The sequence below is a fragment of the Theropithecus gelada genome, chromosome 17 (assembly GCF_003255815.1).
Source record: "Theropithecus gelada isolate Dixy chromosome 17, Tgel_1.0, whole genome shotgun sequence".
Taxonomy (NCBI): Eukaryota; Metazoa; Chordata; class Mammalia; order Primates; family Cercopithecidae; genus Theropithecus; species Theropithecus gelada.
The window spans coordinates 73976181-74098076 of record NC_037685.1 but is presented as its reverse complement, the minus strand read 5'-3'; the positions used below and the strand labels follow the sequence as shown (position 1 = coordinate 74098076).

General features: G+C 39.9%; 1 protein-coding gene across 1 annotated transcript; it reads left to right on the top strand.

Annotated features, from left to right (window-relative positions):
- Positions 1-3759: 3759 nt before the first annotated feature.
- EPSTI1 (epithelial stromal interaction 1) lies at positions 3760-116127 on the top strand. Its single transcript, XM_025364294.1, has 13 exons — positions 3760-4360; positions 25485-25543; positions 26988-27071; positions 30324-30397; positions 31150-31233; positions 41412-41485; positions 75450-75543; positions 82574-82606; positions 84272-84355; positions 101513-101586; positions 106857-106956; positions 113725-114059; positions 114353-116127. The coding sequence occupies exons 1-12, from the start codon at positions 4173-4175 to the stop codon at positions 113731-113733; spliced, it is 957 nt and encodes a 318-aa protein (XP_025220079.1). The 5' UTR covers positions 3760-4172; the 3' UTR covers positions 113734-114059; positions 114353-116127.
- The last annotated feature ends 5769 nt before the right edge of the window (positions 116128-121896 follow it).

The following is a 121896-nucleotide window of genomic DNA, read 5'->3' as shown; positions in this document are numbered from 1 at the left end:
ATTTTACATTTTTCTTTACACAATTTTTTGAATCCTTTTTCTTTTCACTCAGTTCTCCTCTTCCCCAACAAAAATGTCTTTTGCTTGGATTAAACTCATTTACCGGCCGGGCGTGATGGCTCACGCCTGTGATCCTAACACTTTGGGAGGCCGAGGCGGGCGGATCACGAGCTCAGGAAATCGAGACCATCCTGGCTAACATGGTAAAACCCCATCTCTACTAAAAATACAAAAAAAATTAGCTGGGCGAGGTGGTGGGCGCCTGTCGTCGCAGCTACTTGGGAGGCTGAGGCAGGAGAATGGCGTGAACCCTGGAGGCGGAGCTTGCAGTGAGCTGAGATCGCACCACACTGCACTCCAGCCTGGGCAATAAAGTGAGACTCCCTCTCAAAAAAATCAAACAAACAAACAAATAAACTCATTTACCAAAGGAACGAATACATGATTATTCCCCAGAGGCAGTTTCATTTGAAAAGAAAAACTTCTTAATGAATCTCTAATTGGCCAAATCTCAGGTAATCTAACAATCCTAGATTTCAGGACTTTCTTATATCTCTTAAAACATATTCCTAGGTAATTGTCTAGTACGGGTGGTTTTTCAAATATTTAAAAGCCATTGAATTCTTGCTTCAAATAAAATTAGGCAGTAGCCGAGTGAGTAGAAGAGATAAAGGGCTAAAGTACTTGGCTAAATGGGGATGGGGGCCCAGGACCCTCCCCACTCACCTCTGCTTCTCTTCACCAGCCACGGCTGTGGAACAACTCCAGTAAGAGGCCAGCCCATATTTGCACCCAAATGCACACACCTATGGTGAAAGAATGGATGATACACAAGTAGAGAGCCCATTCTTGGGCGTCCAAAAGGAGCCTGTAGATGTCTGTTGCCATAATAAATCACATTCACATTTTTTAAAACACTTTGAGAATGCGGCAAAACAAGAAGTGAATGGAGTGAGAAATCTCAGGTTTAGAACTTTGGTGTGAGATGTGGTTATGTTCTGAAACAAATATGGTCAACTAAGTGTATTCTTGAGGCCAACATGCCTATTATTAGCTCCTTTTGGAGAATTGGTTTTCCCCCAATGTGGGTTTTCCCTTCCTCAAACTTTAAATTTCATCCAACTACCAAAATAATTTTCTCCTTTGAAACAAGAGTTCCAGGGGTATTTTCCTAGTAAAGTACAATGTGGAAGGCGGCCTCCAGAAAGACCATGCTGTTCCTCTTTTTGTTGATCTCTAGGTCTGCGTTTCTCACCCCGCAGGTACCTCATACCCAACAGCACCTAAACAGACTCTTAGAACTTCCCTCAGGCTGGGCGCAGTGGCTCATGCCTGTAATCCCAGCACTTTGGGGGGCCGAGGCGGGTGGATCACCTGAGGTCGGGAGTTCGAGACCAGCCTGACCAACATGGAGAAACCCCCGTCTCTACTAAAAATACAAAATTAGCTGGGCCTGGTGGCACATGTCTGTAATCCCAGCTACTAGGGAGGCTGAGGCAGGAGAATTGCTTGAACCTGGGAGGCGGAGGTTGTAGGTTCTCCTATCCAGTCACAAAGTTAAAAGTCACCATAAAGACAGCAACCATTACATTACTGGGGCTCTAAGTTAGGCATATCATGAAGATCAGGATTTTTCAATTTCAACAGTACTGACACTTGGGGCAGGATAACTCTTTGTCGCGTGGGCCTATTCTGTGCATTGTAGGATGTTTAGCAGCATCCCTGGCCTTGACACACTAGATGCTAGCAGCACCTACCCACTTTGAGGCTATACAATCAAAAATATCTCCAGGCATTGCCAGATGTCTGCTAGAGGAAAAATCAATTCCATTTGAGAACCACTGATGTGTATGATCTCTATTCCTCACAATACCCACATGGGGCAGAGGAGGAAACTGGACCTCTGAGGAATTAAGGGACTTGGCCTTGGTTGTGTGACCAGTATGTGGCAGAGCTGGTCTCAAAGTACTATAAAAGCCATCTCCCCTTCTCTCTGCTGCCTTCCAGTACCCAATTCTCTCTTTCTTCTAGTTTTTATCTATGCTAATCTCTCATGTGACGTGTCTTTCATGTTTTATTTATTTGTTTTGTAGAGATGAGGTCTTACCATGCTGCCCAGGTTGACCTTAAACTCCTGGCCTCAGGTGATCCTCCTGCCTCAGTCTCCAGACGTGCTGGGATTACAGGCATGAGCAACTGACCCTGGCCCATGTGAAATGTCTTAATTTTGCTCCCTGCTTTCTGGATTGCCTTAGCTCAGATCTGTATTTCTTACCTAGCCATAACTAGGTTCTGAATTTATCTTCCCAATTTCAGTCTCTTCATCTTTCAATCTCCGTTTCACATTGTTAGAGCTAACTTTGTGAAACAGATATTATTAGTGTAACTGCCTTATTGAAAAACTTTCTGTGCCTTCCACATTGCCTACAACAGTGGTTCCCAAAGGGTGATCCTGAGACTGGCATCATTGGTATTACCTGGCAATTTGTTAGAACTGCAAATCCTTGGGCCCCAGCCCAGACCTGAATCAGAAACTCTATTTCTTTCTTTTTTTTTTTTTTTTTTTGAGACAGAGTCTGTCTCTGTCACCCAGGTAGCGGCGGGGTTTCACCATGTTGGCCAGGCTGGTCTTCAACTCCTGACCTCAGGTGATCCTCCTGCCTTGGCCTCCAAAAGTACTGGAATTACAGGAGTGAGCCACTGCGCCTGGCCATAAATCTGTTTTAACACACCCTCCTCCAAGTGGTTCTGATGCTTACTGAAATTTGTGAAACTCTGGCCTACTCTACAAAACTCCAATGTCTTAGGATGGCATAGAAACCCTGACTGCCTTTCCTACCATGTTCCTTGTCATTATTTTCTCCTCTCCTATCCCACCCTTGCCCACCCTCCAATTTCATTCTTTCGTTAGCTATCAAACCTGCATTTGTCTGTTCTAAGCACCAATAATAAAAGCAAGACAGACCAGCTCCTAAGTGCCTTGCTGACCTAGGGCTGGGGTGCTCCAGCCACATGACAAGCCCTGGAATTAAGTACACACCATGTCATTTTAAGTGACAAGCCTCTGCCGTAGCATCTCCTTCTTCCTGGTGAGTTCCTATGTCTTTGGTGGCTCATTCTCAAATGTCCCTGTTCCTGAATTACTCAGAGGGCTAATCCCTAGTTTCCCTGTGCCTCCACAGCTGCCTGTCATTTCATTTATCCCAAAGTGGCATTCCCATTTGTTTACCTGTCTACTAGGATACTCCTAGAATGCAGGTAATGTGAGGGAGGAGCCTTCACTCATCTTTGTGTAGATGGCATTATGACCCTGGTGACCAACCCTGGCACACATCAGAACCATCTGGGAGCTTTTCAAAAATATGAATGCCAGAGCTCACCCCTGGACCTACAGAAACTGAGCCTTACAAATCCATATTTTAAAATGTCCCCACATCACCATTGCACACTGTCCTGCACAGAGCAGGTCTTTTTTTTTTTTTTTTTTTTTTTTTTTTAACAGTTCTCGAATGTCTAGTCAATTACTTAGCAAGGCTGCCTGGAGAATCACGTCTACCTTAGCTTACTTCTCCAGCTTTGTGGGGTTTGGCTTTCTTTTGATTTCAGTTTCCATTTCCTCTAACTTGAAAGTATGTGCCTTGGTAACAGCCACACCGCAGTCATTACTGATAAAAGACGACTTTTTTGTTGAGATGATTTTAGTTATTGACCTAATCTCTGGTATTTTAAGGTTAATATGTTTTTTACAGTCTCAAATATCCAGCGGTCCTCAAATTAGAGTTGCCTGTTAAACAGTTTCTCAAGTATCTTTCAGGATTGTAGTCACTTTGCGGGCTAATCGCTCACCAGGTGTCCGTGGCTGATCCCAGTTATTCTGATTAACCTCTAAGGTGATTGTGAGGCTTTAAACCCTCTCACCTGTAGCCGATCAAGCCAGCTCAAGTCAACATCCCGGGCTGTGAACCCGCGATAAGGTCGGAGGGGGCCTCAGTGGAGAATAGATGGGGAAGTTCTCTGGGGCGGGCGCAGTTTGCCGCTGATTCTGAGAAACCGAAACTCAGCTGTTAAAACCGCTGCCTCTGCACTTTGGAATCCCGTCCGGAGACTCGCTAAGCGTCCCAGCCGCATCCCTCCCGCAGCGACGGCGGCCCGGGACCCGCGGGCTGTGAACCATGTACACACGCAGCAGAGTGGTGAGCTCCGGGCTCGGCGCCTCCCCTGCCTCCCGCCCGACCCGGGACCCCCGGGGCCCTTACGGGCGGCACGGGGAGCTGGGCCCGCTGGAAGACCGGAGACAGGGTTTGGAGGCAGCCCCTGAGAGCCCTTCGCGGGAGAGCATCGTGCATGCGGGCCAGAGACAGTGAGTATTTTAACAACCTGGCTTCGGGGCGGGAGCCCGGGCCCCAAACATACAAGCACCTTGTTGGTCCTTGGAGTTTGAAGCCACAGGGGCCCAACAACAGGGATTTTGACTGAATGAAAGCTCATTTGCTTAAATGAAAGCATCCATGCCTTACCTTATAAATAGAGTTTGCTAGTTTGCAGTCCAAATAACCAGCCCGGTTCCTTCTAGGAACACTACTTTTCTGACTTTTGTGACTGGCTACAGGATTGAAAGATGTGGGTGCGTAGGAACTGCCTAGGCATCCAGTAAGATGTCATTTTCCAGGTATCTCCAGAGCTCATACTCCAACCAGTATGGAAATAACTTTTCCTTTACTGTTTTTTAAAAACTTGGTGCCCAGCCAGGCGCGTTGGCTCAAGCCTGTAATCCCAGCACTTTGCGGGGCCAAGGCAGGCAGATCACCTGAGGTCAGGAGTTCGAAACCAGCCTGGCCAACATGGTGAAACCCCGTCTTTACTAAAGATAAAATAATAAACTGGGTGTGATGGCACGCGCCTGTAGTCCCGGCTACTTGGGAGGCTGAGGTAGGAGAATCGCTTGAACCAGGGAGACGGAGGTTGCAGTGAGCCGAAATCTCACCGTTGCACTCCAGCCTGGGCAAGAGAACAAGACTCTGTCTCAACACAAAACAAAACAAAAAAACAAAACTTGGTGCCCTAAATGGAATTACTATATCAGACACTAACAGGTAAGGGTCAACAAGAAATGTGATATGGGGTAGAAGATTCAAATTCTGCCTCTAGGTAGGAGCAAGCCTGTGCCCCAGCAAGACTCCCGGATAAACTAGCCTCTTACAACCAGAGGAGTGGAGCTGAGTGAGTGAGGAGGTGAGTGACCGTAGTAACTCTTGTCCCTGATGTTGATATGTGCTCTGTGCAAGAACAGATAGGTAGCATTTATTCCTGGTCTTAGATTCAGGGACTGCAGTGAGTATCTGGGAAACATTTATTATGCAAGTGTCATAAGCCTCTCTTTCCAGCCAAAGGAATGAACTTCTTTAACTCAGCAGTATGGTTTATCACAACATCACTGCCTTTGAAGTGCTGCCTCTGTGAATTGGAACTGTCCAAATGGTTTTATTTTTAGTGTCTCCTTTTTCATCGACTTCTAGTCCTACGAAAGACAAACCCTGGTTGCTAAGAAACAGTATATAACCTTATGGCCGATAAACAGTAGATTTTCTTTCATCCCTTAGCTTTTGAAAGTACCAGGCCTTTAATATTATTCAGCTTAGGTTTACCCTTAGATGGGGTGGATAATCTGGAAATCAATTAGAGATTGTTGCATTTCTTTCCTCCTCAGAATAATTGGTGTCTTGCCACGATAGAAGCAGCCCATTACTTTCAAGTAACCTGCATATCTACAAGCTATAGTACTTAACAGTAACGAAGGTCATAGACATATGGTCTCATGTCCATGAATAGTTAATGATGAACATTATTTGCTTTACTTTTTTCTGTTAAAAAGCGTTTATTTAGATATAACCGTTTATTTTCAAGCTCATATCATCACATAAGTGTTAACTGTTGCATCTATTTTCTTATTTGGTTGTAATTACCCCAGAATCTTGCTAGACCAGACTGCTCAGAAACAGGCAGTTTTCGGATGGGTTATCCAGGCCTTAATACCCTGAAGACCTCATTGCACACTGTTTTGCAATTCCTAAAAAGATTTTCAAATAAACCATTAAAAAATACCAGGAAGTGTTTAGTTATCTCTCACTGAGTCTTCCTTCCCCCCCCCCCCCCCAACATAAACCAGTTGCAGTAAGTACAGAATTATATATTCCCTTTTAGGGGTTTGATGTCTGAGATCCTGTTGGGACAACTTTGAATTTTTGTTGCATCTCCATTAGTTACTTAGATTCACTTTCTCACTTGTTTCCTTTAATGGAGTTGGAAAACCAAGGAAAATAAATGGCACATATCTCAGTAGAATTAGCTGCCCACCCCCTGCCCCAAAATAAAGAAGTCTTTATTTATTTTGGGGATAAAAAATTAGAAACACTTTCTGATTTAAAAAAATAAAGAGGCTGGGCGTGGTGGCTCACACCTGTAATCCCAGCACTTTGGGGGCTGAGGCAGGCAGATCACGAGGTCAGGAGATCGAGACCATCCCGGCTAACACGTTGAAACCCCGTCTCTTCTAAAAATACAAAAAATTAGCCGGGTGTGGTGGTGGGCGCCTGTAGTCCCAGCTACTTGGGAGGCTGAGGCGGGAGAATGGCATGAACCCGGGAGGCGGAGCTTGCAGTGAGCCAAGATCGCGCCGCTGCACTCCAGCCTGGGCAACAGAGCGAGACTCTGTCTCAAAAACGAAACAAAACAAAAAAAAAGAGGATAGAGTTAAGTGCTTTAATAGTACAGCTTCATTTATCTACTCATAATGTGAATTTATATGGTAAAAGATTTGTCTTGTTTTGTGTGCATCCTTCCATTAATTTCCTCCTGCAGCCCCAGTGTGGGGATTAGGAATATGGGCTCTGATGCCGGGTAGACCTGGGTTCAGTTCTGATTATGCCATCACTTGCTCTTTGAACAAAATCCTTAGCTACTTTATGCCTCAGTTTCCTCATTACTTAATATGAGCCAATAACAACTTCATAGGGTTTTAATTTTTCCACATATATATGTGGAAAACATAACTTTATGCCTGTTAAAGTACTATGCTGTCACCCTTAAGTCGAGTGTTTGTGCCTTGTTAAAAACACACACAAAAAACACTGGTTTGGCCGGGTGCGGTGGCCCAAGCCTGTAATCCCAGCACTTTGGGAGGCCGAGACGGGCGGATCAGGAGGTCAGGAGATCAAGACCATCCTGGCTAACACGGTGAAACCCCGTCTCTACTAAAAAAAAATACAAAAAAAAAAACTAGCCGGCGTGGTGGCGGGCGCCTGTAGTCCCAGCTACTCGGAATGGCGTAAACCCAGGAGGCGGAGCTTGCAGTGAGCTGAGATCCTGTGGCTGCACTCCAGCCTGGGCGACAGAGCGAGACTCCGTCTCAAAACAAAACAAAACAAAACAAACAAACACTGGTTTAAAACACCTACTTGTGATCAGGTGCAGGGGTTTGTGCCTGTCACCTCAGCACTTTGGGAAGCCAATGTGGGAGGATTGCTTTAGTCCAGGAGTAACATAGGGAGGCCCTTGTCTCTCCACAAAAAAAAAAAAAAAAAAAAAAAAATAAATTTTTTTTGAGCACAGTGGCACATACCTGTGTCCCAGCTGCTCGAGAGGCTGAGGCAGGAGGATAGCTTGAGCTCAGGAGCTCCAAGACTACAGTGAGCTGTGATTGTACCACTGTACTCAAGCCTGGGCTGTTAACAGAGTGAGACCCTGTCTCAAATAAATAAATAAACCACCTACTTGCATAGAAACAAAGTATACTAGTAAAAATCTATGGCTATCAATATATTAAATGATTCTGAGTATCTCTGATAGACTCTCAGACAAGATTGAGTTCTTGATGAATTTGGATTTAAGTTATTACAAGTATTTACTAATTCATACTGGCTTTCCCAATTAGTTTTACGTGGTGATTTTTATCTTGTCCTTAAATAGCAAAGCTATCTACACAAATCAAGAGAGAAAAAAGCTTACACAAACTTCTAATCCAAAGTAAACCTTTATCCTTCCTTTTAATGTTCTGCTTGTTTGTAAATATTTTACATTATTTATATCACCTCTAGATAAATATAAGACAGAGACATGCATTTACCTAGTTTTTATCCAATTCTGGGAAATGGGGTCTTGCCTGTGCTAGTAATACAGGGTTGAGTTCACATTCTTGTACTTGTCTAACCATACCTGGTCCTTTAGCTTGATGCTGTTTGAAGAAAATAAAAAGATATTTTGAAAACAAACCTATAATATGGAATTTTATTTTACAGTTAACTTGAGCTGAATTTGTATGTAAATTATGTTAATCTTAACATTTTTGTGGCCTACTTCGTATTAGTATTATAGAGATTTCAACATGAGCAATGATAACTATAGAACTTATGCAGTGCCTAGTATGTAGGAGCACACTATGTATATGGACTCTCAATCCTCATAAGCAGCATGGAATGAGAGGACCTCTAGCTTAAAAGAACTAATTAAAAACTAGGAACAAATAACTATTCAACAAAAATAAGCCCTTATGAAGCTTACTGTCTAATTGATGGGACAGACATTTATTAAAATGTGAATAAATATGTATACTATAAAGCAGAGGCTTCCTGGGGCCACATTGGAAAATCGTCTCAGGCCCCACATAAAATACACCAACACTAATGGTAGCGGATGAGCTTTAAAAAAAATCGCAAAAAAAAAAACTCCATGTTTTAATAAAGTTTATGAATTTGTGTTGGGCCACATTCAAAGCAGTCCTGAGTCGCCTGGGCTTACATGCACCTTGTGGGCCCTGGGCTGGACAAGCTTGCCAGGAAAGCCAGGGTCTGAGCTGGTCTTGGGAGCAGGAAGATCTTTCCTCAGACGTGACGTTTGAGCTTTGGTCTACAGGATTGTTAGGAGTTGCGTGTTGTTTTTTTTTCCTGACACCAAATATGTCATTCTAACACCAACTAACTCTGACCCCAACTAGGTGTCCCACAGTTCAGTTCTAACACTAACTACTCAGAGTTAGTGTGGACCCCACAAATTAAGGGCTCCGTCCTGCAAAACTGCCCCCCACTTCAGACTTCAGACACTAGCTGCAAATGGAGTCTCCAGGCTACCTGTATGTCTCCCCACCAGACTACAAAGTTGGGGGTTCCCATGCATCTCCCCTTCCCCAGTTTTGATAATTCACTAGAGTGACTCACAAAACTCGCAGAAATTACTATATTTATGATTATAGGTTTATCATAAGGGATACAACTCAGTAAAGTGGAAGAGATGCGTAAGGCATCTCTTGGGGGATGAAGGGGTAGGTGGTGGGGTGTGAAGAGTTTCCATACTCTAGGTACGTTGATGTGCGCTCCAACCTGGAAGACCCCTAAACCTTATAGTTCAAGAACTGTTATTGAGGCTTTATTACCTAGGCATAATTGAATAAGTCCAGTGGCCATTGGTGATTAAATCTCCAGCCCCCTCCTCTCCCCAGAAATGGAGATGGGGCTGAAAGTTTTAACTCTCCAATCTCATAGTTGGTTTTTCTAGCTACTAGTCTTGGTTCTTAAGCTAGCTGTCAAGGGACCTCACCAACAGTCATTAGCATACAGTAGACACTTAGCACTCTGGGAATCCCAAGGGTTTTGGGAACTCTGTCCCAGGAACCAGGGACCATGACCAAATATTTATTTTGTATTATATCACAGGAGTTTAAGTGGCCTCTGAACAGCCAGAGAAACTTGTTGTTCAGATTGTCTTCAGAAGAACTTACAGTGGGGAGAATAGTCAGCTGACGGCCCCAGCTGCCACCCTTTTGGATCCATTACACCTTCCCTGTGAGTGCTGGCTTGTGCCCACCCGTCCCAGCCAATGACTGAGCATTCCAGGGTGCCAGTGCTGTTGCAGAACTGCTAGGCTTATATGCCGTCTGTGCAGCAACAGATCCCTATACTGACAATGGCACTTGCAGCAGAGGAAGAGTTTAATCATTGTGACGTTCTCAGTGAAGAAACAGGAAGAATTCTCAAGCCTCAAATTTGTTTCTTCCACGGGTACTGGACAAGGGTTTTTAAGGGGATTCATGGAGAGTGAGGGGCTAGAAGATCTGAGGTTGTCTGTTGGACAACTCAAAGCTGGGCTAGCCAGCAGCAACTGGCTACAAGGAAGTAGACCAAAGGGCAAGCTGGCTTAATGATTGCTGCTGCAAGCCCGGTTGCATTTTATTGTTTTATTTTTCTCTTGCTCAATTTTATACAATTTTCTTCGGATGGTTTTAGAGCTAGCCTATTCTTGGCCCATGTGGGACTCCTCTATTGGGCAACTTTTGCTGGAAGACTCCCCATATTCCTGTCCAAGATTTTCTCAGAACTGTATAACACTCTGAGGATCTTGCTACTCAATCCTTTTCCTTCCGTCCTTTCATAGAATGAAAGTTGTCAGACTCCAAATGAGGTCACTTGTGTCAAACATGTGGAGCTGGGGCCATGAAGGGAGGATTCTCACGCACATATGCCTGATAACAAGAACTCTCATAAAAGGCTCCGCAAAGACTACAACTTTGCACAAAAGCTACAACCTTAAAAAATACTTCTGCAAGGACATCTGCCTAGCAACTGTCTGTCCAACCTTGGATTGATTCTACACTTGTTGATTCTTGTAGCCAAGGATATTTGTCTCAAACAACTTATATCACCCTCCTCACTTTTCCTTTAAAAACCCTGGTCTTCCTTTGCCTTGCTGAACATACCCACTGTATTCCCATTGCAATGCTCAATCCAGAATAAATATAATTTTCTTTAGGAGAGCCTCTCTCGTTGTCTTTTATTTAGGTTTTGGCAATAGGAATCAGACCTGGTCTTGTTCTCAAGGCTTTCCTTGCCTACTCCTGCTCCCCCTTTCATTCTTCACAAGCATTCCCCCTTATCCATCTCTTGCATGTCTAACTCTGTCTTGGTGTCAGCTTCTGAAGGACTGAAACTAATACAGTCTCTAAAACACCCTACTGCAACCTCAACACTTAGACATCTTATTTATGTCTGTTGATGGCATTCTGTCTATGCAGATTGGGGAAACCCATTCTTTTTCTCATTTCCTAATTTAGGGCCCAGAAAACACATTTCCTAATTTCCTTGATCCAATCTCAATGCATCCCACCAGTTTGTTATGCTCGAGGGAAGGAAATAATCTTTGTAATCCTTCTCTTCATCCCCAAACTCTCAAGGGAGATAAAAGGAGAATCAATGATGGTTTGGTAAGAGCAGTTCATCATGGCCAGTCCTGATTTTTCTCTTTTCTCCTTAAAAAGCATTGTTAAATTTTGTAAAGTATTCTGTAATTATAACATGGGATACAAGGTGGGATATACAATAATAAAGTCACTAAGTTATAGTGTTAAATTTTTATAAATATCACTATTTAGTGTCTATTTTCTGAAATCCTGAAGTATGGTTTCTTATGTCTAAGACAGAACTTAAGTCATTTTGACTCACATTATTTGCATCTGAATAAGCCACATACAATATTCTGAAATTAAGTGCAAGTTTTTACAAACTTATTAGAGCATATTAGAACTGTTTTCACTATTGCTTCCTCACTGCAATGTCCATATTTTCAATTTCCTTCTCTATATGATTATGAGGAAATAAAATTCTGCTTATAGATGCTAAGTGGCCTGAATGCATCAGGCTAGTATTCTTCCCTGGAAATAGAGAATTGAATAATGCTGGAGTTCCTTTTAATGTTATGAAATAATAGTACACTGTACACTGGAAGAGAGTATCTGTGATTGATTGTAATGAGCAATCTTCTTGATGGCTCAATATAGATGGTTATTCATTAGGGGATTATTTAAGTCAATCTTTAGCATGCAGAAAGTTTATAAAGCAACAGATAGTATTTAACTCTTACTAATGACATGTCTCAATGAGCTGGGTAGATGTCTCAATGATTACCAGATACTAATACTAATACTATTTGACTTATTTTTGAAATGAGAAATGTAATGAAGCATTGGAATCCTGTTGTAGCATGAAGTAAATTAGTTATGACCTGGAATAATTAAACTGGGTACTCCTGAGAGACAAACCAAAATAACATTTAGTAGCTCGTGTGTTTTCAATGATTAACCATGTGCTAGACCTTGTGTTAAGTATGTCAGGTACATTACTGAATGGTTTCTTCATGATAAGCCATTTGCTACCTTAAAGATGAGGAAACTGAGTCTTGAAAATAAAATGATTTTCCAAGATCTCATGGCTTTTTGAGTGACAGAACCAGTATTCAAACCTACATCTATCTACCAAATTCTAGATCTTGAATATGATGTATAGAGGGAGGATAGATAGAAGGAGTGATAGTGCAGCTAGCTAAGGTCCTATCATCTTTTTTTTTTTTCCCCCTGAGATGGAGTCTTGCTCTGTCACCCAGGCTGGAGTACAATGGTGCGGTCTCAGCTCACTGAAAACTCTGCCTGCCGGATTCAGGTGATTCTCCTGCCTCAGCCTCCTAAGTAGCTGGGATTACAGGTGCCCACCACCGTGCCTGGTTAATTTTTGTATTTTTAGTAGAAACAGGGTTTCACCATGTAGGTCAGGCAGGTCTTGAACTGCTGACCTCGTGATCCACCTGCCTCGGCCTCCTAAAGTGCTGAGATTACAGGCATGAGCCACTGCGCCCAGCCCTGTCATTGTTTTATATTGACATTACAAAAAGAGAAGTTCTATAGGCTAAAGGGAGTGGAATATGGAAGCAGTAATGTGACATTTACAGTTGCAGAGAGGGGAAGATTTCTTTCCTTACCTATCCCTAGGTTCATGGCTGATATCCCTATAAAAAAAGATAGATTAACAAGAGAAAAGCATACCCATTCCTTTAACATAAGTTTTATAGGACATAGGAGCTTCCAAAAATGAAGATTCAAAGAACCAGGGAAAACGGTGTCTTTTTATGCTTAGGTTTGATGAAGAGTGGATAGTGTATAGAAGTATGATTGGTGAAAAAGGTGTATGGTCTAATGACATAAACTGGGGAAGCTTAGCAAGGCCTGTTTGTTCAAATTCTCTGTGTCTCTATGTCTTCATTCCTTTCCTATGGGTTTAGGGAGGAGGGAGGATCCCTCTGAAACGAGGATCTTATGGCCTACCTTAGAGGAAGGTCAGAGAAATTTTTTTTTTTTTTTTTTTTTTTTTGAGATGGAGTCTTGCTCATCGCCCAGGCTGGAGTGCAGTGGCGCGATCTCGGCTCACTGCAAGCTCCGCCTCCCGGGTTCCCGCCATTCTCCTGCCTCAGCCTCCCGAGTAGCTGGGACTACAGGCGCCCGCCACCATGCCCGGCTAGTTTTTTGTATTTTTAGTAGAGATGGGGTTTCACTGTGTTAGCCAGGATGGTCTGGATCTCCTGACCTCGTGATCCGCCCACCTCGGCCTCCCAAAGTGCTGGGATTACAGGCTTGAGCCACCGTGCCCGGCCGGTCAGAGAAATTTTGTATGGCTTGCTTCAGGGAGAAAGATGGGAGAAGGTCAGAGAGGACTTCCTGCTTTTGCTATTTTCTCAAATGCCAAGGTCCGTATTTTGGGATAACGTGTCGTGAACCCCACCATAGTTTTAAAATGATTTGAATAGAGAAGTAGTTTGCAGGAGAAAAGTTTCTCTGAGGATTCCCTTTGTTCTGCTGCTTTTCACAAATGACAGGTGAGCTTGGTAGCCTGGTGTCAGTGTTACTGGCAAGGGGTCCTGATCCGGACCCCAAGAGAAGGTTCTTGGAGGTCACACAAGAAAGAATTCAGGGCAAGTCTGTAGAGCAAAGTGAAAGCAAGTTTATTAAGAAAGTAAAGGAATAAAGAATGACTACTCCATAGGCAGAGCAGCCCCGAGGCCTGCTGGTTGCCCATTTTTATGGTTATTTCTTAATTTTATGCTAAACAAGGGGTGGGTTATTCATGCTTCCCCTCTTTAGACCATCTAGGGTAACTTCCTGATGTTGCCATGGCATTTGTAAACTGTCATGATGCTGGTGGGAGTGTAGCATTGAGGAAAACCAGAGGTCACTCTCGTTGCTGTCTTGGTTTTGGTGGGTTTTAGCTGGCTTTACTGAAACCTGTCTTATCAGCAAGGTCTTTATGACCTGTATCTTGTGCCAACCTCCTATCTCATCCTGTGACTTAGAATGCCTTAACTGTCTGGGAATGCAGTCCAGTAGGTTTTAGCCTTATTTTACCCAGCCCCTATTCAAGATGGAGTCTCTCTGGCTCAAACATCTCTGACATTAGAGCAGTTATCTCACTCTCACTGTGCAACCTCAACAACATAGTAACTTCCAGTGACTTTTTTTTCAGACTTCTGATCATAGCCTACAGTGAGCAATTCATTTGACATCATGACCTAGTACATGACTGAGTATATATTAGCGTATATATAACTAAAATTACACGAAACAATTCTCACCTTTATTATATGTGATGTCCTCTGACTGTTTCTATTCTTGTGCATTAAAAATAAATCCATTGAATTGATTTCATAACCCATTAGAGGGTTACCTCCTACAGTTTGAAAAACACAGTTCTATGCATGACAGAAGAGAGAGAGTGGATGAAAATAAAAAATAATTTTGGTTTGATTAGATCAAATTTACATTCCTGTTTGTGCAGGAGGGTAGAAATTATGGTCCTGTATAGAAGGAATTTCCAACTTTTCTGCACTGGATTCCATTCCTCAGTATGGTATGCATTTGTGGTCTGCCAAGGCTTGGGGAGCAATCATTTTTGTTCAAATACAATATCAAAAATGAATGGGAATTGCTCAAAAAGTCTTCGACAGCTGGAATGGTGAAACAATAAATCAACAGGATGATGAAAGCTTGAAAACACATAATACCTATAATAATCAGTAGAACCATAGCAGAAATGAGAAAAAAAGAAACTTAGTTCAATTACACAGTAAGGTTACTTACTTCAAAGTCAGTAGAGTGCTGTAAGGTTATTCATATTAAGGTTAATTGCGTCTATTCAGAATGTATTTGAATCTGAAACAAAAGCTTAAGAGGAAAGAAAATAATCAAAGGGAAATGACTGCATTTGAAGGGTCTATTCTATATCAGAGAATCGGCTGATGATGGCTCCTTTGTTCTGTAATGTTTGTAATTCCCTGGCCCCCACCCCCTGCAAATATGAAGACTTAAAAGGAAATCCGTTAAAGTCCTGTAGAAAAACTGAAGACATTTACCATCATTAAAACTCAAGGGCTAGTATTGCCCAGTGTTTGTTTTACTATGGTACTAGTGAGAGCAGAAACCCATGCTACCTAATCTTGTAAGAAAAGCTGAGCCCCTGCTTTAAGAAATTTTTTTTTCTTTTTGTGACTGGCTGGAATGATTTTATTTTATTATTATTATTATTATTATTATTATTATACTTTAAGTTCTAGGGTACATGTGCATAACATGCAGGTTTGTTACATATGTATACTTGTGCCATGTTGGTGTGCTGCACCCATCAACTCGTCAGCACCCATCAACTTGTCATTTACATCAGGTGTAACTCCCAATGCAACCTCTCCCCACCCCCCCAAGAAATTTTTATATTAAATATTTCTCTATTAAAAATCTTTGGAATATGTTTCTCTGATTATAAAAGTAAAGTCATATCTGCTTGTTATAAAAACTCAAGCATTTCAAAAATAATACAGAATGTGAAAGTCCCCTGCGATTCCGACCCTTAGAAATAAACTTTTCAAAGAGTTTAGTGTAAAGAAATCTCTAAAGTACAGGTTGCACTCTATGACTCTTTATTTCAAGTGGAAAACCTTAGGGCCATGATGCCTAATATGGTTTGGCTGTGTCCCCACCCAAATCTCACCTTGAATTGTAGCTCCCATAATCGCCATGTATCATGAGAGGGACCCGTGGGAGGTAATTGAATTATGGGGGATGTTTTTCCTGTGCTGTTCTCTTAAGTGAGTAAGATTCATGAGACCTGATGCTTTTATAAAGGGCAGTTCCTCTGCACGTGCTCTCTTGCCTGCCACCATGTAAGACCTGCCTTTGCTTCTCCTTTGCCTTCCACCATGATTGTGAGGCCTCCCCAGCCATGTGGAACTGTGAGTCCATTAAACCTCTTTTTCTTTATAAATCACCCAGTCTCAGGTATGTCTTTATTAGCAGCATGAGAATGGACTAATACAATGCCCTTTGATTTCTATTGCCAGTAGAAGGTGACAGATACTCTTTTTCTAATCTTTGTTTTAAACTGTGATTGCACTCCATCATATAGACAGATACTGTTTTTCACATTGGCTTATTATTTAGTTGCACAAGGAAACAACCTTTGTTCTCACAGTGGCATCTTGGATAACATGTCCTATCTAGTACTGTTTCTAAAAATGTGTAACCTAATCTAATCATGAGGAAATAATAATCTCCTTACATCCAAATTGTGAAGCATTCTATAAGAAAAGTTACCCGAACTCTTCAAATATGTCAGTCATGAAAGAAAGAAAGAAAGAAAAAAGTCAATGAAATTGTCTGATCTTATAGGAGTCTACAAACACATAGAGTCTACAAACACATGTCAAACAAAATGTGTAATGCATAACTGGATCTAGGGGAGGTAAAGGTAGGGAAGAATATTAAAATGGAAACAATTTGGAAATGTGAATATAGACTATTAGGCAATATAAATGTTAAATTTCTTGGGTGTGATAATGATATTATGTTTAAGTAGGAGACTGCTTTTGTTTTTAGGCGATACATGCTAAAATATTTAGGGATGATGTGTTATGACCCTGCAGCTTATTTTCATGTGATTAAAAGAGAAAAAGTAAATGTGGGAAAACATTTAACAATTGGTAAATATAAGTAAATAGTATATGGGTATTCATTTTAATAATATTTACTTGTTAGGCTTAAAATTTCTTAAGACATTGGGGGAAATATAATAATTTTAGGTGATATTCTAAAACTTATTGTGCCTCTTGTTATTTTTTTCCTTTTCTCTTTTGGAACCTGGAGAATGTAAAAGAGCTTTTCTTATGAAGCTGTGTGCTTAAAATTTGTGCCGTTTTCTGCAGGTACATTATTCTTTAATAAATAATTTAATGAAAAAAGCCTGGGCTCAGAATCATGCTACCATTTACAGGGGAAAAAATATGTACTAATTTTTAAGATGTATTATTTATAAATACTACTTTGTTTCATGCCGTGGTCCTTAGTATTCAAAGGAAAGAATCAGGAACCAGGATACAGTTGTTAAAAGGGAAGAGCCAGAAACAGGGATATAAAGAAAGAAACTTAATGATATATATTTATGAAAGAAGGTGCAGCAAAGGGAATCAGTCACAGCATGAGGAAAGGAGATGTCCTAGTGATTCAGGGCTAAGTTTTATTACATATAAAATAGATGTCATATATGTTATATATAGTTATTATAATTACATACAAAGCAATAGATGTCCCCTTAGGTATCTTAAGTAAGTACCTATGTCTTTGTTTATTTCTCTCCCATAAAATAAGTCTGAAGGTAGGTAGTCTAGGGCTGATCTAATACAAATAATGGGAAACTATAATAGAATATTTGTTATTTTCTGGCATTGTTCTAAGCACTGTGAAATGAAAAGAAACCTTGGGGTCCCCAAATCCCTAAGCTAAAGGGAAAAGTCAAGCTGGGAACTGCTCAGGGCAAACCTGCCTTGCATTCTATTCAGTCAGTCCTCTGCTCACTGAGATAAATGTGTATCTGATTGCCTCCTTTGGAGAGGCTAATCAGAAACTCAAAAGAATGCAACTGTTTGTCTCTTATCTGTTATGACCTGGAAGCCCCCTCCCTGCTATGAGTTGTCCCACGTTTGCTTCCAGTTGTCCTGCCTTTCTGGACCAAACCAATGTTCATCTACATATGTTCTTTGATGTTTCATGTCTTCCTAAAATGTCTAAAACCAAACTGACCACCTTGGGCACATGGCATCAGGACTTCCTGAAGCTGTGTCATGGGTGCGTCCTCAACCTTGGCAAAATAAACTTTCTTTTCTTTTTTTTTTTTTTTGAGATGGAGTCTTCTTGCTCTGTCGCCCAGGCTGGAGTGCAGTGGAGCGATCTCAGCTCACTTCAAGCTCCGCCTCCTGGGTTCACACCATTCTCCTGCCTCAGCCTCCTGAGTAGCTGGGACTACAGGCGCCTGTCACCACGCCCGGCTAATTTTTTTTTGTATTTTTAGTAGAGACGGGGTTTCACCGTGTTAGCCAGGATGGTCTCGATCTCCTGACCTCGTGATCCACCCGCCTTGGCCTCTCAAAGTGCTGGGATTACAGGCGTGAGCCACCGCACCCGAACTTTAAACTTTCTAAATTGACTGAGGCCTGCCTCAGATATTTGGGGTTCACAGCACTTTATATCCTAGGAAGTGGATAGGTATTACGATTTTACAGGTGAAAAAATAGAAAAACTAAATAATTTGCTCTAAGTTGTACAGATAGGAAATAACAGAATTAGGGTTTGAAGTTGAGCGGTACAGCAAGAGATTACCACTGATGTGGTGTTTTCGTGGTCACAGAGCCCCAGACTGCTTCTGTCTTTCTGTTCTGCCATTCCTGATCATGTCTTCCATATGCCGGTGCCTCATGGACTGCTTGAGCACCAGCCACCACTTCAGCCTTCCGGGAAGAAGGAAAGTAACAAAACAGCTTTTTCTATTGTCTATCACTATGTAAAGGAGCCTTTCTAGAAATCCCTCTCAATGGCTTCCACTTACATCTCAATTTCTCAAACTTCATCACATAATTATACCTAACTATACAGAAGGTTGGTGGCTGTAGTCTTTCAATTGGGCACATTGTCTGAATAATACAGAAGTGCTGTTAGTAAGGAGGAAGGGAGAGTGAATGTTGGGTAGGGCCTACAGCTCTTTTGGTTTAAGAATAAAGGGAGTCAAACATGAGAGTGGAAATTAATCATGTGATTATGTTGTCTCTGAGATGTTTGAAATGTAAATAGGATATCTTAGGAAGAAAAGTTTAAATGTAGCCCACATTCCTGTTTAGAGTATTGATTTCAGAGGACTGTTAGCGTTTTCTTCTGGATAATGTTCTGCTGAAAGGTTATGCTTTGTACATCCTGTAGGATTATTTGTAATAGTGAATAATTGAAACAGTTGCAATAGATGAAGTGGTTATGTGATGCACCAATGTCATGAAATACTATGTAGCCATTGAGCGTTAAGCATGTTACATATATAATCAAGTTAGGAAAACCACTTATAAATGAAAGCAGGGGGCCGGGCGCGGTGGCTCAAGCCTGTAATCCCAGCACTTTGGGAGGCCGAGACGGGCGGATCACAAGGTCAGGAGATCGAGACCATCCTGGCTAACATGGTGAAACCCCATCTCTACTAAAAATACAGAAAACTAGCCGGGCGAGGTGGCGGGCGCCTGTAGTCCCAGCTACTCGGGAGGCTGAGGCAGGAGAATGGCGTAAACCCGGGAGGCGGAGCTTGCAGTGAGCTGAGATCCGGCCACTGCACTCCAGCCTGGGCGACAGAGCGAGACTCTGTCTCAAAAAAAAAAAAATAAATAAATAAATAAATAAATGAAAGCAGGATGTACAACTGTACTTAAAATATGATTGCAACTGTGTAATTATATATATAGAACATAGATGAAAAGTAAATTCACCCAAATACAATTGTAATTGTGGTCTTTGAGAGGTGGGATTATGCGTGACTTTTTAATGTTTCTAAAATAGTTTTCTGAGTTTTCCTTTACAAGTGTGTTTCTTTCAAAATCAGAAAACATAGATTTCATTTCTAAATGTTCTATGCACAGATTTTGGAATATATCACTATGTCTTGCATTTGTGTTCTTTTTTCTTTAAGTTATAGATAACCTTGAGTAATGCTTGAGACATAGACATAATCTGTTCTATTAATAAAAATAATGGGAAGAGAAAATATATAGCACATTTCATAAGTGGTTTTTCTGCAAACATCAATTTCTTTATCATTAAGCCATTCTTAATAGGAATGTTAATATTAAATAATCTCTTGCTGGAAAAGAGAGTCCCCCTAGGGCCTCTTGTACTTTTATGTTTTGTTGGATGTGCCAAGGCCACTCTTTAACCTATTTCTTAGAGTTGTTTATTTAGCTGGGAACCTTGAGAGATGAGGTTTGTTCTCCCAGGATAAAGACCAGGCTCACTTACTATCTGCCGTAAAAATGGTGTATTCCCCAAGCATTTCCTCAGCTGCAATGCAAACACACCATGTGTGCAGCATCCATCCTGTTGCTCCCACCATAAGACTGGAGGCCAGAGAGAATAGATGTAAATAAACTGTTGCTCATGCTGCCTACTGTGCCATGAGTAATAAAGTCTTTGTCTCTGATCCAGGAATTTCATGTCTTCTGCCAGTGTCTGTGAAACAGTAACAGGCTAACTTAATAGCTTGTAAGTAGAATCCAATCAAATCCCAGACCTGACATCTCTGTTTTAAAAATATGAATTTCTTATAGTTATTTTTACTGAGGAAGTAGTTACAAGACATTTTGTAAGCGTACCTACCAATTGGTCTCCATCTCAATGATGGTCCCATCATTGGTTTTTGGCCTCTTAAAGATGGTGAGTCTCTGCAATATTGTACTTCTTATACACTCTTTATATTTTTAGTGTGACTCTTTCTTGCTAACTTTTTTGTGTGTGGCTTTTACTTATGGGTGTGTGTTTAAGTGAAGAAATACATCATCTCAGGTCCATTCTATATGGTTGCGCAGATTGGTGACTACACACACTTGCCTAGCTAAGGTGTGATTTGTGGCTGAGATACATACATGTGTCTTTACCTCCACCTGAAAGAAGCAGCACTCTTTTTCTAGTTTACATGAATTTACAATGTCTCACTAAGCCATGGGATCCTGGGTGTGTGTGCTTCTAATTTTCGTAAAGGCATCTTATAAACAAAGGCCCTGATGATTTTCTGCTTATTTATCTGTCTTTACCCACTGTGTGTCTATTCAGCCCTCTAACAGAAGCTATGAGTTGTATTGATGAAAGAACGAATCAATTACACATTAGCTTCTTGGGTGTGCATAGAGTGTCTTAGCCTCTGTAGTTTCTGAGGCCAAAGACAATTCATAAACGTTTTCACACTGGAGATGTGGAACACTTGATCAGGGATGCTATGATATAGGATTAGGGGTCAAGGGCAATTCGCTCAGCCTGGTCTTATCATCTTCTATTTTTCTTGGGAATTTGGTCTATGTATGAAAAAACTTTTGGAAACCTAAATGCCTCAAAAGTTTTGACTCAGTGTTGACTGAAAACAGTAAGTTTCAGATTCCTACATTGAAGGTCATGTAACAAAAACCAATATGGAATGTCTTATCTAGAAAGGTAAGTATCCAAATGCCTTTGATTATCCCCAAGTCTTTTTTTTTTTTTTTTCAATTTATGTATACCCAAGGATAGGATTTTCTTGAACTATGAAAACTTCAAACCAACTTTTTGTAGGACTGTAGACTTTACATGTCTACTATTCTGCTTGAAATTATGTTTTTCACTTAATTTTCTCTTTCTGAACTTTTGCTCTTAACTGCATTTCTTTTTCAGTCAAACTAGTGTTGTTCCTAATTAGAAATTTAAATTACATCTGGTGCAGTTTGTATACACCAGGGGATATAGTTATGTAATACTTTTAGCCAGCCAAGATATTTTTGATAACTTCAACATAACATTTTTTTCAGAGTACTTGTTGATAAAAGGTTATAAAAATTGTGCAAGAATGTACGCACAAGATGCAGTTGTGTAACTCGAGAGACCTCACAAGGAAAACATTGCTTTTCTTTTTCTTTCTTTTTTTTTTTTGAGACACAGTTTTGCTGTTATAGGCCAGGCTGGAGTGCAGTGGCACGATCTCAGCTCACTGCAACCTCTGCCCCCTGGGTTCAAACGATTCTCCTACCTCAGCCTCCCCAGTAGCTGGGATTACAGGAGTGCACCTTCACGCCCGGCAAATTTTTATATTTTTAGTAGAGATGGGATTTTACCGTGTTGGTCAGGCTGGTCTTGAACTCCTGACCTCAAGTGATCCACCCTTCTCAGCCTCCCAAAGTACTGAGATTACAGACATGAGCCACTGCACTTGGCCAAACATTTCTTGAATATCTTTTTATTTTATGTTACTTGTGGTGCAGAAAAACGTTTTATCTCGTCTGTTCTTTCATATATTCTCTCTTAGTATATCTCATGGATGTGCGCTGTTGGAAAGTGAAAACAATCTTACAAATTGAGATATTTCATTAAATTTCAATGAGGTAATTAAGAAGACTCATTTTCAAATATATACATTTATTTCAGTGGCTTGAATGTTGCTTAATCAGGAAATGACGAGAATACGAAATGTTGATTGTTGGACTTGTCTAGATCAGCAGCTTCGAGAGTCAGGCTGTTGAAAGAGATAGCACATAGGTTAAAACAGCAAAGGCTTTTGCTGTGGGTAGAAACTAATTGGCTGAAAACATTAATAAATGATACTTGCTATTCATGTCAAGAGAAAGCTAAGAAAGAAGGGATGAATATGTGTATCTACGAAGGCATTACACTGTGACACATGATATTAAAAAATAAAAAGCATATCCTTTGACTTAAGCTCTTCTTCCTATGTTAAGAACTAGAAATAGAAGCTAAGTTCCTACCATTTACTTGGCAATGCTTTCTTGGGACTATTATAACATGTTTTAGATTTGGCATTTTCAGTCAATAAAATATTGTTAAGATGGTTGCCGAGGAATTCACATAAAATGTACGTAAAATGTTTATTACTGGGACCACTGCCTGGGTTTATGCCAAAATGCTTTCAGTAAAAACCCTCTAAATTCAGAGCTAATTCTTTCCCTTTATTTTACGTTTCTCTATTAGGTACCTGTAGGCTACACACATTGGCCGTAGATTGACTGAAGTCCTATTCCTAAGACAGAAGATTCTAGTATGATGTCAGTTAAAAACTTAACCAGATTAGATACTGTAGACTACAATCTTTTACAAACAGATTGATTTTTCTTTCCAAACCTTTTGCAAAATTTCTGTAAGAGAGACTCATGGACTTGGAAAATTCTCTGTGAAGCTGCTTTTGGCAAAGTCCTGGCAAAGAAACACTTTTGCTGTTTCAGATCCTATTCTTTGAGCCTCAACTTGCTATTCTTATTTCGTGCTATTCGGTTTTTTACTCCTCTGAGGTCTCTATGAATCTCCACTGTTTTGGATCTCTGAGTACTTACATCATCCCACTTTAAGACTTGTTTGGATATTCTTTTTTAATTTATTTTTATTTCTTTTTTTTGTTTTTTTCCCCATCCAGAACTCATGTTGAGTGGTTGGATATTCTCTTGGGGTGCTTTGGTGTTTTCTTGACTTGTTCCTAACGTAAGTTCTGTTAAAGTGATTAGTATCCCTGTTTTGGAATCTCCCCTCATTCTCTACAAGCCCCTAATATAATAAATCCATAATAAGTGTTCAGTTAAGTAGGTTGCATGGTTTGGACGTCTATCAAGGGGCTAAAGTTAAAGGATGGTCATATTTTGTGCTTTGCACATTGAATTGAAAAGTTAGCTGCAGACAGATAACTAAGTCAAAAGTCCTAGATTGGAGTCTCATCACTGTTGCTCAGTTGACCTGGTGATCTTTGGTCTGAGATTCACCTCTGTCTTTACCAGTGATTTATGAATCCCTAAGTTTTCTTTTATCCCAAGTGTTCTAAGATAGCTTGATTGCTCTATAGTAGTGGTTTTCCAAGTGTGGTACCTAGATCAAGAACAGCATCATCTTGGAACTCATTAAAAATGTAAGTTATTGGACCCTATCACAGAGCTACTGAATTAGAAACTCTCAAGCTCGCAGACAAGCCCTTCTGGTAATTATGATGCACGATAAAGGCTGAGAACTACTGATCTGGAGTATAGTCAAATCTGTGGTATAGAGAAAAGCTCTATACCACAATGTTAGCAGACACTGAAGATTGTGTAGCAATTTCATGACGGGCATTTACATCTAGTATCTCATGTTTCAGCTTTCAGTCTCTGTAGAATGGCTCACCACTGCACCATATTCAAGTTTCCAGGGACTACCCACAGGATTGCAGCTTCCAAGCTCCTATAAAGTACTGGCAATTCAGGAGTGAAAAATGTTTCTTAGGGTGTACAAAGAATATGCAATGGACAAGGGATTAATTTCCAGTGGCAGCCTCCTAATTTTGTATTCATAACGTTGTATGCATGCTAGGCTACACATGCAACGTCTGCTGATATACATTAGGTAATTGGGCATCCAGCAGCCCCATTTGCATGCAAAGGCTGTTGCACACCTCACATTTGCAAGTCTAAAATTAAAGCCCAGTTTGAAGCTGGCTGAAGGCTAGCTGCTAGAAAAATAATGAGATAAGGAAGGAAATGGCTTCTGTTGATCAGTGCTTTTGGCCTCTACCGTTCAATCTTTGCTAATTTGCCCTTTGAAATGGTATATTCAGGTAGAAGAGAGAGACTTCCAAGAGTATCTGGGTGGATTTTTTTTTCCCCTTCTTAAATCCTACAGTTATAAGCTGGTTGTGTTTATCCACAGCATTTCTCTTAAAACTGTACCTACACGTATGCTGCAGTCTGTTACTGTGCTATATTTTTGCTTAACGGAGTGTTCATGCTCTTGTGGGATCACATGTATCATCTCAAAAAAGAGCCACCCCAACACAGACTCACAGGCTAGGTCTGTAGCATCATTTTATTTTAATTCAGCCCACATTTATCAAGCAGCCAGTGTCTTTGTGCCAGACACTGTGCCAGGGGCTTGGAATACATATCAATCAAGCACATTCTCTGCCCTCAAAAGCGCACAATATTTTAACAGCTTCCTAGTGTCATGGAGTTGAATATTTTTGCTTAAAAAGTCTTCCCTGATCCCCCTGTTTGAAATGACTCTTTGCTTCTCCGAGCCCCTGATTATGCTCAACCTGTGTCCCTAGAAGAAGAAACCCAGAGGACATAGTCCTAGAAAAGTCAAAGCCTAAAAGCCAGTTAGCTACTCAGGTCATCAAGAGGAGGTGGCTGCATTGCAAATGGCCTCTACGCTCAGTCTGTGGGAACAAAAAAGGTACCAATGTTTCCTGTACCTCGGTGTGGTCACACGGAAGAGAATGCCAATCTAAAGCAATCTTAAAGGAATTTACTCACAAGCACCACCTAGAGGAATGGTGGAGCCCTACAAGGACAGTATACCAACTAGTCACTTGCCACTCTTCATCGAATTTTTTATATTTCCTTATTTGGTCATGTCCTTTGTTTTACTTTGACATCAAGATTGTGAGGTCCCAGAGAACAGACCAGGGACTTAAGAAGATTATCTTTCATGGTGCCTATTTGATGGTAATGATCATAAATACAGTATAATGGAAGGAAAAATATCTGGTGGTTTATATGCATTGGTAGTTTCTCATGGTAATAAGCATTTTTTTTTCTCTTCCTTTTAGCACAAGTGCATATACCTTGATAGCACCAAATGTAAACCGGAGAAATCAGATACAAAGAAGTACGTATAGCCATTCATTTAACATTCAGAATGCTTCTCTCTTTTTACAATTGGTTTATTTTGGTGTGAAGTATTTTTATTTTCTGATTTATATAGACTCACCAAATCTCATAAAGTTTTTTTTTTTTTAAAAAAACATCAGCAGTTTTGATTATACCTTTAAAAATATTCTATTAACACTTCTAAGTTTGTTTCTCTACATTAGTAACAGAACTCATGACACGATGGTAGATTCTGGATTTCTACTGGCTTGAACAACTTTACACTTATTGCCAATAAACCTCCTTGAGGGCAGGGACCACATCTTACTCGTTTTTGTACTCTCTGTACTTAATGTGTGCATAACATGTTTAATTGATGTACGGTAAATATAAATGCTGCCATTTAAAGTTATAGCATTATGCTTTAGAGGTGGAAGAGAACTAAAGTTCATTTAGTTCACAAAGAAATAGTAGGCTGTTCAAGTCCAGCTGTGGGGCTATGCTGAAATTCGATGGTCTCCTTTATTAGATAATCGGTACGAAATTTAACTTCATGACTAATGATGGACAGAAAGGCACAAAAGGGAAAAAGCGCTCTAAAGAGTCCCCACCAGACATGTAGTCCCGGGTGGGACAGTGGGTCAGTGCAGAATATGACAATCACAGCCATGCAGGGACTACGGGAACTGCCAGCCGATCTGGTATTTTACAAGCTTTTGATTTAAATACTTAACAGGAGCTTAAGTCTCAATGTGGTCTGGATTCTGAAATGTTTCAGAATTTGTTTTTGTAGTAATGGACATTTGAAACAGGTCTCAGAGGAGGTAAGGGAAGGCGCTGGAGTGACAACTAGTTTCTCTCTGGCGCCCCCTGCTGTCGTGCACAGTGAACATTTAGGAAATGAGCACAGCTCCCCCGGAAGCCGACTCTGCATGGCGGTCGGGAGTGCCCAAGAAACCAGAGCCAGGGTCCCCACCCGTGGCACCGAGCCCTCGCTCCCTAGAGTTGCAGTAAGCTTGGGGAGCATTGAACATAAAGCGAGTATGGGCATCAGAATTCTCTGGGGATATGTTTACCTGTGTGTGGAAAGTTCTTATTGACATGAAAATATTCTAGTTTTGCACACATTATCTATAGGAAACTTTAAAAATTAACTTGATACAGAGTTTTAAAAATGCCAGAATGGTAGGAAAAGCTATACTTCCTTGTTTTAGTAGGAGCCCAGGTGGTTTTTCAAATTTGAACCCTCTGTGCTGATTCTTGGTGAGAAGTCCCACAGGGCCGGGCCCAGGGTGACACATAGGGGTCAGGGCTGAATATTGTGCTTCTAACGTGGAAGTCTTGTTCACTCATGCTCATATGTAGTTAACTGCCTTCTAATAGTTGTTTCTTATGCTTCGAAGGGACTGGTTTTCTTTTAGAAGTCTAGTAACTGACCATTTGATATTTCTCACCTGGCTTAGTTGCGGAACAGGAGCTGGCCAACCTGGAGAAGTGGAAGGAGCAGAACAGAGCTAAACCAGTTCACCTGGTGCCCAGGCGGCTAGGTAAGCAAGCACAGCCACTGCCTGAATGCGGGAGGGCGGGGCCCCCTATGGATCCTGTTAGCAGCTTGCATATGTCTGTCTGTGAATGTCCATTGTAGTTTGTTTGGTCATTGTGCTGCTTGGGTGGAATGCGTTTAATGTGTGTGTGTGTGTATATACATTTTTTTTTCCTGATTTTCTGCAAGTAGCAAACCTGTAATGCCAGAGTTCTATGGGAACACAGTGATGGCTTAATTGCCAAATAATTTAGAGCCTCTTAGATGATTGACTCTGAAGAAAGCTTACCTGGGGCGCTGCATATGCCCTGTCATAGCACTAGTCAGGATGGGAGTAAATGCTAGGACGAGCATATTAATCATGGTAGTTAAATGTTAATCTGAAGAAAAGGAGTGGAGAGTCAGTTCCAAGAGGAAGATGAGAGTGAGCTAGAAACCCGGTGGTGGGTAGAAGAGAAACATCACCTGTGTTTTTATTCTACAGATAGAGACCTCTGGGCCTCTGGAGCAGGTGCTGCCAGTGTGATGAATTGTCTGGGCCGCCTTTGCTGGTGTTTGAATCATTCAGAGGGGATGCCACCTAATGGGAATCATTCACATCTTTTCTTTGCTTTTTCTCTTCTAGCAGCAGCTGAAAATTTAAAGGGTTGGACACACAGTGTCCACAGATTTAGTTAATACAAGCAAGTCTTGTGTCACCGGCCACTTTCTGTTGCAACAGTTTTAGAGCAGTTCCCTCACCCCCCCCCCCCCCCCCACCCCGCCAAGAACATGAGAACATAGGTAAAAATCTAATTTGGAAATTATTTAATGAGAGGAAGTAATAGTAATATTATCATCATCCCACTGTATTTCATGAAAAGGGCTAATCTCAAGTGCCTCCTTTGTGCATATGAGCCAGACTCGAAGGATACAATCAGAAAACAGCTTTAATATCTCCTAACTTGGCCCCTGAGATTGGCTGTGTGAGACCAGTCTTTCCCAGGCTTTTTGGATGCTGTAAGAAATTAAAGCTTTTTGGTCTTTCTCAAACAATAGAGTGACCTAGCTAATTCTAGGCCTAAAACAGTCTCATTTCAGTAATTAATGTTCAGTCTTAGGTACTGATCAAAATTCTGTTACTAATGGAGATGAGAGCTGCTGCCCTGCTCTAACCCAGGCCTGTTTCAGGTAGGAATCTAGCAAGTGGAACAGGGTGTGGCTGGACTTTTGTCTATTCACTGCTCTGTTCCCAGATTCTGACCTTTCTAGGGTTGAAGCGGGAAGTGGAGATAAGAGAGGTCGGGGTTCGTAGTGCAGTGATCCTGGTTTCTTTGAGCCTAGGTTTGCGCTGACTGCTCATTCTCCTTCCTGGGATTCTTCGAGTTTTTCAGCATCCTTCACTCTCTGCCACCCATCTCCCACGTGGATTTCCCTGATATGATTTCCTTTCCTGTCAGCAGGGCTTGGCCTCACTGTTGGCTCTTGGTAGACTCCTTTTAGGGTTCCATTGTTCTTGACATGGCCCTCATAGGCAAGTCCCTTTAGATGGCTTTATGTTGGCATTCTCTTTCATGAGAATAATATTAAAAGTACAGGGAATACTTGTGCATTCTTTCTTTTCATAAACTGTGAATACGGGCCATTTATAATGTAGCTACCTCTTGAGGACTCATCTCAGTGGCCAACTGACAACAGCCTTATACCTTTAGGCTCTAACTGTTCTAGGCATGAATCCACTAGGACCCTCAGACTCTTAAAAATGCAGGTTGAGGTCTCCAGCTGATTTTCATTAAACCTCTCCTGCTCATCTGATGTGAAGATTTCTCCTTCCTCAAAACACAGAAGAGAGGCAGAATGACATCTTTCCTCAGATTTCTGCCTCCCTTTGGCCTGACCAACCTCTTTTATAGGGTGAAGTTAGTTAAGGTTCCCCAAGGTAGGTTTCAGTTATCTCCTTGCAGATCCTGCTTTGAGGGGCCATTACCTCACTTTGGAATTTGAAGTGCTTGGCATCTGTTGTCTTGAAGTCTTAGCAGAAAATGAGCAGGATTCTCATTTTGACTTCCTGTTATATGCATTATCTAGGGATAATCAGGTATGTGTGTGTGTGAGGGGCTTGGGGGTAGAGAAGAAAATTCTAGAATGTATTAAACTTTGAGATGAGTTTTGAACAAAACTTGTAAATGCTTAAACATCTGACTTCCTCCATTTCTTCGAATTTTCAACTCCTCCTCTACTCTGCCCCTTACAATATTGGAATGGTTGCAGGAGATACTAAAAGTTGTTGTAACATTAGAGAAAAGCGTCAGCATTCCTCACTGTCTTGAAAGAAACATCCCCCATTCCCCACAATAGCAGTCAAAAGGCCAACACCAAACAGGCCTATCTTTTGGATCTCAGAAGAAAAGTCCCTATGGTATCTTTCTCAGTTCAATTATAAGATCTATAGTGAACACAAATTGTTTTAATGCATCTTCTGTGAGAGTGAATCTTTCAGAGAGCTGACACTTTTAGTGACCAAAGCACCAGAGAATTATTTCAAAGGAATCTTTATAATACGCACACCGAGCTTGCATAAACAGTGAGGATTCCCTAAACAGCAATTCTTAGATGATTGTCAAGCTGCCTCAAATTCTTTTAGGTTTAAGAGAGAGCAAGTAAATCATCTCACATCCACATTTTTATTTTGACTATATAAGGAAAGAACAATAAATAGTATGGATCAGTTACTAACTGGAATATTCCCATTGTATTTTTAGAAACTGGGTTATAAAGACTACATACTTGTCTAGTGGCAAGACCTCTGAGAGCTTCCTGAGCCTTGCTGCTTGAACATAAAGCAATAGAGTTAGAAGAAGAAAAGCAATAGAAGCACCTTTGATCACCGTCTTTACTAGGTTCAGGCATAGTCATATTCAAGCAGGAAGAAAATTCTACAATTTCCAAGACAGGCATTATTTCTTCTATTTAGCACAGACCTTTAGGTATGGTTTCAATCCAAGTGAAAACTTTAATACCTACATGATTGGAAAACCTTGGTAAAGTGCTCTTTTGTTTTAAAAATATGGCCTTCTGTTTCTATCCAGCTCTCTCTTCTAGGTGATTCTTCTTCTTTAAGGTCTTATTAGGAAAACTGGTTATGTTCTTATTTCCAAGAGCATGAGAATGTTAAGGAAACTCATGTTGCAGATTTATTATGTATTAATTAGTCCTCCATGGCTGACATTTCAGCTTAATATTTATGTTTCACCTTTGTGGATTTTTTTTTCCTAAGGTGGAAGCCAGTCAGAAACTGAAGTCAGACAGAAGCAACAACTCCAGCTGATGCAATCTAAATACCAGCAAAAGGTCAGAATTCATCTCTTTTAGTTTAATTTTGGTAAGGAATATGAGTACCAGCTCTTTCAAGTAACCGTGAAATAACACAGTAACTTTACCAAAAGCATAAAACCTTCCAACCAACTGCAAACAGCAGCTTTCAAAATCAAAGTTATCACAAAGTGAGAAGTGAAGCGATGGATACCTTCAATTCTTACCCAAGCCCTTTATCACTCAGTAAGACCCTCTATTAAGGGAATTATTTTTCTCATTTAAGTTAACTGTGTTTAACTATAGTTTAAAGTCTACTATGTTTGGAATGTTTTGGTTCTAAGAATGTGGATTTGTTTACTGAATGCCAGTCATGGAAGTAGTACAAAAAAGATTTAAGATTCCCAGCGATTTTTACAATGAACACTGACTTTTGTAATCAGGAAAAATTATTTTCCCTTTTCCCTCCCCAACACACACACACACACACACACACACACACACACACACACAGAGAGAGAGAGAGAGAGAGAGAGACAGAGGTAGATAAAGACAGAGACATTGAAAAAGAGACAGACCAAGGAAGAAACACAAAGACAGAAATTTCACAGGCAGAAGATGTAGCCCGGCCATTCTCTGTGATCTAAGTAGCTTGAAGTAACAACCTATAATCATGGTGAGGTATAGCACAAACAATACTGTAATTTGCCTTTCATCATAATTTTGTGTTCCAGGGTTCAGACTGAAAAATGGTAACTGTTTTCGTTCTCTGTAATTTCAATACAATTTAGCTAAAAAGAGAAGAATCTGTAAGAATCAAGAAGGAAGCTGAAGAAGCTGAACTCCAAAAAATGAAGGCAATTCAGAGAGAGAAGGTGAGGAGGAGGAGGATTAGTTCACATTTGCTGATCAACAATTATAGTTTCATTGTAGAAGATTTTTATTACAGGGACTTAAAAAATTTACTCATCTTTTTCTCTCTCTCTGTTTCTATTCCCCACCCTTCTTTTCCTCATCCAATTTTTTTCCTTCCATTTTATCCTTCAAAGGAAGATTCATGCTTAGGTCTTGTGATTTTAGAGGAGGTATTCCCTTTATGGAGCATAGTCTGTATTTCAGGTAGAACAAAGACAGTCATTAAGTCATCACCAGGAATGGGGTGAAGAGGCTTGCAGACCCTTAATAATTATTGCATTACAACCTCTTGTCCTAAAGGTCATTTATTAGTTGTCAGGTAATACCCATAACTGGCTGGCATGTGGGTCATTTACAGCTAATTTCTTCATGGGTCAATAGTGTGCACTATTCATAAATGTGTGTAGTTGAAACTGTTTTCTTTCTTTCTTTTCTTCTTTTCTTTTTTTGAGACACGGTCTCTCACTCTGTTGCCTACGCTGGAGTGCAGTGGTGTGATCACAGCTCACTGTAGCCTCAGTCTCCTGGGGTCAGGCAATCCTCCTACCTCAGCCTCCTGAGTAGCTGGGACTACAGGTTAATACCACTGTAGCTATTTTGTGTGTGTGTGTGTGTGTGTGTGTGTGTGTGTGTTTTGTAGAGACAGGGTTTCACAGTGTTGCCAAGGCTGGTCTCAAACTCTTGGGCTCAAGGGATCCACCTGCTTTGGCCTCCCAAAGTGCTGGGATTACAGGAATGAGCCACCATGCCTGGCCTAAACTGTTTTAACATTGTCTAAAAGTGGTGTTTTTTTTTTTTTTTTCCCTTTCCTAACATGATAACTGTAATTCTATTGGCATAAATTTGCCAGGATGTGAGAGATGGGGAGAGAGAGTTGATCTGTAGACCCTTCCCATTGAAAATATGGCCCTTGAACAAGCAACATTGGCATCATCTGGGAGTTTGTTAAAAAAGCAGAATCTTTAGCCCTACCTCAGACCTACTGAATCAGAATCTGCATTTTAACAAGCTCCACAGGTAATTCTTGTGCACATAAAAGTTCGAGGAGCATTAATTTAAATGACCTTGCAAAAGAAGGAGTGACCCATCCTTGTTCTTCCACAGGTGTGATTTCTCTGGCCGATTGGCCTGCACTGTCACCATGATCCCAGCCTTCCCTGCTGTAGATAAATCTGTAGCTTTTCATGTTAAATGTGAGCCTAGTTAGTAGCTTGTGTCAGATAAGAAAAATGAACATTAGCCATCTAGAAATGAGATATTTCACATTGCCAGTGTGGAAATGGCTGAGGGAAGTGATAATGGCTGTGCTTATGGAGCACTTATTTTTTAAAATGCACAGCAAACACACACATGGACATCAGCCTGTAAACACACTGCCCTCCTCCCTAGGCAAATGGCTGCTGCCCAGAAAACTCTGAGCCACGTAGAATCCAAGCAGCCCACTGTCGCCCAAGAGCCTCTAGCTTTGTCTCTGACTTTCCCCCCACTGGCCGCTGGTCCCCTTCTGCCTTCATTTCCTTCTCTCCCAAAAGAAGTCAGGGGGCATTGGGTCTCATTCTGATTGGTCATCATCTCTGTGTGCAGCATTTAGTGAGGGAAGAGTAGACTGGATTCCTTGCCAGCATTTGTGCATGTTCTTTGATCCTTCATAGTCAGAAAGGTGTGAAAGTCAACCAGCTCTTTAGTATCCAGTCATGTCAGGCGGGCCCATGAAGAGTTAATCCTATGGGTAAAAGGGGAAATTTGGAGACAGCGCTGGTATACTTCAGTTGTATTCAGTTCAGGAATGTAACTTGCATTCCCTAGACTAGGGTCTGTCACAGTATATATACTTCGAGTGATGTGCTGTAGCTTCCTGGTACTGGCTTGTACTGTGAGAATTGTGACATTTTCAGGATTTTTTGAGCTACTTGGCTTCATCATTGTCAGCTTAAAACCGACTGTGCTGGAAAATATTTATGATGTGGAAATCAGTAAATGCTACAGATTAATTTCCCCTCCTCCTACCTGCTAGACCTGATTAAATGTTGACCAGCACACCACTGCTTAGCACTAAATGAAAAAGGTATTTTCTTACCCTCTTCTACCATCCACATTCTAAAGCCAAGTCTCAGAGGGCTAGGGAGAGCAAAGATTTGGGGAAATAGCTGGCCTATTGTGTGTTTGATATTTATTGATTTAAAAATAGATTATAATTCATGTAGATGGCAGAATAATGCTCCACCCCAAGATGTCCACGTTCTATCCGTGGAACCTAGGAACATGTTTCCTTACATGGGTAAGGGGATTAAGGTCACAGGTGGAATTAGAGTTGCTAATCAACCGACCTTAGAGCGTGTATCCTGCAATATCCAGGTGCCCAATATAATCACAGGGGCCCTTAAAATTGGAAGAGGGAGCTAGAGAAAGAAGAGATGATACCAGGAGAAAGATTCAGCCCACCACTGCTGGCTTTGAAGATGCAGGAAGGGGCCATTAGCCCAGGAACGTAGGTAGCCTCTAGAAGCTGGAAAAGACCAGGAAACTGATTATTTTCCTTTGAGCCTCCAGAAGGAACGCAGCCTTTCTGGCGCCTTGATTTTAGCCCATTGAGACCCATTTTGTACTTCTGACCTCCAGAGCTGTAAGATAATAAATGTATATTGTTTTAGGCTGTTAACTTTGTGGTAATTTATTACAGCAGAAATAGGAAACTAATACTACTCATGTGGTTTTATAATGATGCATTGATTTCTTATCCAAGAAATCTATAAAGCAGAGACAATGTCTCTAAGACATTAGAGCATTAGAGTAAAAAAGTAGTCTACCAGATGCGAGTGTTTTGCCACTGGTTCTTTCAGCATAAATAGACAGATTTTCCTAACTCCCCACAGCAAGCATTTCACCCAAATTTAGTGCTATGGGAGTAAATCACATTTTCCCCCCATAATCACATGATAAATAATAATTTTATTTTCCCATACTTTCGTGATACCCACAAACCTAAACTATGAAAATCTTCTAACTCCATTCTAAAGACTCTATTTCCTAGGTTCATCTTACTCTGCTTTTGATCTACATATGTTTGAGATAATATGCAGTATTATATAGTTTCCAAATACAGCCACCCTTTAAATGTGGGAGATTGGTTGCTGCCTCCCCCACCCCCCCCAACACAATGGATACCAAAATCCTATATAAAATGGAGTAGTATTTACAATAGCCTATGTACCTTCTTCTGTATACTTTAAATCATCTCTAGATTATTTATAATACCTAATATGATGTAAATGCTGTGTAAATAGTTGTTATACTGCATTGTTTAGGGAATAATGACAAGAAAATAGTGTTACATATTCAGTATAGATGCAACCATCTATTCCTCATCCCCTGAATATTTTCCATCCGAAGTTGGTTGAGTCAGCAGATATGGAATTCATAGATAAGGAGGCCCAACTGTACTTCATTTGATCCCCCAACCTCTTGGTATCATAACCTCAGAGAATTCAGGAAATCAGCTAATGATCTGAGTGACTTCCAACACCTTTCCTTGCTCTTTCCAGTAAGCTATGGCTGCCAAAGTCATTTGAAGCACTGGAAATCACAGTGTTTTATGCAGACACTGAGAAGCACAGTTAGTTTTAATGCTATACGGTGAAGTAGGAATTAACTGGTAGAAAATAAGTTCTGCATATTAGATGCGGAGATGCATACAAGTACATGTTAAGGAATTACACTTGTTGCTTTCTTATTTGTAGGAAGCAAGTAGTAGCAAGGGCTACCAGTTTAAGAAAAATTTTAGGGGTAAACTCAACATTGAGGAAATTATTTCAATGTTGTTTATATAAACTGGGAAACATTTCCATTTCTGAAAACTTTCAGGGAACATCAGTGTTTCCAAGAAATGTGGTTCCTACATCATGCATTTCTTTGTAGATGAATTGGTGGAGGCATTAAACCTTTGGTCATTGAAATGTAATAGGATCTCACTAATTAACTTCATAATGTTGTAATGTTAATATCTCTGAAATAAAGATGTGGTACTAAGAGTGTAGGCTGATAGCTTCTCTGTGCTTCACTTACCTTATTTGTAAAGTGGGTATAATAATGTAATAATGAGACTGGCAGGACTAGAGGATACAATATATGCAAAGATCTTAGCACGATACCTAGCACTTGGTGAGCACTCAGTAAAGGTTCCCTAACCTAATTATAAATGTAAAGAAGTGCTTTAACACTATCTCATTGGAATCTATTATATCAACCTCTTGGAAGGGAGGCATAGAGAGTATTATTATTTTTATGCATGAATTGGATGGGTTCAATTATTTCATTTCTACTAAACCCACATGAATGAGGTTGCTGGAGAGAAAAACAAATGTGACTTTTGTTTTTTCTTTTGCCACACCGCATTTCTGAGATTTCATCTCAGCTGGGTCTTTCACAATGCCCAATGCCCAGCATTTTTTTTTCTTTGCATTGTAACTGGGGACCAACCCCAATTACCAAGATTCTTGCTGGCTTTATATTCTTCTTATACTCTCCTTTCATTTGCAGCACGTGACCTTGTCTCTTACTTCATAGGAAATAAAGGCCACTGGCCTTAAGTATCTTTATTTTTCTCTTTTCTTACTCTCCCTTTGCTGCACCTACCCCCATCCTATCTCAGGAGGAATCAGAAGGTCCCTTTCCTCATTGGTACCATAGATTCTTCCACCTGTGTTTACCACGTCATCTTCCCTCCTATCTCCCTAGGGACCTTGCTTCTCCATCAGTTATGCTCCCTTTCTCCTCTCACTTTCTGGTTTTGTTGTTTGTTTTGTTTTTGTTTTTCTTTCTTAGGATTTAATCTGACTCAAATCTCTCACAGTAAAAACAAACTTTCTGTGTAGTGGTCTGCTTTCAACTCCTCTGTCCTAAGCATTATGGTTCAAACTTCTTCAAAGACTCCTCTACCACATTTGGTTCCCAAATGTCACTCTGTGGACTGACTCTCTAACGATCACCTGAACCAAAGAATCTCTATTAAAAAAAAAAAAGTTCCCCAGGGGATACATGGCTCAGCTAGCTTAAGAATTTACCTTCTCTGGCTGGGCGCGGTGGCTCAAGCCTGTAATCCCAGCACTTTGGGAGGCCGAGACGGGCGGATCACAAGGTCAGGAGATCGAGACCATCCTGGCGAACCCGGTGAAACCCCATCTCTACTAAAAAAATACAAAAAACTAGCCGGGCGAGGTGGCGGGCGCCTGTAGTCCCAGCTACTCGGGAGGCTGAGGCAGGAGAATGGCGTGAACCCGGGAGGCGGAGCTTGCAGTGAGCTGAGATCGCGCCACTGCACTCCAGCCTGGGTGACAGAGCGAGACCCCGTCTCAAAAAAAAAAAAAAAAAAAAAAAAAATTTACCTTCTCTGATTCCTTTCCTAGGCTGAGTTTGGCTTTTCTTTCTAATGCTTCTCTGGTTCTAATCTAACTAAGATCACCAATGGTGTTCTTAATTGAAAAATCCAGCTGGGCAGAGTGGTTCACGCCTATAATCCCAGGACAGTGGGAGGCCAAGAAGGAAGGATTGCTTGAGCCCAGGACTTTGAGACCAGCCTGGGCAACATGGTGAGACCCCGGCTCTTAAAAAGAAAGAAAGAAAAGAACCCAGGAAAGATTCTTAAATTCCTCACTTATTTTTGCTTTGTGTAAAACTAAATATTAAGACTGGGTGCAGTGGCTCATGCCTGCAATCCCAGCACTTTGGGAGGCCAAGGCAGGCCAATTGCTTAATCCCAGGAGTTCAAGACCAGCCTGGGAAACATGGCGAGACTCCATCTCTACATCTCTACAAAAACACATATATTAGCCAGGTGTGGTGGTACGTACCTATAATCCCAATTACTCAGGAGGCCGAGGCATGAGAATCACTTGAACCTGGGAGGCAGAGATTGCAGTGAGCCCAGATGGCACCACTGCACTGTAGCCTGGGTGATACAGCAAGACCCTGTCTCAAATAAATAAATACATACATAAAATTAAAATTTAATATTAACGATTATAAGTACTCTGTCCTTCAAATTCCACCCTCCTGAACGTCCCTGGGAACCTTTTCTTCTACTCATTTTTCCACTGTTGATGCTTACCAGATCCCATCCCTTGGTCTCCTCTGATACTGCTGGGCCTAGGCCCCTCTCCTTCGGTGAAAAATTCCACAGTTGAGGATTTAGTTATTGTTTGTGCTGATTTCTGCAGTCCGTATCTTCAGGCCAGACCATATTTCTAAATTCCAGAACCATATATTTTACCACATGCTTGATATTTCTCCCTAAATATTCCACAAATATACCTCAAATCCAATAAATTCAAAATCGAACTCATAAGTTCATTCTGATGCTCTTAAAATGATAGTAATCTTAGACTCTTCCTCCTTTTCTTACTCGTCCAATATCCATATCGTCATACTTCCTATTATTTCTGTCCCTTAAGTTTTTCTCAAGACTGTCCTTTCTTCTCTGTCCCCTATACCTGCTGACTTAACTTGGGGCTCATAATTTATGGCCTAGATTACTGTGAGAATCACCCCAGGGGTTCTCCTGTATTTGTGGCCCTTGCTGCAGTTTAACCTCCATGTTGTTATAAGAGTGAGCCACTTCCTTTCCTGCTTAATATAATGGCTTACCGTTGGGTTTCAGAAAGTCCACACTCCTTTGCTTGGCATATACGTTCCTGTATAATTATTCCTTCTTACTTTCTCAACCTTATCTTCTACTTCTTTCTATAAACATTGTTCAATTTATCCATGAGTTTCCTGGATTTCCTTGAGCTGACATATTCTCTTGTGCCTTTGTATATTAAAAATGTAAGTTCTGGGCCGGGCGCGGTGGCTCATGCCTGTAATCCCAGCACTTTGGGAGGCCGAGGCGGGCGGATCACAAGGTCAGGAGATCGAGACCACGGTGAAACCCCGTCTCTACTAAAAGTACAAAAAATTAGCCGGGCGCGGTGGCGGGCGCCTGTAGTCCCAGCTACTCAAGAGCCTGAGGCAGGAGAATGGCGGCAACCTGGGAAGCGGAGCTTGCAGTGAGCCGAGATAGCACCACTGCACTCCAGCCTGGGCGGCAGAGAGAGACTCCGCCTCAAAGAAAAAAAAAAATGTAAGTTCTGGGAACGCCACTTTCCTATCCGGGGTTACTACCAGCCCATGGTTGTCTTTGTGCAAATTAGAGACCAATTCTGCATTCAGGCAGTCAATTCTGTGGGTGCTCAGACTGCTGATAGATAGGGTCTTTGTGTGACACAGAAAAACATACCTCCTCTGTGCTAAAGCAGCCACATGCTGCAGTACAAATCTTGGTGAGGTGAACAGTGGCTCTATCTTTCCTTTCCTACCCCCCCTCCCACCTGCTGGGACCCCCTGGGCTGAACAACCCATATAATGGAGTGTAGTAACCCTGTTACTACCTTCTCCTCCTGAAACACTCTTGCTTAAGATTGGGTTAGATTTAGAATTTCTATCTCTCATTAGATCCATGGTATTTATCCTTTTATTTAGTCATCAGTTCTTTGGGGAATATGAAGAAAGCTGTGAGTCTACTCTCCATAGAAGGAAGCACCCTCGTAACATGCAGCTTACCGGAAGTTAGAAACCATATTCCCAGTGCTATTCAACTTCTTGGCTCTCGTGCTCAGGATGGAGTCTAACACTAAGTAGGCACTGAGTGAGTGTGGAACTTTTGAAAGCATTTCCTGACAATCCATTTAAGTGCTTTTTCTACATTCTTACTATGTTATTTGCAGACTGCTCTCCCCTAATGTGTTTAGCACACTGCCATCATTGCTTTCTTGTCTGTGTCCCCAACGAGGTTGTAACATTTTCCAGAATGGGCACTGCTCTGTTCGTACCTCTATTCCCAGCATCTAACATGGTACCAAGCATATAACAGGCATTTGATATGAATAGGGATTGAATATAATTTTTCAACTACTCCAGAAATACTACTACTACTACTTTTTTTCCCCCAAAATACTTCTCCATCAACTATTAACTTCTGAGGCATAAACAGACCTTTTTTTTTTTTTTTTTTTTTTGAGACGGAGTCTCGCGCTGTGTCACCCAGGCTGGAGTGCAGTGGCGCGATCTCGGCTCACTGCAAGCTCCGCCTCCCGGGTTCACGCCATTCTCCTGCCTCAGCCTCCCGAGCAGCTGGGACTACAGGCGCCCACCACCATGCCCGGCTAATTTTTTGTATTTTTACTAGAGACGGGGTTTCACCATATTAGCCAGGATGGTCTCGATCTCCTGACCTTGTGATCCGCCCGCCTCGGCCTCCCACAGTGCTGGGATTACAGGCGTGAGCCACCAAGCCCGGCCTTTTTTTTTTTTTCTTTTTTTTGAGATGAAGTTTTGTTCTTGTCGCCCAGGCTGGAGTGCAGTGGCGTGATCTTGGCTCACTGCAACCTCCGCCTCCCGGGTTCAAGTGATTCTCCTACCTCAGCCTCCCGAGTAGCTTGGATCACAGGTGCCTGCTACTATGACTGGCTAATTTTTATATTTTTAGCAGAGATGAGGTTTCACCATGTTGGCCAGACTGGTCTCAAACTCCTGACCTCAGGTGATCTGCCCGCCTCAGCCTCCGAAAGAGCTGGGATTATAGGCATGAGTCACTGTGCCCAGCCATAAGTAGACTTTTGTTGGATACAATTTAGCTACTATGTGACTGTGAGTTGGAATCTATTAGCGAAAAGGTTAAAACCAGTGGTCTTAATTTCTGACCTCGCTAAAGGAATCCAGCCTTTTGTCTCTAGCTGTTTTTGTGGCTTTCTCACTGTTCTCTGAGTAGCTTTCTGAATACTGGTTTAATCAACACTTACTGCTTGTTTGCTGTCTTTCACCCTTTGAGATCCACTGCAACCCCCCCAGTCCCCACCCTGGAGGGCAGGGAACTCATCACCATTGAACACTTTTGTGCTCATGAGTCAGGATTTTTTCCTAGACTAGAATCATGTTTATTTGCTTTTATAATTTTCCATTAGTTTGCCTCCTAGAATTCTGTGTTTCATTAATAATCCAGTTGCTTGCCTTATAATTGATTCTCTTTGACTGTAGTAAATTTCCTTTAGTTTTTTTTCTGAAACCGAAATCATCCATTTTGCCTTTCAAAATGGGACTAGTAATTAGTTTTAAGTGAATGAAGACTTTCATGGAAATGAACAATACAAGCAGGTTTTTCCTTTCTTTGAAAGATGGAACCAGACTTATGTTTGGGCTTGAAAGTGATGATTTCCATTTTTCTCCTTTCACAGGTCCTCTTCTGGGCAAATCCAATTTTTTATTAAAGTAAACCCAGCTGCTTACTGTCTCTCTTGGATTCATTTAAAACTTCATGATCCTCCTGGATAGTAGAATGTGTTTCAACTCCCCATTAAATTTGTTGTCTAGGAATTTTACTTGTTTTTCATAGGTCATAGCAAGTTAAAAAATGACAGTGTGTCATGGTGAGCAAAAAGCAAATGTTCCTGGGTTATTTAAATTGGATTAAAATATGCCAGAGCCATGGTGACAGAAATATCAAATATGAAGCCCTTTATCTCCAGGCTCTCCAAACAGCTAATTAAAAAAAAAAAAAAAACTATTTTCTATTCAAGTGGATGGCTTCTTTTATGACATGTGCTGTTCAGTCCCTCAACAGCTTTAAGTATCTGATTCTAAGTCAGAAGGGAGTTGGGTTGTCTTATTGAAAATCTCTTCCTGAATACTTTAGTAGAATTTGGGTGTATATATAAATTTTGTATGAGCTATTTAACCATTTATTATAGTTTTAATTTAACATACTTGGTATGGAAATTTCATGTTTTCATTAAAACATTTTGAAAGCACTGCTTAAAAAAATAAATGTTGCTATCATTTGAACTAAAGAATAAAAACGCAAAATACTGGTTCTGTGATTATACCAATCAAGTTGGGAGAGGGGAGCTGTGGAAAGAACTTGGAGCTCCTGGCTTTCAGTCCAGTGCCCGTGGGTCTGACAGGGAATACCATCTTGGAGCCTCTGGCAGGATACTGTATTAGACTATCAAGGCCGCTTGGACCTTAGGATTTTGGACCTTGGGTAACTTTAGCATCATGGCTCTGCTTAAAGCATCTTTAATAAGTTATGTTTTGATATTTGCAATTTCAGAGCAATAAACTGGAGGAGAAAAAAAGACTTCAAGAAAACCTTAGGAGAGAAGCATTTAGAGAGCATCAACAATAGTAAGTTAATGTTTCCAGAACTTTGTGCCTTTATAGGCAGATTGTTCATACAGGTTTTAAATTCAGGTGATGGTCACTTGTCAAAGCACCTGGTATTGGGTTATTGGCTGTGATATTAATTATGTAATTGAACTCTGTCACCATGTAAGTAAGGTGGGAGTCATGTCTACTCACCAAAGTATCCTTTAGTAGTCAATAACACTAAATTTGAGAAATTCTCCATTATAAATAACTTGGAAGACTTGATCCTTTGGTGATCCAAGGTACTTCTGCTTATGTTGACTTCCAGGATACCAATAAAAGGAACAGAGTGTTTGCACTGAAGTGCCTAACCAGAATCTAAACTGACCAGCGATTTATCTAATGGACTGAGGGCTATTATACACCTGTATTTTTTTCTAGACAAGAATTGAGAAGTCATTTAGTAGTTATTGGCAAAACTCTCCACTGGTGGTCATACAGCAAGGTAATTTGCAGTATGATTTGTGAACAACAGCAGCTAATAGATACAGGGCAACTACTACATGCTTTATAACGCAATCTACTTTGTTATGTAGGCTTTAAGGATACGCTCATGTCCTAACTCTTGGTAGCCAGGTTACCTGCACATTGATTAAAAGACAAAACCAAAGAATCCTATTTCGGGCCCTACATTAATTCTACTTGTTTTTTTTTGTTTTTTTTGTTTTTTTTGTTTTTTTTGAGACGGAGTCTCGCTCTGTCGCCCAGGCTGGAGTGCAGTGGCCAGATCTCCGCTCACTGCAAGCTCCGCCTCCCGGGTTCGCGCAATTCTCCTGCCTCAGCCTCCCAAGCAGCTGGGACTACAGGCGCCCACCACCTCGCCCGGCTTATTTTTTTGTATTTTTAGTAGAGACGGGGTTTCACCGTGTTAGCCAGGATGGTCTCCATCTCCTGACCTCGTGATCCGCCCGTCTCAGCCTCCCAAAGTGCTGGGATTACAGGCTTGAGCCACCGCGCCCGGCCTAATTCTAAATGTGGTAGAAATAGAACCAAGCAGATCTGGGTTCAAAGTCCTAGCTCCCACTAAAACTCTTCGAATGTCAGCGTTCTTTGTTTTTTTTTTTTTCTTAAATAGAGATCGTATCTATCTTATAGGCCATTTGCAAGAATTACATAAAATATGTAAATGACATAAAAGTGCCTATTACAGGCACTTGAAACGATCCTTCTTACAGAGGCCCTTGTTGGGTAGGCTCATATAACTTTTATTTTATGGCTGTACATGAATTTCTGGTCCCACCAGAACCAGTAGTGGGCGCTCCACTTTCGTATGAAATATTCACTGCCTGCCTCCTGATCTCTCGCTCCATTGTTGTTCCTTGTTTGCAGAATTTAAGATCACTCACATGTCGGGGTGAGCGTATTTGTGACACCCTCCAACATATTCCTCCTCCTCAGCACAGTATCCTCTGATTTCTCATGCTACTAAAATTATCCTGCCACTATCATAAGCAGCCCTTTCTTGCTTTAAGATTCAGAGGCAGGAATGGAAGAGAAGTTTCTCAACCCGCTGCTTGCTCCTTAACAAGTTAAATACTGTGTTTCTGCTACCCAGGCCAGAAAATAGATGGGAGATGGGATTGGGTAGGATGAAAGTGTTGGTAAGTGATGTCATCCTCCTTACCTAAAAGGAGCCTCTCTCTAATTTTCATCACAGAATCCTTAGCCTGTCTCTCTCCACTCTTCTTCTAAGGAAGGCATTTGAGTGAGGAGCTAGTGGGAAACTAAGGAGCTAAGCACCAGGAGAAACTGTCTGTCTTGCGGAGATATGGTGGGAAGAAGGCACTAGATGACGGCTGTGAATGTATCATTGCCTCTCCTCTCATGGGTAGAGAATGAATGAGAATTTATTTCGAGACTCAGCCTGAAGAGGTGAGAGAGATTAGGGGCTGGGCTGGTGGCTTTGTGTCCGAAGTTGGTTCCTTCCAGTGGGTTCTTGGACTCACTCACTTCAGGAATGAAGCCGCAGACCTTTGTGGTGAGTGTTATAGCTCTTAAAGGTGGCACAGACCCAGAGAGTGAGCAGCAACGAGATTTATTGTGGAGAGCAAAAGAATAAAGCTTCCACAGTGTGGAAGGGGACCTAAGCAGGTTGCCACTGCTGGCTGGGGTGGCCAGTTTTTATTCCCTTATTTGTCCCTGCCCATGTCCTGCTGATTGGTCCATTTTACAGGTGCTGATTGGTCCATTTTACAGAGTGCTGATTGGTGCATTTTACAAATCTTTAGCTAGCCACAGAGCACTGATTGGTATGTTTTTACAGAGCACGGATTGGAGCATTTTACAAACCTCTAGCTAGCCACAGAGTGCTGATTGGTGTGTTTTACAGTCCTAGCTACAGAGTGCTGATTAGTGCATTTTATAATCCTCTTGTAAGACAGAAAAGTTCTCCAAGTCCTCACCTGACCCAGAAGTTCAGCTGGCTTCACCTCTCAACTTTGGTAGCCTAGAGTCACAAATGAGAACAAATGTCATTGTCCTATGACATACTAGTTTTACATCAGAAGAGGGAAGACCTACTTAGCAGTGGGGGGCCTTGGGCACAGGACTGGATAGTTGAATGGGTTCATTCTCTGGAGAGTTCTAAATACGGCAAAGTAAAGGATAAGATTCTTGAAGTTTTAAAAGACTTTAGAAGTTGTGCGTCCAACCTCCTTTCTTTTATAGTTCTAGCTTCTTGAGTCTTAGTAAAACAACTAAATACAGAAGATCAATCACTCTTTTTTCTGTAAAGAAAAAAAAAACTTTGCCCTCAGCCACCCAGCCTACTATCAGTGGAGCTGAATTCAATTACACGCACATTTCACTCTTGCTCTTTCTTCTGCTTGTTGTAAAAGTCCCAGGTAACCAAGAAAAAGAGAGGTTGGCTAAAAATGAGAAGGATCTCAAATTGATTTTTAAAGCCTATTGAGAAACACGAGAAGAGGTATATGCGTGAGGTTCTTCTTTGAAAGAGTATTGTGTTTTGAATTACTTTTGAAATTAAAAGACCAATAGCTCATGAAATAAGCAGCAATTGTATAGTTAGAAACATAAAAGAGATTTAGAAAAGATGGATCCTCTATATGACAAGTCTTTGTCATACCTTCTTAGAATCAGTTTGTGGGGGGAAAAAAACGTCTAGGAAAGCTCTTTGGATTTTTTTTTTTTTTGAAATGGAGTCTCGCTCTGTTGCTCAGGCTGGAGTGCAATGGCTCAATCTTGGCTCACTGCAACCTCCGCCTCCCGGATTCAAGTGATTCTCCTGCCTCAGCCTCCCAAGTAGCTGGGATTACAAGCGCATGCCACCACACCTGGTGAATTTTTGTATATTTGGTAGAGACGGGGTTTCGCCACGTTGGCCAGGGTAGTCTCAAACTCCTGACCTCCAGTGATCCCCTTGCCTTGGCCTCCCAAAGAGCTGGGATTACAAGTGTGAGCCACCGCGTCCAGCCAGCTCTTTGGATTTTTAACATCACAAAGGTTTTGCCAGACCAACCAGACTGCCTACCCCCACCTCCCAAATTAGTTTCTTCTGAAACTGTCAAACGAAGGAACACAAAATAGAAACACGCATAAGAAATTCTTTCAAACCAGTCAGTACTTTGCTAGCTTCACCATGCTGCAATGTGTGATTCGCACAGCAGACCAGGAATGATACCGTTTTCTGTAGAGAGGGCAACCATGGACTTGAGCAGATTGTAAATCCAAGTTGCTGGAGAGAAAGCTCATGATAGCGACCTGGGGCACCACCATGAGAATCTTAATGTGCTCTTTCTTAACACCTTGTTCTTGACTTCGTTCGTTTGCTTCTGATTATTTTTAGTGTTGTCAATTATTTAGCTAACAGGCAGAAAACTAGGCTTTTATTGACATCCAAAGGGACTCTCCTGAGTGTAATAATGAAGGCAGTTTATCGAATGCCTGTGAGGTTGCTTTCTAATTGTACGCATTAATCTGCCCGTGCAAGCTGGCTGAAAATACACAAGCAGATTGCACATGCAGATGGAGCACACAGGATGGTTTTTATGGAAGGACCTCTGGAATGTACTTTTGCAGTGCTGTCTTTTCCCTAAAAATCAAATGACTGTGACTGTTTCAATGAGCGGCTGAGAGCAGAACAGATGAATGGTGCATTAAGTCTGCTACTCTGGCTGGGGACAGACTCCAATTTCACAATTTAGAATTCGTTTTAGGATTCTTGAGCCTGAAAACAGGGTAGAAATCGGCCGTTAGCCTTGGTCTAAGTTTCAAGGTTATTTTTAGTCTCTGTAATTATTTACTACTTATAAAAATTCATGTGTGATACCTTTGGGTGGACTTTTCTATTAGGTAGAAGATGTGAAGTAACTGTTGATAAGCCTTTTTAAAAAAACAATCATAGGATTTTATGATTTCGGTTCTTTAAAACATGGGGTAAAATAAATCTCAGCATTTTAAATGTTAATTGGTAATTTGTTGTTGGTGGTGGTGGGGTGTAGTCATCTTTCCAATTGTGTTTTTTTGGATGAGTATTAAGACAGGTTTGAATTTTGAGCCTATTTAACCAGCTAGGGTAGGAAAATGAGTGAAGCAGGACAGATGCATTTTGTGTGTGGGTATTAGGAAAAAGTGTTCTTTTAAGAATTTTCTGGAGATGTAAGAATTGGCTACATTTTAAACATTAACAATTTAAAATTCATGTCTAATAACCACTTGATGACCAAAAAAGAAAGGTCTCTCTCTTCTGTTTTTTTTTTGAGATGGGGTCTCATTCTGTTGCCCAGGCTGGAGTGCAGTGGCTCAATCTCAGCTCACTGCAGCTTCTGCCTCCTGGGTTCAGATGATTTCTCCCACCTCAGCCTCCCAAGTAGCTGGGGCTATAGGCATGCACTACAATGCCCAGCTAATTTTTTGTATTTTTAGTAGAGATGGGGTTTCACCATATTGGCCAGACTGGTCTTGAACTCCTGACCTCTTGTGATCCACCTGCCTAGGCCGCCCAAAGTTCTGGGATTACAGGCATGAGCCACGTGCCTGGCTCAAAGCCTCTCTTTTCAACCCTTAAAAGTAACAGATTCTCACTTATCTCTCCTTGATCTGGGAAAGACCTGGAAGGGGTAAGAGTGTCTCTATAGATGCAAATTTACCCCACAAAAGACAGCTTTACAGGGTCATTTCAAAATATGTGAAAGAAATATATTTTGGGGTAAAATATTTTTATTTCCTTCAGAGTCTGCTATCTGTCATGTGATGCTGTACCAGAGTCAGGCTGGAATTTGGTATCTTATTGCCACAAAGAGCCTGTTAGGGCAGTCTGTGATGTCTATTTTAATGTACTGGTTAGTTGTGCCTAAACTCCAAAAGGGAGGGAGCATTTAGAATTTGGAATTTAGTTTCTCTTTTAGTTTTTCTTTCTGGAATTCACTTGGTTACAAGGGGATCCATTCAGTCTGTTGGGGGCGCTTGGGATTTTATTTTTTGTTTACACATTAAATGTAACAGATTATATATTCATATGGTTAAAAAATACAAAGTGCTTTGTTCTTTTAATCAAATAGAGTAATAAGAAGCTGCTATGAGGCTGAGTGCTGTGGCTCATGCCTGTAATCCCAACACTTTGGAAGGCCAACATGGGTGGATTACCTGAGGTCAGGAGTTCGAGACCAGCTTGGGCAACGTAGGCAGACCTCATCTCTACAAAAAATACAAAAATTTGCTGGGGGTGGTGGTGCATGCCTGTAGTCCCATCTTCTTGGGAAGCTGAGGTGGGAGGATCGCTTGAGGCCAGGAATTTGAGGTTACAGTGAGCTATGATCATGCCACTGCACTCCAGCCTGAACAACAGAGCGAGACCTTGTCTCGCCGATAAAAAGAAAAAAAGAAGCCACTCTGGAGTTCCTGCAGAGAGCTTGGTGAGAATCGGAGCATGGCCACTTCCTCCATGGCCCTCCCAGGAAAGCTGGGGTCCAAGCACAAGCGAACCTCTGCCCTGCAGGCACCTGGAGCCCTTGCCATGGCTGTGCACCAGCAGGGCCCAGGCCTTGATGCAGAGAAGGACCCCTCTCTCCACTCCACCTCTTTGACCATCAGGCAGCCGCCTCTGGTCAGCCCAGACCCAGCTGGCTGCTGGGCCTCCTGGCCTAACCCCGCCTGGCCTAGATGAAGCCTTCAGGATGCAGCCCCTTTGGGTGGCACTGGTGTGTGGGGTGGGAAGCCTGGCAGCTGTGGGAACACCGCGGAGAGCGCTGTGGGGTGAGGCCTGGAAGGCAGGTCTGCAGATGGACCCGACTCGGCCACCTCTGTAGGCCTAGAACCCTGCACGACCGAGGCCTGGGGTGACCACTCTGTCCCAGTTGGGTGAGGCCTGCCTCATTCTTGATGACAATGGACCAAGCAAGGCCTTAGTGGTCCAGAAGGTGAGCAGAGCCCTGATGGATGAAACTGCTAGAATCCACCAGGCAGGGTTGATCTCCCATCTACCATACCTTCATATCAGAAGAGAAATGGTAGGATAATAAGCCACATTTGGGCAACTGGAAGGGCCCACTGGTCTTTGGAGAGATGTACTGGCCCTGTATAGAAGACCTCTGTATGTAATAGGAAAAACTACTCTCAACTGACCTCCCCAAACTTTTAAAAGAACGCTTGCTACATCTAGCCCTTCTAGATGTAAAGAGGTTTTGCTAAATTACGATAAAAGAGTCATAAAATCACACATCTTGCAAATGCTCACTTCTTAAAAAAATTATAGAAAATGTCTTCTGGAATGACTTTTTGAAATGGATTTGTGAGACCACCTCTGCAAGTGACATCAGGATGACATGTCCACATTTGTTCAGTGGGTAAGAGGACTTGGGGTGGAAGACCTGAGAAGGAGGAGGAGAAGGCTCCGTGCCAGAATGATCATATTTAGGAGACATTTTATATTTTAACCATCGCTTTGTGTGTGTATTTTATTCCTCACTACTGTATACATGGTTGACAATATTAAGTACTTTTTTTTACTTTTGTTTGGAAATGTCTGGGTTTTCTTCTGGATGTTCTGAAGTGCCTGATATGTGTTAAAAGTACAGGTAGTAAAATAACACATTTTGTGAATATCTTTTTGTTGACATTCATATGAAATGTTTTTAGTGGGGACTGGCCAAACCACCTCTTCAGTAATACAACGTTGTGTTTCAGGGGAGGAGGGAGGAGGTGGAAGTGGAAAGAGCTCGGTGCCCATGTGCCCATAGTGAGGCAAGAGTAACCATTGTCCCTTATGTCTGTGAGTGTTGTTTTACTTATCTGTGTTTACAGTGTATATAAAGCAGTGGTCCCCAACCTTTTTGGCCCAGGGAACTGGCTTTGTGGAAGGCAATTTTTCCGTGAATGGGGCAAGGGGGATGGTTTTGGGATGAAACTGTTCCACCTCAGATCATCAGGCATTCGTTGGATTCTCATAAGAAGATGTAACCCAGATCCTTCACATGCGCAGTTCACAAAGGGTTTCTGCTCCTATGAGATTATAATACCACTGCTGTTCTGACAGGAGGTGGCGCTCGGGTGGTACTGCCCACTCACTCCTGCTGTGGGCCTAGTTCCTAACAGGCCACAGACCAGTACCCATCTGGCCTGGGGGTTTGGAACCCCTGATATAAGGTACAACCAAGTCCTAATTTATAACATCTAGTCCTTCTAGATGTTAAAGAGGTTGCCTGTGTATGACAAAAGTAGAGTTTGTAGACTAATATATTGTATACATTTTGTTTTACAATTCCTAGGAAATACTGTCTTTGGAAAATTTGAGCATTATTGAGTCGATGGGGAAGGAAAGAGTTCTAGTCCAGAATGTTCATAGTTTGAAAGCATTTTCAAATGATAACTATCCTTATATGTGTGCAGTTTATTCAAGACTACTGTATATGTAGTAGACAAATTAACCCCTTATCTAAAATATTTAGGCTATCTAGATGTTTAGAAGTGCCAGTTAAATGTTAAGAAGTAGTAAAACATTGCTTTTTAAATATATTTTTGCTACAATGGATAGGAAATATCTTCTTTTGTAAATGAATTGATAAATCATCTCTGAGCAGTATACTACTATCCATACTTGTACAGTGTTTTAGGGCAGGTGGGAAGGAAGGAATTGCAAAAGGTAAAATGCTAGTGTTTATATTTGGATATTTTCAGCACCATTTTCTGTATGTTTAGTGCGTTTAGTTTTGCTATGTGTATAGGGTATATAATGGACAAATGAGTCCTAATTTTGCAACATCTAAAGAGGTGCCAGTACATGAGAAAGTACTTGGTAAAACCAGTACATTCCATATACTTTGTTTTGAGATTCATAGGAAAGCTTGTCTTCTGTAAGTCACTTCTGGATATGAATTTGTTCAACCATCTCTAAGCATTATACATGGTCTATGCTTGTCAACTGCATTGAAGGCAGAGGGAAGGAAGTAAGGAAGGAATGGTTCAAGGCCCAAATGGTCATATTTAGAAGATGCCTGAGATTCTAATCATTGTTCTGTGTGTACAATTTTATTCAACAGTGCCGTGTACATATTGGATAATTCTTATATGAAATATCTAGTCTTTCTGTATACTTAGAAGTGCGTGGTATGTTTAAAAGTAGGACTACTAGAATAATGCTTTTTGTAAATAGCTTTTAAAAACAAATGGGAAATACTGTCTTCAAAAGTGGAATTGTTAAACCACCTCTGTGAACAGTATACTACTCTCAGTACTTGTTTGTTGGGTTGAGGGAGCTGGGAGGGAAGAAGTTGCAAAAGTTGTTTTGCTTTGCTAGTCCATACTAGAAAATTTCAGCGAATCCATCGCCCTGCATGATATGTACATGTCATTTAACTTTGCTATACTTTATGTATTGTGTACACACTGGACAAATGGGTTCTTATTTCATATCTAGTCTCTACAGTGGAAAACTAAAGTCCTATTTAAAATAGCTAGTCATTCGAGATGTTTAAAAAGGCACAACACGTTAAAAGTAGAAGACAAAAGTAACACCCATTAGGTATTTTTTGTTGTTGTTATTTCACAGGAGTGGTTGCATTTGGGAACAGTGTCATTGAGCTTGGTATTTTGGAGAGTGTGCTGACTGTTCATTGGATGGTGGCAGGTGCGGGGAGGAGCAAGTATGCTGAGAGAGGCTGAGTTAGATTAGTTCAGATTATCTAACCATTGTTATACATGTGCATTTTAATTAATATTGGTGTGTATCAAAGGATAAACAAGTCCTAATGCTGAAAGTTTGTTAAAAGTAGAGGTAGTAAAATAATTCCTTTTCAAATGTCCTTTTGTTAGTTTTTAGGAAGTCCTGTCTTCTGGGAGTGACCTTTGTTAACCTGCCTCTTGGAGCTAGACGTCGTTCTGTACTTAGTCACTAGAATGGTGGAAGAGGGTGAAAGAAAGGGCTTTTGCTAGTATCTCCATATATAGAAGACTGTCTTGGATTATAACCATAGGTCTGTATGTGCATTTTTTAGTAAAGTGCCTGTGTTTATTGTGAACCAAGTTAATTATTTTGCAATGTCTAAGCTTTATAGATGTCCTGAGGTAACAACGTATGATAAAAAGTAAAGCTAGTGAATTAGCCAATTTGTACTTTTTTTTTTTTTTTGGTTATAATTGATTAAAAAAGATGCATGTTGGACATGGAATTGTTAGACCACTTCTGAGCAGTGTAGGTCAGGGCTTGTTCTTTAAGTTGGCAGCAGAGGGGTAGAACGAAATAAAAAGGGAGAGACGCATGCAGATGTGTTCATATTTACGTTTTGATGCTAGCCATTGAGGTAGCTGTATCTCTTTTGGTCGTATTACAGGAATACATTAAGTAATTAAATAGAAACATATCTTCTTGCTAATATTTTAATGTAGATCTGATAATTTTCCTAGAAACATTATGCTTAATATACTCTGTTGCTTTATGTTTCATTTTAAATTGAGCATTAGCCGGGCGCGGTGGCTCAAGCCTGTAATCCCAGCACTTTGGGAGGCCGAGATGGGCGGATCACGAGGTCAGGAGATCGAGACCATCCTGGCGAACACAGTGAAACCCCGTCTCTACTAAGAAATACAAAAAATAGCCGGGCGAGATGGCGGGCGCCTGTAGTCCCAGCTACTCGGGAGGCTGAGGCCGGAGAATGGCGTGAACCCGGGAGGCGGAGCTTGCAGTGAGCTGAGATCCGGCCACTGCACTTCAGCCTGGGCTACAGAGCGAGACTCCGTCTAAAAAAAAAAAAAAAAAAAAAAAAAAAAAAAATTGAGCATTAAGGGAATGCTGTATTTTAATTGGAACGCTGCCAATACATTTATCTAGAGGCCTGTGTCCATTTTTGTCTTCTATGAAACTTTTATCTCAAGAAAGGTGTGATTACATTCTTTTTTCTTTATTATTATTATTATACTTTAAGTTCTAGGGTCCATGTGCACAATGTGCAGGTTTGTTACATATGTATACATGTGCCATGTTGGTGTGCTGCACCCATTAACTTGTCATTTACATTAGGTATATCTCCTAATGCTATCCCTCCCCCCACACCCACACCACAACAGGCGCTGGTGTGTGGTGTTTCCCACCCTGTGTCCAAGTGTTCTCATTGTTCAACTCCCACCTATGAGTGAGAACATGTGGTGTTTGGTTTTCTGTCCTTGCGATAGTTTGCTCAGAATGATGGTTTGCTCAGAATGATGGTTTCATCCATGTCCCTACAAAGGACATGAACTCATCCTTTTTTATGGCTGCATAGTATTCCATGGTGTATATGTGCCACATTTTCTTAATCCAGTCTATCACTGATGGACATTTGGGTTGGTTCCAAGTCTTTGCTATTGTGAATAGTGCCACAATAAACAAACATGTGCATGTGTCTTTATAGCAGCCTGATTTATAATCCTTTGGGTATATACTCAGTAATGGAATGGCTGGGTCAAATGGTATTTCTAGTTCTAGATCCTTGAGGAATCGCCACACTATCTTCCACAATGGTTGAACTAGTTTACAGTCCTACCAACAGTGTAAAAGTGTTCCTATTTCTCCACATCCTCTCCAGCACCTGTTGTTTCCTGATTTTTTAGTGATCACCATTCTAACTGCTGTGAGATGGTATCTCATTGTGGTTTTGATTTGCATTTCTCTGATGGCTAGTGATGATGAGCATTTTTTCATGTGTCTTTGGCTGCATACATGTCTTCTTTTGAGAAGTATCTGTTCATATATTTTGCTTACTTTTTGTTGGGGTTGTTTCATTTTTTCTTATAAATTTGTTGAAGTTCTTTGTAGATTCTGGATATTAGCCCTTTGTCAGATGGGTAGATTGCAAAAATTTTCTCCCATTCTGTAGGTTGCCTGTTCACTCTGATGGTAGTTTTCTTTTGCTCTACAGAAGCTCTTTAGTTTAATTAGATCCCATTTCTCAATTTTGGCTTTTGTTGCTATTGCTTTTGGTGTTTTAGACATGAAGTCCTTGCCCATGCCTATGTCCTGAGTGGTATTGCCTAGGTTTTCTTCTAGGGTTTTTATGGTTTTGGGTCTTACATTTAAGTCTTTAATCCATCTTGAATTAAATTGGTATAAGGTGCAGGAAGAGATCCAGTTTCAGCTTTCTACATATGGCTAGCCAGTTTTCCCGGCACCATTTATTAAATAGGGAATCCTTTCCCCATTTCTTGTTTTTGTCAGGTTTGTTAAAGATCAGATGGTTGTAGATGTGTGGTATTATTTCTGAGGGCTCTGTTCTGTTCCGTTGGTCTATATCTCTATTTTGGTACCAGTACCATGCTGTTTTGGTTACTGTACCCTTGTAGTATAGTTTGAAGTCAGGTAGCATGATGCCTCCAGCTTTGTTCTTTTGGCTTAGGATTGTCTTGGCAATGCAGGCTCTTTTTTGGTTCCATATGAACTTTAAAGTAGTTTTTTCCAATTCTGTGAAGAAAGTCATTGGTATCTTGATGGGGATGGTATTGAATCTATAAATTACCTTGGGCAGTAGGGCCATTTTCACGATATTGATTCTTCCTATCCATGAGCATGGAATGTTCTTCCTTTTGTTTATGTCCTCTTTTATTTTGTTGAGCAGTGGTTTGTAGTTCTCCTTGAAGAGGTCCTTCACATCCCTTGCAAGTTGGATTCCTAGGTATTTTATTCTTTTTGAAGCAATTGTGAATGGGAGTTCATTCATGATTTGGCTCTCTGTTTGTCTGTTATTGGTGTATAGGAATACTTGTGATTTTTGCATATTGATTTTGTATCCTGAGGCTTTGCTGAAGTTGCTTATCAACTTAAGGAGATTTTGGGCTGAGATGATGGAGTTTTCTAAATATACAATCATATCATCTGCAAACAGGGGCGATTTGACTTCCTGTCTTCCTAATTGAATACCCTTTATTTCTTTCTCCTACCTGATTGCCCTAGCCAGAACTTCCAACACTATGTTGAATAGGCGTGGTGAGAGCGGGCATCCCTGTCTTGTGCCAGTTTTCAAAGGGAATGCTTCCAGTTTTTCCCCATTCAGTATGATATTGGCTCTGGGTTTGTCATAAATAGCTCTTATTATTTTGAGATACGTCCCATCGATATGTAATTTATTGAGAGTTTTTAGCATGAAGGGCTGTTGAATTTTGTCAAAGGCCTTTTCTGCATCTATTGAGATAATCATGTGGTTTTTGTCTTTGGTTCTGTTTATATGCTGGATTACATTTATTGATTTGTGTATGTTGAACCAGCCTTGCATCCCAGAGATGAAGCCCACTTGATCGTGGTGGATAAGCTTTTTGATGTGCTGCTGGATTCGGTTTCTCAGTATTTTATTGAGGATTTTTGCATCAACATTCATCAGGGATATTGGTCTAAAATTCTCCTTTTTTGTTGTATCTCTGTCAGGCTTTGGTATCAGGATGATGTTGGCCTTGTAAAATGAATTAGGGAGGATTCCCTCTTTTTCTATTGATTGGAATAGTTTCAGAAGGAATGGTGCCAACTCCTCCTTGTACCTCTGATAGAATTCGGCTGTAAATCCGTCTGGTCCTGGACTTTTTTTGGTTGGTAGGCTATTAATTATTGCCTCAATTTCAGAGCCTGCTATTGGTCTATTCAGGGAATCAACTTGTTCCTGGTTTCATCTTGGGAGAGGGTAAGTGTCCAGGAAATGATCCATTTCTTCTAGGTTTTCTAGTTTATTTGCGTAGAGGTGTTTATAGTATTCTCTGATGGTAGTTTGTATTTCTACTGCCCCCAGAGGTGGAGTCTACAGAGGCAGGCAGGCCTCCTTGAGATGCGGTGGGCTCCACCTAGTTTGAGATTCCCGGCTGCTTTATTTACCTACTGAAGCTTCAGTAATAGTGGGCACCCCTCCCCCAGCCTTGCTGCAGCCTTGCAGTTCGATCTCAGACTGCTGTGCTAGCAATGAGCAAGGCTCCGTGGGCGTGGGACCCTCTGAACCAGGTGTAGGATAGAATCTCCTGGTGTGCCGTTTGCTAAGACCATTGGAAAAGCGCAGTATTAGGGTGGGAGTGACCTGATTTTCCAGGTGCTGTCTGTCAGGGCTTCCCTTGGCTGGGAAAGGGAATTCCCTGACCCCTTGCGCTTCCTGGGTGAGTTGATGCCTCGCCCTGCTTCGGCTCATGGTCCATGGGCTGCACCCACTGTCCTGCACCCACTGTCCGACAAGCCCCAGTGAGATGAAGCTGGTACTTCAGTTGGAAATGCAGAAATCACCTGTCTTCTGCATCACTCACGCTGGGAGCTGTAGACTGGAGCTCTTCCTATTCAGCCATCTTGGAAGCTCCACCTACATTCTTTTTTCTAACAGATCGAGTTCGTGTAGTGTATTTTTGGTTATCAAAATACTTATATAACTTTGGGATTTTCAATTGGTAAATATTCATGGTATGAAAAAGCATGATACATAGGATAAGATCTCAATCCTATAAAATTGGATATTGTTTCTGTATACACACAGGACCTAGAAGGATATGTCAAACTTACAACTGCTTGTGCTTGTGGATGACTTTGTTCTTTTCTTCTTGTGTTTTTTTTTTAGTTTACTTTTAAAGAAGAAAGATGATTTTAAAAGCTTGAAAAACACCTGCTAAGTAATTTTGAACCTGTGGAATGTCAGGCTCAATATTTGGCACATTTCATATAGGCTTTTTTCCGTTTAATTTTCAGATTAACCCTATTAGGGATGTATCATCTCCATTTTATAGGTGGAGGCTTGGATAATTAAAATTTCTCAAAGTCACAGAGACAGTAAGTGATGCAACTAAATCTAGGTCTTGAGATTTTTGGAGGTTAGGGAAAATAGGTAATTGAGAGGCATAATATGTGCTTTGAAGGTCAGGAATATCTGAGTAGGGTGTAGGGGTGGTGAGCACTGTAGAAACACAGGCTACCTGTGGAGAGGACTATTGGAGAGGCTAGGACAGACAGCTCAGAGAGAAAGACTTGGTCAGTTGACTTCTATTTCTTCCTGCCAAGATCTATATTTTGCTAGAATAGGCAAAAGTAAAGCTGAGGAAATGTGTCTGCTTTTTCTGTGATCAGCATATATGAATGACCTCCTCTTCCCAGGCCCAACATGGATTAGTACCATAATTAAACTTACTGTAGGATAGGTGGGCTTTTGTGACCTCTCCTGGCTGCACTCGATTCCTAGGTACAATTTCCAGCATTATTTCTAGGGGAGAAGGGGCTCAGTTCTAAAAATCTCAGTTGGAAAAGCTCTTGGAACCAAGCCCATTCCAAAATAGGGCCTTCCTGTTTCTAAATTGCCTTGCACCACCTTGAGCTCAGCCGTCGATTATAATATTGGGAAGTTTTCTTCATTTTTGCCATTGAAACCGTGCATCTTTTTTACTTCCATGTGAATAATAGTATGATTAGTTCCTATGGGGCACATCTTCATCTTTTTTAGTCTCCTGGAGCTGAGAATCCAGGCAAGTCTGCTGAATATGCACACATAGGCACCAAGTTTGCTTTCCAATATGCTCACAAAACTTCTAATGTCCTTCATGGGAGCTTCTGAAAGACACTTAAGGGCTCAGTTGATCCCTTATCCATATGGTAGGCTTAAATCCAACCTTGAATTTTATAATCCACGTAAGGTGAATAGAAAGTCATCCTATTCATAACTTTCCATCTTATGCTAATAAAGTGAACTTATAGATACAAAAATCTCATATCTATTTTGTTCAGAATAAGACTGAACAGCTTATGAAAAATCTGGTCAGAGGAATTCCTACCTATTGAATGTAAAATTACGTTGATGGTTAAAACCATGTGAAAATCTCTACCCACTATCAATTCTCCCTGCAGATATCCTAGTGTATGTTACCTCATTTTCATTCCCACTGCCACTGCCCTGATGTATTATCACATGCCACTTGAATCAGGGCCTGTGTCTTTTGTGATTCCTTGTCTCCCCTGAACTACTGCAATGACTTTGTTACTATCTTTGCAACCAGTTTCTTCATTGTCTTACATGTTTTGTCAAGTTTAGTTTTCTAAAACACAGCTTTGTTCATGTCACTCTACTGGTCGAACAGATTTGATTATCTCCTATTCCTGCTGCCTATAAAATGAATTTCAGACTCCTTAGACACACCACGGCAAACCATGGGCCATCTTAGATGTCAGAAAAGACTTACAGCATTTGAGTCTGTGTCATGTTGATGTGGTTTGGCTGTGTCCTCACCCATATCTCATCTTGAATTGTAGCTCTCATAATTCCCATGTGTTGTGGGAGGGACCTGGTCGGAGGTAATTGAATCATGGGAGTGGATCTTTGCCATTGCTGTTCCTGTGATACTGAATACGTCTTATGAGATCTGGTGGTTTTGTAAAGGGCAGTTCCTCTGCACCCACTCTCTCTTGCCAGCTGCCACGTAAGATGTGTCTTTGCTCCTCTTTCACTTTCCGCCATGATTGTGAGGCCTCCCCAGCCATGTGGAACTGTGAGTCAATTAAACCTCTTTTTCTTTATAAGTTACCCAGTCTCAGGTATGTCTTTATTAGCAGTGTGAGAATGGACTAATACATAGGTGATTTAGGGGAAGGTTTAAGGAAGCAGAGCTTTGCTCTGTATTGAATGTTATCGGGAAGCAGGGGTAGGTCTATGATGAGGTATCTTAATCAATCCCATCTAGAAGGAAGGAAGACCAGAGTGAGACTCACGCTGTAATTGATAAAGAAGCAGCAGTCACTCATATTAGCCATAATTTTGGGATGTTTGGTCGCTCTTGTAGTTTGTACAAGGTCCATGTGTTTTTCTGTGTTCAGACATGTTACAGAGTGATCTTGTTTTTGTTACAAGCTATTATAGTCACAGTGACCTCTTCTGATGTTGACATTATGTGACATTGGTTACTTTCAACAGGAGAACACCAAGGCCTAGCTGTGAGTGCCAGACCAGTTTTTTATTTTTTATTTTTATTTTTCATTATACTTTAATTTCTGAGATACATGTGAAGAATGTGCAGGTTTGTTACATAGGTATACACGTGCCATGGTGGTTTGCTGTACCCATCAATTCGTCATCTACATTAGGTATTTCTCCTAATGCTGTCCCTCCCCTAGCCCCCCACCCCATTACAGGCCCTGGTGTGTGATATTCCCCTCCCTGTGTCCATGTGTTCTCATTGTTCAACTCCCACTTATGAATGAGAACATGCGGTGTTTAGTTTTCTGTTCCTGTGTTAGTTTTCTGAGAATGATGGTTTCCAGCTTCATTCATGTCTCTGCAAAGGACATGAACTCATCCTTTTTTTATGTCTGCATAGTATTCCATGGTATATATGTGCCACATTTTCTTTATCCAGCGTAACATTGATGGGCATTTGGGTTGGTTCCAAGTCTTTGCTATTGTGAACAATGCTGCAATAAATATATGTGTGCATGTGTCTTTATAGTAGAATGATTTATAATCCTTTGGGTATATACCCAGTAATGGGATTGCTGGGTCAAATGATATTTCCATTTCTAGATCCTTGAGGAATCACCACACTGTCTTCTACAATGGTTGAACTAACTTACACTCCCACCAACAGTGTAAAAGTGTTCCTGTTTCTCCACATCCTCTCCAGTGACTGTTTTTTCCTGACTTTTTAATGATCGCCATTCTAACTGGCATGAGATGGTATCTCATTGTGATTTTGATTTGCATTTCTCTAATGACCAATGCTAGTGAGCTTTTATTCATAAAAGCTCATTGTTTGTTTGTTGGCTGCATCATTATTTGTTGGCTGCATATATGTCTTCTTTTGAGAAGTGTCTGTTCGTATGCTTTGCCCACTTTTTGATGGGGTTCTTTTTTTCTTGTAAATTTGTTTAAATTCTTTGTAGATGCTGGTTATTAGCCCTTTGTCAGGTGGATAGATTGCAACAATTTTCTCCCGTTCTGTAGGTTGGCCAGGCCAGTTTTTGTCTTTCTCTGTATGCAATTAATAATTGGTAAAAAATAAAAGTTGACTAGTTCCTTTTTTACAAAATAGTTTCACTTGGTTTTCTTATCACTGGAACCTAGTACCATCCATGTTTTCCTTTTGGGAGGGCAGGGTATCTGGGGGTTAGACTGCCTGAGTTTAAATTACAACATTTTTCCTCATTAATAGAACATTATTTAACCTCTTGGGGCCTTGTTTCCTCACATATAGCCTGGGGTAGGGGGTAACAATAGCTGCTAACTCAGAAGAAGATTAATTGATACAATGCACATAAGAGATCTAGGATAGTGTTTGGAAAGAGATGCTGAATACAGTGTGACTCCATCAAGGACAGCAGAGGAAAAAGTGAAGGAAAGTGAGCAGCCAACTTCAGTCTTTACCCCCAATGATAGAGCCTGAGAACCTCTTCTTGATGCATAAGGTTCACTAAGAAGGCCCTGGGGCCCAGAAAGTGCTCCTGGTAAACATACTATACCTGGGGAATATGTGGTCCCCATCCTGGAGACAAGCCATCTGCATAGCCAACTTCATCACTTCTATGTGAGCTCTAAGAGCCTTATTTTAAAAATTATATGAAAATGAACTCTAGTTGAACAAATAATAAATCCAAGAAAGAGGAAGGCATAGATACCAGAACAATTGTGAACAAAGAAGGCAGTGACATTTGTGGTCAAATATATGCTTGTTTTTCTGTTTAAATAAGAATCAACAGGATCTAATTAAAATCATGGAGGATTTTAGCACTAGAAGAGGCACAAGGAAGACACAGGGATATGAACTACAGTAAGTTTTTTTCCTTTGTTGCATGAGTGAATGTTGGATACTAGTATCAATTCCAGAGATTCATAGAAAAATAAATGTTCTTATTATGTTTAATTATGTGCTAATTATATGTACAAATTAGGATAAATAATACAAAAACATATAAGTATAATACAACAAATAAAAATGTGATCATCAATTTCTGCCTTTACAGCAAAAGGCAGAAAAGAAGGTGGAATTTTTCAATAAAAAGTAACAAAAAAGCAAAATATTAAGTCCAATAAGTCAGCATTCACAAAAAAGGTATACAGGCTAAATTATCTTATTAGAAAAAAAGCTCTTGGATTGCCTAAAAAAATACAAATCTAGCTATATTTGATTACACAGGATATCTATAAATCAAGAGTTGAAAACAAAGTTATACACCTAAATGCTAACAAAAGAAGCAATATTAGTATGAGACAAATTGAATTCAAGGTGAAAAACATTCAACACAATAAAAGATATTTTATGCAGATAAAATATATAATCCAAAGGAAAATGCAAGTCACAAAGCTTTATCAAAATAGATTTGAAATACATATGACAAAAACTATTTGTCTCGAATATAGACTATGGATTTGCCAAATTTTCCTTTTATTTAACTAATTCTCCATAGAAATTAACAGACCAAGTGAACCAAAAAACTCTGTAAGGAAAGGAGGATTTGAATAACAATGCTAAGTATAATTGTATAGACATAAAATATTGTACCCAATCTATGAAAACAAATATTCTTCATCAATACTGACTTTAAAAAGACTGACTAAAATCTCCCACAAAATTGGCCTTCTTCAAGGCCTCAAAGACTCTTGGTAACCTCCAAAAAACCCCCAAATCCTAGAAAACCACAGTCCCTGAGAAAAACGTAGTAAAATTAGAAATTAAGGAATATGAAATTATAAAGTCTTTTTACTTAAAAAATTTTTTACTGTTCTTTTTTTTTCCCCCAGTGTCTTGCTCTGTCACCCAGGCTAGAGTACAGTGGCATGACCATGGTTGTCAAGGCTTGAGCAATCCTCCCACCTCAGCCTCCCAAGTAGGAGGACTCTGGGTGTGCACCACTAGGCCCCACTAAGTTTTTAATTAAAAAATTTAAACTTTCTTTAAAAATGACTATTGGGGAAAAATTAAAACAAAAACTGAAATTACTTTGAGATAAAAAGACTAAAAACTTTAAAGCCAGTTGGAATAACAGTGTTATTGGCATTGTAGTTAATCTATGAATTGATTCATTGAATGCTATAGAGAATCTAAAAGTAGACCCAAGTTTATATAAAAATTCAGTATTTAGGACTTTAGCTATGAATGAAAGTATTTCTTTCAAACCAATGTCAAAAGAATAGACAATTTGACAATTTGTATTGATTCAACACAATAAAAATGTAATGAAGGATGCTTTTATACTTTGGGAGTAGAAACTCCTTTTTAAGCAGTAATCAAATCTCAGAAGCCATAAAGAGAGACCATAGATTTAAGTACATAAAAATTTTAAAATCTGTCATAGAAGATATAATGAAGAACGTTTTAAGCAAATAATAATCTAGGAAAAAATGTTTGCCTGAAACAAAATGGATAAAGGCTTAATTTCACAAAGAATGTTTATAGGATAATAAGAAAATAACAACTCAAAAATTGGCAAATTACTTGAACAAGCAGTTAAAAGAAAATAGGAATCAAAATATTCAGCTTCACTAATGATTAGGGAAACACAAATATAGATTTTATTATACAGTGGCAAAAATGTCAATGGACTGATAATACTTTATATTAGGAAAGGAGCTTTCATTTATTCAACAACGAGCATGAATCAGGTGTGGTAGCACGTGCCTGCAGTCCTGGCTACTTGGGAGGCTGAGGCAGGTGGATCACTTGAGCCAGGAGTTTGAGGCTGCAGTGAGTTATGATCACACCACTGCACTCCAGGCTGGGTGACTCAGGGGAGACCATATCACTTAAAAACCCCAAACAGAAAAATCCTCTAAACCGATAAGCTCCTAGTGTGTGTCAAGCACTATACTAGGTTCTAGGCATGTATTGTGAATAAAGCAAATATGGCTCCATGAGCAAATGTGGAAATTAATAGACAAGCTAACAAAGAACTGTGTAGGATAACTGTAGGATTCGAACAATTCCTATGAAGGAACATAGTGTTAGAGATAGGGTAAGTGATTGAGCATAATGGGACTGGGAAGGGAAAAATCTCCTTAGTGTGATAGATAGGACCTGATTTTCCAAGAAAACGACATTTGAACTGGAGACAAAAGGATGATACAGAGAACCAGAAAGAAAGTTCTAGGCTGAGGCAATGGCATATAGGGTACTCGGCAACCTGAAAGGAAGCTGGTGTGTTTGGGCTGAAGTGAAAAAAAGAGATCACGAAGTTGACAAGGCAGGCAGGAGCTAGGCAGGTCAAGTGGACCACATGGGCCATGGCACAGAGTCTGCATTTTTTTCAAGCCACAAGGATAACCTGTAGAAGATTTTTATTTTTCCAAAAGAAATGACTACTCTGGTTGCTGTGTTGTGAATAGATTTGAGAAGGCAAGAGAAGAAATGGAGAAACTACTAAAGATGTTACTGTAGTAGTCCAGATAAGAGTTGGTGGTGGCTCAGCTTCAGTGATGTCAGTGCAGAGAAAAGTACAGGCATGCCTTGTTTTATTGGACTTTGCTTTATTGCACCTCACAGATAATCCATTTTTTAAATCTTATAAATTGTCAGTTTGTGGCAACCCTGTGTTGAGCAAGCCTATTGGTGCCATTTTTCCACTTTGGGTCATAGTGTCACATTTTGGTAATCTGTGCAATATTTCAAACCTTTTCATTATGATGACATCTGATTTGGTGATCGATGATCAGTGATCTTTGTTGTTACTATTGTAATTGTTTTGGGGATCCACAAACCCTGCCCACAAATGACAGTGAATTTAATCAATAAATGTTGCATGTGTTCTGACTGCTCCCCTGACTGGCTGTTCCCCTGTCTATCTCTCTCTCCTCTTGGGGTCTTCCTATTACCTGAGACACAACAATACTGAAACTAGGCCGATTAATAACCCTACCATGCCCCCTAAGCATTCAAGTAAAAGGAAATATCACACGTCTCATTTTAAATCAAAAGCTAGAAATGACTAAGTTCAGTGCGGAGGCATGTTGAAAACCAAGACAGGCCAAAAGCTAGACCTCTTGCACTTGTTAGCCAAGTTGTGAATGCAAAAGAAAAGTTCTCAAAGGAAATTAAAAATGCTACTCCAGTGAACATGTGAATGATAAGTAGGCAAAATAGCTGCATTGCTAATATGGAGAAAGTTCAAGTGGTCTGGATGAACATCAGACCAGCCAAAACGTTCCCTTAGGTCAAAGCCTAAGCTAGAGCAAGGCCCTAACACTCTTTATTTCTATGAAAGCTGAGAGAGATGAGGAAGCTGCAGAAGAAAAGTTAGAAACTAGCAGAGGTTGGTTCATGAGGTTTAAGGAAAAGCCTGCTCCATAATATAAACGTGCAATGTGAAGTAGAATGTGCTGATGTAGAAACTGCAAGATATCCAGAAGATCTAGTTAAGATCACTGATGAAGATGTGTATGCTAAACAACAGATTTTTTTTTTTTTTTTGACAGTCTTGCTCTGTCTCCCAGACTGGATGGAGTGTAGTGGTGCCATCTCAGGTCACTGCCACCTCTGCCTCCCAGGTTCAAGTGATTCTTCTGCCTCAGCCTCCTGAGTAGCTGGGATTACAGGCACCCACCACCATGCCCGGCTAATTTCTTGTATTTTTAGTAGAGACGGGGTTTCACCATATTGGCCAGGCTTGTTTTGAACTCCTGACCTCAGGTGATCCGCCCACCTCAGCCTCCCAAAGTGCTGAGATTACAGGAGTTGAGCCACTGCATCCAGCCTAACAACAGATTTTTAATGTAGATGAAATGGCCTTCTATTGGAAGAAAATGCCATCTAGGACTTTCATAGGTAGAGAGGAGACATCAATACCTACTTCAAAGGACAGGCTGACTTTTGTTAGGGGCTAATGCAGATGGTGACTTTAAGTTGAAGCCAATGCTCATTTGCTATTCTGAAAATCCTAGGGCCCTTTAAAAAGTGTGCTAAATTGTGTGTATGCTCTATGAATGGAATAACAGAGCCTAGATGGCAGCACCTCTGTTTACAACATGGTTTACTGAATATTTTAAGCCCGCTAATAAGACCTGCTCAGAAGAAAAGATTCCTTTCAAAATATTGCTGCTCATTGACAATGCACCTAATCACCCATGAAAACAACATTAATTTCCTTGTATATTTCCCAGGCCTTTAAAGTTAGCATATCTAAACTTAAACTTTTGATATTTTTTCTTCCCAAACGTTGGTTCTAATACCTATTAGGATATTTGGCAGTATTTCTAAACCAAATATCAAAACCAAGAACCAAGGTTTGGGAAGAAGAATATCAAAAGTTCAAGGACAGACATGCTAAGTTTGAGATGCCTGGAAGATGTACAAGGAGATTAATGTTTTCGTGCCTGCCAATGCAGTCTCCATTCTGCAGCCTGTGGATCAAGGAAGAAATTTGATGTTCACATCTTATTATTTAAGAAATTGATTTTTTTAAGGCTATAGATGGTGATTCTTCTGATGGATCCGGGCAAAATAAATTGAAAACCTTCTAGAAGGGATTTACCATTCCAGATGCCATCAAGAACACTTGTGATTCATGGGAGGAGGTCAAAATATCAACATTAACAGGAATATGGAAGAGGTTGATCCCAGCCCTCATGGATGACATTGATGGACTCAAGACTTCAGTGGAGGAAGTCACTGCAGATGTGGAAATAGCAAGAGAACTAGAATTAGAAGTGGAGCCTGAAGATGTGACTGAATTGTTGAAATCTTAGGATCAAACGTCAATGGATGAGGAGTTGCTTTTTATGGATGAGCAAAGAAAGGGATTTCTTGAGATGGGAACTACTCGTGATGAAGGTGCTGTGAACATTGACTAAATGACTTAAAATTTAGAATATTGTATAAACCTAGCTGATAAAGTGGTGGCAGGGTTTAAGAGATTGACTTCCATTTTGAATGAAGTTCTGTTATGGGTAAAATGCTGTCAAACAGCATTGCATGCTACACACAAATCTTTCATGAAAGAGTCAATTGATGTGGCAGACTTCAATGTCTTATTTTAAGAAATTGCCACAGCAACTCTGGCCTTTAGCAACTACCACCCTGATTAGTCAGCAGGTATCAACAAGAGCCTCCACCAGCAAAAATATTACAACTCACCCAAGGCTCAGATGTTAGCATTTTTTTTTAGCAATAAAGTATTTTTAAATTAAGGTGTACATTTTTAAAGACATAATGCTATTGCACACCTAACAGACTACAATATAGTGTAAACCCAACTTTTATATGAATGGAAAACAAAAACATTTATGTGACTCAATTTATTGTAATGTTTGATTTGCTTTTTTGTAGTGGTCTAGAAGCAAACTCACAGTATCTCTGACATATGACTATACCTACATATTGTATGTAAGTTCAATAGGACATATTGATATTGGGGATGAAGAAGAAGGAAGAATCAAGGATGACTCCCAAGTTTCTGACTTGAAGTATTGGAGGTGTAGTTATGCCGTGTACTGAGATGGGGGCTACTAGGTGAAAACCAAGGTTTGGGAAGAAAAAATCAAGAGTTTAAGTTAAGTTTAAGCTTATATATTTAGAAGAATATCAAGAGTTTAAGTTTGAGATGGCTTGGAGATATCAAATGGGCAGTTGTACACATGAGTTTGGTTTCACTGAGCAGATGTGTGGGAAACATAAATATAGGAATTATTAGCATGTAAATATAAAACCATGAAAATGGATAAACTTACTTAAGATGAAATTGCAGGTTTGAGAAGAGGGCCCAGGACCAAATACAGAGGAGCTCTATCATGTAGAGTTCAGGTAGATACTAAAGGACATCTGAGAGGTTGGGCAAATCAAGAGAGTGGTATCATGGAAAACAGGACAGACATGTTTCCGAAAGGAGAAATGAGTCAATTCTCCACCAGTGTTGAAAGGTCAAATGAGAGGAGGACCAGTGACGATGGCTGTGATCTTGACAGGAATGATTTGGGTATGATGATGGGGCTGGAGCTTGATTGAATTGGACTCATGAGTAAATGGAGATATGGGAATAGATTTGGCATTTAGCAGTAACTCTTGAATAATTTGAAAGTGAGAACAATGAAATGAGGCAGTAACTGGATGAGGCTGTGGAATCAAAAGTTTTCTTAAATGGGTCATGTTTGTATGCTGATAGAAATGATCCAGGAGAGGAGGGGAAGACTAGACACAAGGGGAAGACTAGACACAAAGGGAAAACTAGAAACTAGAAAGATTATATGAATAGGTTCCTGAGTATACATAACCAATGCTTAATGATTAGTCAGTGATTAAAAGGAGAGTACTTCCCCTATTATAATTGAGGAAGCACTCTTTACATTTTTGTTCAAGGAAGATAGGTACAGATATAGGAAGACTTAAAGATTTTGTGTTGACAAGATGAAAGACTTATTTCTCTATTCTCAATGAAGTATGAGAAGATTGTCAGCTGAGAACTGAGAACAAACAAAAGGTACAGGAGAATAATTAATGAGTGGGCTGGGCATGGTGGCTCAGGCCTGTAATCCCAGCACTTTGGGAGGCTGAGGCAGGTGGATCACTTGAGGTCAGGAATTTGAGACCAACCTGAGCAAATGGTGAAACCCTGTCTCTACTAAAAATACAAAAAATTAGCCAGGTATGGTGGCAGGTGCCTGTAATCCCAGCTACTCAGGAGGCTAAGGCAGGAGAATCACTTGAACCCAGGAGGCGGAGGTTGCAGTGAGCCAAGATCACACCATTACACTCCAGCCTGGGCAACAGGAGCAAAACTCCATCTCAAAAAAAAAAAAAATAAAAAAAAAAAAAAAGAATTTATGAGTGAAATGGAGTAGCAGAATTCAGTAGGGTGAAGCTAGAGTTAATGGACTTCATTTGAAGCCAGTCTACATCACTACTGCATCCTTCTTCATACCTCCCATCCCAAAACCACCAGATATGTTATTTTTCCCAAGTTTGATTTATTTATTTATTTATTTATTTATTTATTTGTTCTGGTGCAGACTCAGAGAAAGCAGATGGTTGGCTTGATCTAAGTTTGAGATTTTTCCAGACATATATGATGGAAGCAGGGAGAAGAGGGAGAAAGGAATTTGTAAGGGAAAGATTTAAAAATTGGACTGTGGGCTCTAAGCTGCACAAGAATTAAAATAGATGGGAACTGATGGTTAGAAAGAGGTGGGGAATCAGTGGTTTGGAAATCCCAGAAGACTGGAATGTTGTTATATTGATAGTACTTGAAAGAAGAACATGGACTGACAAAGTTGTATTCAGGAATGGAATTTATCAGATAGTTTGGAGAGAGGACATTTATTCATGACAACAATAACAAGGGTACGGTCCTGGCAGTGTGGCTGAGGTGGAGTGAGGAAGAGCTACCGGAGACCAAGAAATCAAGAAACACAGCTTGTGGTTGGGGAGAGCACACAGGATATCCATGTTAACAGTAGTCAAGATAAGGAGAAAGGCTGAAGGGTTTTTAAAAAATAAATAAATGCATAGTATATTTAAAAGGCAATAACACTCCTTCCATTTTTCTTTCTTCTTTCTCTCATAGTATGGAATGGCAGGTAGAAAGATCTCTCAAAGGTTGCTCCAGAGCCCATGGGAGTGAATGTTCTGGTAGATTTAGGGCTTTCCTGATGGGGATCAGGCCGTGAGGGGTCAATGCTGGCATGAGACCCAGTCCCCTCTGTACTACTCATTAGCAGTCTGGTTGGTGGCAACCAGGTACAGAGCAAAGCACCCAGGAGGAAGCTCAGGACCATTACGACATCCTCCCCAACCACAACCCCAGCATGAAGACAATTGTTGGAAAGGTCCGGAACAGGTACTGAATAAGAAAAATCAAGTCCATAAACTGGAAGTGTCCAAGGTCATCAGTGTAAGTCTAGTGCAAATCCAACAATACCACCAAGTTGACCAGAAACGCACTGCTCCCAATGGCCATGGCAGCAGCCGAGGCCATCAACATCAAGAGGTAGATGAGAAAGTATTAATAACTGGTGTTCCAAGCCCAGATGCAGTTGTTCACCCAAACCCAATGATGACCAAAATGGTGCACACACTGCAGTCAGTGCTTAGATCGAGCTGGTGTTCATAAATCATAAGTAGAGCACCTCACCTCTTTAGAAACATCACTTCATTGAATTTATAAACTTGAAGAAATAATTCATTTGCTTTTGTTATAATGCCAGAATCAGTTACACAAGTTAGGGTGGAAATAAACGGGTCTACAATCAGAAGCAGATAGGGCAGAAGAAGGTAATACAGGAGAACTAGCTTTTGATGGTAGCCGGGTATTTCCCAGGTATATTCAGCATTCACCATCCCTTGCAAGACCAGGTGAAGGATAATGAAGGTATGATTTCATGTATGGGAAATGTAATGAAGCACTCTTTACATGGCTTTCTGAAGACATTCTGGAATTATACAGGAAAATATCTGTGCTCCTGCCCTGACCAGGCATTTCAAATCATGGGTTTTCTAGCAAAAAACAGGTCACAACATAACCAACTAGCACCAAAGCCAGTAGAGCAGGAAGAAAACCAGGAAGTCCATGCTGGGGGGTATTCCTCTTGTTTGGATGATTTTCAGCCAGCAGCTCTGGTGTTCCTCCTTCCAACATTCAGAGAATTCAAAGCAGCTCCTCTTGGGTAGCAGTGTCTGCCTGACATGGCGAGTAGCACCCAAAGCTGCAGGACATGGTTCCTTCAGGAGGCTGGGTCTGGCATCAGCCTTGACCAATTGCCAATTACATGATGCCCACGCCTCCTGGGTGCACCGAAGGCTGAAATCTTAAACAAATGAGAGATGGTTGACCAGAAGGTTGAAGGATGACAATGGCAAAGAGGATGGTATATTCTGTGTTGTGGGAACTACAGGAGCAAACATGTTTTGCAGGTGATGGGAGAATAATGGTCTGGAAGTAGATTGGGAGCAAACAGGATGTCTGCTTCACTTTCAGGCACCAGGGAATATGTATATGAGAAGTAAAATAGCTCCATATCTGGGGGTCGGAGGAAGTACTCTTCTCAAGAGGTGGTCAGGTTTCAGACAATGTGGGAAAGTGAGGCCGACTCTTTTTTTTTTAAACTTTTTATGTTGAAATAATTTCCAACTTAAAGGTACAAAAATAGTAGAAAAATGGTTTCCAATAAAACCTTCATCTAGCTAACATTAATATCTTATATAGCCACAGTACAATGATCAAAATCAGAAAATTAACATCGGTACAATACTATTAATATAAACTACAGACCTTATTCACATTCCATCAGTTTCCCTCCAGTGCTCCTTTTCTATTTCAGGATCCAATTCAGGATCACATAAAACACCCAGTCATTATGATTCCTTAATTTCCTCCAATATGTGACAGTACCTCATTTTTTTCCCTTCTCTTTCATGACCTTAACACTTTCAGTGGGTACTGGATAATTACTTTGTAGAATGTCCCCCAATTTGGGTTGGTCTGATGTTTTCTCATGAATAGCTTGAAGTTATAATTTCCAACAAGAAAATTACAGAAGTGATGCCGTGTCCTTCTCAGTGCATCACGTCAGAGGGTACGTGATGGTCAGTATCCTTATCACTGGTGATATTTACTTGGATCATTTGGTGAGGTGGTCTCCACTGTTAAGTTATTGTTTTTCTCTTTGCAGTTGATGAATGTCTTGGGAGAGATCCTTTAAGACTATACTAATATCCTGTTATCTGCAAACCTTTGCCCAGTGATTTTAGCATTTGTAAATGGATCTTGCCCACAATTTATTTTTACCTGGGTGTTTGCCTAATAGTCATTTTGTATTTGAGGGAGACTTTCTGACATGAGGTTAAGAATCCTGAGTTGTTAACTCTTGGTTAAAGATAAAGAGATTTTTGCCCCCTTGGAAAGGTTTGGAAGGCTAGAGGGAGGTGTGGGGGCTTAAGTGGCTGACATACGGGGCAGTGTGGGATTGAGACATTGAGTGATATTGAATGATGGGTGAGACTGGGACACTCGGAGGTGACGGAGATAAATAGGAATGTGCAAGACAGGATAGGACTAGTACTTAAAGGAGGTTATCCTTGGTTCTGAATTGGCACTTTCATAAAGTTAACTTTTGGTGAATATATATAAATTTGTGTAGATCAGCTTGGCACTATTAAGCATGGTTTAATCATGCATAGGCTGAGTGCAGTGGCTCATGCTTGTAATCCCAATACTTTGGGAGGCTGAGGTGGGAGGATCACTTGAGGCCAGAAGTGATCAGCCTGGGCAACACAGCAAGGCCCCACCTCTAAAAAAATATTAGCTGGGCATGGTGGTGTGCTCCCGTAGCCCAACTATTTGGGAGGTTGATGTAGGAGGATCACTTGAACCCAGGAGGTCAAGGTTGCTGTCCAGCCTAGGCAACAGTGTGAGACCCTGTCTCAAAAAACAAAAACAAAAATTTGTATATCTATTTATGTGAACCTATATTAGAATAAAATTCTACTTCTAGGTTTATATCCTGGAAAAGTATTTATGTATTTGAACAAGATGTATATACCAGGATGCTCACTGGAAAAAACCATAAATATCCATCCATAAGAATGTTACATGTATTATATCCATATCATAAAATGCCAGTCAGCTGCCAAAAGGAATAAGATATATATTTATAAATATGGAAAAATCTCGAAGATGTGGTTAGATGACAAAAATCTATTTTCAGAACAAAATATAGTATCCCACTTAAAGAAAAAAATCTGTTAGGGTAGGAAAAGCTGTAGTTAAAAAACGTAAACACCAAAATTTCGGTGACTTAAAGAACAAGAGGTTTATATCTTTCTTGTGGAATGATCCGGGGCTGATGTTTGAGTCGGGTTAGCTTTTGCCCCCTGGCATTAAAAGCTTCAGGCAAAGGGTGACTCTACTATCTTTTGCAAATGCCTTGCAAGCCCACCATCATCAGTTAGAAGGAGGAAAGAGTATTAAGAATCCTGTGAGAGGTTATTGATGTGGATCACTTCAGCCTGGCCCATACATTTACTCACATTTCATTGACTAGAATGCAGATATATGCTCCTAGGTCACATCTAATTGTGTGGGAGCTGGGAAATGTAGTCTAGCTATATATCCAGGAAGCAGAGAAACACATTTTAGAGAACAGCCGGCCTTCTCTGCCTTATCCTAATTACCCTCCCCCAAGGTAAATCACTGTTCATTTGTATGTAATTTTAAATAGATATTTATCAATTAATAGAAAATAATCAGGATACATACTTGACAATTCATGATGTCCTTTGGGGAAAGGAGTCAGGTTGACAGAGATGTTAAATAGGACCTTCACTTTTTTCTTTATATTTTTATCTAATTTCTATTCTATTTTCTGACTCGTATTTATGTATTAGTTGTGCAACTAAAATTAAATTATTAAAGACCAGATAAATGAAGGGAAAGAATTCCTTAAAGTTTATGTAATAGGTTGATTACTTTGATTAAGTACAAAGTTCTCCCAGCATTACTACTCACTTTCATGTTTTGTTTTATAAATCTTGTTCTTGTGATCTCTTAAACAGGTTTTGTGTATCCCAATAGATTTTCTCTCACTCTCTTACTTACATAGGCTCTGTGACTGCTTGTAGGTGTGTGAATGTCATTTGCTCATACCCAGTCATGTGAAACTGACTCGAGCAAAATAATACTTCTTTAGATTGTCCTACAACCCATATTGCTAAGCACATGGCAGAGACTCAGGAAATATTTGTTGCCTGCATGAATATATGCGTGCCTGTATGAATGATTACTTACCTAAACCTCATGGTGGCAAAGTTCAGGTTTGTGAAGCTATTGCAAAGTACATGTAGAATGCATTATTAGATTATACAGTTCCTAAGACACACTGAGGTTTTATTTCCAAATGTGTTATATAACATGAATTATTCATAAGTCAGAATCATGTAGACTTAAGATAATTATGCACATTGAATATCCATCTGTACTACTGTAGTAGTTCTTACCATCACCAGGGGTGCTTTTAAGAAACGCAGATTCCCGGATCCCACTCCAGACGTGCTGAATTAGAGTCAAAGGCTTAAGTCCAGTAATTTCTAGGAAGCACCGCAGGTGATTCTCATGTAGCCAGTGCCACACTGGTCTTCCCACTGGCATTCTGGAAACTATTGTTCTATGAAATCTGGAATGGGACCTGCCAAGTCTCCCTAGTAAACACCACCATAGTCTGTGTGGGTTTTTTTCCCTTTTTATTTGAGAAACATTTCAAACACACAGAAAATATGTATCAACCACTAAGGCCGTATTGTTAAGATATTACTTATATTCGGTTAATTAAAAAAATAAATATTACAAAGACAGCTATCCCTCCACCCTCATCCTTTCCTTCTCTGTCTTTCCCTAGCAATAACCACTGTCCTGGTATGTAACATTTGTCAATGTGCTTTAACCAAAAACTACCAGGAACATACCTGTAGTTGAACAAGTTGGGTTTATTACTCATTGCAGCAAAGGAAAATGCATACCATAGGGAATGGTGAGTTATCTCAGTGAGAAAGTGTTAGAAAGACCCTACTACAGGATTTGTGTTTTGGTTGGGTAATTTTGGGGAGGTCTACGGAGGCAGGGAGTTACTCTGGATTGGACGCCATCAGACTGTGGGGACAATTTTATGATTGGGTATCTCAGTAAATCTTTCCTATGGGAAGGACCTAGAGTGACTATGAAGCTGTAATTAGTGAAGAAGTAGCAGTCATTCACTTAGAGGAGATGATGTTTGGTACTTTGTGGATTGCATGATGACCTTGTGTGAAGTGGATATTCTGTGTAACTACTTACATCCAACAGTGGAACAAGGCTTAACTTCAGTGTCGGATCAGATCAGTTTATAATAACACTGAGATTTAGACGTGAGCATCAGATCAATTCCTGGATGCCAGGAGCTGCTCTTCTCACTTGGCAAGTGCTTCTAATTTTACTACCTATAAGTGAATTCGCAAAAAGCATAGACTGCTTTTTAAAATATCATTGTATCATAATTTGAAAGGCAGCCTCCTCCACTCAGGTATTTAGGAACCAAAACTGATAGAGACTCCACCACCTTCAATGCACAACTTCCAACATTTCCTTGAGGGCTGTCTCTGTTCCACCCAGGAGAACAACGTATGGAGGCACATGCGTGGGAATTTTCTAATAAGTTAGTACTGGACGTGGCATTCATCACTTCTCACATTCCAATGGTCAAGACTCGATCATATAGCCAACCTTAGCTGCAAGGGAGGCTAGGAAATGTAGCCAAGTTGTGTGGCCAGAAGAGGAGAATGTAAATTTTCATGACCATTTAGCAGTCTCTGCTACAACTGTATTCTGTTGAGGCAAGATTTTCTTGAAGAGACCTTTCAGGATATGCCATAGAAATCAACGTAAGAATGAGCAGGAAGGATCCTTAAAAATCCTAAGTTGGACATGAGTAAATTTTATTTTGTACTATGGAGAATAGAGGAAGAAATCTTTTATGCTTGGATCAGAGTGACAAAGTGGAAGAGAACCACCCCTCTCCAACAGGCTGCAGAGTCACAGTAGTGATAATACCAAGAAACCCGAAGGGCAAGGTGAAAATAGTGCTAGAGTCCAGGGTTCTTAGTCCAGTTGGACTTCCCACAAGGTTGGTTTTCCTTCATTTGCCCCTCAAACAGGTTCTACATCTTACTTTTATTAAATATAACCACAGTTACCTACAGGGATCCCACTTCAGTTCAACCAATATATGGAAATTTTATTATATACCAGGGACTAATGCTAATAGTAGAAAAATACGAGTTAGTGTAGTAAAATGGGACTTCCTTTGTATAGTTGATCACTTGACAGTAATCCACATCCTCTGCAGGCCCCTACCTGTATTCCTCTGGCAGTCCTGTGGCCTGTCACTCTGCTTTATATCCTGCAGCATGAGTGGGGTAGTGATAATTGGCACAAGGGCCACAGCTAGAGGCTAGTTATGCAGACAGCTTTGTGCTTGGTGTTGGCAGGTAAGATGCAGCAGTCAGTAAACTGAGGGGCTGCCTGTCGACTTGGTCTGAAGTTTCCTCCTTGCTTGTCACAGTGTTTCTTTTTCACTGCTTTCTCCTATGGTCTGCACTCAGGATATTCAGAGATCTCATCCAAACTTCTGGCATCACTCTTCTTTTTATGCTTTTGACTGATGACTTCATAAAGCCCCAGACAGTAGGGCAGCTTCCAGACCCTGCGACTTCATTAGTCTCCTTGTCTTTTCTAGGCAAGATAAGTAATCCAAGACGAATGGAAAGGCTGCTCGTTTCAACTGCTGAATGTTTCTCAGGGTTATGTTTCTCAGGGTTCTGTACGTTGCTTCACTTTTATTTCTTCCTTCCCCAGATCAAGCTTCTGACCTTTTTCAAATGCCATGTTCTACCTAAGTAATTATTTGAAGTGATGTTGGCACCTGTTTAATTTCTAATTCCTTGTTTTCCCCCTACACTGGATGCCATTTGTTCTTACCAGATACTTTGCATTTCCTTTGATGCCCATGTCCTAAGTACTTGATGAATCAGATCTTAGCATTGGGCTTAAAATGTTAGGGGGAAGCAGAGGGCTAGCAGGAGGGAGGGAGGGAGATGGGAGCAGGCTGCACAAGTCTGGTGCAATATAAGTCAGTGCTCAATGAGGTATGTGGCTGTGAATGTGCAATGAAGAGATAAAAATCCCACAAATTACGTGAGAAAAGGACAAAGGGGTAGAAATTAATCAAGGGTAGGCAGAACGGGCCAGGCACTGAGGGTAAGGGCTAGGAAATAATTCCAGTGTTCTATGCTTGGCATAAGTGAGAGGGGAAATTGGGGTGGTGGTTTGGATTTTTAAGGTAAAAACAGAGAGCTTCTTATTTAAACTGAGGACATTTCTAGGTCAGTTTTTCAGAGCTAAAAAGAGATATTAGAAATGCAATCTAGAATCAGCAGCACTTTTTAACCTCTATGGAGGCTTTTTCCCCTCTCTGAAACAAAATGCAAAGGAGTGTGTGTGTGTGTGTGTGTGTGTGTCAACAGAGGGTCCACTTTTGCTTTCAGAGTCCCAAAGGGCTCTGTGATCCATAAATGGAAAAGAGCTGCTGGATTAGAGGGTCTGTGTATCCTGACAGCGGTCAAAGCCATGAGGGAGATGAGATGAGAGGGTAAAGGGCTTAATGTAAAACTGGTGTGAAGCAGGATGTTGTAGGGCGTGAATGTTCCACAGCTCCACCCCGAAGTCTGAGTGTTAAGCATTAAATGTTCAGATAGGAAATTAGGGCCCCGTGCGGTGGAATGTGCTCTGAGAGAGGACTTGTATTTATGTCAGTAACACAAAGTGGAAAAAATGAGGTCATAGGTTCACCTTTCATAAACGTAGTTTTATATTTTTGAAATATTGTTCTTGAAGAATGTAATCTTGCAATCGCATTCTGTTTTGATTTCTACTACACCTTGTTCTCAGCGTAACTTTCTGTTCTGCTGAGGACAATTTTAGTCATCACCCAAGTAAGTCTAGGTTAGGATCCAAAGGAACAATAAAGAGTTATATTCATATTTTTGTGAAGGCACTAACACCTGTTTGTGTTCCTGGTAGCAAAACCACTGAGTTCTTGAGCAAACTGAACGTAGAATCGCCAGACAGAAGTGCCTGTCAAAGTACTGTTTGTGGCCCACAATCCTCAACATGGGTAAGTGAAATGCTATGCAGGGTGCTGCCTGGCACATCTTATAGAGGTATTTAGTGACCGAAGATTAGGGATATAGAGTGACTTGTACATCACAGAATGCTGGAACTAAAGACAGATGACCTGATCCAAAACTTTGACCTCAACTGTTGCCTGAGCTCTAAAATAATGCTTATATTATTTTATGGGCACCTGGACTAAAACAGCCTCAGAGAAGTCCTTCCTCTCACCCAATCATTCATTTACCCACCCATCCACCCATCCACCCATCCATCCATCCATCCTTCCATCCTTCCATCCTTCCATTCTTTAAATTCATAGGTCTATATAAGGCCTACTGAGTGCCTACAGTTTCTGCCCAGTGAAGCTTAGTAAAGGAGAACACCATTGGTTTTAAAGCAAACTGCTGAGCACAGAGCATATCACAATAAGAGAGCACTACTGTCTTATCAGGAAGAAGCATCTAAGTCAGACCATGTGTGTTAGATGCTTCCTGGGAAATGACACCAGAGCAGAAGCTTAAACTATGAATCAGTAAAGTGATGAGTCTTTCCAGGTATCAGAATTAATAAAGATACATAGAGCAAGAGTTAAGGTACAAATGCAAGAAATAAGTATGGCTTGTGTTGCAGAAGAAGAGTTATGTAGCTGCAGTGCAGAAAAGTGAGCTAGTAGGATATAGAAGTGAGCAGAGAGGACCCTTTCCCAGTGGTGTTATCTCTGGAAATTCAGATGGGACAGTTCATTGTGTGAGTTGTCTTGAGTCCTGCAGGATGTTTAGTACCCCTAGCCCCTGGGCATGAAGGGCTAGTAGCGCCACCCAGACACTGAGACATCTAGAAATGCCCCCACACAGTGCTTACCAATGAGACATGTAGAAATACCTGCATACTGCCTGCTCGTGGTGCTCCTGGTAGAAAACCACCACAGAAATTTGCATGCCACCTTGAAACACCTGAACCTCATTCTGTGAGTACTGAAGGTATTGAAAATTTTTAAACAGGGAAATCTCAGGGTTGGATTTGTGTTTTCATTCTGGATCACATTGGTAACATTGCAAAGGATGGCTCTAAAGGAATAGAGAAGCAGAGAGGCCGCCCAAGGCTTCTGTATCAATCTGGGTGAAGGATGATGAAGACTTCAGCCAGGACAGCAGGGGAGAGGATGGAGAAGAGAGTGCAGGTCAGAAAACTGCTTAGAAGGTGAAAGCAGCAGGGCTTGGTTATTGACTTGCTAACTGGGGACAAGAAAGTAAGTGTTATTAAGGATGACTCTGGGTAAGGGTAGCTGAAAGAAAAGATGAATTTACGTTTCTTAAAGTCTCAGGTTTCTCAGGGTTTGGGTAGCTAAATCAGTTGTTAACCCTTATCTTCATCTCCCCTTACCGCTTTCTCAATAGAACCGTCATCTTCATCTCCCCTTACCCCTTTCTCAATAGAGACCGTGTTTTTAAATGTCGGGAAGATATTATGACACTCCTTAGGAAGAGGTCATTATACTCCTACTGAGAAACCTTTAGTTGTTTCCTATTTTTTTTTTTTTTTTCTGCTTCTAATGTGATGTTCTAAAGTCTAAATTCGTGAGTGTGGGCCCTACAAGTTATATTAAAGGAAATCCATCATCTCTTCCCTCACTGCAGGGCTCTGGGGAAAAGAGTTGAGAGCTGTAGGCAGTGGAGTTAAATCATGTGTAGATGGCAGCCCTAAACACCCGTCTGGATATCCTTGTGGCCGTGAGGGAGGGAGAGGGAGAACAGGAGTTGGATAGCTTTACCAACTGGATTTTTGCCTACCAGGCTGGTCTTCCTTTCCGTTTGAGGGCTCCCTGTGTCCTGTGATGTGGAACACCTGGCAGAACTGCGTGTGCTGCTCTATTGATTTTGGCTCATTTCTTCAATTTAACAGGATCATCCTGAATTTTAATACTGTCGTCCAAAGCATTAGCAATGTTTCCCAGAGCTGCATTTTCTGTGGATTGATTAGTGCATTTGTCATAGGATCCTCAGAGCTATTAATAGAAAATATGGAGTGGGATTGGACCCAGGATGGTTCCTTATAAACTGCACGCAATAGCTGCTCTAATTTTGACCCCAAACTGTTAATACAGTTTCAGTGTTCAATATATTTAATTGACTTTTTACCCATATTATACTCTTCTCATTCTGTCTAATCCATATGCATAGAATTCTTCTGAGAATGCTTTGCAGAACCATTTCTAATGCTTTAGGAAAATCAAATATGTACCTTGCACTTCTGTGCAGAACATTTCTTTGGAAAAAGAGGACACCTGCAGTTTACTTTAGCTATGGTCAACGTATAGAATGTGAACGCTATGTGATTCCCATCTATATGGGGTGTGATGAGTTGGAAGAATTTATATGTATATTTTTAATACTTTAATTTTACTACCTAATGTAACTTTCCTAAGATTTTTCCTCTTGTGCTTTTCTCCTTTAAAAGTGGATCTGCCGTTGGCAGATTGGGATTTAATAAATACTGGAAAATTATGTCAATGTAAAAGATTACAAGAAAAATCCTTTAGTGGTTACAAGAAAGTTCCTTTTGGCTTAGGACTTCAGACAAGAGATATTTACAGGGTTCACTTTTACATGTGGATTAATGCAGTTCTCTGTATTGTGTGGGTAGGCAGAAGTACCAGCATCATCAGACCTCCCTCAGCAACCATCACTGCATATTTCTAGTTAAATGCGAAATGGTTTCTAGTCTCTGGTTTTATGCCCCCACTTTTTTTAATCTTTTATTTTTTAAATTTTTGTAGACAGGGTCTCACTCTGTCACCCAGACTGGAGTGCAGTAGCGTGATCTGGCTCACTGCAACCTCCACCTCCCAGGCTCAAGCCATCCTGCCACCTCAGCCTCCTGAGTAGCTGGGACCACAGGCATGCACCCCCATGCCCTGCTAACTTTTGTAGTCTTTGTAGAGACAGGGTTTTGCCACATTGCACAGGGTGATCTCAAACTCCTGGGCTGAAATGATCCACCCACCTTGGCCTCCCAAAGTGCTGGGATTACAGGTGCAAGCCACCGCACCCGGCCTTACGCCTCTACTTCCTCAACGAAGAATAACGATGTGAAAAAATCTCATCCTGGTGTTTCACTTCCCCAAATCATTCAGTGGTCCCCCATATCTTCAAGGATAAAATCAAAATGTCTTAGCTTAGGCACAAAGCTCTTTCCTCTTTCTGTCCCTCCCTCTCTCCTTCAATTCTAGATTCTGTCTCTTTCTTTACAATGGCCTCTTTTTAGTCCTCTAGGGTCTGCAGGACTGGCCTCGAGTCTAAATCTTTGCTTCTGCAAAGGGGTAAGGGGAAGCAAAGCTTTTGCAAGCAAGGCAAGGGGAAGCAAAGCTTTTGAAATCAGGAGCAAAGATTTCAATGCAGACCAATCTCAGGCCCCACTGCAGGCCTCCTGAATCAGAGCTTGCATTTAACACAATCCATGGGAGATGTGTGTGCATGTTGATGTCTGAGGGGCCGAGCTCTCTAGCTCGTGCCTCTCCAGCTGTCCTCTCTCACACTACTGTGAGCACTCAGTGCGGGTTGGTTATTGTAATTTTTATCTACATGTCACATGCTCATTCATTACGAAGTCAAATAAAATACTTACTATGTGTCCCTTTGCTCCACTTGAATTCCACTTCCACTCCAACACTTGGAACACTTAGCATTTCCCATTGCTGCTGTAACAAATTACCACAAATGTAGTGACCTAATAGAACAAACATTTATTCTCTTACACTTCCGGAGATCAGAAATAAAAATGAGTTTTAAAATGCTAAAATGAGGGTATCAACAGGGATGGTTCCTTTTGGAGGCTCCAGGGGGCATCTGTCCCCTCTCCCCCCAAACCCTTGGCACATGGCTGCATTGCTCCAATTTAGCTTCCATCTCACCCAACCTTCTGCACCCTCCCTGACCTTCTTGGCTTCCTCTTATGACCCTTGTGATTACAATGGGCCCACCTGGACCATCCAGGCTAATCTCTTCATTTCAAGATCCTTAATTTCTGGAAAGTCCCTTTTGTCATATAAACATTCACAGATTCCAGGGATTGGGACATCTTTGGGGGGCCATTATGCAACCCACCACCTGTTTCTTTTCTTAGTTAGCTCTGAATATCTGTTAATATGTGTTGATATGTCTTGACTAATCAATTTTAGACCTTATTAACTCATTTCTTCCTCTCATTCTTATAATTATTCAGTAATTTGAGCTTTCCCTTTTATGACTATATAAACATTTTCTCACTGCCAAGCCAGTTGGTATACTGTGGTTATATCTTCCTGTAAAACTCTTTGAACATATTTTATTTTAGCGTTTCTTAGTTTCCTTTGAACATTTGACGGTCTTCTGACAGCTTTTGTGACTGTTCTACAAAATGCCTCTTGATGCAGATTTCTAAACAATTTTCCAACTTACACCTGTCAGATAACCTGTCGATTTTTTTTTTTCCCTCTCCCTCCTGGATCCCTCTTTCCTCCTGCTTTAACCTGTCCTGGGTGTTTGTAGGCCTGGTGCACAGCCGTTGTTCTGGGACTTTCCTTTAACACAATAGTTCTCAGCCTCCTCTGCACACTGGATTCACCTAGGGAGCTTTAAAAATCATAGACACCTGGGTTACACCTCCAGAGAGCCTGCTGTATTGTGGCCTGGGCTTCAGGGTTTCAAAAAGCTCCCCGGGTGATTCTAATGTGCAGCCAAGGTTGAGAATCACTGTTTTAAAGTTATCTTGGGAATTGCTTTTATTGCTTTCCTAAGTTGGGTTCTCTGATTTCTGGGCCTCATTTCTTCTATTTTCTTGCTTTATTTCTTTGTTTTGGTGGAGCATACTACTTAGTAGCTTCCCAAGAGAAGACACATGGAAGGTAAACATGTTCAGGTCCTTCCACGTCTGAAACTATCTTTATTCAGCTCTCACACTTTGCTTGCATTTTTATTGATGACTATTCCAAACTGGACATATTTTTCCTCCAGAATTTTGAGGCATTGCTCTTCTAACTTTGGGTACTGGTTCCTGAGAAATCCAAGGCCATGTGAATTTCAGGCTTTATGTGGGGGATTTTCTCTCTTTCCCCTGAAAATACTTTAATATCATCTTTTCTTTTTCTGGCATTCTGTAATGATGTGATTTAGTGTGAAAGTCTTTTTTAAATTGATTTTCAATCTAGAAATTCATCTCTAGTTCTAGATGATTTTCTTGTGTTATCTGTTTGATTTACATCCCTTCATTTTCTCTTTTTGGAATTTCTATTATTCAAATTGTAGACCTCCTGGGTTTATCTTCTAACTTTAGAGATTTTCTCCTGTAAGTTATCTTTGACTATCTTTTTTCTATATTTTGGCATATTTTCTTGACTTTATCTTCTAAATATTTTACTGATTTGGGTTTTTTTTGGGGGAAGAAGGGGAGATTTAAAAAAAAAAATTCTCCAAACTCCTTCTTTATATATATATATATATATATATATATATATATATATATATATATATATATAAAATTTCTTATCTCTCAGAAGAAACAGTACAGGAAGCAGAAGAAAACTCCAAAGAGAGGGACTCAGAGGCTCACTGGTCAGTATGCAGTACTTTATAGAGTCATTTCATTCTCTGCCTGGCATTTGTCCACTGCTGCTGTCTTTACATGTATGCCCAGTTTAGTTTCTCCAGAAAATACACTTTTCATTTCCTATTGGTGTTGGGTGAATTAGCACCAGCGTTTTCAAGGCAGGAGCAGGTATATGGGGGTGAAGGACTTCTACTGAGACTGTCTAGTAACTCCTTTCTTTTACCTGCCTGTTACCCAGCTGTCTTCCTCAACAGCTGATGCCTCCATTTCTTGGGCCCTCATGTTGCTCTGTGGAGAGAACTGGCTCCCCGTGGGTGTCCTCTGGCCCCTTCCAGCAAGTCTTCAGGTTTGCTCTTTTCCTCTCTAAGTCACTTACTGTTTCTTTATCTACTTTGTCTTTGTAGATTTTCCTCTGTGAATATGGATCTCTTGGTTTTTGAAGATAGAGCTTGTGTATATTTCATTTTCTGCTCTGTTTCGGGTAATTTTGGGGAGAATGGAACAGGAATATCTTTACTCCACCATCCTGAAAGGAGAACTTAATGCTTGTCATGGGTCGAGACCCACACTTCTCAAAATTTGTGTGGAAGCCCTAACCCCTGGCACCTCAGAATGTGACCCTATTCAGAGGTAGCATCTTTACAGAGGAAATAAGTTAAAATGAGGCTCCTAGGTGGGTTCAAATTCATTATGAAAGATGTCTTTATAAAAAGGGGAAATCGGGACACAGAAGCATGCATACAAGGGAGAGGGTATGAAGACACGCACAATGAAGATGGAGTCTGCAGGCCAAAAAGAGAAGCCTGGAACAGATATTTCTCACATGACCCTCAGAAGGAACCAACCCTGAAGACACCTTGATTTTGGACTTCTAGCCTCCAGAACTATAAGATAGTAAATTTCCCTTCTTTAAGCCATCAGTATCGTAATACTTTGTTATGGAAACCCTAGCAAACTCATGCACTGCTATTTTCCATTTGCTCATTTGATACTCTTCTCCCTGCATAGTCTGATTCCTACTCACTCTTTGAAATATAACTTAGTCTCACTTGATTTGGAAAGTGTCCTCAATCTAGTTTAATTAAATATCCTTCTTTTTGGCTTCCTCTATCATAATACCTATCATGCTGTACTGTAACCTTTGATCTTCTAGTTTGACTTTCACACTAAGCTATAAATGCTTGAGGTCTGAAATCCTGTCCTGACACAGTGCTTGCACAGAGAAGGCTTAAAGACTGTTAATTGAATGAGTACATTATAAGCATAGCTTTTGGGGAGGATAAATAAAAGTGTATTTTGGTTGAATGACAAAATATAGCATTGATATTGTATTAAATGGATATTTCAGTGTTAGAAAAATTGTGTGAATACAGTGACTTAGAAATTTCTGGTGTTTAGAGCTAAGAAAAATAGTGATCAATTTATTCCCTTCTATTATTTTTGAACAGAAACTTCCTGTCCTGCCTAGGGATCACAGCTGGGTAAGCAAGCATTAGGATTGCAAGTAACTGAACTTTTCATAAGTTCAGATGCCATGTGACTTCCCAGTTTCTGTGGACCTTTGTAAGGCACCTTATTTAATAATAAGGTATTTAAGAACCACTTTTTTCTGAGTCAAAAACTAAGACGTGTATTCTAATAAAAGAACGGCAAAATGACAAGTTTAAAGGGAGGCTATTCAGATAGAATTTAGATATCTCATTCAAGTTGTAATTTTGCATTAACTAAATATTTTATTCTACCTTTTAATATCTTGAGTAGAAGCTGTCTTCTTTCCTTTCCTTCCTTCCTGTCCTCTCTTGCCACCCTCCTTCCCTCTTTCCCTTCCTCCCTTCCTCACTAGGTCTTATATGGAATATTTGTGATAAAGACTAGCCTTCTCTAATATAAAAAGAAGGGGTTATCAGAAATAAAAAGAAGGGATTGTCAGAGAATCACTTTTCCCTTCCTATGTCTTAGCACAGTCCCCTTGAGTTTAGGATGCAAATAAGAGAAGGTCATAGGATGTATGTTTACCTGCCCAATGCAGCAGGATTCGGGTAAACCAGGGATTTCTGAACACATGAAGCTCCAGTTTTCCAGCTGGCCGTGCCATAGATGATACCATTTTGAAAGCTTCTCTCTTTTTCTGGGAAGTGGTTCTTATTATTTGATGGTATGTGGGTTTTTATAGTGACAGAAATGGGAGAGTGAACTAAGAAGTGCTTGCGAAAAGTTATATAAAAGTTCATGTAGGTTGGAAAAAGGGGGAACCAGCCTACCTGAACTTTATGGGTTATTAGTCCTGAGAACTAGGTCTGAAATATGTAACCTGCTGCCAGGATGCTGCTGGTAGTTTTTTTATGAGATCCATGTAATTTCCTAAGCATTAGCTCTTTGCCTTACAGAAGCTGGGGCTGCAGATCAATTGAAGGAGAGAAAGCATATGACAAATAAACAGAACACTTGAAATGCCATACATTTCAGAACACACGGTCACTGTGCCCGGGTGTGGAACTCTGGTGTGGTGGGTCAGAGACACTGAAGGGCATTCTCCCTCATGTGCTGGCTTGCCAAAGGCTTTGGTGTCATGTGTTCCTGAACAGGCTTTGTTTTGCTTTTCAGAAATAGAAATAAGCTTCATTCAGATGAGGGATGCAAGCACTTAGAAAATATGCATCCTTGAAATTATATGGTATCAACCACTAGTTGACAAGCTGGTTAATCAGGTATCATTAACGAGCAGTAGACATGCCAGTTCTTCTAAAGACAGTGCCACTGTTGCTTGTCTTTAATATTGACTGATCAACTAGTTGGAATATTCTTGAAAATGTCCTAAACTTTCCACTAGAAGGAATAAACTATGTTGATTATCTCTGAGGGGATATTTTTAAAGCTTAATTAAACATTTAGATTATCCTTTCAAATGTGCAGGATGATTGTGCTTACACTCGTTTTCTTTTTGTATATCCCAAGGGACATTTTCAGACATTTGCATAAATCACTCAGTAACCAAGTGTGTATGGAGAGCTTACTATATGCTCAGTATAGAGGTTGAGTTATTAGCACCAGGCCTATAGTAGGCAGCTTGGTGTACTGTGACAATACTTTATCCTATCAAGTTTTTTTTTTTTTTTTTCTCTGTCTCTCTCTCTGTACCTTTACAGGCCAGAAGCTGGGCTTATAGAGATTCTCTAAGGGCAGAAGAAAACAGAAAATTGCAAAAGATGAAGGATGAACAACATCAAAAGGTACTTACAAGCCCCTACTAGTTATTGCTAACTGTTTATTTGAGGTACTAGATAATTTTGAAGAATTTCTGAACAGAAATATTTAGAAACATGAAAATCCTGAAAACAAGAATACAAGCATTGAAGATAAAAGGTGAGTTTCTGGATGTGTCTTAAGAGTATGGTGGGGGCTCCTTCTGGTCAAAACTTTCATGGTACCTAGCCTTGTGGAGTCACAGGGGATCTGCCGTAGTTGGTGCCAGTAGGTCACAAAGAAGATGATAGAGCACTGGTGAACTATCTGCAAAACAAAACACCACCACCATCATTGCTATTTTTAAACCAAAGATACATAAAATTAGAGATGGTATCCAGAGAATGTGATAATGTATAAGAAAGTAGGCTTGCAAAGTTATGAAACTGACATAAATATTCACTAAAAATAGTTATACATTAAAACAAAGTTACACTACACGGGTATAAAAATATGTGAGGCATTCCATATGTTTTGAGCAATGGAAATCAGTGAAATGAATGCAGAGTGTTCTAAGAAAAGTGCTTAAAGAATAATCTTCATTACAATATGAAATTTCTGGTATGGTAACTGAAAATAGTCAGTGGCATACTTGGCGGTCATACCTGCTTTTAATAGGCCAGAAGCTCCTCAGCATGAAATGAGAATGCCAAGAAAGACCCATGGTTCGCTCCAAAGTGCCACTTTATTTCAGATCCTTTAAACAAGAAAGAAAAGGAGTGGGGTGGGGCTGGAACTAACTAAATAATTTATCTTTCCCAACATTCTTATTTTCCAACATTTCCTCTTGCCATACTAGTGGTTGACAAATCCTGTCACTATTTCTTATAGAACATTTCTCAAATCTATATCTTCAATTCTATAATTAACTAGAATTCTAGCTCCCATTTTGATTTCCTTGATTTGGTTTAATTGATTTTTTCTTTGTCTTTCCCAGACAAATTACAACAACGGTGTGTAAAAATTCCACTGAAAAATGAACTATTTGTACTAACTGATGTTGCTAGAATTTGACCCTTTTGAGCGCTGTCTTCTTCCCAACAGTGTGGAACCCCTTTCTCATTCATAGTTTCACCCAGCATATGGTATAAATGTGTCACTCGGGTGTTTTGTGCACCACAGGTCATCATTAAATCATTGAAAGAAATCATGTCAGTTGTAAAGTTACTTATTTAGCTCCTATGTAAGTAAAGAAGAACCATGAAACACTTTTATCCCTTAGTGTTTTTTTTCTTTTAATAAATATCTTTTTGTCTTGACAAGATCCTAATCTTGAAATCTACCATTGATAGGCAATGTTATGGTAAGATTCTAGTAGTTAACAAGCAGAAGCTAAATCTGGTACATCGTCATGTTGTACTTTTAGTGATGTCTGCCAAATGACATAAAGGTGTTCATCTGTTTCTATGAGCTTTTAACTTAACATAAAATTGTGATGTACGTAGCATACTAAGGTGAATGTTGCAAAGTCAGTTGTAGATATGATTTATTTTTAAATAACTTCTAGTGGATTTTAAATAGCGTTTTTAAAAGTTTGGTATATGTATTTGGAACATAAAAACTATTAAAAGTAGAACATTTGACAAAGAGCATGCTTAACAAATTAGAATACTAGATCTGGGATTTAATTTTCGGGTTGAGCAGTTATTTTAAACAGTGAAAATTAAACTTTTTATTTCTTAATCTTGTTTTTATTCTAGGCTTAGATAAATATTGATATATACATATTTTCTGGTTATTCATTGACCATATTTTTATTATATATCGTTTTACATACATTATTTCCTTTTACTTACTGTAGCTTTCAGTAAAATGAATAACTTTAATATATAAATAATTCCATCATTAGGGATTTCAGTAACACAAGGATATTTATCCATCTATTCTACCTTACTTTTGCTTCTCTCTTGTTTTGCCTGATGTGTTGTTGTTGGGAAATGTTCATTGAAGGCATTTCCTTTTTTTTGAGACCGGGTCTCACTGTCACCCAGACTGGAATGCAGTGGCATGATCTCGGCTCATGACAACCTCCGCCTCCCAGGCTCAAGTGATTCTCCTGCCTCAGCCTCCCAAGTGGCTAGGATTACAGGCACATGCCACTAACACGCAGCTAATTTTTGTATATTTAGTAGAAACGGGGTTTCACCATGTTGGCCAGGCTGGTCTCAAACTCCTGACCTCAAATGATCCACCCGCCTTGGCCTCCCAAAGTGCTGGGATTACAGACATGAGCCACCACACCCAGCCTAAGGCATTTCTTTCTGTGTAGACCCTTTCATTCCTTATCACTTGAATTATTTACCTTAAGAAAATGGGAGGATCATGTTTACTATAAGAAGATACAAAACACAATACATTTTTATCATTGCACCCATTTATGTGTTTGTTTATTCCATTCATTCAACAAATATTTATTGGATACCTACTACGGAATAATTCTTAGGTAAATAATCTAGGTTAAGTTTAGGTGATAGCACATAAGTTTTGTTCTATGTGTCTCTCTGACTTTCACATTTTTAATTACTCTGGGCTCTGGGGACAAAAAGAGCCTCCTCAAGCTTAAACTCTAAATATTTTACATGTGATTCACTTCCTTCTTCTAGAAATTTATTTGTAATTCCTCTTTTTTCTATATCTTCAATACATTCTTCTCCATTGGATACTTCCTTTTTTTGTCAGAAATATGCCACGGTAGGTGCCAGTAGGTCATGAAGAAGATGATAGGGCACACGTGAACTTCTCATCTCATCTCACTATTCTAAAATAAACCAGCTAACCCCTTCCTTGATTTTGCTATCCTCAGAGGTATTACCTTTACTACTTCTAGCAAATTTAAAAAAGACAAAGGTAATTTTACTGTAACCACTTCTTTATTACCCACCTCATCCTTAATTCCTTATGATCTGGTTTATATTCACAAATGCTGTTACTGAAATTGCTTCCTAAATGTAAAATCTCTTCTGAACATACGGTTTAGTGGTCTTTTTGTAATTCCTATCTTCTCCCTGAACTCTGTAACACTAACACCACTTTAAAGCTTTCCTTTTCTGGCTTTTTTTTTTTTTTTAAACTGTATTTTTCTGGTTGATCTGTCTCAGGGTAATCTCACCCAGCACTCATTCATTCATTCTATCAGCAAACATGTATTGAGTTCCTGTTATATACTGAGCCTTGTGCAAGTTGCTGAAGCTATAATTAAGATCAGGATAGACAAGTTTCCAGCTCTCCCGAAATTTACATTTTAATGGAGGAGGTAGACAATTAAAAGGAGACAAACAAATACAATATTATACTTACAAATTTTATAGCGATTCATCACCTTGTAGTTATTTGTAGTAACTAATTGTGTTAGTTATCTCATTACTATAAAGAACTATCTGAGACTGGGTAATTTATAAAGAAAAGAGGTTTAATTGGCTCACAGTTCTGCAGGCTATACAGAAAACGTGGCTGGGAAGGCCTCAGGAAACTTAGAATCATGGTGGAAGCCGAAGGGGAAGGAAGCACATCTTCACATGGCCAACAGGAGAGAGAGCAAAGGTGGATGTGCTATATACTTTTAAACAAACAGATTTCCTGAGAACTTGCTATCATGAGAACACAGGGAGGCAATCTGCCTCCATGATCTAATTACCTCGCACCAGGTCCCTCCCCCAGAATTGGGAATTACAATTCAACATGAGATTTGGCTGGGGACACAGAGCCAAAACATAACCCTAATGCTGCAAGGAAATAAATTATGTGTTGTGATAATTTCAGAGTGATGTATCAAATGTTGTTGATTGCCTGCCTCTCTACAGTTCTGATTTTTCTTCAAGTATCCGTTCTACTTTGCATGAACTGTGTTTCAGAAAAGGCAGGTTCTACCCCAGCTCCAGGATTCATTCCCAAAGTGGTCTAACTCTTCATGAGAATTCCATTCTCCTTGACTGCGATCGGTTTCGCTGTGGACATGTGATACAGTTTTGACCAATGATACTAAGGGGAACCTACCTTTGAGGATAGATTTTATCAATATGAAGTATACTACTTTTTGCATTTAATGATTTGTCAGCTTGATTTCTTTTTTGACTATTTTGTCTGATTCTAATAATTCCTCTACCAGTTTTTTTGTTGTTGTTGTTGTTAGCATTTACATGACATCTTTAATCACTTAATTTTAACATCTCTGTGTCATGGTTTGAAGTAGATTTTGAGTGGAAAAAAATGTCTGGTTTTCCTTTTACCTAGTTTCAGCATATCTTTTAATGGGTAGATTTGATGTGTTCTCATTTATTATGATTACTAGCACATTTGCATGTATTTGTATTCTTACTACATGATTTACTTTTTATTAGTTATGTTTTCTTTTATTTACTGACACTGAATTTTCTGTTTAATTTATTTACTGTTTTTTTTTTCTTCTCTCCACTCCCCCTTCCTGTACTATAAGAAATTTCAGTGTTTCTATTTTTGTTTCTAATCTTGCATAGCCTTTGGTTGTCTCTTTAAATCTGAAAATACATGTCTCTCTTTAGTTTTCCTTTTTTCTTCCTAATTTTCTTTTATGTCTCTTTACCCATATTGTCTTTGCCCTCCATTTCTGGGACATCTATCAAATGGACTTTGGACATTTCAGATCTATTCTGTGTATACCTTCATTGTTTTCTTATACTTCTTATCCCTTTGGCCTTTTTTCTTTTAATTGATTCTGGAAGAAAGCTTTAGCTAGATCATCCTGCTCACTAAATTTTTTTCTTGACTTTTCGTTCTGCTTATTTGGCACATGTTGAGTATGTCTATTTACCAAGATTGCTGATTTGGTAAGTAGCGGTGTTCTGCTTTGTAAGTGCAGTATTCTTTCTCATCTCATTTTACTTAATGTTTGTGTGTTTGTAGCTATACCCACATTAAAGTTTTCTATTTACCATATTAACTGTTCTTTTTCTTTCCATTTTAATCTTTATCTCCCATGGAATTCTTTCTCAAATGTTTGGTTATTCTTATCTCTTTATATATATTTGGATATGCTGCTGAATGAGGTATGTAGGAGCTTGTCTTCTGTGTGGAGTAGCCTCGTGTTCTCTTATAGTCAGTAGGTACTTGGGACGTTGCCCTGTTTCCCTGAGCCCAGCCATGGCTCTCCCATTCACTTCTTACCTTATGGGCCATGATGGTGCTGCCTACTATGTAGTGCAAGTGTGGGAGGGGAAAGAACCCACCACCAAACTGCTCTCAGTGCAGTTTCCTAACTGATCATCTTAATGACCGTCCCAGTATTCCCTCCTGGGGCTCCTTCAGAAGCAGGTGGACTTAGCTCCAGTTTATCCTGTACATTGGTTTTCCCTTGTGATGTAACCTGTCTCCTTTCTCTCTTTCAGAAATGTCTTAAAATATCTGATAAGCTGATTGCACTTATTGATTGTGCATGGTTATTGGTTTTATAGTCATTTAGAAAGTCATTGATTTTATAGTCAAAATATATACAAGAATCAGTAAAGTACTGAAAGTCAGAAAATAAACGATTGGGTGACAGAGGAAATCATTATTGTAGAACACATACAAAATTATAGTGAGAGCCTTTTATAGGAATTCATGTAAAGCTGTACTCAAAGAAAATTGCAACATTTTAATCCATTCAATACTAAAAAAAGAAAATAAATGAATTAAGCATCTAATCCAAGAATTTAGAACAAAAACAATAAATGATCCTGAAGAAAGTAATTAAGATAAGAACAGAAATTAATAATAAAACTCTAAGAAACAGCTGTTATAACAGCTTGTTCTTTGATAAGGTCAACAAATGAACACATCTTTGGTAAGTCTAATCAAGAAGAGATTAGTAAAAATGCAAATATACAGCATTAGAAATGAGGGACTATAGAACCATATATTTGGAAAAGATTAAAATTGTGTTACTGTAGACAATACTGTGGTAATAAATTAAAAATTTGGATTAAGTGAATTATTTTCTAGGAAAATACATAACTCTATTCATAAAGACCAATGAAAATGCAAGTGATTTCTGAAGTTTTCTGAGAATTACTTCCCCCAGGAGGCTGAACTTGGATAATTTTAGAGGCAAGTTCCTTCAAATTTTCAAGGAACAGGTTTTTTTCCCTATGCTTTACAAATTATTTCAGAGTAAGAAAAAAGATGAAACATTTTAGAATTTTATTTCACTATCCCCATGATGTCACAGTCTGATGAAGCATGTGCACACTCACGCACGTGCGCGCACACACACACTCTCTCTCTCCCTCTCTCCCTCTCTCTCGCTCTCTTACAGGTAGACCAATCATATAAAGATGGAGATTAACATCTGAAAGAAAATTCTAGTTAATGAAATTTTTCTCTCAATAGCAATTTACCAAGGCAAAGTAGAGTTTATTCCAGGAGTGCAAAGATAACTAGCTGTGTATTAAAACTTTTTATATCTTATCACTGCAATAGGGTAGGTCATGTGAGAAGAATATTTGGCTATCTCTTTAGTTACACAAAAAGACATTGATAAATTTTAATTTTTACTATCAATTAAAAAACACTTCAGTGAACTAAAAATAATATTTTATTAACAAACATGTAGTCTTCTAAACCAATAACCAACATTATATTCAGTGGTGAGATACTAAAACTATGAACAACATAAGGATGTTTGCAACCCCTAATAAAATGGATGTTACCCAATATTATTCTGAAAATTCCAACCTCGTGCTACTCGAAGTTATTTGATGGAAAACTTACTTTTTTAACTAAAAAAACAAACAAACAAAAAAAAAAACAAAAAAACCCTGTTTTTACTGAATGGAACAAGGTTTGGATATTTTTTAACCAACTTGATAAAACTAAAAATAAAGGAGCTTTTCTAATTATTGCAAGTAGGTTGTTATTTATGGATGGGAGCAATTTGCCTGTACAAACTAAGAGAATCAACTGAAAAATGATGAGAATGAATGGAGTTTAATAAAATAGTTGGGCTAGGCGTGGTGGCTCACTTCTGTAATCCCAGCACTTTGGGAGGCCGAGGCAGGTGGATCACCTGAGGTCAGGAGTTTGAGACCAGCCTGGTCAATGTGGTGAAACCCCATCTCTACTAAAAATTAGCCTGGCATGGTGGCAGGCACCTGTAATCCTAGCTACTTGGGAGGCTGAGGAATGAAAAGCGCTTGAACCTGGGAGCCAGAGGGTGCAGTAAGCCAAGATTGCACTATTGCGCTCTACCCTGGGCAACGAGAGTGAAGCACTGTCTCAAAAAAAAAAAAAAGGAAAAAGAGAGTTGGTTACAAAATATATACAAGAATCAACAACTTTCTCAAATACAAGCAAAAATTAATTAGAAAATACATTATGGGACAAAAAGGTCTAATCAAAAAGCAACTATATAAATAATTGTTCAACAGCTAAAAAAAAATTAAAAACTTTCCTGGAATCCACAAAAGTCCATTTTTAATTGACAAAACATTATTTGTATTTATAATGTACAACATAATATTTTGAAGTATATAAACATTGTGAAATGGCTAAGTCTAGCTCATTAACAAATGCATTACCTCACAGTTACCATTTTTGTGGTGAGAGCACTTAACATTCTTTGCATTCGCAAGATTATAATAAATGATCATTATTGTCATTAACTATAACTATTGTCATTAAGCTTGTCGTGCAATAGACCTCTTGAATTTATTCCCCATATCTAACTGTAATTACATATCCTTTGACCAATATCTCCCTGTACCCCACCATTTCCTCCTAACCACCCCAGCCTCTGGTAACCACGATTCTACTCTATTTCTACGAGATCAGCTTTTTAAAGTCCATGTGTAAATGAAATCATGTGGTATTTGTCTTTCTGTGCCTGGCTTATTTCATTTAACATAATGTCCTCCAGGTTCATCCATGCTGTTGCAAATGACAATATTTCCTTCTTTTTATGGTGGAATAATATTCCATTGTGTATATATCCCACATTTTCTTTATCCGTTCATCCATTGATGGACACTTACTTAGGTTGATTCCATATCTTGGCTATTGTGAACGGTGCTGCAATAAACATGGGGGTGCAGATCTCTCTTTGACATACTCGTTTTCTTTCCTTTGGATAGACACCCAGTAGTGGGATTGCTGGATCATATGGTACTTCTGTTTTTAATTTTTTTGAGGAAACCTAATACCTCTTTTCATAACGGCTGTACTAATTTACACCCCCACAAGCAGCGTGTAAGGGTTCCCTTTTCTCCATATTCTTGCCAGCACTTGTTATCTTTTGTCCTTTTTGATGATAGCCCTTGTAATGGGGGTGCAATAATAGCTCATCGTGGTTTTAGTTTGCATTTTCCTGATGATTAGTCATGTTGAGCATTTTTTCATATACCTGTTGGCCATTTGCATGTTGTCTTTCAAGAAATAGCTACTCAAGCTTTATGCCTATTTTATTTTATTTTAATTATTATTTTTGAGATGGAGTTTTGCTCTTGTCGCCCAGGCTGGAGTGCAACGGCATGATCTTGGCTCACTGCAACCTCTGCCTCTCGTTTTCAAGCGATTCTCCTGCCTCAGCCGCCTGAGTAGCTGGGATTACAGGCGCCCACCACCACACCCAGCTATTTTTTTTTTTTTTTTTAATGTAGTTTTAGTAGAGACAGGGCTTCACCATGTAGACCAGGCTGGTCTTGAACTCCTGACCTCAGGTGATCCACCCACCTCGGCCTTCCAAAGTGCAGGAATTATAGGCGTGAGCCACTGTGCCTGGCCCTTTTTGCTTTTTTTAAAAATTAGGTTATTCTCTTGCTATTGAGTTGAGTACCTTATGTATTTTGGGTACTGATCCCCTATTAGATGTATAGTTTACAAATATTTTCTCCCATTCTGTAGATTGTCTCTTTAGTCTGTTGATTGTTTCCTTTGCTGTGTAGAAACTTTTTAGTTTGATGTAATCTCATTTGTCTGTTTTTGCTTTATGTTGCCTGTCCTTTTAAAGTCTTATCCAAAAAATCTTTGCCCAGACCAATGTCATGGAGCTTTTCCACTATATTTTCTTTTTCTTTTCTTTCTTTTTTTTTTTGGAAACAGTCTGTCACCCAGGCTGGAGTGCAGTGGCACCATCTTGGCTTACTGCAACCTCTGCCTTTGGGATTCAAACAATTCTCGTGACTCAGCCTCCCAAGTATCTGGGATTACAGGTGTGTGCCACCGTGCCTGGCTAATTTTTGGATTTTCAGTGGATACGGGGCTTTGCCATATTGGCCAGGCTGGTCTTGAACTCCTAGCCTCCGGTGATGTGCCTGCCTCGGTCTCCCAAAACGTGGGGATTACAGACATAAACCACCGTGCCCAGCCTCCCCCGTATTCTCTTCTAGTACTTTTCCAGTTTCAGGTCTTACATTTAAAGTCTTTCATCCATTTTGAGTTGATTATTTTTTAACGCGTTTTATGAAAACTGTCAGATTGAGTTGTTTTTGGTATGTGATGAGAGAAAAGGATTTAATGTCATTCCTCTGCATGCGGATATTCAGTTTTCTCACTACTGTTTATTGAGGAGACTGTCCTTTCCCCTATGTTCTTGGTACTTTTGCCAAAAATCAGTTGGCTCTACATGTGTGGATGTATTTTTGGACTCTCCATTCTGTTCCATTGGTCTGTATGTTTGTTTGTATGCCAGTACCACGCTGTTTTGGTTATTACACATAAAAGTCAATTTGAATAAAGCAGAGATGGCGAATATTCCCAAATGCTAAAACTCAGTATTTCAGTAACTATAGTTCTATCCAAATTTACTTGTAAGTTTAATGCAATTCTAGTAATACATTTCAGTGGAATTTGAGGTAATTTGAAAATACTGTTTCTAAATTTCAACTGAGAAAATACTGTTTCTAAATAATGAAATTTAAACTTTAGAAAAATATGAATAATAATTTATGGATTTGTTGGGGTAAGGAGAACTTCCACCAGTCGATATCAATATATACCACAAACACTCAAGTACTGTTACTGGTGAGAGGATAAACTGAGAGGCACTTTGGCAACATCAAATTCTGAAGAGTTTCCCAAAAGTAAAAATGTTAGATCTAAAGGTATACATGTATTCTGAGGAAATAATGAGAGATGCACACAAGATATACGTACAAGATTGTTTGTTTTTAACATAAGATTAATGGGAAATTTGAAACAGTTTGTTCAGTGATAGAGGATTTGAAGTGGAGTTTGGAATAAATATCATGCAGCAATTATGACCACATTTTAATAACATAATAGAAATATGCTCACATATATGAAAATGAAAAAGATCATAAAATAGAGTGCAGATAAGTTTTGAAACCTACCTCCTCCTTGCATTTTGTGCAGGAAATATTTTTAGGTGGCAGATATAGAGCAGTGATTCCATGATTATTGTAACTGGAAGTTCATTTCTCTCTATGTTAAAATGATAGAACTAGCAACAGCAAGTACAAAGTTACAATTAGATAAGAGGAATACGTTTTGATGTTCTGTTATACAGTGGAGTGACTGTGGTTGACAGTGAGATAGTGTGCCTTACAAAATAGCTAGATAAGAGGCTTTGGAATATTCTCACTACAAATAAATGATAAATGCATGAGATCATGTACACACCAAGTGCCCTGATTTGATCATTTTGCAACATATATAGTATCAAAATATCAAATTGTATCCTATAAATATGTACAAACTGTCAATTAAAAAATTAAAAATTAAAAACTAACAACAGCTAGTAAGAGGAAAGTGTACATGACTTGTGTTATTTTAAAGCTCCGCTTCACCCATTAGTATTTATTTCCCTTCATTTGGTTGGTGCTCTGTAAATTTTGGGTGGTAGCTGGTGCCTTTTCTCCTCGTTCTTGATAGCCAAGGCCATCTTTCTCCTTCAAGGCAAAGGTATTACTGTGGATGCCTGAGAACCAGGACTTCGTTAAACTCTCCTCCCGCCCCTCAAAGCTCTTCTGTGTTAAACCTTCAAAGGAAGGCATTCTTGAACTTCATGACTTCATGGTCTCAACTCTCCTGCTTCCACTATCCTTTCCCTCTCGTTGTGTTGAGAGAACATGCTTTCCTGGGAGAAGTTTGTCCTGCCAGGCAATGGCATTTTCATGTTTACATAAAGCAGTCAAGCTGAACCATGTCGGAACACACTCTGCTGGGATTCAGACATGATTTTAAAATGACCCCATGTTCATCTTCAGTTACCACACTGAAACTTTGCTTTGGAGCATGCTTTCCCTCTAACCTTGTCAGGTTTCTTAAGCATCCAGCCTTACACACCACTGTCTGTTGTATAGTTGATCCTTCTGTAGAACAGGGCACCATCAGACAATTGGAGCCTGGAGAAATGATGTTTGCAACCTCTTGCTGGAAATGGCGACCCCTCTTCTTCTTCTTATTGGCTTGGGCTCCAAGCAGAGATATTGGTGCCATCCTGCAGCTCCCCAGCAGAGCAGCCCTCTTGGGTGAGCACTGCATTGGGTGGCCACAGGCAGTGGCGCTATTTTGCAGTGTTGTCCTCATTTACCATATACCACTTGGCCAATGTTTATAGGAAGTTCTATACTTTCAATCTCTAAGATGGTATTTTGTTTATCATATCACCAACATACCCTCCTTTATGTGCAGCTCTGTATGGATGTAGGGGTTTGCATAGCACCGTGATAAGACAATGCACGAACACAAAGTGTTGAACACCCTTCTCTTGTTTGCATTCCTTCCTTGTATTCCCGTGTCATGTGGCTTAAAGTTGTGTTTAGTGGCGCATTTCTTTTTACCTTGTATCAGAGTTGTTTCTGGGTCTGTCTGCCTCATTATACTGTGATTTACTTCAGGGTGGAGCTGTGCTGGTATCTGTACCTTTAGCATGAACCCAGGTATCTGGAAAATGGTTGGCGTGTGACAATATGCATTGAGTAGGCCAGGCCTTAACAATGTCTCAGATGTTGCTGTCATTGTCCTCCTGCTTAGAGCGCTTTGATGCTTTTCTTGTCCCAAGCTTGGTCCTTGGAACAAGAACAACTTATTTTTTATTTGCTTAACTCTAGATATTGAACTTCTGTGTGGGATCTCAGTAAATGAACCAAGAATATGCTTATAAGGCATGCAGACACATCCTCAGTGGCTGTCAGTTCAGCAGAACAAATTAATTAGCTGAAATTATCCTTCTTAGTATGGAAGAAAAACCAGCCTCTCCTTAGTAAATATGCTTTGCTAGTTATAGGATAATAATCCTGAGTGCAGCGATGCCAGCACCTTCCCTTCGGCCATCTGGAGCAACGTTCTTGCATGGTGATGCCTCATCAGCTCCTGTCCTCGTTTCCTTCCTGGTCTTTATCTCTTATCCCCTTTCCTTGCCTCCATAATAGGATGATGTATATTGCTCTCTTCCCATCTTCTTTTCTTCCTCCCTAACAGTTCTTAGCTTCATATGTAGTTTTTTGCTCTTTTATATCTGTCTGTGTTAAAATTTACATATTTATTGGGATTTTTAAATAAAGGAAAGTATAAGGAAACAGAAATAGCCTCTCACACTGATAATAAATTCCTACTGATGGTATGAGGAAATCATATATACACATGGTTCAAAAGTTAATAAACAAAACCTATATAAGATAGTAAAGCATCCTTTTCTTGCCCATTCACACTTCAAGCACCGCTACCCGGTGTTAATTACAGTTAACATTTTCTTGTGTAGTTTTTCATTAAATGTTTTGGATACACACCAGCATATAAAAGTCGAAATGAATGAATGTATGTGTTTTCTATTTATGTAGAAGCATCCCAAGAAAACGGCTCTGAACCTATCTTCTCTCACTTAATGTATCTTAGAGATCTCTCCATAGGCCCCCACTCTGCCTTACAAAACATCCATCTTATTCTTTGTAGCTGTTTCATTGTCTTCCATTGTGCTGATGGTCTCACTTATCATGCGAGTTTTTTGTTGGTGGGCATTAACATTTTTCCCTGAACTTTTACAGTTTCAATAATATAACTGTGAATATTCATATACATACATCTTTGAACACTTCTGCAAGGGACGTATACATCTTACATTTTGATGCTTATTGCTGAATTGACCTCCAAAAACCAAATTCGGTTTCACTAATTTAGATGCTATACCAGAGTGTTTTCTGTCAAACTTTTCTGATTTTCTTCAATGCAATAGAAACATTTTGTCTCAGTTTTAATTTTTCTTTGATTTTGAGTGAAGATAATGACCATTTTGAACGGACAGGCAATCTGTAGTTTATCTGTGAACTGCCTCTTCCTATCCCTTGGCCCTTCTTCTGTTTGGTGGTTTTTTCCTCATTGGTGTATGTGAAGTCCTTACCCACTTTCTGGGACATTTCCTGAGTCTCAACCTAAAATAGTCACTGAGCCACTAAATCTCACATCAGTGTGTTTTAATCCTCTGCCTGGGATTATGGTTGGATATTTTTCTCACTTGTTTATGGGTTGCCTTTCTCTAGAACATAAACTCTAAAGGAGCAAGGATCTCATCTATCTTGTTCACTACTATAGCCTATCATGTAGATGCAAGCCTGGCTCATAATAGACACTCAGATATCTAATGAATAAATGAAAATGGAATTAGCCTTTGTGTATCCTAAACATTCATTAACAGTTCATTTTTAAATTTTATGGTATTTTTTCCAAATGAAAGGTTTGAATTTTCATGCAGCCAAATTTATCAGTCTTTTTCTTTTTATAACTTCTGGAACTTCCTCACTCCAAGTTTATAAATAAATTCACCTGTGCCGCCTTTGAAAACTTCTATTCCCATTGTCTAGGCTCAAATCTTAGACTTCTATAAAATTTATTTAATCAAAGTTAAGGATCCAGTTTTGATCTTTCTTACAGTAGTTGGCTAGTCCATCATCATTCATGAAACTCTGTCTCCTGCACTGGTTTAGCACAACAACTCTATGATAAACTACATTTCCATATGTATCACGTCTCTTCTTAGACTCGAATTGTTTTAATTACTATAGTTTTATGATATGTTTTTTCTTCAACTTTTAAATTCAGGGGTTCATGTGCAGGATGTGCAGGTTTGTTACACAGGTAAACATGTGCCATGGTGGTTTGCTGCACAGATCAACCCAATACCTAGGTTTTAAGCCCAGCATCCATTAGCTCTCCCTCCCCCTACATCCTCCACTCCAACAGGCCCCAGTGTGTGTTGTCCCCATCCACGTGTTCTCATATGATGTCTTTCAATGTTTGATGAAGCTGGTTCTTTCTCATTTTTTTGTTTTCTTTTTCAGGATTTTTTTATGGCTACGATTGCATTTTTTTTTCTCAGACAAGTTTCATGATCATTTTGCCAAGTCTGAAAAAATTATCTTAAAATTATTTTAAAGTGACATGTCATAATATGCATATATATATATATATATATATATATAAAATACTTTTTTTGTCTTTCTGTCATACTCCAGAACTAAGGAGAGTTTACTTTGTTCAGAGTTCATTGTATTAAACTCACAATGGGCCAGATACCAGAAGTTGGTCCTTGGAGAAATAGGGTTAATGAATGTGAAAATAATCAGCCTCCTTTGGCAAGAAGGGTTTAGATTTGTGCTTGGGTTACCACATATTCTGCTAAAGCTTTTGAATGCGAATGGGTCTTATAGTTCTGGACGTGACTGTTTATACTTGAGTATGATGAACCACCATGAAGACATCCTCAATTCCAACCATTTATTTTGAATGCATACTGCAGAAGATTATTAGATACAAGAAAATGTAAGCCCCAGTCCTTGTTTTGCTACTAATAAGCTATTTAGCTCTTGACAAGTTACTAAAACTTGTCTCTGATCCCGTTTCCTCATCTGTAAGGTGAGGATGATATTGCTCATTCATTTACCACATAATACTTTGTTTGCCTGCCTACCTTTGCAGTTGTTGTTAGGATCAAATAATACAATTCTGGTGAAACTTATATTAGAAAATATTAAGGTTTTCTGGTTAAACATTGCACATCAAAAGCATTTCATTTGCTTATGTTTTATCACTCTTTCCCCATATACCACTAAAAATACAGGAATTTTTTAAAAAAGCCATAAGCCAACAAGAGTAAAAGAACAGACTAGTAGACTGCAGCAAAGATACAAGCCAAAAATTTAAATCTGGAACTAGGTGGTCAGTGGTAACTGATTTAGTGGAGCAGGATAAGCCAGAACTCATTTGCAAGAAGCAGTAAGACAGAAGTTGGTTAAGTTCAGGAATCGGAGGCACCTGGTACCTTTGAAGCCTAGACTTGAAAACAGGAGGATGAATTAGAAACTTGAATGAGGAGCTATAGGATTTCTAGATCCCTCTCCCACCACACTGAATGTTAAAAAAAGAAATGTTGGCCGGGCGCGGTGGCTCAAGCCTGTAATCCCAGCACTTTGGGAGGCCGAGACGGGTGGATCACGAGGTCAGGAGATCGAGACCATCCTGGCTAACATGGTGAAACCCCGTCTCTACTAAAAAAATACAAAAAACTAGCCGGGCGAGGTGGCGGGCGCCTGTAGTCCCAGCTACTCGGGAGGCTGAGGCAGGAGAATGGCGTGAACCCGGGAGGCGGAGCTTGCAGTGAGCTGAGATCTGGCCACTGCACTCCAGCCTGGGCGACAGAGCGAGACTCTGTCTCACAAAAAAAAAAAAAAAAAAAAAAAAAAGAAATGTTGTAAGAGAATGAGGCTGGGGGTGTACTATGAGAGGAAGTTGGGATGGGGTGGAGGTAGTAATAGAGACATCAATCTTTTTCCATTGTAGGTAGTCAAAAGGCGATACAGTTTTTTAAACATTAAGAAATGAATAAACATGCATACTATTGAGAAGAAGATAGTTACTGACAAAACCACATGCAGGAATTGAAAATGATTGTGGAGACGAGGGAGAGGACAGGAGCTTCTTTCACATCGGTATACTTGGTAGTACTGATAAGGAGTACTAATACTTGGTAGACTAAAAAATGATCCTGTTGTACAAGAGTGAGACTTGAGCATAAAACTTGGCAGCTAGGTGCATAATAACTGCTTATCGAGTGGGCAAATATTATTCACTGATTCAAAAACTCAAATATTATTCAATGATTTCCCCTTGGTGTTATGTAGGAATTAGAGTTAAGTAATGTGCTTTAGGGATTGATGAGCAATTTATTTGGAATATCACAGTATAAGAAACAAGTCTTTTTATTTTGGGGGACTGTGGAATATTGGAGGGTCTTTGAACAAAGTTAATAAAATGTCAACCTGAACTCTGAGTTTTTTGTATACTTTTCATCAAGGAAGTTTGGGAGTTAAAACAACAATAGCAACCTTTTATTGGTATGTGTTGATTAAGACACAGTATTTTCTCTACCAGAAAGTCTCTCTGACTCAGGCACTGGTATATGACTTGGGCCTAATAATTTTCTCCTCTTTGCATTTTTTTTGTCTTTGAAATGGGATTAAAATTTATTCTGCCTTAGGGTAGACAGTTGGGTATTAGAGAAATCCTGGGATTGGTTCTTTGGTATAATACTGTAAACATAGTAACTGGGTCTGGAAGTTAAGTTGCATCTTCCCAGAAGATAAGCAGACTGTTGGAAGCTAAAGATGTAGTTATAATAATGTGATTTATATGAAGCAAACTATCTCCTCCAGAGATCTCAAAGTTCTGCTGGTATTAAGAAGTAACTAACCAATAATAAGTGATTGCTTATTCTCCAGGATAGAGAATGTTTTATTAAGAGAATTGTACTACAAGATTGAGTCCAATATTTATTTGTAAGTTGCTATGAGTTTATTAGGAAAGAAATGCTAGAGAAATACCAAGAAATAGTATTGTGTGATATTCCTGAAGGAACTAATTTGATTTTTTCTCTGTAAGACATAGGTGAATTTGACTTACATTGTATTTTTCTCTGTTTGTGTTGTACCTATTGGTCTATTATCTTGACCATGCACATTGGCTTTTAATCTAGCGATTTTACACTCACAGAGCAATTCTGTTTGACTAAGCCACAGTTATTTGCTACCTATGTATATAAGAAAATAATTTCACATGCAAATAGTACTTAAGTAAAAGTTTCAAAAATGAAATACCAGTTGAGGTTAAATATGTAATTGATTTGGGTGTCTTCTGTACAACCGTGTTAATTGAAAACCATATTTTAAAACTTTTATTGTTCCTAGAGTGAATTACTGGAACTTAAGCGGCAGCAGCAAGAGGAAGAAAGAGCCAAAGTCCAGCAGACTGAACACAGGAGGTATAACTGGCTAATAAAATAAGCATCCTTGGTTAAATCAATTACCTACAAAGTTTGTACAGTGTTTTAGGAAAACATTACAGTAACATTATTATTGTGGTTTTGGAATGTGTATTACATTTAAATCTGTTGTTGAGATGTGATGTATGTATGAGGTATGCCAGCTGCTACATATATGAGCACACACACGTGTACATATGTGCATGCACACAAATATCCAATTTTCTTGGATAGGTGGCATAAACTCACATTAGGAAACTGAATCATGTTCTTAAGCTGTGTGTTCAATTAAGGTATGTTTAATTTTCCTTCCATGGGACAGAGCATCCTAATTTGAGATGATGCTGTACCATTTATAGACTTAATTAGAATAATTACGTTAATATAGATGGTCAGATACCCATACTTGAGTACAAAAGCTCAGACAAAAACTCATTAAAGTTATTTAATATTGACAAATACATTAGAGAAAAAAATCTTAGAACCATTAAGTAATTTTCAAATAGTCTGAGCACTCTCTATCTTAATCCTAATGTCAGACTTAAGAATACCTAGTAAAATATCATGTTACTGTTGGGACAGTGCTAATAAGCACCATATTGTCTGCCATTATTATGCTAAGATTTCTAGGGGGGACACGTGTTGTTGGAGTTCATTAGGGGTGTACTTGAGTATCTTGGAGAAGAATGTAAGGGTTTTCACAATGTAAAGGAACAAATTCTTTTGATAGTGAATGGCTTCTTTTATGTATTTAACCTTCTCACTGTCACTAATGTGTGTTTTTAAGTTATGGTGGTTTCATTTTCTAAATGAGAGACTTTAAAAAGCGTTCAGTGGAAGTGCCCTATTCTGATGGTGCCTCTAACTGTGGGCGGCGGCCTCACATTTATTTGACTGGCCTATGTTGTTCCCATAGTCCAGTCAAAATAGTTTTAAAACTACAAATGTGAGTTATATATTTTTTCTCTTATTTAAGGAAATATCAAAACTCTGATATGTTGGTTAGGCTACATTGTTGGATAAGATGGTGGTAGGGAAGGATGCTAACTATTTATTATAAAGTAGGCCATAATTTAGTCATTTTATTACTGTTTTCTTTCCTTCCTTCCCTCCTTCTCTCTCTTTCTCTCTCTCTCTCTCTCTCATTTGAGACAGAGTCTCACTCTGTTGCCTAGGCGGGAGTGTAGTGGTGGGATCTTGGCTCACTGCAACCTCTGCCTCCCAGGTTCAGGTGATTCTCCTGCCTCAGCCTCCTGAATAGCTGGGATTACAGGCACATGCCACCATGCCCGGCTAATTTTTGTATTTTTAGTGGAGATGTGGTTTCACCTGTTGGCCAGGCTGGTCTTGAACTCCTGACCTCAGGTGATCCGCCCGCCTTGGCTTCCCAAAGTGCTGGGATTACAGGCATGAGCCACCGCACCTGGCCTATTTTTAATTTAAAATACTTTCTGTTTAAAAAAAACCTTGATATTGTATTTATAAACTGATTGCCAGTAGTAGCCAGTTATTTCTCTGGACTTCTGAGGATTAATTGAACTGTAAGACTTTAAGCATCTTAAACATAGTGATGTGTCACATTAATAGGCTCCATTGCTAAAATATTTATCTTTGATGGGCACCTAATAAACACCCAAGCTATTTGATTAGAGGTGGAAAAGATAACTTTTTTGTTATAGGAATCTTGGCTCTCATTCTTTATTTCCGTATTATTGAATACCTAAATATTGGTGGGGCTGTTTAATTTCTATATGTTATTTTCTCTTTCTTTTGATTCTACTTAAATAGATCCAATAAATGTATAGCTCCAAATTTAATCCAAGAAGAGATTTTTCTAGATAATAAACTCAGTAATTAGTTTTGAAGTCTCTGATCAAGTTATTAAATATATATTTTATGCTCTTCATCAATTTTTGAAAAGAGCTTACATTTGTATTGCCTTCAAAGCGTGCCATGAGCTTTCCCATGTTATCATGTGAGACTACATATTCAATGAACTCTTAATAAAATAGCCGTGTCCATTCTTACTCAAGGCAACACCACAAGCTATATAGTATGTGTGTAGGGGATGTAAATTAGGTTTTCTCCAGAGGCACAGTTTTATTGGCATCAAAAAGACCACGTGCTTTCTACAGTTTAAAAGTTCACATTGCAGAAAACTCAACTCTGAGTGTTATAATAGAAAGCTGTGAGATTCCTGACAAGCTTTTCAATGAACCTGTAATGAGCTTGAGTGCACCTGGACCTGACCCGTTGTAAGTATTTGAGTAGGAGAAGACAAGTAGAAACTCTGGCAAGAAACGAGAGAGCATGGGGGTCAAGGACTTGAAAGGATTTGGGCCGTGAGGTGAAAACTGGGATGAACTGAAGTGATTTATTCAAACTTAAAGCATCCCTGAATAATAGTTTTTATCCAAATTAACCCTCAGAAGAAAACCCAGAGCACAACTTTGACCGCAGGAGCATGTATGCACTTTCTAAAACTATTCAACAAAAATAGAAATTGGTTCTTTTCCCTCCCATTTAGATTCTTGATAGGAATTGAGAGAAGCAAACTCTTTTCCCCCCATTATCTCTGGCTGACTCACACTGCCATGGACATAGGCAAGTTGAGGACACTCCTATAGCATCAAAGAGTACTCAACCACTCTGATGTCCTCTTAGTAACTGACGCTCAAAAGTGAATCACATTACCTTATGTCTTCGTGACAAGGCATCGGTCTTCGCAGGGTTTGAGTGAATTGAGAGCAATTGCCAGTGAGCTGTTTTGCAGTCTGCACTCATCATCCATGTTGTTTTCAGGGGTAAAGAACATGTGCCAGGAAGATTTGTTCATTCAGTAACTACATTATCAGGTCACGTTCCATAAAGGTTTAGTTCTAGGTCCCGGGAATAGGGCAAAACATGGCAGAAGGGGTCCCTGACCATGTGGAAATTATAATCTGGAGGAGAGAAATGGAAGTCCACAATCAAAGGCACTGTTATTTCAGATGGTGATGTGTACTGTGAGGACCATATCACAAGGGGATATTAAGGAAGAAACTGGAGGTGATAGGTTACTTAGGAAAGCCTCACTGCAGAGGTGACATCAAAGGAAAAGGAAGAACCAGCCACATAGAGACTGGGGGCAGATGCATGGACTTAGATGGCCTACGAACAGGGGAGAAGCAAGCGCAGAAGCTCTCAAGTGCAAATGAGCTTGGACTTTTTGAGTCCCAAGTGATGGGATTTTATGGTTATTTTATTTTATTTTTGATTTTTATTATTTTTTTAGAGTTTTGCTCTGTCACCCAGGCTGGAGTGTAGTGACATCATCTCCACTCACTACAACCTCTGCCTCCCGGGTTCAAGTGATTCTCTTGCCTCAGCCTCCTGAGTTGCTGAGACTACAGGTGTCCATCACTGTGCTGGGCTAATTTTTGTATTTTTAGTAGAGATAGGGGTTTTGCCAGGTTGGCCATGCTGGTCTCCTGACCTCAAGTGATGCACCCGCCTCGGCCTCCCAAAGCGCTGGGATTACAGGCATGAGCCACCACACGTCGCCCCATGTGATGGGATTATAGTGAGTGAAGAAGAGAATAATACTCAGTGAGGGAGGAAAGGTAGGCAGGAGCAAGATAACACAACATTTTATAAGCCAGTTTTATTCTAAGACCAATGGGAAGTCATGGGAGAATTTTAAGCTAAAGGAAGACAAGATTTCTTTCATAATCTAGTAAGGTTGTTGTATGGGGACTAGATTACGGAAGGTGGGAGTGAAAGCACTAGCAAGGTGAAGAGGAGATAGTAATTTAAACTAGAATGGTATCCATGGAAAGGAAAGCGTGAATTTAGGATGTGTTCAGGAGGTAGAGCTAACAAGCCTTGCAGTGGTTTGGGTGTGGGGTGGAGGATGCTGAATGAAAGCCCATCTTTGTTAAAGACAAAAAAGACTGGATAAGAACAGCCCCAGGCGTGTAGGCAGTCCAGGATACCAGTGGTTGTGTTGTTTAATGGGGAGCAGGGTCATTTTCCTTTTCTTGATAGTCAAGTCTCCAGCGAAGTTGGATACTATTCTATCTGCACACTGACAGATTCAGAGAAGGTGACTTAAACATGGAGCTTGGCAGTGAAACAGGCTGACTAGAATATGGCACTTGGATGGATTTTATGGTAAGACAGGAAAGAAGCTTTACAATAGCTGAGGTGGAACCACAGCCCGATGGGACCTAGAGTTGTTGAGAAACAGCAACTGAACCCACACACGGATGGCATCTTAGCTAGCACTGAGCAAGCACAGATACACAAAAACCCCCTCCAGCCTTTGACTTTGCCACCCAGCGTTTATTTTCCTCAAAGTTCCCAAACCTCCCCAGTCACCGGCCTGTAGCCACTCACCATGACCACATTCTGCTTATCTTCATGACTGAACGAGAGTCTCCTGTGACTGATTCCTGCCTTCCGTCCTTCCATAAATGTATATTTGCTGCTATGCACCAGGCGTTGTGTTTCTGCTTCCAAGAAACACAATTATTTCTGCACTTCCTAAATAATCTGTTGATATCATAGGGTACCTATTGCAGTGCCATTTCTTCAGCTTCCAAGTCCCTGACTCTATTCAGCCATACGTGGGCAACTCAGAGCATGGTGTTACCTGTGATTTATTATTTTAAATTTAAAAATTGTAATATGAAACACAGAAAGTTCCATAAAGCAGATATTTATAATGATTCATTATAAAGTGAACAACCAGGTAGCGAGCTCCAGAAATAGAATAATATAACCATCACCCTACTACCTTCCATTTCTGCTTTTCATGTGTGGGGTTTACTTTAGCAAGACTGGCAGTGGAGTGCAGGGAACATGGGAAGGACATCTGTCTTGCAGCAATAATGCCATAGAGCTATCTTTGGTGGTTCTTCATGTTTTGGTTCGTGCTGAGGCTTCTGTCTTTCTCCAGCCTCTGAGGTTCATACCTGGCATGACTCTGAGGGCTGTAGTTTCTTCCTTGAACTAGGGTCTTGCTGAACTGGTAGGCGATGAGTGCCTGAAACTCTCAGGTCAAGAATTCATACCCCCTTTGGCTTGAGCCAAGATTGGCACTATCTCCAGTAAAGAGCGGTTAATAGCGTGTCATATGTTTAGTATGAAGAGAAGTTTCTGTAGATTTATTCTAAGCTGAAGCCAGGAAGCTATCCCCACGGTCAGTTCACACAACACATTAGGTTCTCAGAAATCTCTCAGCCCTGCAGCAAGCTTTCTACTCACACACATTTTTCATTGTTTTAAAGGGTAAATAATGCTTTTCTGGACCGACTCCAAGGCAAAAGTCAACCAGGTGGCCTCGAGCAATCTGGAGGCTGTTGGAATATGAATAGCGGTAACAGCTGGGTGAGTTTTTTCTTTTCTCCTAAAAAAATCATCTTTGAATGTTGAAGAATAAAAACAATGAGAATTTTTAATATATGTTTTGGCCTTCTCCCCAGATATTATGTTTTTGTTGTTGTTATGCTGTTCAGCAGTGTGATGGGCAGTCAGCCAGGGGGATTACTGTAAATTCCACAATAGCTTCTGAGAGAGGGAGAAAGTCCTGATTTCAGCTCTGGCCAATCACAATAAAAAATGACACCTGCCCTTTGTTTTCAGCATGATTGCCTGGACTCTAAGGCTTTTATCATCCCTTGCCCAGACCTACAAAAAAACAAATGAACATTTTTTTTTTGAGAAAGATTTTAAATGAAATATGGTTATAAAAATAATACGCATTCTCTAGTAATACATTCTTTCAGTCAAACTAACACATCAAAGAAACCAGTAGTTAATTTTTCACTACAAAATGATTTTTTAAAAACCCTATAGCAAAAGGCACTTTTAAAAAATGAAATATCCTTACATATTTCTGTGATGAAAACCTTGCAACTGTGCTGTAATATGTGTTTAATGTATTTTGTGTGCATGATATATTATTGAATGAGCACCAAAGCTTTGGAATATATATAATTGTGAGGTTTGCAATGTGTATAAAATCAAAAACTAAAGACCATAGGCCTTACAGTTTAGTTGAAGTCCAAGTGCATAACTGCCTTCTCTCTCTCACACTCACTCCCTTTATATACACACACATCAGATAGAAATCTGTAAACTGGTAAAAATACAACAAAATAATCAAGTGCTTGCTGACCTAGAAAGTCTAGAGAAGATCTTCCTTTAATAAATACTCGACAGACCAACGATCATGTTTGAGAAGTCAATCTGTTAGAAATCTTGTAGTATGTACCTTTGAAAGACATCTGGTAATCTAGTAGTTTAAATTGATGAATGGATTTTATAAATGTATACATATTTAAGATAATTGAACATAAGCAAATTTGCAGAGAATGCTTCCTGGATGTGTCTATTTATCCCTAATATATACTCATTTGTTACACTCTGGCATTCAGAATAGGGACAGTATGGAACAGAGAAAATAACTGAAACACAGGATCTTTGCATTGTGCGATGCAATGTACACATACTGTCTTGTAACAATATGTGAGTAGGAGTCATGTGGAAAATGGGCCATTGTGAGTTGAAGACATTATCCAAGCTTATATAACTTAGTTGTGAAACACGATTGGACTTTAGATTTTGTCAGGGCTTGGAAACACGCTGTATGGTTGTCATTTCTTCTCTATGGAAATGCTCTTAAAACTTAGAAAGTATCTATCTGCGGCTGAGGGGAAGATGATGGGAGGGCGTAAATGGATATCACATAGGCTTCTGAGGATGTGAGGATGTGGCAATCTGGCTCACCAATGACTATTGGCAGGCCTTAGTGAGCCACAAATCTCTACTTAGATTCCTCACAGATCAAAGAGAGGAGCATTGTTTTCTCATGATGTAATAGTGAGGATGATTGGGTGAAATTTTTAGTAGGATGGGCATATCCAAGTCCAAAGGGCTTATCAGTGCTTTCCTTACTTAAAAGAAGACATCTGGGAAGTTCCTCAGGCGCCCACCTTCACCTCTATTGACCTCCAGACATCTGCACTTCTGTGCTTGCTTTGCTTTATGATTTATCTTCTCCACCTCCTGGAGGACTTTGTTCTAATAATACTCTCTCCTCTCTACTGAATTGCTGAATGTTCCATCTCAACTAGAACACTTCCATCAGCATAAAATATAAATCAATGATCAATTCTGTTGATAGCACATTTCCGAACTCTTGCTACTGCCCTGTTTCTCTGTCCTCCTTCAGACTAAAACATTAAAAGGTGCCTATCCCTGCTATCTCTAATTTCTTTATTTTTTCTTAAACCCACTCTTATCAGGTTTTAGAATCTACCCATCAAAAAGAATGTTCTTTTCGTGGTCACTAAAAATGTTCACATTGCAAAATCCAATGATTATTTCTCAATCTTCATCTTTTGACTGCTCGCCATTCTTTGTCACGGTGAATCACTCCCTCTTCTTTGAAACCGTTTCTTTACTTACCTTCTGGGACACTGTACTCTCTTGGGTTTTCATATACCTCTGTGATAACCCCTTTTCATTCCTCTTTGCTGAACTCCTTGCATCTTCCTGCCCTCTCAACAGTGAAGTGCCTCCGGGATCTACTTTGGACCACTTTCTGAACTGATGTTCACTTAATACCTTGATGACCTCTTTCATTCTTATGAAATTAGACGCTCACTATATGTTCATGACTCCCAAGTTTCTATTTCAAGCCCAGACCCCTTCCTCCAAAGTCCAGACTTGTGTACCCAGTTGCCTACCCCACACATCTCTACTTATCCAAGATATGTAATACACATTTCAGCCTTAACATGTCTAAAATCTAACCTTTGATCCCCTTTACCCCAGTGCTCTATCTGCACATTTTCCTGTTTCCATAATGGTGCAGTCTCTCTCTCACACCCACACGGCTAGCCAACAAATCCTCTTGACTCTTCCTTCCCCATACATCCAATTCAACAGCTTCTCACCATCCTCATCATCATTATCCTGCTTCCAGCCTCTCTCAGTGCTCATCCAGATACTTGTAGTAGTCTCCTAGACAGTTTCCTTCCTTCCACAATTACTTACCTACAGTCTGCTCTCAATACAAGAGTGACAGAAGTCAGATTCTGTCTCTGCAATACCCCTCCAATGGCTTCCACCACCCCCCAAATCACTTTTAGTAAAAGCCGAAGTCCTTCCAGCAGTCTACCAGGTGCTGCATGATCCAGACCCCTTCTTAGGCCTCTGGCTCTCCTTCTTCATTTTTCTCTCTAGCCACACCAGCTTTCTTGCTGAGACACTGGCTGCTCTGTCTATACTATTCTCCACAATATCCATATGGTTTGTCCTCCTTCATTTACTTTCTTGAATTCCACGGTCTCAGTGAAGTTACTTTGACATCCTAGTTAAAGCTGCTGCCTGTCCTCTCACTCTGGCTCCTGCAGTTCCCTTTCTAGGCTCCCCTCCCTTTTTCTATAGCACTCTTCAACTTCTAACATACTTTTAAAACATAATTTCTTGTACGTTTTGTTGACTGTTTACTCTTCACCTCTCCCTGTGGTGACTGATGTATGTTCCACGTTCTACAAGGGCGGGGCCATTGGATTGTTGTGTTCACTGACGTATCCCAGGCATAAAACAATAACTGGAACTTACCGCACACGCAAGGAAACAAGTGGTTGTGATTCAACATCACAAACACAACAGACAGACTGAGGGCCAGATGATTTCATGTGCTAAAATGATTAGATACTGAATTTAAAAAACATTTGATGAAATAAAAATTGAATTTGAAATAATGAGCAAAAAATAAGAGACAATGAAAGACAACCAAGCAGACTTGAAAAAGAATTAGACCAAAATGCCATTTCTTGTCAATTATTTGGCAAAGGAACCCTAAAAGATTGACGATATACTCTGTCAGCAAGGCTGTGGGGAAAAGGGTACTTTACACTCATTGGTGGACATGCAAAGTGATACAAACACTATCAACAGCAATGTCTTACTGTCTTCCCATTAAACAAAGACCAGGCCTATACATATTAGAGCAAAATTCTATTAAACTTTCAAGGAACAAATTATTTCAAATGTCTAGAAAGTTTTTCTGATTAAAAAGAAGGAAGTATTATTCAAAATGATTAAGCAGGTAAATGTGACTTTGAATTAAAATTAGACAAAGACTGTATAGAAAAAAAATAGACTCAGTATCACTTATAAACATAGATTCAAAACAACCACAAGATTTTGACAGGATAAATATGAAAAAGCATAACATACCCTGATGAGATAGGATTTATGCCAGAATTGCAAGCTTGGCTTATTGCAAACAAAACAAAAAACCTACTGAGATAATTCACCTCATAAATTATAAAAGAAACTCCATATGATCATCTCAATGAGTACAGAAAAAGCATTTGCTAAATTACAATACTCATGGTAAAATCTTCCAGCAAACTAGGAATAGAAGGGAAATTTCTTTGCCTCATAAAGGGATCAAAACTGTATAATAATAAAAAACATTAAAAATATTTCTGTTAAATAAGAGATATAAAGATTGAAAAGGGGGAAAAAACCTTTATAAATCACAGATGATGCAATTATTGACATAAAATCCAAAAGAATTTACATTCAAATTATTAGAAGGAAAAAATGCTTGGCAATGTTGGTAGATGTAAGATCAATATGTAAAAACTACGTTTCTACACATTAGGAATAAATAAATCTAATTAAAAGATCCAATCAAAGATATGCATGACCCTTTTTAAAAAATTCTAAAATTGGCTGGGCATGGTGGTTCACACCTGTAATCCCAGCACTTTGGGAGGCTGAGGCGGGCAGATCACGAGGTCAGGAGATCGAGATGATCCTGGCTAACATGGTGAAACCTCGTCTCTACTAAAAATTCAAAAAAAATTATCTGGGCGTGGTGGTGGGTGCCTGTAGTCCCAGCTACTCGGGAGGCTGAGGCAGGAGAATGGCATGAACCCAGGAGGCGGAGCTTGCAGTGAGCTGAGATGGCTACACTGCACTCCAGCCTGGGTGGCAGAGCGAGACTCCTTCTCAAAAAAAGAAAAAAAAGAAAAAAAATTCTAAAAATTTTGTAGAAAGATATTGTGGAATAAATAAATGAAGAGTTATACCTTGTTAATCGATAGGAATGAGCTCTCAAATAAGTTATAGATTCAAATAAATTGTAATCAAAGCAAAGAACCAAGAGTAACCAATTCACTCCTAAAGACAAAGAAGTATAGATGGGAACTTAATTGTGTATTTAGTGTGGTATGCAGTTGGCACCAGCACACCCAACATTTCTGAATTTTTAAATTTTTTTGTATGACAGAAGGGGTAGAGCACATCACTGGGGGAAAACAGACTTTTCAACAAATGCTGTTGGGACCATTGAGTACTTACATGGAATTAGGTCCCGACATAATTCATAACATTTCTAAGTGGATTAAAGCTTCTAAATAGGAGGGAAGACTTTTACATTTTAGAAAATAAGACAGGCTATTTATAAAATAGAGCTGAGAAAGGATTTTGTAAGACCCAAGGTATAAACCAAGGAAAAAAAAACCAAAAAAGTAACCGTACCTACATTAAATTTTAAAACATCTGTTCATAAAAGAATATCATACAAGCCGGGCGCAGTGGCTCAAGCCTGTAATCCCAGCTCTTTGGGAGGCTGAGACGGGCGGATCACGAGGTCAGGAGATCGAGACCATCCTGGCTAACACGGTGAAACCCCGTCTCTACTAAAAAATACAAAATCTAGCCGGGCGAGGTGGCGGGCGCGTGTAGTCCCAGCTCCTCGGGAGGCTGAGGCAGGAGAATGGCGTAAACCTGGGAGGCGGAGCTTGCAGTGAGCTGAGATCCGGCCTCTGCACCCCAGCCTGGGCGACAGAGCGAGACTCCGTCTCAAAAAAAAAAAAAAAAAAAAAAAAAGAATATCATACAAAAGTAAGAAGAGAGGACATAAATTAAACTTTTATTTAGGACATGTTTAGCTAATAACAAGTGGACGCAATTAATGTATAGATTAACAACTTATATTAATATATTATAATTACTATTAAATTAAGGATATGTCACCATTTAAAGACTGATAGATGAGGACTGAGCTTCTCCAAGGAATGAAAGAGGAAAGTTATGCCTCAATTTACAGAGGCTTGGAGGAAATAGCAGAACCAGTAAAAAGTCAGAGCCAGAGAAAAAAAGGAGGAAGGCAGAAATTATGATAAAACCAAGCCATGTAAAGAAGCAGCGGCTTCTTGAAATGTCATATAGACACTTAAGCAGTAGGCCCCCAGTAAGTGTGTATGTTAGGTGGACTGATTTTTATTTTTTAATCATTGTTACTTTAAATCAGATTTCTCATATTTCTTTACATATACATTTATTCTTCAATAATTGCTTTTATATGTAAAAAAATACATTTCGATTTTTCTAGGGTCCTCTATTAGTTTTTTTGAGGCACCTAAGATGGGTCACTTAAAAAAATCCGTTTAAATGATATTTCCTCTGATACAGCAGGTGAGGCTCTTTGGGATGCTCTGGAAACTCTTAATCCTATGTCTTCAAGGGCAGTTAAGCATTTCCTATGACCAATGAGGCAGCCTGAGATTTTAATTTCCCCAAGTGTTAGAAGAAACAGCAATAGTGTGTATTCCATACATAACGTGGCCCAGCACTGCGGAAGGCTTGATGGAGGTCTCTTGACCCTTGTACATGGTGTGAGTGGAGACTCATTAGTCTATCTCCCTACCTCAAGGTCCTCTTAGAAGTCACCTTTCTCCTGCATAATACAGCGTAACCCTACTTGAGACATTTCCATTTAAATTGCTCTGTTCCACATGTGTTCTTCCTGTCCTGGCTGTAACTGTGGAGGTGGGTGACAACATTTTCGAACTATATTATTTGTGACCTCTGTGAGTCTAAGAACGCAGCCAATAAGACATCACTTGACAAACTATTACATTATTGACCAAGACTATTTTGGGAATCAAATGCAATGTGACTTGAAAGAAAATAGTTTCGATGGTCATTTCAGTTGTTAATTTTTAAAAATGGTCATTTTAGCTTGATGCAGTAAGAGCGTTCTTTGTAGGAACTTCATTTTTGACTACAAAGGCTTTGACTTTTATTTTGCTGCTTGTGGTTATTTTCGTTTTCTTTTTCTTCCAGGGTATATGAGAAAATATTGACTCCTATCTGGCCTTCATCAACTGACCTCGAAAAGCCTCATGAGATGCTTTTTCTTAAAGTGATTTTGTTCAGCTTCACTGTTTTTACCTTGATTTCAACTGCCCACACACTTGACCGTGCAGTCAGGAGTGACTGGCTTCTCCCTGTCCTCATTATGCATGTTTGGAGGAGCTGATTACTGAACTCATGTAATCTCTACTGCCAGGGAAATGCTACATTATTTTTCTAATTGGAAGTATAATTAATGTTGGTAAGGTAGAAAAAGAGGAAGTCGCTTGATGCTTTCAGGTTAATCAGAGCTATGGGTGCTACAGGCTTGTCTTTTTTTTTTTTTTTTTTTTTTTTAGCAGCAGTTTATTTATAGCTCATTTCTGGACTTTCAAAGTCTCTGTTTCCAGAACCCCTTACATTTTCTGCCCCATGAATTCTTTTTTTTCTTTATGAAATTTTTTTTTCTTTTTTATTATACTTTAAGTTGTAGGGTACATGTGCACAACGTGCAGGTTTATTACATATGTGTACATGTGCCGTGTTGGTGTGCTGCACCCATTAACTCGTCAGTTACATTAGGTATATCTCCTAATGGTATCCCCAATGCTCGCATTAGGCTTGTCTTTCTAAGTGACACATTCTTATCTGATTCTCAGATCAGGTTTTGGAAAGCTTTGGGGGTCTTTTTAGATTTTAATCCCTACTTTCTTAATCTGCGGTACAAATATGCACAAAAGAAAAAATGTCTTATATTCTTTTAAACAAATTTATAAATAAATTGTGAACTACTCTTGTACAAATCGGTCATTTTTATTTTTAATGAAAAGTTATTGGGGTTTTCTCTCTTGAAGGGCCTCATTTTAATTCCCCTTTCCCGGCCATATAGATGAAATATAGTACTGTCATGACTGTTGGCTCTTGTTTTGGTCTTGACTTACTAATAGTGTTACCGTAATTTTCAGAGGGGGACAGTTTATCTCCAGAAAGGCCAATGTTTGTACACAAGTCAGCTAGACACAAATATAGACATCATATGTGGTTTGTAGGTGTTTCAGAAATTTGTTTTTTCTTTGCTCTGTGCAACCTATTTCCTACTGCTAGTTAGTTGGCTTTCTTATTCACTTCTGTGACCTTGAACCAGTTCACAGACCCTGGAGTGTAAGAGTATTGATTTTCTATGCTGTGCACTCTAGCTCAGTCCCTCTGTCCCCTCCGCCTCACCATCCCCCAGCCACCACATTGTATAGCGAAAGCATTGTATTCAATCCTAGAATAAAGGTAAACACAACAAATCATCTTTGCAGCTGGACAACTAATAATACTTTGCGGCATTAAGAGATCTTCTGTGTTACCAATCACTCTGTTGAAATGAACTTTCCAAATCTCTTTATTCAGGAAAACATGGGGATTTGAAATTCTTGGGCCAAAATACATCACTGAGGGGTTCACAGAGCTGGGCAAGGGTGCGCTAGGAAAGCGCCACATTGATGGGTGGGAGGTGACAGAGAACAGATGGCGTCAGGCAATGTCTCTGGAGTAAATAATGCAGATATTCTTGGTTGCGTCTCCTCTGCCAGATGAAGCTGTGTTCATGCTGTTGACGCTAATATAAAATGTTTGGTCCATTTGAAATCCTTGTCATTGCCTTATATGGGGGAAACTCAATCCCCCAGCCCGTGTTGGAAACATCACCGAACTGATTGTCAATGTGCGGCTGTAGTAGACATTTTACTGTGGTGGCGTGCAGCCATTTTGGCCCTACACCTGCCGGCCTGGCTACCTTACGGTCGCGTTCCAATTTTTGTGTCTATGCTTGGTGTGCCTCACTTGCTGCATTTTCCAGCATGCAACCAGGAGTTGATGTAGGAAAAAGGGATGCTTTCTTACTTTGGAAGCTCTCAGGGAAGTTGGTGTCAGTTTCTCCTCCACTGCCTGACCTACCCCCGACTCCCAAAGATTTTGTGCAAATGTGTAGTTCTATCTTTTAAAAATTGTGCAGATATGGAAACTTGTGACTTTATGACCAAAACTATCTAGAATATGTGTGGGGGTGTAAGCATCTTTCTTGATCAATTATCTATGTAGGCAGAGGTAACCAGGAAAGAAGCAAGAGTTGCTGCCTAAGGGAGCCCACCACTTTACTTTTCACATTTAATCTGCCATGTTGAATCAGCTGGAATAAAACCTGACTCGTAGATAACTCTGGACAGGAAATCCCAAAGTTCCACCATTTCTATACTTAATTTTAACATCCCTTTTTTTTTTTTTGTAGAAAATAAAAATAAGAAACAGATCATTCCAATGTAGGGTGTGTGTTATAGAAACCTTAGGCAATGCAGATGTGTAATAAAATATGTAATAAACTTTTAAACACTTTTGTGTTTGGATTTACCACTTTTTCCTTCATGGTTTGTTCTTGGTATTATGTTGATAGATCTTAAAATGTGCAAAGCAACAACCTCTACCCAGTGGCCTATTTTAACAAAATAAACGATTTCCTCTGCTACTGGGCTTAGTTATATTATAGTAGATAGGCACATAGAAGCAGGCCAGGAGAGACCCCGCCCCCCACCAGGAATGTCAGGCAACCATCAGGTGATGGTCAGCCAAGTGTTTTTTGTTGTTTCTTTTCTTTTGAGACAGAGTCTCACTCTGTTGCCCAGACTGGAGTGCAGTGGCACGACCTCGGCTCACTGCAACCTCTGCCGCCCGGGTTCAAGAGGTTCTCCTGCCTCAGCCTCCCAAGTAGCTGGGATTACAGGCACCCGCCCGCCAGCACGCCCGGCTCATTTTTGTATTTTCAGTAGAGACAGGGTTTTGCCATGTTGGCCAGGCTGGTCTCAAACTCCTGACCTCAGGTGATCCGCCCGCCTCAGCATCCCAAAGTGCTAGGATTAGAGGTATGAGCCACTGCACCCGGCCGGTCAGCCAATTGTTAAGCTGACTCTCTAAAATAATAATTGGTTGCAGCCCATGCCAGGGAAAGGCAGTCTCCCAATAGATAGGAACACCTGAAACCGGTGGTCAGCAGCTTCTGATAAGATCTCAGAATTTGGGCGAGAAAGCTCAAGCATGTGCATTAAGAGGCAAAAAGGCAAAGTTTAACTGATACGTGACCTTCCAGGAACATTCAACTGGTAAGGGAAGAACGCCTCAAGTAAGTATATGCATGACTCCAGTAAACACGTTGGGCTTGCGGTGCCTCCCAAGTGCTGGCTGGCCACTGCGCATGCAGACAGCCCACCCCAGGGAAATCGTTGACCCCAGAAGACTGCCAACATATAAAACCTCAAGTCAAAGGCCAAACCATGCACCCGATCTCCCAAGTTGCTCACTTGGCCTTCTTCCAAGTGTACGTGACTTCCTTTCATTCCTGCTCTAATTTTTTTTTTTTTGAGACGGAGTTTCGCTCTTGTTACCCAGGCTAGAGTACAATGGCTCGATCTCGGCTCACCCAACCTCTGCCTCCCGGGTTCAAGTGATTCTCCTGCTTCAGCCTCCCGAGTAGCTGGGATTACAGGCATGTGCCACCATGCCCGGCTAATTTTGTATTTTTAGTGGAGACGGGGTTTCTCCATGTTGGTCAGGCTGGTCTGGAACTCCTGACCTCAGGTGATCCGCCCGCCTCGGCCTCCCAAAGTGCTGGGATTACAGGCATGAGCCACCGTGCCAGGCCTCTAATACTTTTTAATCAACTCTCACTCCTGCTTTAAAACTTGTCTCAATCTCTCTGCCTTATGCCCCTTGGTTGAATTTCTTCTGAGGAGGCAAGAATTAACGTTGGGACAGACCAGTACGGATTCACTGCTGCTAACAGTTGTAGATAATACAGGTCAGGAGATCTTATTCCATTCACAGGATAGGCCTGAGAACTCACATTTTTTGTACATGTTTTGTATGTTTTCACACTAGAGACATTTCTTGTGGTCCCTAGATACTTTATGTTCAAAGGAAACGTTGCATTTTTTTCTTTAGACTGATTTTTTAAAAATCAAGAAGGCCACATATTTAATTTCAAGATTTGGTTGTCTTTCAGAAAGTATCTTTAGAAAAATTACGTTGTAGTTATAGTAAATGTAGACATATTTTGAAGTAAAATCCTTGACATTTATAAAGCCGAAAATTTCAAGTTAAAATTCAAATTTCTGTGATAACTCTGGCTAAAAACTTCTAATTTTTAAAAACATGTAAGCATAAAAACAGTGCCTACAAGCTCAATTTTAAATTTCAGGGTATTAAGCAGATAGGTTGTAATTAGCTGGACTTGTTTGTCCAGCTATGAGAGGATGTGTTTGGAAGTGTGGCTGCCAGAGGAAGGAAAAGGAATTGTGTTAGAACTATCAGCAGGTTGAAGAAAATAGAAAGTTGTGGGCTCTTCTTTTTTAATAACTCAGTGGACTAGCACATCTAGAAACTAGCGCCATGCTGATGTGCATGAAATAATATTGGAGTGAGGTATAATAAAATTTATATATGGAGAAAGAATATGCCTCTCCAGTTACCATGAGGATTGCAGAGAGAATAAATACATATTAGGCATTCCTTTAAGGAAGGGGCTCTGATTTGGAATTCCTCCCTCTCTTTAAAAATGTTCCCTTGTTTAACAATAGAGTTTAAAAAGGATCACAGAGGATTATTATTTTTTTCTGCTTACAGAATTACATGCTCAAAAGTGAAGTTTTTTTTTTTTTTTTTAAGGCCTATAAAGGCATATGGGAGAAGCATTTTCCTGACATTTATTGCCATGTTATTGTGCCATCTGCTGGGACAGAGGCTACAGGGAGAGCTGCACTGCAACGCACCTCCCCTAGGAAGCTGATTTATTACAACCCCTTTGCTTTGCTGCTCAGCTGCAGGGCATGTGCTCCGAGCAGTCCTTCTCACCGTCCCTGGAGGACACTGACCACAGCTGAGCTGAAGGAATCATCGTCAGTCATCGGGGGGTGACATTTCGTTCTCTACAAAACGTTACACCAGTGACCGCCACCAGATTATGAACTGATTAGAAATTTCTATGTTTTAGAAAGCATAGTTGAGCTAAAATGAGTAGAAATTGTGCTTTAGTATAGAGAGAGCAGAAACTGATGGGAGAGGGATATTTGAAATTGGACATTGTAAATTTAAAAAAATCAGAAATCAACATTTAAATATATGTCTAGAGTTTGTTTTAAATGTGGCACAATGAAGACACAAAGTTAAGTGGTACAGGTCCTGTCCTCAGGCAATGGAGCGGTCGGAATAGGTTAGGTTATGGTGACTACAAAAAGCAGCCCCCACTTCTCCTTGGATTAGCAACACTTGTTTCTTGCCCATGCTGCACTTCATGCACAGGTCAGCAGAAGCCTCTGCTCACCTTAGTCAGTCAAGGACTGAGAAAGGCTCTGTTTGTTCTTATGCTTTCCATACACCAAGAGGAGGAGATAGTGGCAGTATTCTGTGCGAGGCAATGAAATGCTTTCTCCAGGAAATGACACATGCTACTTCCGTTCACATGTCATTGGCCAGAACAAATCATGTGGCTATTCCTAATTTTAAAAGTGTGGGAAAGAAAATCCTACAATTTTCTGCAATGTACAAAGGAGGAAGAGAACAAGAACATTTGTAAATAACCCTAATTATCCCCACAAGGAACACACTCTGCAGCTGAAGAAGAAAGACACAGACATATGAAAGCTTAAGATCAAAGACACAAAGAAATTCAAAACAATAGCAAAAAGCCAGTTCAACTCAAACTCTAGTAAGGAACTAATATAGGCCAGGCACTGTGCTAGGCATGGAGACTACAACATTGTACAAACCAGCCACTAAAGAACTCTAGTATGAGTTAGTCACACACACACACACACACACACACACACACAGAGAGAGAGAGAGAGAGTGGGAAAAATGAGATAGAAACTATGCAAAGCAATGAGACAAGAAACATAACACAAACAGCTTTTGGTACCATATCAAGTAGCTTGAACTTTTAAAAGGTTATAAGCGGGGCATGGACCTGATTAGATTTAGCTTTTTATTTTAAATAAATCGTGAGTGGACCCAAGAAAGATAGGTTTGAGGGAGGAAAGCCCAGAAGCAGGGCAATCTGCTAGAAGGCTGGAGGTGATTACATCAGTTCAAGGTGACCCATGATGAGAGTCCTGAGCTACAGCCGTGAGAGTATGGATGGGGACAAAAGAATGAGCATGTGGAATTCTCAGGATATTAAAAAACAGGGGACTTTGTGAATGACTAGATATAGATGGAGACTGACGAATCGAAGATGAGTTTCGTATTTCTAGCCTGTGTAAATACATTGATGGTGATGTAGCCATAAAGACAAAATTTGTAGTATTTCCGAGGAAGGGAGATTTGGTGTGGTCAATAAAGAGTTTCAAAGACTATAGAATAAAATTCCATGAGCTCAGGGACATTGTTTTGTTCAATGCTGTATGCCCAGTTTCGTGAACGGTGCCTAGCACGTAGCAGTGATTCAATAAGTATTTGGTAAATGAATGGATTTGATAAAAGAGGAAATTTTTTACAGATGGAAAGAAATAAGTATGGTGGTGGTTGGTGAAGGATTGGGTGCGGGGACATTTAAAGCAAGCCACAGTGGTGCGGTGATGGTGGTGAGCATGTGTTTAGGGGACATTGAGGAGGGAGAATATAGAGGCTAGAGTAACTCCATCTTGTATACTAATCTGATATGTTGACTTCTGATTAATCCCAGTTCTGAAAATGCCTCTAAAATTTCTATTTTATCTACTGTTAAGAGTGTGTAATTACCAATAATTGCTGCCCTTAAGTCAAAATAACCTTGATGTTATCGTGAACACATACATCTTCCCCTTAGGCAAATTCCCTGTGATTTGTAAGCCCTGGGTCTGTGGGGTAACAGTGTAGTGTAGGGATCCACCATTCGCAGCCACTTGAGATATGGCTTCTCTTCATAAATCCCTATTAAGTATTTCATTCTGAGAATCTGGATTTGTCAGCTTCTTCAGCTCCTCACCTTTCTTGGCCTTTGGGAGTAGGTTCTTATAGGCCTGCTCACCTCAGAACACACACACACACACACACACACACAGAGACAGAAAGAGAGAGAGAGAGAGGGAGAGAGAGAGAGAAGACTAGTGTGGTTGCTGCTCGGAAGTGGGAGACAAGATATAGGAGAGTAGAAACACCCTGGAACAGAACTTCTCTCAATGTTTTGGAATTTGTCCCAGTTAATTGGCCAACCCCAGGTGTGGTAATTGAGGATAGAAAGATTCCTGGGATAAGGATATCATATTAAGCTAATCAGTTATGAATAACCCCAAGCCCCGCCAACAGCAGCTGCTGATGCAAACCAAAGGGCTGGCTTTGCCCCTTTACAGGCAAAAAGGGAGTTGGCAATGCCTGTCCTTTAATCCCTGCAGATGGTTAGCAATGCCATGAGCCATAGCATTTTGGAAAAGGGGAACCACTGGGTTTCTGGAAGATATGAGAATGTAGCTCTGCCACTCACTAATGTTGAAACCATAGACAAACCTCTTATCTCCACGTTACTTCATAGGATAGGTGGTAGACAAACTGATGGGATAAGTGCTCTTAAAAGGTAAATGTGAATGCAAGGTAGGAGAGCAGCAGGGAAATGCTATATTATTTTTAAATGAAAAGATACTTTCTCAACTCCTCTCTTCATTACTAAAAATGTTGGTCCTTCTTTCTTCCTACCTTATCACCATTTTCTAGATCACCTGGCCATGTATACGTGCAGGCCTCAACAGTCGTCCTCTCTTCTCGTAATTATCCCTGCATAATTGATTGGCAGGGATGATCAATTCTACCACCACAATATCTTTAGTAATTTTCCCTTTTATTTCAAGTTTACTACCATCCTCTTTAATTGATTTCTTGAGATGTTTTACAGAGACCATTGTCAGAAAAAACCGTTGGGTCTTTTTGCCTCCTGCACTTCACTTCTATGGTACAAAGGAATCTTTTGAGGAAGTGCGTGTGTCTTTTTAAGGTTTGTGCTAGCCAAGCAGGGAGAAGGCTTGGAATGCTAAGATAGATACTCAACAATTGGAGAAGGCAGGTTTTAATGAATTCAAGAAAAGATTGTTTTAATTCTATTTCTCAAGAGGAAACTCAAAAGAATTGGTAAGCTTTCAAAATTATAATTCTATCTTTGCA

What these genes read in the sequence shown, in the direction of transcription:
- EPSTI1 (XM_025364294.1), top strand. Translation starts at nt 4,173, where the DNA reads ATGTACACACGCAGCAGAGTGGTGAGCTCCGGGCTCGGCGCCTCCCCT. An exon ending in GTGCATGCGGGCCAGAGACA is followed by an intron (nt 4,361 to 25,484) that starts GTGAGTATTTTA and finishes TCTTCCTTTTAG; the next exon opens with CACAAGTGCATATACCTTGA. An exon ending in AGGATGAACAACATCAAAAG is followed by an intron (nt 84,356 to 101,512) that starts GTACTTACAAGC and finishes TATTGTTCCTAG; the next exon opens with AGTGAATTACTGGAACTTAA.